At 42.6% G+C, this 142,468-nt stretch overlaps 2 protein-coding genes and 1 long non-coding RNA gene across 6 annotated transcripts; 1 reads left to right on the top strand and 2 right to left on the bottom strand.

The window, feature by feature from the left end:
- Positions 1-24,769: 24,769 nt before the first annotated feature.
- LOC120410166 lies at positions 24,770-109,545 on the bottom strand. Of its 2 annotated transcripts, none has more exons than XR_005602121.1 (3): positions 109,451-109,545; positions 101,044-101,191; positions 24,770-24,896 (listed from the first exon to the last, which is right to left on the bottom strand). It is a non-coding gene; the product is annotated as an uncharacterized LOC120410166 (long non-coding RNA). The 2 variants fall into 2 exon arrangements; XR_005602122.1 differs by lacking the exon at positions 24,770-24,896 and adding an exon at positions 70,357-70,755.
- Positions 109,546-109,967: 422 nt separating this feature from the next.
- On the top strand, positions 109,968-125,434 carry VASH1 (vasohibin 1). The gene is made up of 7 exons (XM_039553470.1): positions 109,968-110,549; positions 115,401-115,489; positions 116,598-116,654; positions 117,735-117,809; positions 118,816-119,197; positions 119,604-119,716; positions 120,325-125,434. The coding sequence occupies exons 1-7, from the start codon at positions 110,289-110,291 to the stop codon at positions 120,395-120,397; spliced, it is 1,050 nt and encodes a 349-aa protein (XP_039409404.1). The 5' UTR covers positions 109,968-110,288; the 3' UTR covers positions 120,398-125,434.
- Positions 125,435-125,973: 539 nt separating this feature from the next.
- ANGEL1 (angel homolog 1) lies at positions 125,974-141,527 on the bottom strand. 3 transcript variants are annotated; one of them, XM_039553469.1, is made up of 10 exons: positions 141,408-141,527; positions 138,973-139,572; positions 138,235-138,461; positions 137,592-137,661; positions 136,767-137,200; positions 135,949-136,075; positions 134,992-135,102; positions 133,755-133,824; positions 133,169-133,326; positions 125,974-132,313 (listed from the first exon to the last, which is right to left on the bottom strand). In XM_039553469.1, exons 2-10 carry the CDS (start codon positions 139,337-139,339, stop codon positions 132,144-132,146), a joined length of 1,734 nt encoding a protein of 577 aa, XP_039409403.1. In that variant the 5' UTR covers positions 139,340-139,572; positions 141,408-141,527; the 3' UTR covers positions 125,974-132,143. The 3 variants fall into 3 exon arrangements, with proteins under 3 accessions (XP_039409403.1, XP_039409401.1, XP_039409402.1); XM_039553467.1 differs by lacking the exon at positions 141,408-141,527 and adding an exon at positions 141,229-141,333; XM_039553468.1 differs by lacking the exons at positions 125,974-132,313; positions 133,755-133,824; positions 141,408-141,527 and adding an exon at positions 141,229-141,333 and having other exon boundaries at positions 133,205-133,326.
- Between the last annotated feature and the right edge of the window lie 941 nt (positions 141,528-142,468).

The following is a 142,468-nucleotide window of genomic DNA, read 5'->3' as shown; positions in this document are numbered from 1 at the left end:
GAGAAGGAGAAAGGCTGTTTCAAGACAGGGAAGGTATATCCTGTGCTGGTACTGGCAATCCCACAGAGTGACAGAGAGCAGTTCTACAGCAATTGCTTTATTTAAAATGCAAAATGTGGATGTGTTTAGAGGAGCTATCAGCATCAATCACTGTATGCAAATACTGCCTGTGGAGAAGAGCTTCCCCTGTAAGTCACTCCTCACTGCCCTAATCGAGTTAGCGCTAGTGACTGAGGGCATGTTGAACGCTGATGGGCCACTGATAGTGCTGTCCCAGGAGAAGATTAATAAAAGGCAGCAGGAGTATTTAGCCCCAGATGGGCACAAAGTCGGGGAGGGAGGTGAGGGGGGAGGACAAGGGTGTCTTTCAGTCTAGCAGCTGTTGCCCATTACCACAGACACAAAAAAGCAAAACTTGCAGTCTTCTCCCACAATCATTATCATACTTGTGGAGGAAGGTCAGTGCAGACCACATACGCTGACTTGAACAGATGACATTGCTGACTTGTGGTTTGTAGTCACAGGGGAACATGAATCCATAAAGGAGAGGTAAAAAAACCATGCAACTCCACTGCTGTTAAGCTTATATGTACCTAGAACAGGAGTGTGCATCCAGCCTAGGGACCCACAAGTTGACACTAAAAACTAGAGTTGCATAGAAACAATGAAGGATTTGTTCAGCATGTCATGAAGGAGGAGCGAAACACATTGCACACAGACCCCAACAGTCACCACGGAAAAAACACCACAACTCTCATTGTACCAACTACAAGTGAACTTCAGCCTTTGTCCCATTCTGGCAGATGAATTATAAGTACTGCTAACGATAGTCATTAACATCATTCCCTCTCTTTCTCAGCAGCCAGGGCAGTAGAAGGAGAGTGGGGAGGGTGCAGAAGTTCTCAATCTTCTCAGTGCTGAGAGCAGAAAAGAAATGGAGCACTGCTTGCTAGGTAGGTTTTAATCCATTCATCAATAGCAGTTTTACTGCCCACTAGTTCCCTCTTCTCTTACTAGTCAAGTCCTAAGACTTCTACCTTGCCACCTCCTCTGAGGTTCTCTCACCATAACCTTGGCCTCATCACCCACACCTGCTTCCTGCGCCAAATTATTGCCAGCATCTTTCCTCTTACAGCCTCCTGTTGCAGACTTCTGCTCTGAGCTCCTCTTGCACCATGTTGGCCCTCCTCAGAACTTGAGTTATTGTCCCATCTCTCCAATGTATATGAGATACTGTCAGCATCTTGAAGAGGGAGAATCTTCTCATGTATCTGTAAAATGCTCAGAACATTTATATTGCTCTATAAATAAGGATAGTAAGAGTCTAGTGCTGGCAACTCTGGCAGATGTATAGAAAAGGATGATGGCCTGCCCATGGAATGAGATCATTCTGCTTACAGGAAGATTTTATATCAAAGTGGCCTTCTGCATGAGGTCCAATACCTATCAAAATCCTTCTCAGTCTAGCAAGAACAGAGCTAGTGCTGTGTTAGGAAGCCAATTTGATGCAACAATTCTCACAAGTACATGTCTGGCTGGCAAGCAATACAGAATTACAGAGAGTTCACATAAGAAGTAATGTCCAGATATACCAGACAGTGAAGAGTAACTTCTGCTTTCCTAGAAAACATAGAAAGCATAGGGCTACCCTGGTCCACAAGGAACTTGACATCAGAGAAGGTGCCACCATCCCAGCTGCAGATTTGTGATGCATGCCCCTCTAAACCACTAGGAGGACACCAGACCCAGTCCTCCCACAAAAAGAGCTCACATCATTAAAAACCTCACAGAGCTGGTCCTTCTGCATGCAGTCTTACCATCGCAGCCTGGCTCTCCAAGGTGGGTGAGGAGTCCTGTACAGGGTGTACACAATATTTCTAGAAACACAGTACAATGTTTGTAGGCTTCTGGAGATGAGACTTAATCATTACTGCTGAATGAAGAGTGAGACAGGGAAGGGAGGAGAAACAAATCCTTCAGCACAGTCGATATTAACACCACAAACAGTAGCAGTGTGCTGCATACCTCTAGTTCCAGACTATATTTTTGTAGGCTTCAGGCTGTTGTATCTGAAAACATTGCCAGAGAGAAGGAAGGGGTGAATGGTAAGTCTCCTTCCTTCATCCTGTCATCTCCAAGTCCTATCAGATATTTCTGCTTCCCTCTGAATTGTTTCAGCTTGTCCACAGAAACTGATGTACCATTGATCTGCAGTTAGAGGGCTGCCTATGGATTATCTGGGGACATGGATACAAGACAGAAGATGGCAGGATGTTCTTTCAGGTATGTGCTGTCCCCACATATTCCACAGCTCTGACACATGCATGCTACAGCCCAAGCAGCATTGAGATATTTACTCAGCCGAAGGATAGGGATTTTTCACACTGCATCCCATTCACCATCTCTAGCATTTGAATGATTATGTCCTTCCACAGGCACCAGCTATATAACAGTGCCCTGGATTCAGGACCAACTACCATCTTTATGGGATAAAATAAGGTCACTATCAGCTCTCCACTCCATGATTGGAGCTGCTCCTCCAAAACCCAAAACCCAGTCAAACCATCACCATTGATCACAACGGTCATTTCAGGGAGCAAAAAGGATCCTGTGTCTTTTCTTCAGTGGACAGACAGTTTGTTTCTGGCATACCAGCAGTTTCCCTACCAGGACAGGAGTGGAGGGGAAGCAGAAAACCTACCATAGAGGGAGGATGGGTGAGCAGCGGGTTCTGGCTTTACAAGAGGATGATAAATGATAACAGCAATAGAACAAAACCAAACATCTTTCATGCTGTCAGAGCAATGAAACCAACAAACACCAAGACATGGGCACAGGGCAGTGTGGTCATTTTCCAGAGAAGCACACAACAATCAAGTTACTTCTGCTCTGAATTAACAGACCAATTCATCTTCCCTGGGTTGCTGCAGAAAAGGGCAGGGGAGAAAGAGGTAATAATTTCTCTTCAATTAGCTAAGAACTTCAGCTGCTCCACAGAGCATTGAATTCAATAGACAGGGTCAGGACAGCACTGGATGCCAGTGCAGAAGACCTGTAAGAGGATGTGGATCACAGAGCTCTAGATGATCGTGAACTTTCTCACACTGCCCTAGTAATTATCAAAGGGTACTATGGGACACTGCTGTTAAGACAGATTGGAAAAAGTAGTACACAGTGTCCAATACCATTCAGTGCTCCCCCAGATTCAGACTCCACACAAAGCTTTGCCTTCCTGAAGAGGAGCATAAAAATCCCTTCCTGGGGCTTACCTCATCTTCACAGGAGGAGGCCACCAGGGCAATGGCAGTAACTAGTGAAAGCAAGGCTTCCAAAGCAATCACCTCAGTCAGGCTTCCTGAGGAGCAGGTTTGATGAATTAGCGTTCTGCTCAGTGCAGCTGCCCTTGCTGTAGTCCAAGCCTTGGTAGTGAGGAAAAGGTTATTGGTCAGCATAGAATTAAGAATGGGATGGGGTATCATGCCCAGTTTTGCCTTTACCAGCTCCCTGTTGTCTCCTTCTATGGCCCAAGTTGGCCCTGTTCACACACTGAACCAAACAGAAAACATGACACCCAGTGAACCTGTGTGTGTGACCCAGGAAGGACTTTCAAGCACTGCTGTTCTGACAGATCATTCCTCTCAATATTAAGTGGCACTGGAAAGTCATTCCTGCTAAACTCCAGTGAAAGTAGATCCTGCTAAAGTCCCAGTTCTCTTTAAGAGAACAGGAACAATACTCTGCGATCCTTCTACTGGCAAGCACATCTCATTTTACTCCACTATTGGCAAGAGACACAGATAGCTGTTACTGTTCTTAGCTTGCATCTGGGGAAACAGACTCTGCAAGGGAAGGGAGCTTCCAAGGCCAAACAGAGCAAGGATTCGTATATAGGCTTTCTCAACTCCCTATTCTCCATACTGTTTGCAATCTCCTTCTTTAGCAAATGCTCTCTCTCAAGCTGATCTAAAGCTTTTAGCAACTGTCATGATTTAACCCCAGCCAGCAACCAAGCCCCAAGCAGCCACTTGTTCACTCCCCCAGTGTGATCACGGAGATCACCAGTGGGATCAGGGAGCAAATCAGAAGAGTAAAAGTGAAAAAACTCATGAGTTTGACAGGAGAAGCAAAAGCCACACACACAAGCAAAGCAAAACAAGAAATCAACTCACTGCTCCCCATGGGCAGGCAGGTGTTCAGCCATCTCCAGGAGAGCAGGGCCCCATCACACGTAATGGTGACTTGAGAAGACACCATCACTCTGAACATCCTCCCCCCCCTCCACGCCCCCTTCCTCTTTATTCCCCCCCTTTCAAATACTGAGCATGATGTCATGTGGTCTGGAACATCCCTTTGATCAGTTGGTGTCATCTGTCCTGGCTGAGTCTCCTCCCAACTTCCTCACCAGCTTAGCAGTATGAAGAGCAGAAAAGGCCTTGGCTCTGTGTAAGCTCTGCTCAGCAATAACAAAAACATCTCTCTGTTATCAACCTGTGTTCAGCACAAATCCAAAACACAGCCCCATGCCAGCCATTGTGAAGAAAATTAACTCTACTCCAGCCCAAACCAGCACAGCAACCCACATATTTAACTGTCCATGAACTAGGCAGGCACCCTCATCTCACTGCAGACAGCAACTCTGTAAGGCCCCCTCAAGCAGGAAGACTCTGCCACATCAGCTTGGACTTGTCTTCTTTAGGATCTGAGGACTGCTGGCTACTTCCCTTCCTTCACCCTGTGAAGAGTGACCATGGACACAGACACTTAAACAGAATGCATTGCTAAAGACACCCTATGATTAAGAGCACAAGCAAAATGGGGGAAGTGTGAGTATTCAGGGGAAAGGGCAAGTTCAGTCTAGAAGAAAGCAATAGAAAGAAACGTACAAATTCACACACCAGGTAGAACTCAACTGAGCATGTCTGGGGAATCCTAAAAGCACCTACTGAACCCATGACAAGTAGTTTTGTGAGCAGGGGGAGGAATGAATCCCAGCTTCCTAGAGATCTGTGTCTTGTGCTGAATTTATTATGCTGCATATAAAAACAGGTAAACTCCAATCAGAGTTTTCCCCACAACTAAGATGTTCATACATCCCCTTTTCAGGACTTTTTGTCTACCTAGCAAGTGGTGAGGTTAGGAATCTTTCACTCAGTTCTGATACTGAAAAATTGTCATCTCTGTCCAGGGAAATTGATGGGACCTAGCACATTTAAGATCCCTGCATCTCTTTCAGGTATATTTACTTATGGGTGAGAGGTTCAATACAAAACTTACTGTGAGGAATGTGTGAAATAGACAGAAAAAGACTCTCATGGACAAACAGTGTGATCAATTAAGCCTTGTTTCCTTTGGAAGTTGGGCTTTAAGGGAATTTAAATCTTCTCTGTAACCACTGGAGATAGAAAGATTACCAGAAAATTGGTGGTTCTTTAAATTATGAAATTTGCATTATAAGAGGGAGCTTAAGAAAGACAATCACACTGTAAGAAAACAGCACTATTTCTTTTGCAACAAATATTTTAAGAAGAGATTGAACTTGGAATTATTATTTTCAGATTATAATGATGAAGCTTGGAAACAGCAAGACTCACAGTAAGGAGAACTGGGGGAAAAAAAAATTCAAAAGCAACAATCCCACAGGGTTTTATGTCATTTGTTTGGGACCCCTGGTGAAACTGAAAAATAGAACAGCCTTGCTACTGAGACAAAACACGATATAGAAATAGAATTTGCTACTTTACAGAGTGAGTTCCAGCCACCTATCCAGCCTCTACGGCTCAGTTAAAAAAAAAAAAAAAAGAGCTGGAATTAGTGAGGACAAAACCAGGCTATCCCAAAGAGAGAAGAGCTTCCTTTGGAAGCCTAGCTAGCAATGTTCAGTATGCCTGTGCATTTTGAACTGTTGAACTCATGCTCATTTGTCTAACCACTACTGCTACTTCAAGTAAGAATAAAGAACAATAAAGATATCCCCTCTGTTGAACACCTGAAGCTTTGAATTGCTTTTTTCCAGCCAAGCTTGGCCCTCTTTTTCTCTCACACACCAGCTGTCTTTTCTGCATCCTGCGTGGCTTAGTCTAGCTCCTGTTTTGGGGCCGTGCTTTCTCCCCACATTGAAATGGATGATTCCAGCCCTGTGCCTGACATGAAAGCCATGTAAGTGTTACCGCACTAACACCAACATTAGTTTCCAGTAAGATCACACAGTGAAGAGCTTAGTAAGCTCCTGAACTGGAAAACAGGAAGAAAGAGAGGAACTGGAGAGTAAAGAATACTGACCCTGTGGGAGTATCAGGTGACCCACTGGCCCTCTTACTATGATAGTAAATAAAACAACATCTGTGATGGGAGTCAAAGTCTGGGGTGAAACAGTTTTTTGGGGAAGTAAGAAAAATCATCCATCTTGTCTGAACAAAATCTAGGATGCACAAAAGCTGAAACCATAAGCCAAAAGCCTATGCCACAAATAATGAAGACGTCCTATCTCTCAATAATGACCTGGTGAAAGCATCTTCTATCAAAGCACCAGTGCTTCTCCACAGGGAATGTAGTCCATCTTGGTCTACTGTCCACACTACTATTCCCATGTTATTGCAGCCTAGATGGCTGTGCAATGCCACACCGTCTCTATGGCCAAGCACTCAAATCCTCTAGTGCCTGCCTACCTCTCAGTCCAACTCTGGACATTTCTTACCACATAAAATGGATTTTTAAAATGCATCTTTACCTTAATGGAATTTATATGCCACTGAGGAGAAATTCACACCCTCCCCCGAAATGAAAGAAGGAAGAAATATAAAATTCTGTCCTTGACATAACCTTTTACATGCAGCATCTCATCAAGGATGGAATTCATTCAGCAATAGTTCATTGTAAGTTTATTTCTATATCACAAGTGACCAGTGCCTGATCCATGAGCCAATTATAGCCTCCAGAACTGTACAGCAGTATAGAATAGCTTGGTGGCTCTTCTGTCACTCATATAGTTTCCTATAGTTTCATATAGTTTCCTATTGCTTCTAAAGGTCCCAATGTACAACGTTCACCTCAGACCATTTGAGCTCTGTGGAGCACCACAAGGTTTGCTATGTAGTTTTTCTGGATTGTATCTCTTTGTCCTGACATGGGGCATCTCTAATTTGTTGCACTGGACCCTATCACCAATGTTTTCACAGAAAAGTAGTGGGTTACAGTTCCAGCTATCTGCAAGGTCCACACCTGCAAGGTCCACAACTGCAAGGTGTCCTTTAAGTGTTGTTCCCACAGGAGGTGCTGTGTACCCTATAGGAGCATACACAGGGTTAACATTCTTGAATTTCTTTCCAGAGACAAATGGTTTATGTTGAGGAACTGCTGCTGGGAAGGAAGAAAAAAAAAAAACCACCCTTTTTTATTATTCCAAGGTGCATTTTAATTTGCACAAGCGACATTGTGTCTGTGATGGATTACACGAAGGGAAACATTACAGCCCAGCAAGCTTGGCAAGGAAAAAAAATAGAGAGATACGGGGAGGATTAAAAACAACCTATTGCAGTGCAGAATTCTGATAAGGGATCCATGGTGCCTTCAGAGCAGGAGCAGGTGGAGCTCAGGGTACCAAGGAAGAGAAGTAGCACAGTACAGGGTGAGGAAAGGGGAGTAGAGTGGGAGTACAGATTGGAAGAGACTCCTTGGTCATGCAGTCTACTCTCTTCCATCACAGAAGACCTTTTATAAAAGATCAAGTTCCATCTTAAAATTTATTCTGCTTCTTTTCCCTTGGAAGTATATTATAGAATCTCACTTCTCTTTCTGATGGCTAGAAACCTTTGTTTACTTTCCAGTCTAATTTATTCTCAGCCAGTTTATACCTGTTTGTTCTTGTGCCAACATTTCCTTAAGCTTAAATAGCTGTTCTCTCTCTTGAGAGTTTTGCAGTTTGTTGTATTTATAGACAGAAATAATATCCCCTCTTTCCTAATTTTGCCTGGCTAAACTAGCAAATTTCTTATTATCCTGCAAAACACATTCCCCATGTCACTGGTCACCCTAGTACCTTTCTGTGCTCAGCTCCCTTTGTACCCATCCCTCTGGGATGGATGGTGGAATTGTATGTGCAGCTTCAGGAGTGGTCCTAACAGGCTTTTGGACTATTGCACAATAATTCCATTTCTGTACTGGAAGCATCTCTATGCTGAAAATGCCTCTCAGCTTTGGACCTTTCATCAGGACATGTCAATCATTTGGCCAAGGCCAATGATGAAGAGAAGATCAGTTCTGAGAAAAGCTTCCTTTCAGCATAATATTTCAACTTTCAGCAGCACCTGTTGCTGTCCCCCCACTCAGTCACCATTATGATTCCTCCACTAATCACCTTGTGACACCTTATCTAACAATTTTCTGAACTTGTGATAAACAAGCTCTAGCCAGTTATCTTATCAAAGCCAGCTATCTCTTTGCTTTTTATTCCACCACCTGTTTTGCTCTTGTGCAGGTCATTTTCCTTTAAGAGTACAAAACCACTGTATAAGCTAGAGAGAAATCCCTATTTCCAACTAATGGTATATGGTTTACAGCACAATATTAGGTAATTCTGTCCCCTTTTGGGGGTGAGCAATGGTGACGTGAAGTGGTCTCTTTACTATAATGTTATATTTTCTTACACACTCTTGGGGGCTCAGCTGCATAACCAGACTCTTCATACTTAGCCTTTTTTTTTATCTAGCCTCTTCTTGTTTTGAATTAATATGAAGAAGAATTTCTCCAGAGATATTAGTGTCTGGAATTAAAGGAGATCGATTTCTAGCACTTAGGGATGAAGGCATTTAATAACAATAAAAATGCAGCTTGGTAGGTGGCCCAAAAAATGCCCTCCCACAGCAGGAGAGACTTGAGAAAGCAAGCTGAATTAGGCAGGCACTTGGTTTACAAACCATCACATTTTTGTACTGTGAACCATGGGGAGTATTTGAAGCGACCACAAGAAACATTTATCTGTTAATTTACAGGACACGTCTTGTTATAAAAATGCAGGTATGTTCATAGAAAGGAATAAAAAATCTCCAGCCAGAACATCCTCATTAATATGCACATAAATAAAAAGAGCCAGGCTACCCCAAAATCTAGCTAAGCTCGAAATCAGAATAGTACTGAGCACCTGGAAACACCAGCTACTTCACTGAGAGTTGCACAAGCTCAAAATCTTTCCTAATCAGAAGTTAAAAGCCTATTGCAAAAACCCCTGGAGGCTCTTCCTCCAGAAGAAATAGATGAGCCCCCTAGAACCTCTAAGGTCATATAGCCATAGCTGTGCTCTGGTGCACCACATGAATGGTTTCTGTTGAAAACTTTTGGCCATAAGTGCATGCTGCAATGTATGCACATAGCTATTTCTCTCTCCTGTACTTCTGTAAATAAAATGGTGGTTAGACCCATATGGGAAAATGTGAATACTTGAAGCCTAATGACTTCAAAAATGATGTGCTTGTTTTCATAAAGCTGTCATTATTTGTCATGAGTAAACTCAAACAAGTCTCACAAAATCATGCTGTATTCTGATTCCTTGTGCTTTGTCAGTAAGAAATTGTCTACTGCATAAATGTGCCTGGCCCTGACTAAAGCTACAGGCACAATGCAACTGTTCCCCTGCCTCCTTCCACATCTCTTCTGGGAAGTCACAGATTCAGTTAGTAAGGGAGGAACAGAACCCTGCATCCTTTCCTCCTGACTGATTAAACTGCGATGAAAAATATCAGAAATGCTTCTTTTTGATCCCTAAGTCAGTAAGGTTAACTCTACATAACAGCTAACAAGAATGTAACATATTCAAAGACAGATTTCAGAAATGTATTTTCCATTTTCCCTGTTATCTGTGGCTGTGGGGTCCCACTACTCTCTGTTAATGAAGACTTGAGTGTTAACACTTTTCACAACAGAGTTAAACTCTGCTACTCTAAAACTGTAGAAAGGTCAATGTTGCACTTGCAGTTGTCATAAGAAATCCCAGAGTCAACTTCCAGAAAATGCTAAGTGAAAAATTTTCATGGTGTATTACTTCTGAAATCCACTTGTCTCACTGTACCTTGCTGTCCTTCTGGCTAAAGTTTTTGCAAGCAGGAATCTTGCTGTATGCTTGGAGAAACTGTTTTTCTCCTCATAGCACACATTAACTCAGCTTCTTCCTCTGGGGGAGTAAAACGGGCTTCTTTAATTAAATTCATTGCAGAAAATTAATAAGTATACAGTATTATTTGGAAAATTCAGTGTCAGATAATTAGAAAGTGTTGGTGTAGAAAGAGACTGAATGCATTAGATGAGTCACTCAAACTATGCTTTAGGCAGTTCAAGTGTTAAGTCCTGTCCCTTTACAGTGTTACTGTCACTGAAAACCAAAATAATTAAAAGGAGTACTTCTTCTAGGTAAGGATTCTGAAATAGAGCCATTTTCCTCTATCCCAGTGCATCCCTAATCCTGTCAGCTCTTTTCTTTCCTCAGTGATGGTTAGGCAAGCACGGAATAAAGCCTAATTGGTTTTTCTTTGTTGTGATGGACATATGAGGGGATTGGTTAAAGAGCTCCATGATAACCTTCCTCACTGAGATTTGTTTTCAAGACAAAATGGATGTGGCAGGTAGTATTAGCCTGAAGATCTCTCGATATGGGAAAGGCCCATTCTCACAGTGATGGTATCATAAACATTCAGTCACCTACGGAACAGATAGGAAGTTCTCAGCCTCCTTCCTGATTCACAAACATGCACCCAGCTGAGGTGGGAGGGACAAATCTTCTCTCCAGGATTCTGAGCAAAGTATTCTCACCGGAGGGTGACAGTACTGAGAACAGGAAGCTGGGAGAAGTGTAATGGCCATTGCTTCTGCCACAGTTGCTCTGCAGAGAAAGCCTCAGGCACATCTATGACCCCACATCAAATCAAGGTTTCAACAAAATCATTTCACCTCAAATTCAATGGTATTCTACCAGTGAAGCTCTCAGATTTGCTCTTGCTCCCAACCAGCTGAGTCAGTACATTTTAAAGTGGGGAATGGACAGCTGGTGTCACACAAAAGGAGGGTGGAGAGTTGATAAAGAGAATGCAGTGCCCTTGCTTCTTGTATGTGGGGGTCCTGGGGAAGCTCCCTATCAGATCCAAAGGAAGGTGAGATGGGGTGGGAGGCAGTCCAGGCAAGCCCATCTGTCTTGTATTGCAGTCTTAGGTAGCTCTACCAGGTTTCAGACTATGCAACACAACTGTCTGTCTCTGCTTGGACACAGAGCCTGAATGTTTACTGCCTTGATACCATGTCAATGTTGTCCCAAAAAAAACACAAGCTGCAGGGAGGAAACAGATTTCTAGCAGCCAAATCTTCGTAACAACAAAAAAAACCCTTTTGAAAGTTCTTTCTGTGGCAAATTTCATAAGGCCATAAGACAGTGTATCTGTCAGAGCATCTAATAAACATAAGTTTTAGACAGCTTGATTCAAGGCAAACTAAGGTCACTCTCTTTTTCTCTAGAATGAGACTGCTGTGAAATAGTAAGGATTTCTGGGGAAACTCTGAACATTAAATCACTCACACAGAGTTTTCAACAGTGAGCAGAGCAAGGTAGCGGATCTGTCACGTTGATGTTCAGTATATACCAGGTCCTTGGGAGGAGCCAGCTGGAAGATTAATCTGCTATCAAACTACCTTTTAAAAATTATGTTCAAAAAATAAAGGTAAAGCTTCAAGGATCTTTGTCTAAAAGAGACAGTCAGTGCCACGTGCTGGTGAGGGCCTGCTGGTGTGTCAGATATTAACCCAGTGCCCATATGTCTGGGGAGAGTGAATCTCGGTTGCTCTACAAGTCATGAAACAAGTTATGGGCTAATTCCACGTGTAATGAATGACTTTGTCAAGATTCGGTCAAATGTTTTACATTATTAAAAACAACAGTGTCAGGTTACAATTACTAAAGAAGTATCTAGTCATCAAGGCTTTAAATATTATATCCAAAACTTCTAAGTTTTCATGTCCATGGACTGTTGTCCTGAAAATATTAGTTCAAAGGACTATTGTGCTGAAATGACGAGTTCAAAGACCTGCTCTCATTAACTCTTTGAGGACTTCCAGCACCTCCCCAGCCTCCTAGAGAGCTGCATAAGCTCTACTTTTGCTGCACATTTCAGGAAACCTGACATGTTGGAAACACCTTGCACAAAGTGCCATTTGTGTATCTTCCACTTCTGATTCTTTGCTGACAACTTTCTGCCACAGGCGTATCAAAAGAGGATCGCCATTGTCATCTTCATGCTTACACAGCCCGTGTGCACTAGGATACTCTCAAGTCAGGAATAATACAATTTACTTTAGTGCAGTTTCCACTGGGATGCCAGCCTAGTACTGGACACCTGAAAATATACTGGGCTGCATTAGGAAGAGCATTGCCAGCATTTGAGGGAGGTGATCCTGCCCCTCTACTCAGCCCTGGTGAGGCCACAGCTGGAGTGCTGTGTCCAGTTCGGGGCTCCTCAGTACAAGCGAGACATGGGCCTCCTGGAACAGGTCCAATGTAGGGCAACAAAAATGATTAAGGGACTGGAGCATCTCTCTTACAAGAAAAGGCTGAGGTAGCTGGACCTGTTAAGGCTTCAAGAAGAAATTACTGAAAGGAGGTCTCATCAATGTCTGTAAGTATCTGAATGGAGGGTGCTAAGAGGATGGAGCCAGGGTCTTCCTGGTGGTGCCAAGGAACAGGACAAGAGGAAGGAGTCAGAAACTGATGCACAGGAAATTCCACCTAAAAACATGAAGAACTTCTCTAATGTGCCAGTAACTGAGCACTGGAACAGATTGCCCAGAGAGGTTGTGGAGTCTCCCTCACTGGAAATAATTAAGAACTGTCTGGATACAATCCTGTGCTATGTGCTCTAGGATGACCCTGCTTGAGCAGGGTGGTTGGACCAGATGACCGCCTGTGGTCCCTTCCAACTTTACCCAGTCTGTGATTCTGTGATTCTTCTCTCTTCAGCAAAGACAGCTTTTTAGATAACAATATCAAAAACCTCTTTCTCCATTATGCTTTTAATGATAATAAAGTATTGTTATTAAAGACAGGTAAACAGAACACTCTTCATCCTGACAAGTCTTGACCTTGAGCCAGCAACTTTCCCTACACATCAGAAGCATGGCGCTCTACTTTGGCTCTATTTTCATGTGCATAGTCAGTAGAAGAATTATGAATTACCTTGTATTGGTCTTAAAGGAAAAAGATTTCATATGTAAAGTGCATCTCAGCACGCTTTTTGGGTGCACTTAAAAGTACCCAACATAATATTGTCTTTTGGATCACAGGAAGATGCTGTAGGATGAAGCCAAATTTCCACCATGTCCAAGTAACTCTCTTTTATGCATGGATTTCCCAGCCCAAAGTATACTGAGCTCAGAGTATCACGGGTCTTTAGGGTGATGCGGAGCAGTATTATTGATTACTGAGTTACATAGTGAATGCCAGCAACCATTCTTTCCCTGACAGGACGGAGGGACTACATATGTATCATGTGGTATAGGAATGACTTGAGTCATGCTCAGTTAGCTCCTCTATTTCTTTATTGAAAGATTCCTGTGATACTCCTTGGTCAGAAAATAACACTCAGGGCTTTGAAAAATGTGAATAAAGACAAAATGAGAATAAAAGGAGGAAATGAGAACAGAGAGGATTTCCTCAACTCTTTCCCTAAAGAGAAAAAGATAAACTGTCTGATAAACGTGAACTGATGTGTTCCCTTTGCCATTCTTGTTTTGCTGTAAAAGCCTTATGTCAAGAAGCTGTGCTATAATTAACTCCTGTTTCGTCTTACTGTTTATTCATAAAGGCTGGGACTCTTTAGATGGAGATGGTAATACCCACTGCAGAGCATGCCAGCTATTTTCTTGCTCATGGGTTCTGGCACCAGCCAATTCCTTTGTGTGATTTATCACTTGGTAATCCATCTCCTCCATCCATTATCCCGCACAAAAATCAGCTCCGGACAGCTGCTTTCTCTGCAGCAGAGCAGGCAGAGCTGTCACTTTGCCTACCCTGTTCTCAGCAGGGCAAAGGAATTTTCTCTTTTCAGATTCAGTACGTCTCATGGCAACTTTGTGGAATGTCTTACAGGTGAAAATAACAGCTCTGTGCACATTAGGCCAGACTGATGACCTGCATAAACATTTCCCTTCAGTTGGGATGGCTCTTCCAACTTAGCAGTTGCCAGCATCTGTTAGATTCATGCAAGTTAGCCCTCCTGAACCAGTTTTTTACTTTCCAAAGGCTATTTAAGTCTCAATGAAGCATCCAGAAACTATTTTACTACAATCAAACAGAGCTGTTGAGTCTATGCTGAACTCATAAACATGACATACAGGGATTTCAAACTCTCCAACTGTAGCTTGGGCAAACATTCAGAAATAATTTATGTGTGAAAAGAAAATGTATAGAAGCAAAACAGTACATTATCGTATGCCAGTTCTTTGATGTTTGAAATCTCTTTCTAGAATTTTTATATATGCAATCCATGTGCATATGCATCCAGCATCTGAATAATGCACCAGACTTATGATACTTTAGATTACCATTCATAAGCAGCATCAAAGCTTTTTATATTAGAAAGGTGTAGCTATATAAAAAAATTCAACATATGCTCCCTGAGTAGATATTTGCTAATTAGTACAAGTTTGGTTTAAGTTGATTTCATGTATAGAGTCATCGAAGCCAACAAAAGTTTCTTGTGTGAGCCTTTTGTAAATCAGGGTTTTGGTACAGATAAGTCCTTTTGCATTTGTATGACAACTAGCTAGAAGTACTCCAGTGTAAATATTAGCAGTGGTGAAGCATACACAGAAAAATTGCACAATACAATATAAATTAAAATTCTTCTTCCTGCAGCTGTGCAGCTCACAAAATATCTCCATTCTGCAAAAAGTTCTGTGTACAATAAAGAAAAGGGAAATTTTGAAAAAACCCTATATTTTCCTTCAAAGACTCAACAAAAAGCAACACATCCTGTCAAGAACAAGACTTTCACCTTTGATACAGCTGTACTGGGTCTAGAATTCAACATGTGCTTAGGAAGAGGATTCACAAACCCAAAGAGAGTTCAGGTTTGGGAAAATAATTAATTTCTATTCCTCTCCTTCAGTTCAGTCAACCTCATGGGGGGAGGTTCCAGAAAACATTACTGCCCTCCCTTCCTTCAAATTAAAAAAAAAAAAAAGTAGACAAGAAGGGAAGGGGAAACAAAGATACAGAGAGAAACTGAGGAGGGGAGGAGTAGGGACAGGGAGCTGAGAAGCAAGAAGGAAAAGCATTTGTAAAATTAAAAGGCAGGGGCCCATCAGATTGTGTCGGGCAGGGGAAAGCGTGTCGTAGGCAGGAGTAATTGGTAATCGGAGCAGAAGTGAAGAAGGGGATGATTTATGGGAGCATGGAGACAGGGGTGGAATAATTTTTGGAGCAGAACGGGGAACTTACTGAACGCCTGAAACTCAGCTACTTATCCACTCGTTCTCGTGATAAATTAGCTCTTGTTTAAAGTAACCGGAGCTCCATTTTTCATTCTGATTACTACACTTGATATCTCTCTCTCTCCTTCTGTTTCTCTCTGACCACTGCCCCTTAGCAGGTTCTCTGAGCTGAGGCAATGGGTTTATGGAAACTCTTCACCCCTCCATTACACTCTTTCCCCCCTCTTTCTCCCAATTACTGTAGGGTTAACTCTTTAAGTTTCTGTGTGTTTCTCCAAGCTACTTAAACTATTTCTGAGGGTTGACCTGGGAGCATATGGAACATGATCCTCCATTTATGCTGTGGTGGGGAGAACGTGGGGGACATGGGGGTGCCCAGTGCTTGCAGGTGTACGGAATGAGCGTAGTGGTACTTCGTGTGTTTCACTGTGTGCTTGGCATGTTTGGAAGGCAGCACCATGTCTGGCCTAGAGCACATGATTAGTAGGAATGATTTATTTTATGGTACCACTCAAAGCCACCGCACCTCCCTCATGCACAAGGTCTCACTCTTCATTTTACTGCCTAAGTCTATGTGAAGACTGAGCTGAGGCACAACACACCAGACTGAAAGAAGTGGCAGAAAGAAGGTGACATACATACAGTGGCAGACTGGCCAGAAGAAAGAGTAGATGACTTTAGGGAAAATAATTTTAAAATATGCTTTTAATATAAAATTGTAAGACAAATAGATACTAATAAGTATCAAGTTTCTTGCTGACATCAGAACCAGTTGTTTTCCTAAAAGCATCAAAATACTGAAGTGGACCACAAGAAAAGATTTGAAGGATGAAGTGGTTTTGCCAGTTATTTCAGGGAACACAAAAGTATAACGGATACCACAGAAGACAGACCAGCTAGGGTTCTGCTATCTTCCCTTATGAGTAAGAGATACATGAAGAGCAAATTGCTGAAGATACTGAGAAATAAAGAACAGGGAAAGAAAAGCTAAGAGTTGGGTTGTTATTTCCATTAGTCTAGAACTAGAATATAAAAGGAAGAAGGGGTTATTCACCACAATGAAAAGATGACCAAGTAATATTTCCAAACACAAATAATTAGTGCAATCTTCACCTCAGTTGTTATTAATGCCAGGAGTTTGGCACAACTGAAAAACGTAAGGCAAGTCTAAGGATAGATCTAGACCTGAGTTGGCATGGAGATCAACAGTTGAGCCCCTGCACACAAAGCCAATTTCTACATATACAGTCTCAGTAGATGTGACTTTACAGTCCAGCTGTTCCTAAACTTTCCACCTGCCTGGAGTCCTTGCACCTTCTCAACTGTTTTTGTGTCAGTCACAACAAATGACAAGGAACCAGGTTAGCAAAGGATACCAGATTTGGCACACCACAGCAGCAGCACATGACCTCCCATCCACGGCAGCACAGCCATAAAGCCTTGTGGAACAAGTAGGGTGCCTGCCCAACACAGCTCACACTCAGGGAAAACTTTATCACATAAAACAGGACACAGCACTGATTAAACTCCACATTCAGTTCTAGCTCTTGTGAAGGAACCCTGTTCTGATGAGTCTCGGTCTGTCTGATTTGCTGCTTTGTCTGCCCTGTGACATTTCCCACACTGCCAGGCAGAACACATTCTCTCCTAGGTACAGATCAGCTAAATCACACTGAGTTACATTCAAAACTGAGCTAAGTCTAATAAATCTTGTATAAACTTAACTCAGATTTCTCTTATATTTCTAGAGTCAGCAGGTAATATAACCACACATCACCATCTTTTTGCCAAAAAATATTTATACTGTGGTTAGGTACTTTTGGACCTCAACCAAAATGTACTCATACTATTGTCTCTCAATACAAGGCTTCTTCTTATGGGCTTTCAATGCTTATTCTTTAAACACAATGATTTCCAACTTCAAACAGAGCAATCCCTTCTCCATTGCCTCCTTATTCATACCAATACAGAACTGTGTGTAAATGAACAATCTGGGAGTACTGAACTGTACCTGTGTTAGTGTGAGAGGCATTCTCTGCATAAGAAATTACAGCTTGAGTTATGAGATATCTAGGAGGAAAGTCTAGGTAAAGTAAAAAATTAGGAAAAAAGCTATAAGCCTTGTCATTACCATAACCAGCAGGAGGGCACGTTGCTTGGAAAGAGTGATGGAGCCTCTGCCTTGGAGAAGTTACAGACAGCATATGAGCCCAGACCCCCTGAACACATATTTACAAGTTCACAGCCTGATATGGTTCCCACAAAGCTCACCAGAAAGTTATATTTGGAAGATAAATGGGACCACCAGGTATTACACCATTAGTATTTTGCCAGTGATGTCAACACAGATACCTTGCATAGGCAGGGACTACAGACCAAGGCCCAGAGCAAAAAGCAGCTGCAAGAGAGGCAACGGACAAGGACAAGGTGTGCAATAAAAGGTGAAGATAATGAACGTGAATTTACTTTGAGGTGAGTATATCGCACATCCTCTAACCTTGGAGGATCCCAGGGGGTTTTGGAAGGGGGATGAGGGTGGTTCACAGTTGTTAATCCATTTTTATTATATATCTTATTATATTAAGTAGAGGGCAAACTGATCACTATGACCAGACAAGGACAGGGAGATTAGCCTTACTGCAGTGATGGGCAGTTTCTTACTCGGAAACCAGACTGCTAATCTACCCACCATGTTTCAGACAGCACTCACTTATCTGTACGTGGGAGCCCAATCCCATCTCTCTTTCTCATACCTATGATAGCAAGCAGCTAGATTTTCAGAGATTTCAAAAAGCCAAAGTATATGAAGAAAATGAAGGCTCTGAAAGTTATGCTTTTATACACAGCAATTTCAACACATGTGTATCTAGCATAGTCTTACAGAGGAAGAGTTACACCTGAGAATCCAAATCAATCTGCTTAAATGTACTTAAAATTTCCCATTTTCAGGCAAATAAGTAGAAATCCGTATTTTCAAAGAGAGTCCTCACAGCTATAGAATAGGAAATTTCGCTTATTTAAATAATTTAATTTTTTTAAAGGAACTTTCACGATTAGCCCAGAAACAAAACTTCAGATTTCATAGGAAAAGCCAAAAATCAGTAAAACAAAATGTTAGCTCCTGAAACTTCTGTATAAGGCACTAATCCAAGGGAACAGAACTGGTGGATTTCAAAGAATGGTACTGGCTTTCCCTTACCCTGATCAGTGCTGCTTCACAGGAGTATGTTTTACACCAAAAGAATAGAGACCACACAGCAGCTTTCACAAGTTTTGGGATAGTTCAAGTAGAACAGCAAGAAGAATGTACAATTTTACTCTGGGTAGACCAGGTTGTTGCAGACACAAAGGTAGTGATCTTGCATCCCTTACCACAGCTCATAAGAAGACAACTAGAAAAATAACCTTTTTCTTTTTTTCCAATGCAGAAGTAATAATCTTATGCTTTCTTTAAGGAAGGGAATTAGATGGGTCCTAAATAAGCTGTACGGTTCAAATCCAACCTGCGTGAAATTTGGTGCACCTGTAGTTTAAACTGACATCTAGAGCAGCTTGGGTTTTGAAAAACAAACAGACATTCATTTTTTCCTGAAGGACTCTTATGTGGTGAAAACTTACTTGTCAGGTCTTCCTAAGTGAGCATTTGGAGGGAATGATTCCTTGGATAGACTGTTTTATTTTGCCTTGCAATTATTTTCTAAATTACCACTGTTGTGGTGGTTGACATCCGTGGCTCCTTTTTCCTAGAACTACCTGAACAACATAATATATGGACAAACCAGAAGGAGCTGAGTATAAAATGGTGTACTAGTTACCTCTGGCACCCGACTGCCTTTTACTGCCTTGGCTCCAACCTAGTCAACAAACTTCAGGATCAGAACCATTTAACTGAGCAACTCTCCTTCATGTGCCGGCAAACTCATCCTGTTTAGCCTGGGAGCTCAGATGAGCACACAAGCAAGCATTGTCTTTGTGGCCATCACCTTCCTGCACAACCAGCCAGCCTTCAGGGGAATATCCAGCACTCAGTGGAAGGGAGTAGCTGAAATATTCAGATAGTGTCAAGACATCTCTTCCTTATAAGGAAAGAATGTATTCATTTATTGGACAGAATCAAAATTCTGTGCCTGTGCTTTCTGGCCCTCTCAAGAGTGAGAGAAATCACTGTTACTAGTGGACAACAAAAATTTCTCCCTAGTTATTTCCAGTGCCAAGTGAATGGATAAAAACTTTTGTGTAAACTTTTTCTGAGGAAAACTAAAGGTTCTTAGAGCTTCTTCCATTTTTGTTGGCCTTCTAGACCATACTGGTATTCATATAATGTATCTGATTCATTTGGGCGGCTGTAAAATACCACAGGTAGAAGGAAGAGGAAGGTGGAGAAAGGAATCCTAAGATACAATGGATATATTTATTTTTTTAAGAACTATTGTTGCTCTCTTCTGTGCCCCCTCCCCTGGCAAAGGTGAACTGCATATCTTTAGTTAATAATTAACTTGTCATGAGCTCCATCAATATCCCATCATCTAAGTGACAGAGGGAAGGGAGGCGATGGGGGAGGTGATCAGCACGACGTGCTAGCTCTGCCCGCAGCCTGCGATCTCGTCTCAGCCATAATAAATAGGATGAAATGCGCTCCTGATAAATGCCCATGTCATGGAGAGATTTTACCTTCACTCAGAAACAATGTAATATCTCAGCTATTACCCAAAATAATTTATCAATGTGTAATAGCTTTGTGCAGAGCTCAGATAGGAGGGGAGCAGCGCTGCCCGAGATGGATGGATCCTACCTTCTGCTTTTAATTTTTAATGCTCGTAGGCAGCTTCACATTAAAGGCCAGGTGTCATATATAGACTTAATGTAAGAATGGAGTTCATGAATTCTAATCAGGAGAGAATCTCCCTCTCTCTTCTCTTGCTTTAGTCACTTCTCTTTTTTTTTTTTTATTTATCAATTTTCCTCTCTTTCTGTACTCCCATCGTCTTTGCTTCTCCCTTTTAGTCCATTTCTTCCTCCCTATTCTTCAGACACATCTTACTCCCTGTCTCTGCAACATAACTATTTGGGTAGCTATTTGCTACTTCTAAAACTGTACCATCACTTAAGGATAAACTAGTTCTGGCTTGGTGTCATGTTTTTTTACATAGTAGAACAAACTCAACACAGGTACCAGGTCAGCATGTTAGAGTTTTATATCCAGGCAAAAAAACCCCAGGACAATAGTGATCAAGAGTGGAAAAATCACAACTGGATTCATTAAAATTCACTGTGGAATAACGTTACTGAAAAGATCCCGTCTTTAAAGGGCTAGTGAAGAAGTCACATCCCATATACCAGCAAAGTCACATAGCTTTGCAAAGAGACATGTTTCTTCAACTGGCAAGAATATAGTACTGGGATGTGTGGATCCAAAAAATACAATATCAGAAGGTCTCGTTTTCTCAGTATTTCTAGTTTCCTTATAGACATGCCAGCCACAAAAATGTTCTCTTCACATTCAACACTACCCACATAAACCCAGTTGAGACGCATCTCATCTGGTGGTCTGCATCAGAGGAACCTATTCAAGGACCTCTGTAGCAGTATGTACGGGCAATGGGACAGTGCCAAGAAGTGTCATTAACAACACACCATTAGGACTCCCATTAGAAATACCATTATTGTATCAATACACTACATCAAAGCATGACGTACCGTCTGGGCGAGACACACCTAAAAGCACCAGCAATGCATGACAGCACTCTCAGCTCTGCACAAAGGATGGAGCCACAGGAAGGAAGAGGGGAGCACCACTTACTGGCCAGAATGTGCAGCAAGGGACACGCTTCATACAAACAGCAGACACAAAGATCAAAGAAGTGCCACAGGCTGCAAAGAGGAAAAGATCGACTGTTTGGACTTTTGTTTGCACTCAAAATTAAGGAAAATAAAAGCACACCAATGCAATACTGCCCACAGGAGGAGCACTGCCAGAGCTGCAAACGTGTGAACAACCACTTTGATGACTTGCAAGTTACAAGGACACCAGTGCTGAGAGGCGCTTGGGCTTGATTTCCTGCCTTCTATTAACAAGGGTAATGTTAACTGCTCCATTTGTTGGTTCACAATGCAGGGATCACAGACTGAATGATTCTTGGGAATTCGGTCAAAACAAAAGATTCCTCTTGTGCCTAAAAACCAGAATGGCATAAAAAAAACTTGGCTGGTGCTGTTTCCATGTCCTTTTACAGATAAATGGAGGACAACCACCTTTAGGGTTGCATTGTCAGTTAACTACTTCTCTTTTCCTCCCCACTCAGAAATCTTTCTTTCCAGAACATGAAGAACTTAGCCTACCAGAGCAACACAGTCTCACAAGAAACTTTCTTTTAATGTTTCTTACCTTCCACAAGAACTGCTCTGTGGACATTCTTCTATTTTCACCTTATTCCTTCCCAGCACTGCATGTCACACAGTTCAGAGGGTCAGATCTGACTCAGCCGAAACAAGTATCACGTGCAAAACTGCACTGGCTTTGCATGGCTTTTCACTGGGGGGTTGATCAAGGGTAAAGAAGGGACGGTGTCCCACTGTGACAAATCCTTTCTGCACTCGAATAAGCCATCTCTATAAAATATGTCAAAACAAATTTTAAGAAAAAATGATTGCATAATTGATAAAAGCCAATACTTTTCTTTGTGAATGACAGAATAAGAGACTGCAAATCTTTGAACAGTGTGGTACCAGGGTACAGGGAACATGTGGCTGTTTGTGGGCAGAAGCTCTGGAAACTGTACACTGTCTATAAAGATTCCCAAGATTGCCTTACCAAGAGCGTTTTGCTCCTCTGTGTCTGTGTATAAATGTATCACTGCAAAGGCAAGACACCAGCATCCCCTGGTGCACCAGCCTTAGGACACCCTCTGTGATACACGGTTATCTGAACTAATAAGGAAGAGAGCTGTTGTTTGAAGAGGACAGAAAGATCGGGTTACCTCCCCTGAATACCACTCACTTAGCTGTGCCCTGGCTCCAGGCCAGGAGGAGAGCAGCATGCCCTTGTCTGTGTTGAATGAAAGCCCATTGCCGGCTGCCAAATAGCCTCAGGCAGACAGTGACTCCAAGAACCAAACAAGAGCTCTAAACTCATTCATTCACGGTCCGAGATCTTTTCTAACCCCAGGAGGAGTGATAGACAAAAAAAGAAAGGTAACAGGTAACAGTCCCCCAGGTAACAGTCCCTTGCACCATGCCGCCGAAGTCTAATCAGGGTCTTTTGCTGTCTTATTCCATTGCTAACACTGTGACTCTAACTGCCGTGTACTACAAATTAATTCATTCCTTCAGGCCTTGCCGTTCAGTAACTGGCTGTCACAGCAATCTCCCGAGGAGCTAATTGAGAGTTGTGATCCGTGCAGTATTTCCATTAGTGCTGTAATGACAGGCAGCCAGACACACACATGCATGCTCACACACAGAGCACAGGTTCCTCCGTACCCACAAAAAGGAGCAGATAACAAGCCATTGCCATCTCAAGTGTTCAGCAGCAGCTGGGAAAAAGGGAAAACAGGAGGAACAATATCCATGAGTCAGACTGAGGTCATGTAAACTTGGCCTGAATGAGAGCAACTTGCTCTCAATACAAGCTCCTAATTTACTGTAGGAGAGTAAAATCCTTCACACACTCTTCTGTCCAGTGGCACTGTTCCCAGAGACTACAAATCCCACCAATAAGTCACCTCGATTTGAGTGGCCCTCCCCATTGCATGGTGGGACCACGCAATGTAATCTCCTTAGAGATGCTTCTTGAGTAAGGGTGATTTCAGACATAGTTGTGTGTAGCACTATAGAAGATACTAATATTAGAGTCTTACAGGTTCTGCTTAACAAACTAGAGGAGATGTTAATTTGGGAAGAATGTATTTGATCGGTTTTCATGTGGCTCATTCAGGAACCTGGATGGCTCAGGCATGAAGTCTGTGAACTTAGCCTCTTTTTTATTTGTTTTTCCTTTCTTTTGTAGTTTCAAGCAGATCAGCGGGAAAACACTACACACAGCACCTCCTACAGTTGTGCCATATGCTAGTAAAGACTTAGCCATCATAAAGGACACTTTTTTAGGTCCCTTCTGGACTACAGCCTCATGGTTCTCACCTAGAAAGGACATGCAATTCGGTGCTGTCACCAATTATTATTTAACAGAGTCAGAAACTGAAAAACCTTTGTTTTCTTGGGGAGTTGTGCACTTTTTTGAAATAACTCAAGAATTAGCCCCAACGTATCTGAAGACTTGTCTACGTACAGGCAAATGTGTATCCATTTAACTTGTCTTAGAGGTTGGTCAGATAGCTGCAGACTAGTTCAGTAGGCACTTCTCACTGAGTGCTTTATTAATTCCAAAGCTGTGAGTGATTTCTTTATAAATGAAAGACGGTTTCAAAGTCCATTAACAATGGGAAGGAAAATCACAGCAATTATTTTGAATTATGTATTTGCCAATGAATTAATTCAAAGTGCTCTGTGTGGTTATTGTAGTAGCCAAACAGATTGAAGTCAACAACTTTAGTCACCCTTAAGCTGAGATTGTTGCAACGGTGGAAATAACTCAGCCATGGGTATGGAAGTAGTTCATGCTGGGGAACTATCAGTAGGTGAAGTTAACCTTGCCTGGGACAGGACTACTTACACAGTCCCAGATTTTCAAAACCAGCTTTTTGTAAGGAAATGAGCAGCAGATTCTTCAGATCATTCCAAAGAGCAGAATATGCTACTCTGACTGCCCGTGAGTCTGGCTTTATAAAAATAGGGAAGATACCCATTCAAGGTACACAAACATCCTTTAGGGCTCAAATAGAGGATTAAGTTACTGAGCCTTAAGAATTTGTGGCATATAATCCTAGCTTGATAATTGAGCATGTGCATGCTTCTGGCATGTGATAAATGCAAGGTCATTTGACTTAACCTAGGAGAAGACAGCGTTAAGTGGAATTACCCCATGTCTGCTGCAGGCTAGTTGTGCACACAGCTGCTACCACAGTTCAGCAGATACACAGCAATTTGTTCAGTTGTGCTAAATGTTGCTGCATGTACAAACCCCCATTCTGCCCTCTTGTGACAACATTACAGGAAAATTCAGTTATTTGAAAAGTCAGATGAATTTAATAAAGGAAACACAAATTTTAAAAAACTTCCATAACTGCAAAGGGCCCCTGGAAAGTGGGTTAATGTAGGATGTTCTGAGACGTCCATGTAGACCCATACTGCAGTAAGTTTGGCTCTCCTGTATATAACCATAATTACAATTTTCAATTGGACATACCTGCAATAGATATGATCGCACAAGGACAGAGCAGAATTCAATAGATCAGGTACATCTACCTCTTCTGCAGGCAATCAGGCTGAAAGCTCACATCACACCAAGAACAGACCTTACGATCACTCACGGTGAGCTTCTGAAAAAAGGCAAGAAGATACCAGTGAGGAAAGTTCCAAAAGCCCAGGGTCAGAGGAAGTCCTGGAACAGGCCGCACAGTCCATTAGGGTGTGGCATGTCCTGTGATTCCATTTTAAGGATCGATTAGGGCATGCCCAAGGAATACAAAGTGGGCATAAAACTTATCACTGTTTTCAGTGTTGAGAAAGCTGTGGTATAAATGGAAAAGGTCCTGAGTTCTGACCAATAATTTCACGTAACAACTTTACTATATGCCACAGAATAGCTCTGGCTTCTGTGCAGAGTGCTAAGTCATGCTTTTTCCCTTCAAATGTGATACAAGATGGTTTCCAGCTGAGGGGTGAGAGTGGAATGTGTACATACAAGGAGTGATTTATTCCAGACTATTTTGAACTGATTATTTGAAGCTGCAGTTACTGATTTAGTGACCATGTCATGTATTTCAGCACAAACTGATCTCTTCCATCAGTCTGCCATGCCAGCACACATACAGTTACATAGCACAACAGGATCACCCCAAACAACTTGAACCAAATCCTGTGGCCATATGTGAAACAAGCCCCTGTTCACGTCAGCATTTGACATCCCCATAGTCTCCATGCACAGCATTATTTCAAAGGCTGACTGTTTTGCCACCTCTAAGTCTCAATGTCCGTTTCCCGCAACGTAATCCTGTAAATATTTGCACAAGCTTGGGGGGTTTTTTTTGCTGTGGCTCACCAGTGCTTGTATTCATTTTTTTAAAAAGAGGAAGACCTCAAGCCTGACAAACTTTCAGTGCTCACCGCACTGTTCAGTTAAATCACTCAATCACACTTCTGTCGCCTTGCTTTGAATGATCTTGCAATTAGCAATCCAGTCACAAGCAGAACACCACTTGCACATGTGCTGTCCCACAGCTCAGTCATAGGCAGGCATGGGCTGATGGTGAAGCACACTTGGACTCACCCGGTACGTAGGCACACAGAGAGCACTTGTGCACACAGCCTCAGAAGATTCTGCGAAGTTCTTGCATGGTGCAGTGGAAACGAGTTTCTAAAAAGCTATTTTCAAGTTAGTGCAACATGGAGAATTCTGGGCTGTTTCTCCAGAGATCTTAGCATGAAACCTGGGTAAGTGCACAGTTACTGCATATGAGTGTGTGGCCCTGCAGAGCCATCATGCTTCCTCCTGGAAAGGGTTGGCATATCCTATCTGAGGGGCAGCTGTGTAATGTAACAACATGGAAATGTACAACAGCAAATCAATGGAATGGGTCTGTGGTATAGTAACTGGTGTCATAATTACTGTTGGGTCCAGCAACATGAGGTCAGCCAGTCTCCTTGGTTTTTGTCTATCAAAGCCAAGATGAGCAGGAGAACATGTCTATTTGCAGCCTTGGCAATACATGACTGCAGTGAAGCTCATCCTAACAATTAATTATTGATAATCCAGGCAGTGACTAGTGAAACTTTTTCATCCATATAAACCTAATGATGAAGTCTTGAAAATAATACATAAACACTTGTACACACGAAAAAGGTTTACCAGTTCAACCAAAATATCATTTTAAACCAGTTCTCTACCTGCACCAGCCAAAATGTAAGGAGCTGCTCTCACACTCAGACAAGGATGTTGTAGTGGAACCAACATTGATTTCACTAAGCCGACTTAAAGGTCATCTATCAGCTTAATTAGTTGTCTCCAACAGACAGGCCTTAGGAGTCTTCCCATTAGATATTATATCTTCAGTGCAGCAGGGCAGGACAGTGCTGCAAGTGTCATCAATTCTTTGTTAGGCTGGATGAACCATGGGTCCTTCATATTCTTCTTGCTCTCCAGGAGGGAATGGGTGATTGCTCCCTGCTACAGTTTGATCTTCACAGGGTGGTTCTAAGCTTGAGGCAAAAAACTCCAGCGTGAAGTGGAAGAAAGGGCTGAGCTGTGCAAGTTTATGATAAACTGATTTCTCTAGCAATTCCCAAGGCTGCTGCTGGCGCCATGCCTCTGACACACACAGTGAGAAAATGGAGGCAAACTGATGTGGAGATGCAGCAAGCCAGCAGTTCCCCAGAAGAAAACAGATATAGCACTTTAAGTGCCTTCACACCACACCTTCTCCAGCAAACCCAGGCCAGCCCCAAGGTGCAGCACAGGCCACCTGTCTCAGCTCAAGTGGTCCTTGTAGCATTGTTTGATATAAGACACCTGGCTACACTATGAACATATCTGCTCTTCCTGTGAGAACAGGGGTCTTGCGAGAGTCATGAAACGGGATGTCTACCATCACTAGAACTTGTCAGCTGTGCCTTTGTCTAGCTGAGTCTTGGAAATTTCCAATGATTGAACTTCCACCGTATCTATGGGTAACATTTTTCACTGCAGCACAGGCTCCCTAGGAAAGTTTTCCCTATGCCTGCTTCCAATATCCCAAGACACAGTACGTACTGCTGGCCATAGCTGGCAGAAGACCAAGTCCTACCTAGACTATTTTAAAAATGGTAAGCATAAAGTGAGTAAAAATAAGCAAACATTTGGAAACAGACTCACAAAGAGAGAGTACAAATGCATTTCTCATACTACCTGAAACTTAGCACTAACTACAGGAACTCCTTCAGGATTTCTGTTTTCAAAACCTCTCTCAGTCAGCAGAACTGAAGAGAGATTATGGTACTCTGATACTCCCTCTGACAGAATAAAGCAGAACAAAAACAATCAAGAAGACATTAAACAATGTCTGACTGCAAGCCTAGCTTCCATGGCATTATCTGTTCAGTAGGGCGTTTTACAAAGCAAGGACTTCAATCTCTGATTATGACCCCTCATTTTTCTACTCAGTTCTCTAAGGTAGTTATCAAGCACACATAAACTCACAGGGGCACACTTGTCCCCTTTAGTTCTAATTAATGCCACTGAAACTCATCATTATCTAGGTGTATGAGGGCAGCTCATACACATACAACCATCCATCAAGAAAAACCCATTGTATAATACCAAATAAAGCATGTGTTGACTTCAGGAAGCCTTTTCTTCAGGATATTCTTCTGATTCAGTTCAAGAGAAGGCTAAAGTACCAAAACTCATGTACGTCATTCAGCTCTTTGCCCATTTCTCTGGCTAAAGCAAAGAACTAGCTTTATTCCAAGTTAACTCACTGCATGATTTAGTGTAGTTGTCTTAAAAATCACACTTAGAATCTCAGAATTAGGATTGGAAAGGAACCCTAGAGGTTTTCTGATCCAAACTCCTGCTCAAAGCAGGCCCAGCTTCAAACTTAAATCAGGCAGCTCAGGGCAAATTGTGAATCCTCTTCTCTTCTGAAGACGACAGCCTCTCTGTAACCACTCCCATTATGAAGAACTTTTTCCTTAGAACAATCATAACTCCCCTGTTGCAGGTCATATTCACTGCCTCTCATTCTTTTGCTGGGACTCTCTCTGTCTTTTCTTTAACTATCCATTAAGCAGTTGAAGGCTCCAATTAGACCTCCTTTAGCTTTTTCTTCCCAGCTGAATAAACTCAGGTCTTCCAGTCTCTCATTTTATCTCATGTGCTCTAGTCCTCTAACCACCGTTTTCATTGTTGGCTAGACTTGCCCCGCTTTGTCAACATCTTACCTATACTAAGAACTCCAAAAGTGAAGACAGGACTACAGGGACAGTCCTGTGATTGCTAAATAGAGGGGAATAATCACTCCTTGACTTGCTGGATAAAATCCTATTAATGCAATCTAGTATGTGCTCAGCTTTCACTACCTCAAAGTCACACTGCTGATTGATGTTCAACTTGTGTACCTGAACCCCCAGGTCCTTTACTGCAGAACTGCTCTCTAACCACATGGATTCTAACCCACACTTCTTGCAAAAATTACATGCCCTTTTTGGCATGCCTTAGCAACACCACAAAATCAGCATGTGATTTGTAATTCAAGGACAGTAAATATACCTCATGCAGAACAGAAAATAGATGGGAGGGCAGCTGAATTTGTTTGCAACTGACCGTTTAGGGCATATTTAGGCATAATTTACAAATTGTATTCTCCCACCTCTTACTTTACTTTTTTCCTAATGCGGTATCTGCCCCTTAAATGATTGTGTCAGATGCCACAACTTTTGCCTTCTCCGAGGCCTCATGGACCAGACGTAGTAGGACAGCCTGATCATCTGTGCTCCACTGGGGACAGGAAACAAGAATGAAATATTTGCTAGCAGAGTCAAAGGAAGCAAAAGGGACACATCCTTGCCCCACAATCTCTAACCTGTGCGCAAAAGAAAGGTCTCTGGTTCACAGTATCTAGTTCAAAGCCAAGGCTGGGGAGTGAGGGGTGGAGGAAAGGTCAGGAGTTCAGCATTCCCCTCATCTTCTCACTCTGAATTTAAATGAACAGAGAGAGAAGGGAAAGAAAGAGGGCGTATCTTGTGAAGAAAGCAACAGAAAACAGTCTAGCTCTCCAGAGAGGAGACCACAATATGGAGCAGTGAGCACAAGCAGGCCTTTTTCGCCTTTCTTCCCCGTGATTTAAGTAAGATGTGATTTTGTGGTGAATACAGATACATTTACAGAACCTGCTAACACGAATTTAGTAATAACCTTGGAAGTGTGCTGAGTGGGAAAACACGAGGCTAGTACAAACTCTGTCATCAAAGCTCCACAGCTGCCACAAGATTATTTGTGCTCACACTGAGCACTGGCTGCAGTGTATATTAAAGCTTTCCAGTTATAGCCTTAACCAAAAAAAAAGACCACTGGCAAATACAGAAATTCACTTGGTGACTTACTTATTTAAATATATTGGTCTTATATACAAGAAACTACCTTGCAAAGGGACCAGCATTCTGTAAGGATATGTTCTTGCACATATGAATCTATGGTCTAAACAACAGATGCACACAAAAACTGTGGAAGCTTATGCTGCCAACTGGTGCCTGTGACATGGCAGAGTTTTAATGGAAAGTTGATAATTTTAATAGTGTCTCTTTTTTATGTTGCTCTGCCTTGTACAGATTATCTCTGTACACACAATAAAATTGATGGTATCTATTTTGTTTTTTCTGACCTTAAATGTAACTAGCATCCACTCACATGAAGTGAAAGAATTCCATGGCAAATTTAGTATTAAAGAATTGAATGTGAATAAACTACTTGGTAGAATTTGGCCAATTAGGACAGTGTTAAAACAAAATCAACAACTAATAGTTTAGTACTTATACCACGCATTACCTTTAGAAGTACTGCAAAAAATTACTTGATTAATCAATTAATCAAAAAACTATAAAATTAGCTACATTAACTAATTAAAAGCTTGACTGAAAAGATACTGATTGCTGCTAGAAATAACAATGCAATTGCAATGTTATGGTGCAAAGATAATTTCAGAGCTGTGAAATAACAGTTTGTGCATCTATGAGGATTCATGGGCATGTATTTGAGAGGCACTCTAAAGATGTCTGATGTGGGAAACCAAAAGAGAGCTAGAATATGCATTGTCAGACATAAGTGTAAAGGGTTGTTTGAAATGGTACTATTTTCAAACATACAAGAAAAAACTATGGCCAAGATCCTGCCTTGCAAGTAATTCCCATCCTGAAAAAAAGATAAGAAAAATTAAGATAAAACATGCTTCTACTTTATTTATCAGCCTTGGCATCAGCTGCTGCCTTTATTATGGGTTCTCAGAAACCTACTGAGATAAGACCTAAAATGGGTATTTACTAATTAATTAATCTCTGATGAGAAGATGCTAATGGTTTGCTCAATACATGCTCTTTACTCTGTGATCATGACTCAATTCAGTCTAAGAAGTCTTTGCAAGACCTCTGCTGTTAGCCTGTAACATAACCTGCAGAGGCAAGGGAGACCAAAAGCTGCACCCAAACATAGGAAAAATAGAAGCCCAGACACCCTTCCCATCTCCACTGAGGGACATCGTGCAGAATAAAATTTCCCCTCAGGGCAAGTGGGTTAGAGATACACTTAGTCTTTACCTCCTGCTTATAACCAGGCTGTCTGTTTTACAACATGAGCACCTTACCACGCTATATATCTTACAGAGCAGGGCTGCAGCTAATTTCAGTAACTTCTCTGATATGATCCTTCTAATGAATGACCTGGACAAGGGGATCGAGTGCACCTTCAGTCAGTTTGCAGACAACATTAAGATGGGCAGGAGGGTTGATCTGCCTGAGGACACAAAGGGTCTACAGTGGGATCTGGACTGGCTGGATCAATGGACCAAGGACAACAGTAAGAGTTTAAACAAGGCCAAGTGTCAGGTCATGCACTTGGGTCACTATAACCCCACACAGTGCTGCAGGCTGGGGGCAGTGACTGCAAAGCTGCCCATTGGAAAAGGACCTGGGGGTGATGGTCAATAGCAGCTGAACATGAGCCAGTGTGCGCCCAGATGGCCAGGATGGCAAATGGCATCCTGGCCTGTATCAGCAATATTGTGGCCCACAGGACCATGGCAGTGATTGTCCCCCTGTACTCAACACTGGTAAGGCCACACCCTGAGTCCTGTGTCCAGTTTTGGGCCCTTCACTACACGAAAGACACTGAGGTGCTGCAGTGTGTCCAGAGGAGGGCAACAAAGCTGCTGAAGGGTCTGGAGCAGCTGAGGGAGCCGGGTGTGTTTCACCTGGAGAAAAGGAGGCTCAAAGTAAAACTTATCTCTCTCTACACCTACCTGAACAGAGGCTGCAGCAAGGTGGGGATCGGCCTCTTCTCCCAGGCAACAGCTAACAGGACAAGAGGAAATGGCCTCAAGCTGTGCCAGGAGAGGTTCAGGTTGGACGTCAGGAAGAATTTTTTCACTGAAGGGATTGTTAAGCATTGGAATGACCTGCCCAGAGAAATGGTGGAATCACCATCTCTAAAAGTGTTCAAGAAAAAACTGCACTTAGTGCCATGGTTTAGTTGACATGGTAGTGTTTGGTCAAAGATTGGACTCAATCTTGGATGTCTTTTTGAACCTTAAAGATTCTAATTTCTGATTTTTTTGCTCCACTTTGACATGGCCAAGCAGTAACTGACTTTCATATGCCATTAGCACACACATGATTCTAAAGCTATAGAAAGTGTGGTTGAACACAGCTGCACTGATGGCTGCCAGAAAGTCTTGTGCACAAGGTTCATCAGGACTACAGGCTGACTCTCCAGGATCTTCCACCTCCCAATCCTACAGCCATACTTCTGATGGGGTACTGAATTGTGTTAGCAGCACCACTGGCACAGTAGGGTAGTCTCAGACGCTGTATCTGCCCCATCTAGTGATTTCAGAACATGTCAGGCTGCAAGTCTGTACTAGGGCATTATAAAGACTATATACAACCTGAGGCTACTGCTTGGTGGTCATGGTAGTAGAAGATGGGAATTTCCCATTCTTCCTAAGCTGATCTGTGGTAAGATGGATTTTATGAAATGGGATCCTTCATATTTCTTATTTCACTTTCTTATTTCAGTTTTCACCTCCTTCCCTTATATTTTATAAAAGCTCAATCTCTCTTATGTAACAAACAAACAAACAGAAAATGAGAGCATAATATTATATCCATGGCATCACTGCAGTCTGACAGACAGACATCACCACAACAGAAAGGAGGAGGAGGGGAAGTTCATACAAAGTACTGCCTTCCCTCAGAAGGCAAAATACAGACAGAAAGAACTCCAGCACAAGTGAAGAAAGCCCTCAGTTTGCTTGGCTTCTGAAGCAGAGGACTGGAGACCCTACATTTTGACTTAATTGTCACAAAACAAAGCACATCACAGCAGTCGGTATCTTCAAGGATAAGCAGCAGAAACAGATTATATACCCTGCCATGCATATGCATGTTGCATTGCAAGAGCCCCAGATGCTACATCTGATGACCAAGTTTAGCTGAAAACACTAGGTCCCTAGACAACAACTTGATGCAAAAAATTAACATCTCTGTGGTTCATTGTAGAACAAAAGCTAACACTTTCTTTACAAAACCATTTTCTGTTCCATTTCCCAAATGGAAAAAGAAAGCCAATTCTGAAAAGCCTAGATACAATATTTTCATATCTAGCTGTAGGTTTATATGGTATACTGCTGGCAAGGAATCCTTCCTTCCCCTGCTAGCACACTGGCATCAACTGTACTGCTCAGGAAAAGCCCACTCTTCCTGACTGAGATCACTATTTATACTGGATGCCCATTAATTGCATTGCTTGGAATGATTTGCTGTGGGTTTTCTTTTTTTATTCTATCTGCATTATGTCGTGATCTGATGACTGATTGGCTCCTGTGAGCAATCATGAGCCCAAGCCTATTGCTTCTAGCTTGATAGAGTGTATATCTCTATTTCATATTCAATAATGATGAATGGTCATGGCTTACATTTATATAGGGCCTTTCATCCAGAAAGATCCCAAAGCACTTTACAAATTGATTTACTGTGCAAACTATGGGGTTTATTCTCCGCTTCATAAGCTCGTATAAATCCCATTGAGTTACTTGCACTTCATCACAGTACTTGGTATTGCCCAAACAAAGCACGAGCAATACACCCAGCAGACAGTCATGGAACACTTTTAAAAATATGAAAGAGTTCAGAACTTCAGTTCTATGTCTTATCCAAAAGGCAGAATCTTTAGCAGGAGAGCACCCACCTAACCCTAGAAAAGTACTACTTTCTGCACTACTTCTAACAGGGCTTCTTGCAGTAAAGCATTCCTTGGAGAGGTCACAACCCAGAGCTGAGTCTGCCTGCTCACATGACTGCACCCTCAGGCAGAAGCTGCTAAAAACCACCAGTTCCTTCTGTTTTAAAAAAATACTATTGAACAGAAAATAGCAATGAAACATCAGTAGCCATCAATATAGGTTGCTTATGCCTCTTAAGGGTTGCAAAAAAATTAAACAGGAGGAATGCTCAGGCAAAATTCCTGGCAAGAATTTTGAGTGAATATTTAGTCAAAGCATGATGCTCTGCACTAATGTCTTGGAGCAAATCACCCAGTTTCCTTCTCCTCTGTTAAACCTGGAATGGGAAAGGAAATGCACCAAGTATGTGCCTGGGTTGATCAGCTGCTGTTGTTCTCCATCTTGATATCTAGCAAAAGGGAATCCCAAATCTGGAATCTAGCCTTTATATCTTCCAAGCCTAAGGGATACAGAGTGAAGCAGGGAACTCATGACTGAGATGATAGGTAATCAACTTCAATATTTTCTCCACTCAGTCTAAAAGCTTTAAAGGAGCAACACCATCTCTACCTCCATGACTTTGTCAGAGAATTAAGTGAGGTGCATTTAAAAAAAAAAATGCAGAGATTCTCTAATAAATATGGTGCCTTTGAAAGTGACATGCCAACAGTGGCTCTTACCAGGATGCCATGGTGTAAGCTGAGTACTTGTCTTTTTCTCCACCGTATCACTTCTGAAATGGCTGCAGTACAAATGCGGGTTCTAATCTGACCGAAAACGAAGTCATGACGAATTATCCAGTGTGGGTGAGAGACCCACCTCCTCAGGGATTTTAACCAAAATTTGTTCTTTTGGAATCCAAAAAGAAATAGCTCATAGACATTTGAATGTAAAAGGTAATAATCTAGTGCTAGAATTACATAAAACTTTCAGGTGTTGACCACTGTCTTTTCTTTCTTGGCCTATCAGAATTAGCATGCTGACATATTGCAGTAATAAGTATAGTCAAAAATAAAAAGAGAAAAAATATTTCCCTCCTTTATTACATTATGGACTACTTGCCATATTCTTTATTAATGCCAGAGCTAACAAGAAATATGGCATAGGTTAAGACTGGGCAAAAAATTCTTCTAGCAGGACTGACAGAATTAGCCTGAAAGGTCCCATGTAACATGCATTCCTGGGGCAGGTGGAAAACATGGGAGGATTTATTCAGCAGTTTCTTGATACGTTCAGGCCAATGCAGCTGCAGTCAGTTCCTGAGTAATGTGTGTTCCATCTCTGTTTTGGTCAACTCTAGCAGCTTGCCCAATACCTTACACAATACCAAAAGATGTAAAATCTCGTGGACATCAAATGAGGTTTTAAGGATGCTGTAGGTACAGAAGCCTTCCATCCTTAGAGGGTTTCATGGTCCAGTCTGATCTTTCCTACACACACTCCTGTGCCCATCCAGCACTTTTCCCAAGCTCCTCCCTCCTCATTTTACTTTCTCTGTATCTTATGTTCTGCATGACAGTGGCTTCTTTTTCTCCTTCTGGCTTTGATGCCAGTATGAGAGGAAAGAGTATAAGAGCAAGGCTTCCAGTTCCAGTCTGTAAGATGACAGTGGCCTTCCGATGTTCGGAGAAACAATGACATAGAAGGTCAGATCAAGGCCCACTGACCTAAGATAAAGCATATAACTGCATCAATAGAAGAGCACATGAGTAGTCCATAAAGAGGGCTGGTACTAGCTTGTTACAGACAGCACTATGAGAATTTAGCTGCCAAACACTAGCAAGCAACTATTGATCTCATATGAGCTACTGAAAAAAATCTCTACTTTTTATAATGCAGGGATACTGAAGAAAGTATAATAATGACCCTTTGCCTTATTGCAAATCAAAGAGTCATCGAATGGTTTGGATTGGAAGGGATATTAAAAATCATCTAGTTTCAACTCCCTGCCTTGGGCAGGGACATCTTCCACTAGACCAGGTTGCTTAGAGCCCCCTCCAACCTGGCCATGAACACTTCCAGGGATGGGGTATCCACAACTTCTCAGGACAACCTGTTTCAGTGCCTCACCACCCTCACAGCAGAGATTTTCTTTCTAATATCCAACCTAAACCTACCTTCTTTCACTTTAAAGCCCTTCTCCCTTGTCCTATTCAGTACATGCCCTTGTAAAAAGTCCCTCTTAAGCTTTCTTGTAGCCCCATTTAGGTACTGCAAGGCTGCTCTAAGGTGTCCCCAAAGCTTTCTCTTCTCCAGACTGAACAACCCCAACTGTCTCAGCCCATCTTCATAGGAGAGGTGCTCCATCCTTCTCATCCTCTTTGTGGCCCTCCTCTGGGCCCTCTCTAACTGGTTTGCATCGTTCTTGTGCTGAGGACCCCAGACCTGGATGCAGTACTCCCAGTGGGGTCCCCAGAGAGTAGAACAGCGGCCAGGCTGCCTTTGATGCAGCCCAGGATACATTTGGCTTTCTGGGCTGCAAGTGCACGTTGTCAGGTCACATCAAGCTTCTGAGCTTGACATCCTTACCTCATTCCCTTCATGTTACAGAGATATTAGGGTTCCTTAGCCAATAATGTAAGTGTGGACAAAATACATACTGCTGGCATATGTTCTACAACCTGGTCAAGTTTATCTAGCTGGATGGCCCCAGAATGATACTACCAGAGCAGGGCACCAAAAGGCAACATGAGGCCAAACCAGGTGGCTCCCCACCACAGCTGCACAGGAGGGTTTGGAAACTGAAGGCCACCACTAAAAAACACAAATAAACAAACTACAAAAGCTACAATAACTTACCTCAGAGCCAAGACTGTCTGTAGTTTTAGGAATCCTGAAAGATTACCAAGCACAGCAAAAGGACCTCCATGTTAGGACACACTGTTCAATCTAACTGTTCAGCAAGTAGCTGTAAAGGTTTCAGGATTTTTTTTATCCTTAGAAAACTTGTTAACAATGACAGAACTTCTCATCAACACTGAAGAGGAAGTGACATGAAAACGACAAAGTAACTGTATATTAAGGAAACCACATAAAATTAATTAAAGAAACAGGGATTTCCTGGAAAAATTGAAGAAAAAATGTCTTACAGGAAATGACAGCCAAAATGACATAGATTGGACTTTTATTGGCACTCAGCTATAAAGCCAAGGACCAAACAAATGCTGGAAACTGAGATTCTCCTGAAGTAGGAGGATCCTGACCCTCCATAGCAGGTGACACATTCACAGGGGCAGGGATGCCAGGAAAGCCTGCATCACTTTCCAAAGCTTTGTTTATCCTAGGGATAAGGAGAAGATTCTCACAGTCCTCCACATGCACCAGTCTATTCTTGTTCAACAGCACTGAGCTCACGTGATATCATCACAGCACAAAAGGAAGAAGTAGGCAACATTTTTGCAAAGGAAAACAAACACTTCTAAAACCTTTGCAAGAAGAGAATATGACTGGTAGTGCTCAACAACCTTAAGTTTTACATGCACAAATAAGAATAAAGCAATATGATACAAAGTTTTCAGTTTCTTGGCCTTTGCAGGCAGATCCATTTGGACAGAATATAACAGTGCCCAGCACAGTGCATACTAAATATCTCAGTGTCCAGTTTCATGAGCCTGAAACATTATTGTATCTGCCTGTAGTGTCTCCCATTTAGCCAACAACCTTTCCATCCTGCAGCTCCCCAGAGACAGCATGGCATCTGGATGCCCACACCAGCCAGAGATAGATGTCTGGTAAAGCCCTCTTAGCTGAACAGGACATGGTAGCACCCACATCATCACTAAAGCAGGAAGGGAGTTCAAAAATACATTAACTAAGGACTGAGAAAACAGTGTTTTACAGGAGCTTCTTGCAAAAGCAAGTGGAGAACTAGGGTTCCTGGGGCTTTTTCCTTCCCAAAGCAAGCAAGCGCCGGAAAGCACGAGTCCTGTTTGTACAGGATCCTCTTCAGACTCCCAGTGTGGAGAAGCATGTTGAACCACACCATCCCCCTGCAGTCCTCCCTCCCTCTCATCCACTGTAGATATACAAGGCTAAGTTGATGAGCTGTTCAGCTTAGTGTGAAATGTGTTACATTTTCCCCCCAGCTGCTTCCTGATTGCAGTATTTACTTTTAATCTCCTCTGCCTCAATGCCCGATAAAAACTTTGTCACATTAGATGGTGACAGATGGGAAAGAGAAGGGGGGGATCACTGCAAGGGAATGTCCTGGCTTCCCAATAATTTTTCACAACGCCAATTATGTCCTTCAGTGCTTCCTGGCATGTGCACCCATGTCAGCAGAGAAGGAAATAGAAAGGCATAAATAAAGACAAAACCAGGCACTGCGTGGCTTTAATCTGCAGAATAACATTTCTCATTTGGGTGAAATATTGTTGGATTCTCTCCTGTGCTGGAAATGGAGATACACACACAATATATACACAGAGACACAGATACGCAGAGTTCACAACTGCTTTCCTCATGCATGGGTACTGCCATCCTCACAAGCAGCTCTCAGCATTGTGATCAGGAAAGTGCAGATGTCCCCTGCTTTCTGAAAGGTATCCATGTCCAGCAAGCCAAATCTTACGCCCTCTAATCCAGCTACCATTGAGCAAGTAGGAGTAATGTGAAGATTCTCATCTTTAACGCTTCAAAACTGTTCTTGGAAAGTTTCAGATCATTTTATGTTGTACTTGAGGCTCCTTGCAAACATCAGTTTCCAAGCCTAATCCTGCATGCCACTACATTTGCCTTGCTTAGATGGTCCATCCAAGATGAGGGGGCTACAAAGGATAATCTTTTGACTCTGAGTTACTTCTTGCTTAGACTGCTGGGAGAAATGAAATGTAACAGCAACCACCTGTGTTGGTGGACATGTTTATAGTAGCAGATGAAGGTAGTCATGGAAGCAAAGGAGGAAGGTAAGAGACAACTTTGACCCAGGCTGGGATTTATCCAGTCATACCAGTACAAAAAAACCCCTTTTGTTTGCCCTTTATGTACCTCCTTTGTAAACATGAAAAAGCAAATCAAAATAAAGCATTTTCCTAGACATCTTTTCCTTTGAACTAAAAGAATCATGTGCTTTGGACCACAGCTACTACTCTCTTGACAATTCTAGTGCAGATCCATACAGGAACAAGAGCTTGGTGACTTCCATTACAAGCAGAATGGACAGGCAACGTCAGAGAGAAGTGCATAATGAAAGAAGCACAGCAATAGAGATGATGTAGGGAGGGAGCTTCAACTGGAACAGAAAGAATGGGTAACGGTCCTAAAAAGTGAAACCTATCCTGATGGTGTACATGAATATTCACAGTAGGGCACATTCATGCATCTTCCATCAGGCCAGAACTTGGCCTGCAGGACTGTTGGTAACAGCCAAGACAATGCCCTTGTCTTCATATGAATTAAGATATGTAAATATGTAAAAACAGCAAGTACTCCCAAACCAGGAGATTTCCAGGTAGCTACAAACTGGGCATCAGCCAAGGAGTTACTCATTCAGGCTCTAGGAAAAAAAAATGAATGAATGAGAAGTCTCTGGGCTCAGGCTAGAAGATTTAGTAGATATTAGACAAAGGACTGTGAGCCACAGAAATTATGAAGACGCCACTGATAAAATGAACTATGCTGTATAAGAATCCAGGAAACAAATAGCTGGAGCTGGAATAGAAAAGATAAGGTAAAGGACTGCCAGTAAGTTCTCCAACTGTGTTTTTTAACTGTAGATTTTCTCTACAGAAAGTAGCTAACTAGTAACAGAAACATTATGCTGTTAAGCAGACATCCTTATGGTTGTGCATTACCAGATTTTCGCAGTCATATCTGTATTTACATGCCTGTCACTTTGGACATATTATAGGCAGGTTTACAGAACTGGTTATGCCAATGAAACTCCTCCAGAAGCTCAACTACAGCAGGTTCAGCATATTATAGTGGCAGTGAAAAATGTCCTTTTCCTTATAGAGAGAACCAGTGAGGTCCCTGAAGAACTTGTTGAATGAGAAAGGCACAAATTAGCAGCCCCAGGCCAGGTAGACCTCAATGGATGTAGGAGCAAGAACAGCCATTTACAAGAGAAAATTAGTATGAAGCAAAAAGAGATGTCAAGGCAAATCTTCTTAAAGAGATTTAAGAAGGGTAAAACTCAGATATGAATAATTTTTAAAGCCCTGTTGCCTTTCCGAAGTGTGACAGCTGAAGGCTAAGAACTGTGCATGGGCCCTACAAAGATCCTCTGTGAGGTATCTGTAATAGAGCTGCTAAAAACATAGCATCATGTTTGTAAGCAGATAAAGCAGACAACTGCTTCGGTGGAACCATGTTCTAGGATGACCGTGCATTTTTATAAATATATTGGGTCCAATCACTTGTGGTTTCACTACCTGATAAAAAATCTAAAAAATAAAATGCAGGTACATCCGAGCTATTTGTTCTTATCTATCCTCCAAATTAGTTACTTAGCAAGTAATATTTTCAGTTCTTCATGGCAATATTTTTGGAAATCAAATTAAGCTGTTTCTACAAAGAAAGAAATAAAAAACCAGATAGCTACTGTTCTAATGTAATTTGATCTAGAAATGTCTTTTTCTCAAGCAGAAGAGCTGAATCACATTTTCTTTCTCTGATTCTTTTTAGAGATTGTCAATTAGTTTTACTTGAATTTGTTCTCATTTGCAAATTACGTTAAAGGAGTGGGACTGTCCTAGGAATCAAAGGCAGAAAGAACATGTTCCTATTTACATTTTGATTTCCTTTCAAGTGAGAAGGATAAGAAACCCATATGCAAAAGGCTCTTGTCATCCCAAGTTTATCAAGCAATACTCATCCCATGGTTTCTCCTCAGTGTAGCTGTGTTACCTTCCACACTCTTGTACATGAACAAAGAAATTTTTGCCCACCTATCTTAGAGCTTACACTTAGACTGAAACTAAAGCACGGTCGGCAAGACTTAGAAAATTGTTATGTTTTTCCTGTTATGAAGTATGTATGGACATTTATATGTCACTCCCCCCCCAAAAAAAAAAAAAATTTAGCCTTTCCTTCATTTAGGCACAATAAACTTCCTAATAAGGAGAGGAAAACAACTGGCAGATATTCAGTGACTGTCATTGTGCACCAAGGGGATTTCACATGCCACCCCATTAACTTCAGTCTCTAGAGGAAAGACAGGAACTCAGCTTCAATATGTGCTCAACTTTGCTTTGCCCCCACTTTTCTTAGTCAAGATCACCAGTTCCTCAGAGGAAAACTCCTGCCCTTGAAAATAACGGAAAATTCACTTGTTTTCCTCTAACCATACAGTCTAGCACAGTAATGGAAGGAAGAAAGGTGAGCTAACCCTCCAAGTCAAAGATCTGTCTCTCTGTTCAACACCAAGTATTGAAGACCGTACAACACAATATAAACATGTAGGAAGGTCTTGCTTTTTTTGACAGCAAACCATTCTTGAAAGAAAAGAATATAGAAGGGCAAACCTGTCAGCTAGCAACCAGCTCCAAGAAATATCTGTGTCACATTTAACAGTGTGCTGGTTTTGGCTGGGGCAAAGTTAATTTTCTTCACAGCAGGCAGTATGGGGCTATGATGTGGATTTGTGCTGGAAAGAGTGTTGATAATTTTTCCTGACTCCAACAATCTCAGAATCATGGGATGTTTACCATGGTCCTGTGGGAGGTTTCATGTGTTTCATCAGTTCCCCAGCCCCAAGGTGCTCACCGTGTTGCATTAATGCAGGCCGAGCCACAGCAGTGACTGCAGTGTAGGAGCCATCTGGGAAGAACAGGGGACAGCCCACTGGCTCCTGTTGAGTGAGACTCATTAAGACTGGCCAACCCCCAGTGAAAATTGAGTGGTAGTGGCTCAGAAAACACAAATATTCTTATCAGCACTTGCAGTCATTTTCATAGTCATCCCCACTTGATATCTGCCCTTCCAAAAGAAGCATATGCAGGTTAAAAGAATTTGTGATACTTTAGTCAGCTGGTACTTTTGAGGTATTTAATAAAGTAAATAGTAATTCCTGTCAAGGAACAAGAGGCAACATTCTCCCTGTCCTACACAGCACTGAAGTCAAATATTGGCATGCCTGCATGATCCACAATAAGTTCTCAGGCCATGCTGCAGAGCACCTGGATTCCTAAAAATATTCACAAAAGAATCACAAAAGACTTCTACAGGAAGCAAACCCATTGTCAGGAGGCTCAGTGTCAGTATAAAGGAGCTCATATATTAATGGAAAACTGTTTCAGAAGTTCAACAACTTGTAAATTTTATTGATTTAAGGGATAATAATAAATGTTTACAAAGCATCTGTATTATTTTGTTTCAAAGAGGGTTTTTAAATTTTCTTAAAAGATAACTTATTTAGAATGAAATCACCGTGATATTTCATATGTTTCTCATTCAAAGTCTTTCTAACAATAGCATATTTTCAAGATGAGCACATTTTCCCCTTCTGTTCTGCAGAAACTTAGGACAAATAGCAGTATCTTTTTCTTTAAGGGATAAAAATGCAATATGGCAACAGAAACCAAGAGATTTGTTTAGAGAGCAGTGATTCAGTGGAAAAGTCTTTGGCCAAAGCAGATACCAAATTGTTCAGCAGCAAGCAGGGTGATTTTATTACAAATTATGTTTTAATATTTATCTACAAACACAACTTTTGTGAGATGCATGGGTGACAATGGCTCCTCATTATTCCTCTTTAGTGAGAAGGTTTAGAGAAGTATTCAATATTGCCCCCTTGCATGTCACAAAATCACAGAATGTTAAGGGGTTTGAATGGACCCTAAAGATCATCTAGTCCCAACCACTCCCTGCCATGGGCAGGGACTTCACTAGACCAAGTTGCTCAAGGCCTTATCCAACCTGGCCTTGAACACTGCCATGATTGGGGCATCTACAACCTCCCAGGGCAACCTCTTCCAGTGTCTCACTGCCCTCACAGTAAAGAATTTCTTCCTAATACCTAACCTTCCCTCTTTCAATCTGTACCCATGGTCCTATAACTGCAGTTCCTGATGAAGAGTCCCTCTCTGGCTTCCCTGTAGGCCCCCTTCAGATACTGGAAGGTTGCTATGAGGTCTTCATATAACCTGCTCCTTTCCAGGCTGAACAGCCCCAAATTTCTCAGCCTGTCTTCATAGGCACCACTCCTTTTATCAACTTCATGGCCCTCCTCTGGACTTGCTCCAACAGGTCCACATCCTTCTTATGTCAGAACATAGGAAAATCAGAGACAGCCCAAGCGAGATCTCTGAATATGTTGAAAGGATTAGCTACCATACTCCAAGCCATTCAGCAAGAAGTAGAAGTATTATGTAGGACTTGGAAACATACCATAACTGTGACCAGGACAACAGAGGAAAAATGAAACAGGAAAAAAATACCCAACCAAACATAACAGACACACACTACAAAAATAAATTAATTTAAATATATATAATAATAATATTAATAATAGTATACCACAAACAATCAAAGGGGCTGTTGTTAATGATTCTGATGGAATGGCCCAAACAGGTTTGAAGCAACAACACCACCTGTAACCAGTGTTCCTCAGATGACATCAGCAGACAAAAGCATCAGGAGTGGACCTATGCACAACTCCTCACCTCATACTGAACAGGAGGAAACAGCACAGGTAACTGCTGGATATAGTCCGTGGATTTTAGGAAACCAGGGAACCACAGCTGAACAGGACAGGGCTTATCTTAAAGCCTGCACCCTCCTCCCACAGAACCAATAAGCAGCAACTCCACAGGCTTCAGCAGGATATAGCAGTGAGCTAACTCAGATGAGCAGGACCACAGCATTAACATTAGGACTTAGGACCTCCACCCCTTACCTTCAGGTGAGAAAAAAAATCCTCTCCTCTTTAAATAAGTTTCAAAAATAGGTTTTGACCACACATTTTTGTCCACAGCTAGTAAAGGTGTGATTTTGAGCCCTGTGTAAGCAGAGCAGGGACCCTATTTGCTTCTCAGGGTTTGTGAAGGCGAGGATAGTGGATTTCAGAAAGATTATCTCACAGTTCAAACTCATTAATGAAAGAAATAAATTAACCAAGCTCATTTTTCAGGGAATTCTTGTGTAAACTGGAAATTTTCCAGTCTGTGAGCCCCGCGCTGTGCTAACCCATAAATCACAGCAAGCAGGTTGTCTGTATAGTGAGAGCAGCACGTTTGGAGATGGAGGGGCGGGGGGCTGGGGGGAGAAACCAGCATATGTTCATGGAGAAAAAAACATAAAATCTAAACAGGAAAAAAATACCTCCCATACCCACCACTGGAACAAAATAAAAGGCTTGGCCTCAGGCACTGGAACATACGCTATCTGCAAAGAGCCCCCCAAACCAGGGGAAGGCACCTGAAACAGGTCAGCTTTTAATTGAATACAATATTAATTACTGCGTGCACCATTAACGGTTTGTGGGATTTGACTAATTAATGTAATAGTTTCTGAGTCACGCTCATTAAATATGAAAATTACGCTGGTGAAAGGTATCGGTTTCATTATCAATCTTGTATGGACAGGAGCGGGGGTGGGGAGAGGGTGCAATGGAAAGATTCCCACCCCGTGTTATTTGTTGTCAGCTCTCTTCTAATGGATTTTGTTCAGGTGGGCAGATGGAAGAGCCAAAGTGAAAAGGACAGAGACATGAAGAAGAGGAAGCATTGCCTAGCATCATGAGCTAGTGGCTGCAAGTCAGGACCCAAAAGCTATCCAGCTCAGAGTGAATGTACACTTTCATCTTGTGGAAAGAGCTGGGTGGTCTGCATGAGGCTACAAGTTGTTGTCAATTCCCATCATAATGCTTAGTTTCCTTCATTCCATGGAACAAACATAATGAGAGAGACTGATGTTGCATGGGGTACTTAATTCATTAACCCATGTAAAGCATGTGGAGGTGCCTTATTGGAAAACTACAGGGAAGGTAATTATCACTGTTAAAACTCAGCTCCAGAGCATAATTACGCACTAAGGATATGCTGAGATATACTGCCATGGGACACACCCTTCACACAGGGCAAAACTATTAAAAAAGGAGGATCAGACAAGTTATATCTCCTGTTCCTATCCAGCAGCCCAGCTAGGGGCAGCACTGATTTACTTGAAGTGTCATCAGTTCTGTATGGGAAGAATACTCATCTGCATGCAGGATGCCTGGGAAAAGAAAGGAAAGAGAACAGGGTCCCCTTGTGCCCCACCCACTGCAACAGAACAAAATGCAGAGGTCACCATCTAGATTGAAATTCGAGAATAAGTACACAGCTGAGACAGTGTCTGTGCATGGAGGAAACCCTCGAAAGTGAGATAAAAGCCTAATCCATTTAGGGTTTCCAAGCACCCCAAAGGGAGGCTGGATTACCATCCTGCTAACAATAATGCTTAAATACTGCACAAGGAGCCCTAGGGTGGTAGGAGGAGCAGAGATAAGTCAGTGCTATTTTTTTTTTTTTGTAGGAGTCCTCTTGACTGATTCTTAAAGCATTTGGCACATGTGTATGGGGGTAAAGAAGGGAAAGGGGATGGCCTTGTACCAGAGCTCCATAACTTCACATTCATGCTGCAGATATATGTCAGCCTCGAAAGCCCAGATACAGAGAAGAAAAACCAGCAGGTGGGGAAAAAGTAAGAAGACAATAACACACATGAAAAACCCAACAAATTACTCAAATCCCTGATTCTCCTTAAAAAGTGGGTGTGGAGGGCTGTAAGTCCTTGGCACAGGAACCCTCTGCACTCCCTTGGAGGAGAGGCCTAAGGCCAAAAAAACTCTCCCCAGACATGTGCAACCTTCCTCGGGTCATAGTGACAAAGTGAACCATCCCCACCATGCCTTGATTCTATGTGGTAATAACCTGTACCCAGTTGGCTAACTGGTTTCTACCCCACCCCCTGCCTTTCCCATAAAAAGCCCCTGTTTCTGCCCCTGATCAGGGAGCTTTTGTCCCTGGCCTTCCCATCACAGGGGCTGCTGGACAATAAAAGCTACCTTTGTGGAATAACCAAACGAGGCTCCTGTCTCTCTGTCCCCAAGTTTTCCTTGGGTGATTTCACAAAGGGCTGAATCACAAGAGCTGGAATCACTTGTAGCTGAGAAATTGCTACACTTGCTGAAATCACCAGCTGCCCGGGGAGGCCTGCCATCATCCCTAGAAGAGTTGTTCCTTGCAGGATGCTCTCTCTAGGAAGGTTGTGGCACACCGGTGCTGACCAGCATCAGACCCCCTGCAATAGGTGGGGAGAAAGAACAAGCACTAAACATGTAAGAAAGAGGAAATCCCATGCACTATGTTTTAATTGCTTTGTCTCACAAGTAATAGCTTTCTGATTTATGTTTCTTTAAAATAGATGCCAGTCCTAAATAGCATCTGCTTGCCAGGAATCTGTGACTGAGACTGAGTTGGTTGGATTGTGCACAGCCTGTTCCTTTTTGGGCTAATAACATGCACAACCAAGAACAGTGCAGGCTCCTGTACTGCATCATTGTCCCTTCTGCAGTGTACATCTTCATCCCAGTCACTCACATCACATTTACACTCACATGTAAATGTCTTCATACTCCAAGCCTTATGGCCCAGTTCCAAGCAAGGAAGTGTTATGCCCTTATCTGCTCAGTGGGTTTAGGAGAAAGTTGTTTGATTTACTCTGGGCAGTGTACGAAGAAACAACAAACTTCTCAGGAGGTTCAATGACAAACTTTTACTTGCAAACTTTAGAACATTAAGGTAGAACAAGGTACTTGTAGCCATTTTGGTTAGAAAAGCAACAACATAAAAGCATAAAAATAACACCAAAGAAAATGTATAAGGGAAAGGAGAGAAAGAAAGGATAAGAGTGGAAAGTTATATAGTCACCAGCCTTGCATTCTGTGATGAGACTTGATTGTTGCAATTGCAACATCCATTGGTCGAAGTGATGGGTCACAGACTTAATCCAGGGGTAGGGAAGCTCACAAAACACAAAGTTCAATGGGTTAATATATGCTCAGGTTCCAGGTGGGAATGTCCAGGTACCTCCCTTGGGGCAGGGAGTTTTACACTGTCTGATGTAACACCAAAAGCAGAGTTAAGACACTCTTCTCTAGGAAGCACACTGAGCAGCCATGCTCAGCCCATTGCTTCTCATTAGCACTACAGCAGCTTTATCAGCTCATATTCACTTTTACCTCCATTGACAGTATCCTCTACAGACTAATTTGATCCTTTTCAGCTCCTCTCATTCTCCCGCTGGTTTTTTTCCATACATCTGTGCTGATGAAACAGAGAGGACTTTCCAGACTGGAGTAAAGGCCATTATTCTATGTACAAAAGTCCTGTTTGGAAAAAGAAAACCCACACCCAACCCAGAGTAGTTTGTGTTAGGGTGAAAGCCTTTGCAGCGATGTAATCCATATATATTATAGCCTCCTGTATCTTCCATAACTTTACTAATGAGTTCACAGTGTTTAATTAATTTAGCACTACACTGGTGAGATATTCTGTCACTGCCTGCCTGTTATCTCTTTCTATTTAATTTTAAACGTTTCCATAGCTCAAATGTATCTCTGAATGAAAGTCAATGTTCCCAAAAGAATATGGCAGTAGACACTTCAGCTACAAGAAGATCACACAGTAAGAACATGAAAGATAATACTCAGTTAAACTCTAAAATGGGTAAGCACAGCTATACTGAAGCTGCAGCAAATTAAGTTATTACTAAAGTGCCAGTCAGATGAATGCAATAGGACTGCCCTTCAGATCTATAATGTTCCATCAGACATCAGAAAGTGAACCACCAAAGGTGAGGAGTTGGTTGTTTTGTTACATGATTGTGGTTTTCAATGTTTTGGGATTTTTTAAAGACATATCTTTCACCCTATCACACATCACAATTCTAGGTATGTGTCCACACTTGCCAACAAATATATTTAGGAGACAACACCTCATTGCCACCAGTAGCTAATTTAATTGTTAAACTGCACAGACCTTATTTATGATACCACACCAAAGTGGCACTTATCTAAGCAAAGTTATAAGTACTTTACTATCCCCTCTTCTTCTCAGTAACAGGTCTGCGTGGATGAATTCAGACTGCCTTAGATTCACCCTTAAAATACCACTTTGTGCTTTTCTGGGTTAAAAGACAACAAGAATTTGTCAATGTAATACACAAAGAAAAGTATAATAAAGCTAAGGCAATAAACAGGTTTTTTCCTATTGTAAGGATTTTCAGGTTTAAAACAATTGTCAAAATTATTCTGTGGAAAGCTCTAGAAGAAGGATAGTTGATTTTTTTTTTTTTTCCAAACAATAAGATATCAAGAAATCAGCAAAGGAATTTTTGAGTTTCTCCTTTACCTTTCAACCAGGCAGCTCATTCACAAAGCATTCCTTGGGTGCTTCACCTTGCCTAAAAACTTTGGAGTGGTTTCAGAAGTATTGCTGTCCAATCAAAAGTACAGGACAGAGACCAATAGTGAATTCTCCAGGGCACAGGAGTTGGTGGCAGAACTAAGAATACAAGCCCATAGCTGTAACATTAAAGCTAAAATAAACACATAATTCTAAACATGGGGATAAAAATAATGTCCTACTGTTGAACAGTGGTTCATAAGCAGAAACACATCATAATTACTGCTTTACAGACTTTACAGTGCCAGCATCTGTGACAAAATCCCCTGACACAACATGTTGATAGACATAACAGGATTTGAAGTGTGCATGTACCAAGTTTGGCCTCCTACTTTCTTGGAGAAGCTGATTAGCGAAATTTCAATATGGAAAGGATGTATTGATCACATCACACATTATGTGATTTATTAACTTATGCAAGGAACATTCTGTGCTAGCAAGACCAGACAGCAGTGTGTAGACCAGTGAACTCCATCTAAGCCAGGTCTCTGGAAAGGAGCCTTCTCACTGCACAAACAAGTGTGAAAAGAAATTTAAGACAGGAAAGCAAGCCAAAGCCAGTGGGTCTGCAGTCAGAACAGTCTGCTGTTCCATTTAAAGCCAAATAACCATTCATCTTCTAACAGTAAGCAGCATAAAAAAGAAAGGAGAATTTATTTGTATCCAATAGCTTCCTGTGTTGTTGGGGAAACCTAAAGTAGCAGCCATCAGCAGAACTAATGCATGAGGAAGAAACTGGTGTTTCTTTCAAATGTTTCACTTTTCTGTAATGTTGTTTTCAATCACCCAACTCATGTATAACCCTTTCCCTTGTAGTATTCAGGATTTGGACAGAAAGTTAAGAGAGAGAATATTCCTTTCTAAGTTGAAAGTCCTTGCACAGGGTTGACTGGCAGCACTCCCTGAACTTACTGTCCAGCAGGAGTAATGAGTTCTCAGAGATTTGGGACATACATTTTCTACCAAACTGAAAAGACAGCTTTAGGGCAAGACTCCAAAAATTAGGGGGTAGACTCCCTTACCAGCCACAAGGCAGTACTTCAGTAAACAGAAAGAAGAGCACAAGGCACCTTATAACCCAGTCTATTCCCACTCCTGACAGTAGGTATGTGATGAGCCTCTCTCTTGAGGAGCTTTCAGTCAAGTCAGCTCTGTATCCCACAGACTCACAAATAGACTAGGCCCATATGGAACATTTTCAGAGGCAAACAGAAGGGTGAGAGGACATTAAGTTCTTCTAGATCTTGCATGTTTCATAGGGTTTCTCTCTACACAGCATAATAGCAATGGTGATGTTATCACTATTCCTTCATACAAAAATGGGAGAAAAGCACAAAGAATGGAACTGACCTGTACTGCAGCACTCTCACCTGCACTTTGCTTCCGCAGCCACTCCTACTTCATCTCTTTCAACAACCCCACCTCCAAATAACTTCATACAGGAAATAAGAATATGGCACATCACTACAGGTATCTGCAGGAATAGATCTTCCCATGTAGAATGCAAAAAGCTCTCATGCAGATCATAGAGGGCACATAGTTCACTGCTTCTACCAGCTACGTATTTTCTAGAGATTTGTCCACTCTAGTTTTGTATTCATGTCAAGCTCCACGGATGGTGTTACTTGTCTTGAGAAATTGTTTCTTATGCTGGTTTTGGTTCAGACAGTTTCTGCTCACACCACCTCAACAGCAAGGAGTCTGGGCGTGCACAAAGAATTGGGAGTACACACAGCCAGGACAGCTGACCTCAGCTGATCAAAGGGATATCTGTCCTGGGTTGCAGTGTATTCTATCACCATCCTCATGAGCTGTTGCAATCAGGTGGGGCGGTGTTTCCTTGCCTCCACCCCCCAGACTATCTTTCGTTAATTGCCCATCATTGTCCTGCCGAATGACTCAGAGATAACTCCCTTGGGACTATCTTCTCTTAATAAGCCTAATCAACACTTGGCCTCATGACTCATTATCCCATTGTTAGATGCTCCACCCAGAGGGAGGAACCAAGCATTCCATCCTGGATATAATCTGAGACTGAATACCAGAGACAACCTTTCTACTGGATTTCTAGAGGACAGGAGCTACATAGCCACCACTGGACACTCTGGTGAAGAGCAGACCCTTTTCTACAGGAGGACTGCAGCCACCATTCTACCAGACTGCTACCACCACCCTGACTAACAGGGAGTCAGGTTGTATCCTGACTCTGTCAATTTAACTCAGTGTTATCCACCTTTATTTTTTTCCCCCCTCCTTTTATTTCCCTATTGTTATTCTAATTTGGTGTCTCCCACTAGTTTGTTTTCAAACTAGTACAATATCACATATCATATGGCATCATGCTCAGCATATAAGAGGGGGAGGGAGAAGAAGGAAGGAGGGATGTTAAGAGTTATGGTATTTGTCTTCCCAAGTAATCATCATACATAATGGAGATCTACTCTCCTGGAGATGGCTGAACACCTGCCTGACCATGGGAAGTGGTGAATGAATTCTTTGTTTTGCTCTCCTTGTGTGTACGGCTTTTCCTTTACCTATTAAACTGTCTTTATTGAAACCCATGAGTTTTCTCACTTTTACTCTTCTGATTCTTATCTCTTCTCCCCTCATCCTATTGTGGGGAATGAGGGAGCAGTTGGATGGTGCTTCATTGCCAGCTGGGGTTAAGCCATGACATTTTTCTATCTCTGGCCCAAGATTTTTCTTTAATTCCAGTATCCCTCCCAAGACTTGACAAAAAAGATCAGATGCTAGTGGGAGCTTAAAATATTCAGCCTGTTTGCAGATTGAATGCACTTTTCTCTCTCTCTCCAGCCCACTGGTCAGTTCTTAGACTTCTCACTTGGACATACTCAGTTTCTTGATCTGGAGAAGGAAGTGTTACATCTACACAGAGAAAAGAGGGAGAAACAGTAGCAGCCATTCAGGAAAGCAGTCATGCGAGGCAATTTATTGTTCTGAAAATGTTCCAAGGAATATCTCTTTCTCCTGTTCACACAACAGTAGTATTATTATAGTAATATATAATAGCATTTCTGCATTCTGTATCAGAGGTGTGCTCTGCTTGGGTTCAGCCATCTGGTCTTGCCAACACTTAAAACTATGAGGGGAAACACTACATGTCAGTACTATTCTTCTGGAGAAATACTCAAGGATACTCCTCTGCTTTGCCCCCCATTTACTTAATTACAGACTCCACCCCCAAAATTACAGCCTTTACCCATCAGGAGCCTGAGTAGCATCAAAAGGCTTTCCTGACTGTGAGCTGCTATACAAAGATACGTGGATCATTAACACAAGCAAGCCTCCAGCTTCACTATTCATCACTGGCTGGCTCAAAACCTGCTTTCTGGTGACAGCCTTCACTGGAGAAAGTTTGCTCTGGCCCAGCTCTTACTGAGCTTCTTCATACCCACCAACTATCTCCACTCTCCATTTGTCAATTGTAAGTGATAATTTCTATTCAATCTGATACATATTATAAGAATATAAACAAATGCCTCTGGCTGTATCATGGCTGCAATCACTTCCCTTTATAGCCATCATTTATTACAGGCGGACAGGTGGCCGTCCGGTGGAATGCCAAAGAAGCTATCTTCTGGACAATCATGAGGAAACACAACCACACTTACATTCTTCCCAAGCAGACACAGAGGTGTGTGATTTCTGAAAAAAACTTCACTATGCTCCAAAATTTCTTCCTTTCCCAGCCACGTAAGTCACAGAAACAAATCTGAATATTACAAGCCTAGCCCATGAATGAACACCAGATTTCAAATTTAAACTTATTTAAGATTTTTGAAAATAAGGAAGGGGCCTAGGGACGCTTTGTCCCCAGTTGCTGTATTTATTTTTTGCACTTTTGATACAGGATACATGCTTTTTCTTAATACTGACCCTTCGACTTCACGAAAGTATACAAATACTGAGATGGCAGCAGCTTTGTTGCTCAATTGGCATTTGAAAGAAGGCTTATTATGTACTACTCCTAGGCACATGTAGTGGTTCATTTCAAAAATAGCTTGGAATTCATATATTGGAATCACTTCACCTTGCTTGAAAACACTGGCACCTGTAAACCAGATGTATGTCAGGCTACTTCATAACTCAGGCTGCAAAAGTCAGGACAGAAAGTGAACAGTATTGCAGTAACAGCACTTAGAGAACACAGAATATAATTAACATATTTGTCAAAGTCTAGAACAACGACGTTTAACATCAGCTCATGTATCAACACAAAAAGACCTCAGACTTAAACTGCTTCTGAAACACCGCAATTTCACAAGCACAGCATAGCAGGTGATCAGTACGACTTACATAATCACAGGTTGTGTAAGTCCCTACCACCAGCTGTGATAGCAGGACCTGTGCTACCTGATAATTGTAACTTCTTAGAGTGTAGAAAACTGGGCTTTTGCACAGAGTGCTGCAAGGACAGAGCAAGGAATACTGAAGCAGAAGAGTTGATGCAGGACCTTGTCATAGCTTTTAACATTACTGACTATCCATCATTCTCAAGACTACAACTTACTTTGATTGTCATAGCAAAATGTGCATTATGAAGTTCACAAGAACAGACAGACTAAAGGTCCATCATACCAAATATCCTGTCTCACCAACAGCTGGTGCCAGCTGCTTGGGAAAGTGTCCACCTACTCTTCTAGTACCCAGTCCTTTAGGGAGTTAATAAGGCCAAAGACTATATTAAAACCATTCCATTTCTTACCCATCAATGGACTTGAATACCTAGTATCATTTATAATTGTGGTTACCCACAACATCCAGTGAGAATAAATTCTACTCCTAAATTCAACTTGATGCTTCAGAGTGCTTCCTTGTCCTCATCTTCACATACCCAGCACTCAGTGAAACCTAGAGACTTATTTGCTAGTTTGTACAACTTTCCCATCATGCACACTCCAGTGCCATACTCCCAATAAGTACAGATGAGAGTACCTTTATTACTACCAAGCATAGAAAAGTTATTATTCAGTGATTCCAAATTTTCAGTGTAGCCAAATTTTCAGGCACATAGACAAGCATCAGACTTCATATGTCAATGCCTAGTGACTCTATCTGCCCACCTGAGCAAAAGCCTTTGCCTTCTTTTACCTTTACTTTCCTTCCTTCAGGTTAGACATAACGCTTCCTTATTTTAGGAACAGGATCTGAAAATGCACTGTAAATGCCTGCAAAGCATTTTATGAATATGAATAAAGGTAACCATAAATATATTAAACGTAACTCCCAAATGTCCACATTGTGTCCTACAAAAGGTTATTCTGGTAAGAGCTGTGAACAGCTGTAAGACATTCCCCTGGAAAGAGAGAATAAATACAGCAAACACCTTTACTACTTCAGCATATAACCTGGAAATGAAATCAAGAGTTCTTAGGGTTGTCTTAGAACAGAGCTTCACACAAGCAGATGGTATGTGACTTTCAGCATCACAGACACCTTTGAAGGCACTGTAATAATATTCCTGCATTAACAACATAGTTGTTCTCAACATTTTGGGATGATCCTGTGAAACAAGCTTCTAGGATAAGCATGAAGCATGAACAGGTACCATCTGTGATCATGTCACTCAGTTGAGAATCACTGCTGCCAACATGCTCAGTGGAGCCTACTGCACATCAATGCTCATTGCTAAAGTGACTTTTTAAGAAGCAGGAGAGGCAGAAAGCACACAGTCTGTCCCCAACATCCCAAGCCACAGAACAAACTCCAGCCTTGGTGCACACATAGCACTGCTGAAGATATTTTTTCATGGGCTTATGCTATTGGTGTCTGTCTAGCTTCATCCACCAGCCAACCTGGGATATGTTTAGGAGAATTTCAGCACATAAATACTAATGTCAGTCAATATCACCCTGAGGAAACTGACAGAGTGCTACACCCACCTGAGAGCCAGTAGAGGTACTCGCTTTCATGTAAAACCTGTGTAGGCCACTGGGATCACAGTCTCTTCTGGTAATTCTGTCTGCAGGCCACCCACGTTTAGTCCTGCCACACCAGTTTTCTGTCACATACAACACTATAAAACAAAGCAAGCTAAGCAGAGCCATGTACTAGCTCTTCGGAATCCACCTTTGGCAGCTGCTTTCTTCCTTCAGAGCTGTAACATTCAGCAGTAGTTCCTCAAGTTCTCTTTGGCACCCATTTAATGAGTCTGTTATCCACAAATTTGCTTAGTCCCTCCTTGAACATCCTAGTGCTCTCAGGTGCCACAGCCCCCAGCAGCCAGGCACAGAAGTTTATCTGCTTTAAACCAACCTTCTATCAGCATTGTGGAGCACTGCCCTGTTCTAGTACAGCAGAATTCAGCGCATAACTGTTCTCCATTTTCCCTATGTATTATCTTCTTCCATAAAAGCAGCTTTTGAAAGCACTTCAGCAGAGCTTTTTCCAAAGGCTACCAAAAATTTGCCACCTTTGCTGTGAGCGGTGTCTGCCCCTGGATTGTTCTTTTTACCACAGGGGCCTTTAGAACAGAATCAGGTACAGCCAAGAGGAAGAAATGAGCCTACTCCATTCCCACTCGTCAATCTGTCAGCTGCATTCCTCAGCCCTTGCTTTGCAAGAAGGAGCTGAATCCTTTCCCCCAAAGGAAAAAAGCTGGGACAGTGAAGTCAAGTGACTTGACTGCACTGAAGAGGGACTTGTGTTTTTAAACAGGGGCTTTCAGTTTAATGGTTAGACTAACAGATGAGACTGTCTCCTGCACAGAGGGCTGTGTTCCTGACCAAAGAACACTCATTTCTTACCAGAAGAATCAGGTTAGAAAGATTCAGTGGTTGGGACTGAAGATGTAGACATTTCCATGCCAGAGATAAATGCACTGCTGATGCTGCCTTTATAGTGGTAGATTGCTGAGGCCATCTCGCTACAAAGAACTGGAATCCAAAGGCCAGTTTGTGGCAAACTGGGGGGAAATTACAGCAGGTTTGGCCCTGGCAGCCAGTTAATAGATGTTTCGATACCAGACCAACAGTTTCACTATTAAACTAAAGGGTAGGACTCTTCCTGCAGAGACCTTCCAAATAAGGAGACTTTGGCTCTCAAGGTAGTCAGGCACCAGTGGCACTGTAGAGAGAGATCTTGCACTTGGATCCCAGGGGTAAGTGAATAGCTAAGCCTGTATTGCCTGTTGTGTACAGTGCATGGAAGGATCTCTGAACAGAGACACACTAAATCTGGATTGATTTAAAAGTGCTGGGGAAGCCTTTGGTAAAGACACCTGCAACACGGTTGATGCTCCACTGGCTTTTTAGCAAAGCACTGGCCCAGACCACCTTAGTCCCAGTTTGAATTTGGACTTTGCAGGCAGGAAACAGAGCCAGGATCAGACCCTCTTTTAGGGGCAGTGACAACAGGGAATACACAACTGTAATTAACCTAACTACTGAAAGGAACCTAACTGTAATTAACCCAAACATAACACTGAACAGAAATTAATGCTGGCAGTTGATAAACAGTGAGTGGAGTTAATGGGCAGTGATGTGTAGACTCCACCGATGTCTCTGTGTCTCTCTGGGATCCCTGTCACAAGCAGCAGTGAAGCATTTTCTCACCTCCCCCCTTTTTCCCACAAGACAGTTTCCAAAGCAGCTGAACTGTGTGCATGACTCTACACTGTCTGCCTCCATGGCTCTCCCCAGCTCACAGAACGGGAAAGAGAGGGATCCAGGAAAGGCAGGACCGCACACCAGAAAAGGAAGTCCCTACCAAAACAATCCAGCCCAAATGCTCATAGATCAGGCAGGCTCAGAAGAGAATCTCGGAGAGGTCACTGTTTTGGCTGACTGGTTCATTGTGAAATTCCCTCATTATCCATCCAAGCTGTCTTTCCCACGTACTGCCTGTGATACATCTATTTCTACCACAGTATTTTCAGTGCAGGACAAAGCAGTCTAACTCTGTCTGAGAACTGCTTTGCCAAAAGACAGCAAATGGTAGAAGCCATCCATTACCCCATTTTGTACAACTGTTTGATTTCCCCCACAAAGGTTTTGTATCTGCCCCTTTCCAAATTTATTTTTTCCCCACTGATAAAACATAGTAAGAATTTGTGTACTATGTACTATGACAATTATTATTTTATACACTGACAAATGAAAATTCTTGCAAGCTTTCCTCCAAATTAATTATCTTTGACATAATTACAATTTTGGGGAAAGTTTCTGCTTCCTGTAGAAACTTCATCTATTTTATTTGAAAAAAAGACCTGCCACAGTGCTCTGTAGTGGTGGTCTAAGTCCTCACGAAAGCTTCTTAGTGGAGCAGTCAAGGTGCATCAAAGGAGACACAGTCCACCAAAAAAGCCCAGCCTAATTAGAAGACAGAAAGAGAAGCATATGAGCTGTAACTCCCAGGAAGGAGGATTTAGCAGTTCAAATCTATATAACTAGTTAAAATGGATTTCATTTTGTGTGAAAAATTAAACTTTCCCCTCACACCACCACTACAGATAAACAGCCTGTTTTTCCAAACAACTCAGCCTGCCACCTAGCTCTGAAATTCTTCTGTTTCTGCAGTAGTCTCTGACAGAGGTGACCAGAGTGGAACACAATACTCTTAGGCTACCATACTACCATTTTTGTGCTACCTGTAGTCTACAAATTTTTGATTCTGTTCTTAAACATTGTTTCATTGAAAATTAGGCTCTCTGAATTTCTAGTTGAAAAACTCATACTTAAATACTTTAAAATATAAACAGAAATACAAACAGAATTCCAAGATTATTTGTTGGTTTGGGGGCGCTTTTTTTTTCCTGAGGTAAGGTTTTCTGCAGAGCAGAAAATTTGGACGTGCAATGCCCAGGTTCATAAAACTGCAGAGGAAAATTGGGAAAAGGTTTAGGTCTCCCCATAAAGAAATAAGCCTCGCTTGCGATAGTCCAAGAACTGAAGGTCAAAAAAGACAAGCTCTGACAGTAATTTGGTACACAGTTTGACACCACATTGCAGATTCATCCACAAGTCCACAAACTTTCTCTTATTTGCAGGCATTTTCCCCAGTAGGGAAAAGATACTGGATGAGAATATACATATACACCTATTTTTCATATATTTAAATGCATTGTGTTTCACTTTGAACAGGCCACCTGGATTAAATAGAAGTTAATTAAAACAATCCCTCATTTTTTTGTGTTTTAAACTGAAGACTGGGTAAAGCAGGGGTAAAACAGGACTTTTTATTACTCTTAGATGGTGCTAAGAGGACCCACAAATACATCTCTTCTTCCTGTGATCCCATTCATCTTGCTGCCTTTCCTACTCCTCTTTGCCAACTATCAGATCCCAGTAAACAACCTCAAGTGAAATTTGCAACTGTCAGATAAACATTAAAAATGCTTCTCTTGTCCTTTCCCATTGATAGTCCCATTAATATTGTAATAGAACAAAAAGTTATGAAAATGAACGCATGCTGGGTTTGGAAGTGAATTATGCAGACAGCAGCTTTGAAATATATACACTTGAATATGCATAGACAAAGAGATACAGTGCACCCACAAAGAAGCATGTATAAACTTACACGTAATATTTTATGATACAGCACTTGGTGCTAACCTTGTGCTACTGTACACTGTGCAGCAACTCCACTGACTTTCATCTGGTATAAATTCAACACAAGAAAATCAGGATTAGTGTAAATTCAACGTAAGAAAAATCAGTATTAAACTACCATGGGGTTTTATTTAGGTGAAAAATATTCTATTTACACAATTTTTCTGTGCTCTTATTTTTTTCCAATCTTTATTTGTAGTCAGAGTCCAGTACTACAATCTGCTTTTGCCTATTTAATACTTTTCCTCAGTATGCAAATCTCCGGTTGTATGTCTACCAATAATTAAAAAAAATCTCTACCTCAAACTATAATGATGGAGTGTGAAAAAAAGCCCTAACCATTAAAGTCAAGCTTTTTTTTAAACTTGCCCTTTAGACACTTATTAATTCAAATAGTATCCATTAGGAGTCTCAAAAAAGGAGTATTTCAGTCCTCCCAATACCACAATGAAAATGTTGTACCTGATGTCCTCTGTCCATCTGAACCTTCACTGAGATCATTGACTGTTTTGCCAAATAAAAGACTTCAGGTGTGAGCTGGGTTCCAAAATAATCCTCTAAATGTCTTAAAACATTACAAGGTACTATTGAATGTGTTCTATCTATCTATCTATCTATACATGCATATACATGTATTGGATTTTTCTGCCAGGCTTTTACATTTTCTGAGCCATTAATATTCTACTGTTTCAAGCTTTTCTGAAGAGATAAAAGCTTTGTATGCTTTAATAAAATAAGAATTCTTCAAGGGAAAGCAGAGTTTCAGAGACTGGAGTTTTAGAAATACTCCCAGGTAGAGAGGCATCTGTGATGGGTCAGCAACCATGAAGGAAAATTCCGCAGAGACAAAGTCTGCCTGAAAGGCTTTCCCTGCTTGAACAAGACCTTAGCTCTCTGAACAAAAACATGCTGCCAGTTATATTGTTCTAATTCCCAATTTAGAGAAATTTTGCTGGGTCATTTCGTAATGTCAGGCTGCATTCAGATGCTTCCAGTCATCTATTTCTGAAGTCCCTTAATGTTACATACCCAGAATTCTCTCTCTTCTGAAGCTCGTGCTTTTCAAATACAAGTCCTACAGGCTTATATTTCTATATGCAAGACAAAAGATAATAAACTGGGAATACCAACTGTATCTGTCAAATTTGCGGTTCTCCACTTTTCAGGACACCTGCCATTTTGCACAGAAACCATTCCTTAGTTGACTTATACTAGGCAAAGATTAAACAAAATAACAACAAAAAGAACGTTAATTTTATAGTGTTTTCTAACTTCATAGAAACAGACTGACAACATTCCTGAGTTGGCAACAATCTTGAAATGTGGTATATTTTTACCTTTTGGAACATCATACATAAAGCAAAATTGATTTTTGATTGTTCTCATCAAAGTCACAAAAAAGGTCAGTAAGTCTCTAGTCTATCAGATTTCAACTTCTCTAGTCCCTTTTGAACAGAAATGTGTTTCATTCATCCGCTCTGAAATACTGATTATGGAAAAATTTCACTTTAGACTTCTGCAATTTTACTGAGAGATCACCAGAAAATAACCAACTTCTGGAATACATATTAATTTTTTTCTGAGTAGCAGTCAGGTTAGGTATTAGCATTTCAGCTGGATGAAATTAAAAACTCACATGAGACTGTCTATGTTGGAAACTTTAGTTTAAAGTAGCTGAGATCAAGGGACTGTCCCACAGATGCACAATCTGGATACTCAAGAGGTACTGTGCATCCTTCCACAGACAATATATTCTACCAATTTAGCACAAATAAAATTACTACAATTGGCCTCACTTAAAGGGTATTTCCCCGAGCACTGTACAGGAAATGGCCACCATGTTCCTGGTGTTTTGCTTTGTAATTTATTGCCATATAATCTTTGGGTTGATCATGCACTACACTTCAAATTAGAACATGGTCTTACAAACTTTACTGGCTGCCTTTCACAAGTCACCTGTGGGTACTGCATTTCAACAGCAATATTTGCTGGAAGAGTGTATACAAAGATGTCAACTTTGTTAAAATATTTCTGGTAACAGTTTGTTCACAAAACAACTCCTTTCTTCTAATTGTTTTTGAGTCAGATTTGTGACAATTTGTACAAAGTGTTTACTTGTGTTTGTTAATTTAGGGTTTACATAACAGATTTTCTTCCTGTATGGTTACCTCTCTAAATTTTGTATACCATTACCATTGTAATATTACCAAAAATATTACTATTGGAATGTTACTATAGTCATGGAAATGTCTTTTCCGGTAAGGAAAAAGGCTAACTGCCTGCTCTGGGGTCTTGCACAGCTACCCCACACTTCACTACCAACTGACTTCAGCTCCAAAATTACTTTCTGTTCAAACATTCATTGAAGCAGCTCAGTTGAAGTGTCATGGAGCACAGGATGGAAGACCTGCCCTCATGCACTGACTTGCCCTCATGCTGTCTTTTGCACAACAGCAGTAGGGCTATAGAGTTCCCCTCCTGAAATGGGATTCTGTGCCTATATAGCATTGGTACAAATAGGAAAGAGACAAATTAGGAGCAGTCTGGGCAGGCCCGGGAGTAATAACCATGAGACCCTGCCACGAAGGTCTTGGATAAGCAAAGGATTCCCCATGCCTTTGTGGAGATGGAAATGTAGCCCACAGCACTGACACAAAGTTCAGTCTGGATCTGACACTCTGCTTGTGGTTTGTGTTTTCTAGAGCCTCAGGGAAACAAGCATGACAGAGTAGAGACAGAGTATAGGGCAGAGCTGGAAACCTTCTTCCACTTACCCAAGCCTCATCAGAGAGAAAGCACCAAGGAAAATAAGCACTCAGGTGATCCATGTATTAACTTTCTGCCCTCCAGGGTCAGCATTTCTTAAATCATACAGGACATTACATTCTCTGTGCAGTCTCCAGACATTTAGCAATGGATGCCAAAGGAAGCTAAAGCTCTAATGGGATGAAGTGTCAAAGAGAGCTTTTTATTTAAAGAACTAGAGAAAAGAAAAGAAAATGGATATTTTAACTTTTATCTTGGAGTTAGTTAATATTCACACTTAACTGCTGAACTGGCTAAATTCTTTTCTTTTCTTAAGGACCTTTATAAATTTCATCATTAATAAAATCAGACATTCAATTAGCAGGGAATTTCTGATTGCTAACTGAGATTTCCCCCCCAACAGTTTCTCTTTTTCACTCTTTCTAGTCTCTCCTTCTATTTTCCCCTCCTACCCAAGTCCCCCCTTCCCTGAAAACCCAGGGAAAAGTGAAAACTGACTCCATTAACCTCTGTCATTACCTAAATCCATCTCTTAATTAATATGAGTTAATATGATTAATCAAAATAATGAGACAAACCTATTAAATTAGGGTGTTTAAATTACAAATGGAAGTGGTAAAGGCAAAGGGGCTGATAACGAATAGCTGCAGTCAGAGATGGAGCTAGCTCTTGAAATGATATGTGACAAACAGAAGAGAGAATCAAGAATGAGGGGAAATCAGCAAGATTCATGAGAAAAATATTCTACGTACAGAAAGAATGATGTTCAAATGCCTGGTAGTATTTCAGGGGATCAGGTGTATTAAAGTAATATTTTAATCCCTTTTATAGTGGAATAGAATATAGGTAACAATGCAATCATAGAATCTTTCAGCTTGCAGTTAGCTTCCATAGGGTTGGATGGCACAGATTTTGCCTGGTTGGAGGATCGCCCTAACAGTCTGCTGGCAACTCTGAAGCATTTACTAGTCAGTGTCCCAGGGAGACAAGATTATACAGTTCTATACGGGAGACACACAGCCTAAGCAAAGGCCTGCAGTCACAATACTCCACCTCCAATATTGACTTTCTTTGTGATCCCAGGCAAGCACCATGAATTCCTCTGTCTTGCTTGGCAGACTTAGAAACACCATTCCTAAATTTAGTATTGTATTTTCCCTAAACTAGAATCTTGAAATCTGGCAAGGGCTTGTCACTGCAGTCCTCTGAGTGCTGAATGGAAGTCATGCCAGAAGTAACCTTTCCCCAAGGATTCACCAACAGTTGGAATTCCTCACTGGACTTCCATCACTCAGGTACCTGTTTGAACTACAGTCCTGAAATCTGTTTAACTCCCTTGTTATAGGCCCCAAATTAAAGTAAAAATAATGTCTCTGTCATAGGTCACTGTAAAAACAAAAGTGATTAATTCATTTTGGGAGGTCATTATATCTGGAGTGTGAAGTCTTCCTTGCAGAAATCCATTAGCAGTTTCTGTACCAGTCAAAACCATCAGTAAAGGAAATAAATATACCACAGGACTGATGCAGAGAGAAAAGTGCACTATAAACTACTGCCTAAACTGTTAGACATCATAATTAACACAAGTGTCCTGACGTTTGAGTCCAAATAAATTTTGGGCCTCTTAGTCAGGTCTCCCTCTGGATTAGGGTTTCTACATGTTACCAGGCAGTAATAAGGTGCTTAGTTTCTTCACACAGATTCTGGCCTGTGAAATGGTGCTAACACAGCACAGGCAAAGCCTCTGATTATGAAGACAAAGGCTTAAAACACTCCACACCAAAGCCTCATTAAAGGCCATTCAGACAGGCTGTTGCTGACTAGGGACTATATTTCATCACAGTTTATCAGAGGAGCTGCAAACAATAAACACAAACACCTCTGATTTAGGAGTGTCTTTGCTAAAAGGAAATATTTAAAGAAAATCCAGCTTCACTTTACAGTGTTAAGTTTCAAACTTCTCTAAGTGTGTAGGGTCAGCTATAAGTCTGGTTCACTTTCACAGGAGAGCAAGAGAGCAGAGGGGAAATGGAAAAGGTTGCGATTTCTCACTAAAAGTACTGGCAAAATTAAAAGGGTTGAATATAGATGCTATGATCAATTCCCATCCCCTTTGTTTCCTTAGAATAACAACAACTTCAATGTCAGATTTTCAGACTTACAAGACCCTCCACTCTTTTGTGCTCAACCTGGAGAACAGAGAAAAGAGATCTTAAAGTTCAGCTTAAACTTTAGAACTATACTCTCTCTGATTCCTCAACTAGCAATAGAAAACTCTGCAATTGAAACATTTAACTCTTATATGGATGGTGAACAAGCCACAGAAAGATCCAGGCCTGTCTCCTATAAACCCTCTGCTTTGCAAGTCCCACCAGAAGTAGATAGTTGGTCAGGAAACTCAGCAAAAGCTTGCAATACACATGGAGGGCTGTGTCAGAGAAAACAACATTTTCAGAGCTAGTTTTACTCCTTTGGACTTATTACTTCTATGAGTGCAAGAGGACCCTCTGCATCCATTTCTTTAGGCTCCTTGATTGCAATTCACTGCAGTAGATTCTAATTATCTAATGGTCTGTTCAACTCCTGGCTTCTTTGCCAAGACTACTGTCAAGGGGGCTGGTCAATGCCAGCCATGACTGATCCAGATGTCCACTGGCAATAGACTGGGACTATCTCACTCCAAAGGCCAAGCAGTTATTACAGAATGCTCTACAAAACAGTAGTGGAGCTGGATGAAAACCAGTGCTGTAGAAGTGACCTTGCACTTACATGATGCAGTACCTAGGGTCTGGAGAGAACACATCCTTCCAGTTACAAGCAAGCACAACAATAATTCTAGGAAGAGTAAGGTGAAGAATTAAAGATCTACTCAGATGTCTTTTGATAGCACTGATTGGCAGCCCTGGTCCAAGTGGGCAGAAAGGAGAAGCAGCCATGAATCTGAAACAAACAGCCATAGCAACAGCTCCAAAACAACAGCATTGAAAACACGAAAAGTAGAGCAAATTTAATGGCAGGATTTGTTTGCATGCAGGCTAAAATCCCAAAGTTCATGTCTGCACATAAAAACACCACACACCAAAACACAGCTCCATTCCTCCTGTACAGAGAAAGCAAAGAGGCAAAGGGAGTGTGGAATTTTGCAGGCATACACTGCATTCAATAGAGAATGATTTAAACCTCCCAATCTTCCCTATGATTCCAAACAAAATTTGTTCATTTGCCACATGCTGCAGCCCAAACACAAAAGACAGTTGCAGGAACTCAAAAGAGAGACATGGGTTAAGCAGTTGCCACAAGTCTGCCCATGCTTGGGCAACTAATTACCTCCCTAACATCTCCCTCTCTACCTACTTATCAGCATCTCATCCACAGAACTGCTTATGGGCTGTGGGGTTCTTTTCCTTGTGTCTTTGGCATAACCAGCTTTGTTGGGAAATATTCAGCTTGTTGAATCTACATGTTTTGCAGGAATTCACTGTCTTGAGGAAACATTTGCTAAAGAAGGCTCCCTAAATTTGCTTTGGGCAGCACAGAAGCCTGCATGTAGAAGGCAACCTACATGGGATATAAAGCATTTGGGCTTGAGTTCCTGGTCTACTTTTCTGGACCTGAAACTTGACTTTGGCTCTTCCCCAGCATAGCTAAATACCTTGAATGGTGTAATTTCTTCTTCTTCTTCTGGGAACAGTCTCTCCTGTTGGAACTTTTTTATTCTGTGTGAATTAGTAAGTGCTTCTTTGGCAAGGGCTCAGTCCTACAGCTGCTACAGTCCTACAGCTGCACGAGCCTGTGGAAGAGTCCAGGTCAAGATTTTCTGCAGTAAATATTTGCAGTATCCCACATAAGAATCCTGACCAGCTCGATAGTGTCTATCCTACAAGCCAGACATTTTTCTTTTCCTCTGACAAAGCTTTACAGAGTGCTGATTTAATCACATGTGGAACAGAAAAAAATATGACTCACAAAATAAGTCATGGGATTTGAGAATACGAAACCTATCTGAGAAAAAGTCTTGGTCTGCAGAGACACTGGCAGGCTTTGCTCTGTGCCACGGACACATCGTTTTCCTTGTCAACTGCAAAGTTGCTCTAGGCAGGTTCGTTAGCAAACAGCAAGAAAAGCTGCCATTTCTTCCAGCCAAATTAAGATAAAAGAAGAGGGCCCATGGAAGTAGAATGATCTGAGAAAGGCTTAAACATTAATGCTATTAAATCAGTGGTAGTGCCATTACAGAGAATGAAGGCAAGGATAAAGGGCACACAGCTGTTGCAAGGGTCACTGACCCTGGCCACAACCACTGTGGGAATGCAGGGTTACTGTCAGGGATGCAGCATGAGTATTTACAATAGCATCGGCTGTTGCCTCAGCTCAGTGAACCCAACTCCACTGGAAGCACAAAACAGGAGGAGAGGACATAATGAAATGTCCATTATGAAAAAGAAACAGGATGGTATTGCAGTTCTTTCATGAGATACCTAAGCCTCTGGGTTTTCAAAACTGCAGCTTTGGCTGCAAACAATTTTTCTTATTCTCCTGAAATCTTCTAATAAAAAAAAAATATTAGAAAGACCTCCTATCAGCCTCCTCATACTGTTCTTTCTGCCCCCTCTATATCATATCTTCCTGTGCCTGTTCCCATCTTTGCCTATTAATTTTTGTCCAGGGCCTCTGAGTATTTCCAATATTGCCCCTGCCCTGGATCGGCAGACTCATAGGTGCAAAGAAAGGGGACACAGCAGAGCATTTTCTTACTTGGACCTACTGAGACTTCCTTAGCACCCTTTTCATTTTTCACAGCTCCCCACATTGACTTCTACCAGTAGATAAGGCCAGAAATAATCTACCTAAATTCTATATTGAAGAAGAGAGAAATAGAGCAGTACGGACCAAAGTCTCCAGAACAGTCAGGAGCTCTAGGTGTAGGTGGAGGGGCCAGAAAACAAGATTGGAATACAGCAGGCTGCCTGACTTAGCAAGCTGACTGAAGGCAGCAGGTTGGAAATGCAGACTAAGCTGTTAACAGAAGGCTTTTTCTCATGGCTAGAAACACACTCATGGCTTGGGAGCACAAGATGGAAGAATGATGGGGTTTTGCAAGTTATATACATATACAGAGTGTGTGTATAACTATACACAATATATCACCTGGTCATGCAGTTTGTTCTTTTTGAATATTGGCACAGTGAAACACAGCAAGGTGCCTATAACCTCATACGATGCAAGGACAAAGAGGATGCTTAGCCAACAGGAAACTTCAGCACCATGTTCACAGAATCATACTTAAGAGAGTAAAGACCATGTGGATGCCCTCCTTTATGTTTCGGACCACAAAATTACACTTTGAACCCAATGACAATGAGTTAAAATGACTCTTTTGTTAAGGCACTGGAGAGATCCTGAAGATACGCAAAACAAAAAGCATCCTTTTAAGTATTTCCAATATTTGTTCATTCTTCTATTGAAAGAAATGTACCTTATTTTAATATAAATTTCTCTAGCAGTTTTAATAGAAACTGTTCTAGGTTCCAGATGTTGGTTCCTGTTGTTCTGAAATGGTCCTCTGATCATGGGGGGGGGGGGGGAGGGGGGCAATGTTAAAAGTGCACCTGGCATTTTTTTCTCCATTAAGGTATTTCTGCACAACAATTCTCAATGTTTTTGAAACTAACTGAGCTCTATTTTCTCATTCCAAGTCATCTTGGTTCCTCTGCTTTGCTCTCTTCAGTTTTTCTACATTCCTTCAAAAACTATATACCAGAGCTATATGTGACATTCTGCTAGCAGTCTGTCAGTGCCATATATGTAGGTTACAGATCGCTCCCACTTCCTGCTCCTGTGGTCAACTCTAAGGAATGCAATTGCTTTTTTTTTAAATAGAAAGCTACAAAATGGAGGACTGAAAGATACAGTACTTGCTCCCAAGTGTATTACTTTGAATATGACTTCTAATACACATTTTGTTAGAATTAACTTTCCCTGTGATGGTAATCACTTTGTATTATAGTTTTTCTCATTATTTATTACTCTATCTTATGACATTGCAAAACTTAACACTCAGCTATGGTTTATAGTTACTTCCAAATCATGGACAAACCTGTTGAATAGCACTGAAGTTGATATCAGTTCTTGCCAAATCCCCTGGACACTTTCTCATTCAGTGATACTTCCCACAAATGATGTCTTTGAGCTCTCTTCACTAACCAGTTCCTAATCCATTTAACAGGCACTTTACTGATACGGCGTAATAGTAAAATTTTAGCCAGACTATCATGCAGAACTAAGTCAAATGCTTTATGAAAGTCTAAGTACCTCACATCTATACAATTGCCTTTAACAATCCATTCTTTGAGATTACATTCTTGAGATCAAGTTTGTTTGACAAGACCTAGTTTCCATAAAACTATGTCGACTGGCATTAATTATATCCCTATTCTTTAGCAACTGACTTCCATATCAGATTTTCCATTACTGCCTTGTTCTTTTTTGACTTCTGGCATACAAAGACAGGGCAGGATGCAGTCACAGCATGGTTTGGAATAGGAGAAGTGCAAGAGAAGAGATATGTGGTGATACTGTCTTTCCCAAAGGCACCACCAAACAGTATTAATAGGAAATTGCAGCCTTCCTAGCAGTCTTCTGTTGCATATAGGTAAAACCTTATAAAATGAAGGCTTTGTTGCCTTTGTAAAATCATGCCTCAGGCCTGTTATTTCAGCTAAGTAGAAAAGGACTATGAGAAAGAGACACAGCTGAATTAGGGGTAGAAAAACATGAGAAAAACATGCTGCATGACAGCAGCATGTGACATGCTCACATCGTGGTATGTGGTGGTTGGTTGAATTATGTTTGTTATGCCTTAAATCTATGTCAACTGATAACCGGCTAACTGCTTAAAAAGGCCGGGTTCCTGCAATAAAGCGGCTCTCCCTTCACCTGCCTGGGGAATCTGGGTCGCTTCTTATCACAACAGCCTTCCATCCCATATCCAGGGTGAATATTCTCCAGGTGATCTCACGGTCCTTGAAACAGCAAAGAAATGCCCAAATGGAACACAAGCTAGTATCAGTAATTCAGAGATTTTCTAAGACCCATGACTTGCTTATTTAAAAGGATTTTCTCATTTTGAATGTTGTTTAACACTAACTTGTGGTAACTAATGGACCAGAAGGGCCAATGGATCCTCATGTGGTTCACAAGCACATCGTTGTTTTCAGACATAGGACAAAAGTACTTTCTGCATGTGTTAGGTTCTGCAGAGGTTAAATAAATACACAAAACTCAGCAGGATTTTTGTCTAGCATGTACAGCTTTGGAAGTCTCCTCCCACCATGAGTTAGATTATGTGATCTTTTACAAACAGAAAAGGCTGCCCACAGGAGATTTAAAAGGTTTACATTAAAAAAAATAAAGGCGAAAATCACAGAGCCAGAGAATTGAAAAGGGATTTAAGCTCTGAAGCTTTGTAAAACCTTCAAAGTTTTAAGCCAGCAAATGGGAGCTGATAAACTAGTATGACCTTGCAACAATCATGTAACCTAGTTCTATGCCTTGGGGCTCCCATCAGTCAGTCAGGACTTTAAACTCTGAACCAACTTGTAGGAGAGAGGGACGTTTAAAAACATAGCTAAGTACTTTGGGGTGCTCTGAGAAAGATACTACAGGATTGCAGGATATCAGGGTTCATGCACCAGACAGCAAAAGAGTTTCCTGTGAGATTTATCCCCTGAATAGAAATCTGTACTCTGGACTTCAATCTCTCAGCATCTTTCTCAATTTCCTGGGGGGCCTCAAAACTATATAGACTGGTGTCATCAGGTAGGAATGTAGGAAGCTTGAAGCCACAAACTGCCCTTCCCACTCCTCACTGCTGTAGTCTCTGCAGCTTTTGGCATTTCCATCAAGAGATGAAGGATTCTGCTACTCTGCTGCAGCTGAATACTCAGCATTTCCATGACCATGTGTTACTACATGGCTATACAGCAAGGGTTTGGGAACAAAACCTTCCATTGAGGCAGAAAGCAAGACAGGTAGAGGGCAGTGCTGTTTGGACAGGTTACAGGAAGCCACTCACAACCTTGCTTGAGCTATCAACCTCTATGCAAGCAACTACGAGTACATGCTCTTCAATAACACAACTGCTAAGCTGCTTTCTTGCTAACATGCCATCTATTTTTTATACTCTCCACTAGTGTCCAGGGATGTGTTTGTTCCCAGGTGCTTCCACACTCCCTCATGATCCACAGAGCAACTCAGGTCTGAGAAGCCAAAGAGTACACTGGGCTAAAGCCAGCTCTGAGCTCAGCCCTTTTGCCAGCACCAGGCAGGAACTCTTCTGAGCTGCACCATCTGGGCAATGTCACTGGAGACAGAGTTTGTGGGCTTGTGACTTGTGAAGCCTGAGCACCAACATTTTTTTGTGCAATAGAAAGACCTTTTATCAATGCATTTTATGTTAGCTTGTCTTCTACTCAACTTCCTTTAGCTGCAAAGGCCTGATCAGTTCCCTACCTCAGTTACAAAAAGGACCAAACTGTAATCAAGGATTCCCTCGCCACGTTGCCTAACATGACCATTGACCAGCAACTCCTCCTGCCTTGCCACCAAGCTAGCTGCTGTACGCTAAGCTGATGCCAGCAGGCAGATTAGAGCTTCCCTACATCTCTGTTTAGCAAAATGGTGGCCTTTAATGGAGTGAAACCATAAGACAATGATTTTCAAAGGTGTCCACTGTACCTTTCAGTGCGCACTGGTCCCCAGAGTAGCCAACATTCATATGCTCTACTGCATTCATAGTGCAGAATCAGGCTCTCCCAGCTGTCTTCCCGTAGAGCTACAGGAACAGATTCGTATCACATGTATTTCTATGAGTCTGTACCAAGATCAGCGTGAAACAGCTGCACAGTTGTTTCACCCCCTTGGGATCCTGGACTGATCTTCACTAAGTGTCTGCCAATCTCAGATGAAAAGGAAGATTGTTTAAAGACATTACTTTGAAAAGCTTTTCCAGATTTCTGAATGTGGCATCAAAACACGATGCAGAATTGATTGGCAGGAGGTGGTTGGTACCCTGAGAGATGGTGGTGGCTGAAGGCAGCGCCCAAGTGCTGTGTGGGGAGACGTGACAAGCTTCCCAGAGAAGACACGCTATCCTATTCGGCTTCTCTCCGCCCAGCCGCCGGGTAAGTAACCCAGTACAAATGCAGGGCTGCAACCGGAGCTCGCAGCATTCCCTTACCGCGGGCTCGACGGCTGCGACGCCGCAGGGAGCAGAGCAGGGCACCGCGAGCAGCCGCGGAACCGCCGCGCCAGGAAGCGGCAAAGGCCCAACGGCGCGGCCATCAGCGGCTCCCGGTGTCCCCTCCGCCAGCGCTGCCCCCAGGCCGCCCCTCGGCACAGAGAGCGGGGCCCCAGCCGAGGAGGGCACAGGGAACCCCCGGCCCTGCCCCCAGGCCGCCCCTCGGCACGGAGAGCGGAGCCCCAGCCGAGGAGGGCACAGGGAACCCCCGGCCCTGCCCCCAGGCCGCCCCTCGGCACGGAGAGCGGAGCCCCAGCCGAGGAGGGCACAGGGAACCCCCGGCCCTGCCCCCAGGCCGCCCCTCGGCACGGAGAGCGGAGCCCCAGCCGAGGAGGGCACAGGGAACCCCCGGCGAGCCAAGCGCGGTGCTGTGGCGCCGCCCCGTGGCCAGAGGCCGAACGGCAGGAGCAGCCCCGGGAGCGGCCGGCGGGAGCACCGCGCACCCTGTCCGGGGAGGCTGGGAGCGGGGCAGAGCTGCCCCCGCTTCTCCTCAGCAGCGGAAGCACAGAGCTCTAACTCTGCCCTCCTTCTACGCGCAGGCAAGAGCGAAAAAGGCAGTAAAGAGGTTTTGTTGTTTAGGATAAAAAGGCTTCAGCAGCTCTGTTATGAAGGATGGTGAATCTCCCTGTGTTTTTTCGACCTCTCCAAAGAGCCCTCCCATAGGAAACACAGCAAAGGATGCAGGCTTTTCCCCTGGGAATAGGGAGAGAGGGAAGAACATTTTTTTCCTTTTTTCTTTTTCTTTTTTCTTTTTTTTTTTTTTTTTTTTTTTTTTTTTGTGAATGGGAGGCATTTATTCCTCATAAAAAGAGCAAGAATCACTAACCCGACTTCCTTCAAACCACTCTTTAAACACACCTACAGGAAAAACTTAAGGGAAAGCAGTATGTAGTCATAAATTCTGCTGACTGAATAGGTGACTGAAAAGAGCTCCAGGCATTAAATGAGAGAATTCAAAGGGAGCTGTGGGAAAAAAAAGAAACCAATGTTACATACTTACCGGGTGTACTCAGACTGAAAGCAGGAAGGCTCCCTGGACAGAAGTGGAACACAGAAGGAAGGAAGAGGGGGTTCACAGTACAATGCAGGTACCCCATGTACAGGAGTACAGACATTTCATTGTGAAACAGAGGGACAGCCATTCATCTCCTGGGGTTACTCCACACATATTCAGGGCTGGGTCCTGCTGTAAACTGTTTGGCAGTAGAGATTTACAAAGAGAAATAAAATAAAACTTTATTCAGCTAGTAGTATTATGAGAATGCAAGAGGATGACCTGACAGGGGGCAAAAAGCAAAGCCTAATGCAGGCTGCATTTTAAGAAAACCTGAACAGGGCATCTCCCTTGAAATGAGTAAGTTTAATCTTCTTTATGAATAGCTGAAGAGACACTGGAGTGGTCAGTCTAGGGCTGGTTTTACAAATCAGGATTTGTACCATTTAGTACCTGAATACCTTCACCCTAATTCTAATCTAAATTTTGACCAAACCAAGACTTTCAGTGTGTAATGGGCTTCCTAAATCTATTCTCATGGTCTACAATGAAGAGAAAAAAACCCAAACCCTAGACTTAGCTTAGAAGAAAGCACACTCACCTCTAGGCAGAAAGAATATAATGAAATTATGGACACCTACCTTCCAGGAGCAGTGTGAGGGAGATTACATTTTTACTGTTTTCAGTGTAATATGTATACATGTAACCTACTCAGTACCTGCTCCTTTCATCAGCCACTGCTGCTGTCACGGGACATGTAGGAAAAGTTACAAATATCGGTAATTTAAACTTCTGTTGGACTGTAAACCAGAGCAGCTGAAGTGCAGAAGCATATTCCCTTTGGGGTTTTTTAAATAACTTGTTTAAAAATCAGCTTGAAAAGAGCAAGTAGTACAGGTTCTCAGTTGGCACTTTAAAGCAAACCACTAAGTCCACATAACCCAATATCCAAACTTCTAGATTCGTGGCTTGTTAAAACAGGAATCATATTTTGACAACAGGAGCCTTTTTTCTTAATACAGGAAAATGTTTTGGTTTCTTCAACTAGTTCAGTTCAAAGACTTGTTCACTGAAAGCTGAGAAATCAACTGGGGGCTGAAAAGCCAGGAAAGTTCATTTTTCTTTTACAAAACGTTAAGAAAAATAACAAGTGAGAGTGTAAATTAAGCTAGTTTAAAATACCAAAAGACATGAACAAACAGAAACAATCTGTTCAATTCCCTAAGTATAGGTGGATTTTTAATACTCAGTTTTCAGTAAAAAATATTTTCTTAAGCTTTAAGTAAAGCTACCAGCAACAGTCTGGATAGGTAACAAATAAAAACATTTAAAGTTATTTGTGCATTGTAACTGAATTCCAATTTCAATCCAATTAGATCTTGACACAAATTAATCTTCTGATAAAAATGAACCCATGATTTTTTTAGTATAATGAAATGCAAAAATTAGGATCCTAAATGGGTGTACATTAAATTACACCATCGCTTGACTCAAACTGGTACAGTATAGTCTATCCTCTTGGTCCTAGTATATCAGGATGAATGTATTTGCCAAAAAAAAAAAAAAAGAGGCAGCAATGGTGAACACCAAAATAAAATTAGTATTTCCACAGAAATTTAAAAATGTAAAGTTGCACGACAAGATTAAAATAGATTTAAGAGCATATTTCCTGTTCCTCAGTTTAAGTCTTCAATCTGAATCCGTATAACCTTGAAAACTCCTGGAGTGGAAATAAAATTGGACTAAGAAATTAGATTTTAGCTAAATTTGTTAATCCAAAGAACAAGATAATGAATCTGATGGATTACATTAATCTTCCTGGAATTACATGTTGCTCAACAGTGAGAAAATTCTTGATTTGCAATGGATTTTTAAACTTCTACTCAGGAAAACAGAAGTTTATTAAGAAGAACAAATACAGAGACCACTTCCTTTCTTTACTCCAGACAACTGAGAAATCTTACTAAGTACAAATATTCTTCCTGATCCCTGGCACACAGGAAAGACAAGAAAAAAGGGTTTTGCCTTTGCTCTATGCATGTAAACACACTGGAAATTGAACTTTTGCTATGTGACAGGCTGATGTCTCCCAGATTGCTACAGCTAAAAAAGTTTCCTTGAAATCACTTAGATGCGCCTTTCAGATAGATGGCAGTTAAAATGAAAACACATTATTGCTAAACATTAAATATACCATTACATAACTCAAAACCACATGACTTATTAAACAGGGGGAAAAAAACATGAAGTACTACATTTTTCAAATCATACTGAAAAATTACAAATTATACACTTCTAAGACTAGAACAGGCTGTAGAGAAGAAATTCCAGCTTCCAAAAATGTCTTGATTCTGTATCCTAAACTGTCAAACCTTTCACAGTCAAAAGGTGGAATGATGCTGTTTTTGCTCAGTTCATGATTTAGTATTTTAAATCAAAAATAAGTGTTCTAATGAAAGGTTTGGTACCTCATTTACAACCAGATGCAAATGGTTATTTTTGTGTCTAAACTGTTGTCTGTTAGAATAAATAATTTTCAATCCTCCATAGTCTCCAAGAACAGTGAAAACGCTTCCTAGCAAACATCCACCCGAACAGTGGCAGGGGACTTTGAGAATCAACTCAAGCAGTGGGTATCTAAGCACTGAAAGTGGAGTTTTCTCTGGAGACATCAATCTTACTAGGTCACTTTTCTTCCCTAGTGTCTCCCTTGGCCTTACACTGTCTCCAGCAGAGAGTAACCCACCCTGGGTTTTATCCCAGCTGAAGCAAGGGGTGTGCATCAGCTCAGAAAATCAGGCAACCCCTTCAGAGCTTAGCAGATTCAGGAACTAACTCCAAGGGCCCAGGCTTTGTGGACCATGTTCAAAAAAATTTTTATTGATAGGTATAGTGGATCAAAACAGTTTGAAGATGAGTGCTCTGTAAAAAGAGACACTCAGAATCTCTCATTGGAACCATACACTTTTACTGCAGACCCCAGATTCTTCACCCAGGGATCCCTTTGTCCATATTATCTATGTGCAAGCACTAGCTGATGCTTAAATAAAGCCTAAATACATTTGTTTGTGCTACTTTATTAGCAGTTACATTGACTTTTCGGAACTCTTCCCTGTCTTTTGTGTAGACTGATCTCACATTGTTAGTCTTTAAGAAGTCATTCTGTCTTTGATGCTTTGTCCATGTGACTTGAAAAAGATGTAGTGATATCCTCAGCTAATACCATCCTTCTAATCAACTGAAGAATCTACTGTTCCTTTCCCTTATAACTTTCTTGTAGTATAAGTAGGTATATTTTCCTCCCACTATTTACCTCAATTCTATTTGTTTACAAGGCTCATCTTTTCACTACATATTTCAGGATCTCTTTCTTTATTTTTGGCTTAAAGTGTGTATGAGCAAATTTCTGTTGGAAATATTATGTTCCTTTGTACTTTCTTCTCTTGGAGTGACTGACCATCCAGTCTTAATTTTGAGGTCTGTAGGATTCTGTTGACTCATTCACAGATAACTTACTACTTCTTCCCATTGTGTCAGCACTAAACTTTGTTTCAGTCCACGTATTTTTATTTCTGTAAACTTGTTCCAATGAACTGATGACAGGAACAGGAAATGAGCCATAGACAGTTTAAGAACAGTGGGGTTTATGCTGTTGCACAAGCTGGAAGAGGTGCATCTACCCAAGAAAATTTTGTTGGTTATGATGAGTTGGAAGCTCAAGAATTGATTTGGCATGGCACAGTTAAATTTGTATCAAGGACCAAAAGCTTCATCTGTGGTCAGGTCTGCTAACATTTTATGGCCTGCCTTTTGTGTGTGCTTTTCTGATTGATGTGCATTTGATGTTTCCCGGAAAGAACAGATACTCTCTTGGGGTAGTGGTTCTGGTTATAATCCATTTTGGACACCTGCCAGCTGCTGTAATAGAGGAATTTTCTTTCTGAGGGTTCAAGCAAGTGAACACAACATGTGTGAGAACAAGAAATCTTTTTTTTGTTCCTTATTACAATGCAGGAATCATTGAAGACAGGGCAGTCATTGCAAAGAGCCTTCTTCAGACAGATTCTGGCAATCTTGGGCTGTAATGATCTTTCTGGGAGGAGACTAGAAAGTATAGCCAGTCTGTCATTCCCCTTTGAAACCAGATCAATACTTACAGATTAATTAAATGAACTTGCACACTCCCTATTTCAGAATTCAGCGTGGGACATGGCAGTATTCTCAGATGGCAACATCCCATGGAGAAAAATAAAGATCAATGGATATGACCTTTCTGGCATCAATGAATATGACCTTTCTGGCCTCTATTAAGGATACTGCCTCATTGCATTCTGCATTTTAAATTTCATTTTGCAACAAAGTTAATTTTTTAATGGCATTCCTTCTGAAACTATGGGGAATTATGAAACTGCTTTCATAATGCTTATGCTTATGCTCTCTTACAAATTTCAGACTGAGCTACCATGGTCTAAATAATTTCTCACAGTCAGGCCCTAGTAATCACCCAGGGTTTTGCACAACTGGGCATTATATTCTCCATTGATAAGTCCATGTAGCTTTACAGACCTGGAAGAATCTTCAAGTGTTTCAAATACTGTGTGATAAATCCTTTTCTCATAAAAATCAGCTCAGTTACATATACACGGTAACATCTTTAGGGTAAGGGTCAATCTGTTTTGTGGTTCTGTAGTGACTGGACCCATGTGGTCATATCTCATCCCTACCTCCTCTGCATGAGTAAGTAAATCAAAAGAATAACTAACACACACATTTCCACCTCACTGGATGTGTACAACCCAGCTAGCTTCCCCTTCGAAAAATAAGCAGGAAGCACAGCTTTAAAAATTGTTTCAAACACGGGTTGATAGCAATGTCAGCAAAACAAAAGCTCCATAGATACATTTCAAAACTCCAAGATAACCTGGTATCCTCCACATCCTGCCATGAAAGACTCGCCACTGAGCTCCCTGTCTGCCTCCTGCCTGCTCGACACCAACTCTCCTTGGAAGGCAAAGTACTATAACATAAAGGAGCTTTCCATACATCCTGCAGTTCTGGCCTTATAAGGCACAGATACTACTGAGCCCTGGGAATGGCCTCACCCCGTGGCAGCAGCTTGTGAGATGTGGTACATCACAGCTGTACAACAGTCATATATAGCCATATTTAGCAAAGCCATAGCTGTAGCAGCACTGCTAGAGAAGTAAAATGACTTCACATGACCCCATATCTGCCCTTAGGTCTCTCCTCAGTGAGGAGAAAACTGCCTGAAACACCCATCACATACTTTAAAGGTAGAAACATACCATGATGATAATTTCTAATGTGGAAATAGAAAAGCATGAAAAATACATCCCTTTCTGTTATGTTCTCTTACATATCGATAGGTACATGACAGTGTATTCCCCACTGGTTAGAAGGCAATAGGCTACCTTCCTTACTGAGAGAATATTAGCTGGTTCCTGCTTTACAAGGTTGCTAGTTTACAAAGATCCACAAGAATGCAACCTGCACATCGGAGAGCAGGTACCAATTTCTCTGGCTTCTTTGACTTGGGAAGGAGGATGTCCAGCAGCTCACTTCCTGTGGAAGCTGGCTTGGAAGATGAAATAGTTCAGAGCATTATGGGAGAGACAGATTCTTTTTTTAGGTAATCAGCATCAACTTCATCAAAAGCATATACTTAGATGCCAGTGACTCCTCAATGAACACTGGGAGTCACCTCTATGTGAAGTGAATAGGCAAATTTTAGCACAGAAGCAGGAAGGAAGGCAGGCAGAGGAAGTCCAAACATCCAATGCAGTTAGAAGATTTTGTCAAAAACCTGATGGATCACACCAACTCCATCTCTCCATTGCTACAGGTGGTATTTCTCCTACTCAGGGCACAAATAAAATGTCTGTGTAATGTGGGTATGCATGGATGTAGGTACAAAAATGCTGTTAGTGAGGATCTTCTTGTTATTTTTCTAAGTCCGTGAGAGACTTTTCTCTCTCACAGAAGAGGTAGCAGGGAATGTAAACAACTAAGCCACCTGCAACCTTGGAAAGTCTTGTTTATGGTATAGTAGAAAATATTTTGATAATGGATGTTTTAGGATTTTGGCCAATCACCCCCAAGGGGTGGCTGGTCCTTTGTCCAATTAGACTATGAAGAAAAAAGTCTATAAAAGAGTTTGTAAAATAATTAAATAAATCAATCTTGCTGCACAATTCCTGCCTGCTGGATCTTCTCCTCCTCCTCCTCCCTATAGCTGCGGGACACGGTGATATACCGTAGGAACCAGGCCTGCGGTAATACATGGGGTTATCATTATCTGTTCCTGTAGCAAGCACATGAATAATACATTACGTGTCTTTCAAAGCTGCATGCTTGTGTCCTCCCCCTGTGTTTAATTTAAGAGGGGAAATGCCACATTCTGAACAATGAACAATACCTTAAATACCTTCAACTCTAAAATAGTGTAAGTCTCCCCTCTGTTTGGGATTCAGTAAAATTTCTATTGCCCTGTGTATAGAGGTCACCTCCTTGTTATCAGTTCCAGCTAATTAAAAGATTAGGAGATCAGGAAAGTCACCCTGAAGAATCAGTTATTACTAGAACTAACAACAGCTGGCAAAGTAGTAGAGACATGTGACTAAATGTCCTAACCCCCTTCCCTTTACACAGCTTTCAAGTTTATCAGAAACTGCAAGGGACTGGGACTGATACTTGGCGTGATTGGTTTTAGTTCTATGGCCTATGGAATTCATTTCCACTCTCCTGGTGAATTTGCTGTTAATGATGTTTCATCAAGAACCACTTTACAGGTGACTGGTGCATGCAAGACCATGTTCCCAGTAGCAACCTGTGTTGCAAGCTCAGGTTTCAGTGGCCCACTCAAAACTTTATAATCTCAGTTCAATCTTCAGATGCACACACATGCACAATGAAGGCCACCTCTGGCTAAGTGCTAGGTCACTGTAGCACATTTTCTTCTTTGTTATTTCAGGGCAACACTAGCTACTTTACCTTTAGGCTTCATGGCTTCAGTGTCATGATGGCAATGCTGTCTGTTGTTCCTAGTGCCATAAGAGTCTTCACAGGCCTCTGACTGTTTCATCCCATAGGTTGAAGAGGTCCTGGTGTGCTGATGCTATTGTTCCCAGCTATTGAACTGTGTCTCCCCTATCTAGCCTTGCAATTATTTCATTGATGGTTCACATTAGGGAGCAATAAGCAGAGTTTAGACATAAACTAAGAACTTCTGGGGAAAATTCAGTTCATTTGGAACAAATGAGTACCACATGCATTGCAGCTTGTTTAATCATCTGAGGAGCTGAGCCTCATCTTTTTCCTAACCAACTTTCCTCTCAGGATTTCTCAACCAGCTTCCCCTTTTCAACATTTTGTGCTTTTGTGAGTTTATTCCATGCAAAACAACAGCCCCTGTGTAAAAAACTTCTCACAGCATTAACCTTTCTTGAGAGAGCCATGGATAATAAGTACTATGAATTGCAAAATACATTAAGTGTCTTGGAATCATTTCCACATGACTTAGTTCATAGTAGGCCTTCTCTCAGACACCTACTGTAAAACACTCTTAGTCACAGCCTATCTCAAACTCATTTCTAACATGAAATGTCCTGTAATGTTTCATGTTTCCACCACTCTCACTCACAATTAGAGAAACATTCTAGCACTGATATATATGGCAAAGTAAAGCAGTTTTCCCAGCTAGATCATGAGTGGTAAATTCTAAAGTTCTCAGTAGCTATGAAGAGATTTCTGAAAACCATTTTTCACGTTCCAGACAATAACTATTTTATACCAAGAAACCTGCTTGAGGCTGAAGTTTGTCAACCTGACATGGGAGAAGTTCCAAGTGCTCCAAATGGAACCATTTATAACACAGAAGAGCTGAGCCTGTCCAGTCATCTTCTGAGAGACCTGAAACAGGGCAGCATCTTAAAACCTCCTGGAACTTCTTGAAATCAGCATCCTCCTGGGAGACATGAAATACAATTTGAAGACCTACGCAAAGCAGTTTTGACAGTTTACCTACAAGATGCACTCTGAACACAAAATTATGTTTTTCTTAAAGAAGATTAAGGAAGTGCCTAAAGAGTCCTAGCTCATAATCCAGCAATATCCAAGATCAGATATGACATTGCATGGTTATTTGAAGTATGGACATTATAGGAGGTGGAATTTTACTGCTCAGCCAAGAAGATCTTCTGTAGGCTAAGCTCACAGCAATGGGGAAAAGATTAAAAAGGATACAAAAAGTAAGGCAGGCACAAAAGAAATTCCTGGTGATATAACAAAGGGAGCCTACCTTGAAACAATAGCAATAACAATAGAGCAACAAAACTGTGAGAGGCCCCAAAATGTTTCCTTCTGAGGAGTTTATCAAAAAGAGAATGTTTTCTTAGCAGTAGAAAAATAATGAACAGTCTAGAGCAGGTAAGTGTGCTCTATACTCTCATAAAGTGACAGATAGGCTTCCACAGGAATTTAAAAAATAATAATAATTAGAGTTCATAAATCCAAAGATAACTAAGTCCTCTCCCTCCATTTTGCTACAAACAATCAGAAACATAAACAGTTTAGCACAATTATTTCTGTCACTATCCATGGTTGATTTTATTGTGCTCAATTTAAAGGTCACTGAAACATCCAGATCTAAAGATGGCCAGATTGTTCATCTTCCCCAAACTAAGAGAACTGGCTGGCAGGTTTCTTGGTAAAAAGACTGGCAGTCTTCTGTAAAAAAGACTTTATGTCTGGATCCCTAAATTAATAGCTGCAGCCACTGGATCAAAAGAATTTTGTTCTAGTAAAACTGTCAAGCTGATAACCTGGAGACTGAGGTGTCTCATTTATTCACAGAGCAATTAAATTATAGAAGGCACTGGGCAGATTCCTCACAACTATGCCTTTCAGTTGTTACTCCAATAAAATCTCTGTCCTGAGGCATCTCTGCTGTGGTGAGGATGGCAGTTAGCACAAATCCTGGACTGCAGATGTGCAGTGGGAAACATCTGTCTCAGCAGGAAACATCCAGACACTTTGCAAAAGCCAAAGAACAGGCAACAGATGGCAGCAATTTTCATTCACCATTGACTGGCTTGGACTCCTTTCTGGCTAACAAGTGTGAATGGCTTAATTATCTGTCCAGTTCTCTCAGACTTCTGTGTCTATGTAAAGATGAGAAAACTGCACACTTGGTGACAGTTGTTTTTTAAATTACCTAATAAAAACAAAGCTAGTAACAACACTCAATTCCCAGATGCTTCGCTGCTCACACGCTCTGACTCTGCCTCTTGTCCAGTGGCCAGAATGGTGAAATACATGCTCAGTTAGAAGGCCCAGGTTTTTCAGTGGGGTTCTGACTTCCTGCCATGAGTCTGACAGAGGTACAAAGATGATTCAGCCCCTACCAAAAATGCAGAAAATTCTTTATTCCTCGTTTTGTGCACCTATAATTAGCACATCCTATGACTGGAAAAATGGGAAAAAGCACATAAGCATATGAGGACTCTCTCTATGAGCTACTAAAACCATCCTGCTGCTTGAAGACCTCCCTGTTCTCAAATCCACAGAGTAAGACAAAGAAACGTTTAGGATTCCTGGCAACTACTCCTCTCCCAGCACATGCTAAACAAAACCCTGATATCTAACAGGGGAGAGGATGAATTAACATAACCACCTCTCCATACAGCAATTAGCAAATGAAATCAAAACAAAGGAAATGTCCTCCATTAATCTTTCCCTGCCAAAGAGCAACTGACTGCCATATAATCCACAGCAATTAGCCCAATAATGGGAGCGCAAGAGATTTATCTTGAAGCAGGAATTAGGGAGGGCACGATTAATGTACTGTACATCAAGAGTGCAGGCAAAAGCTGGTGATCCCTTAGTGCAGGGTTGTTTGAGGAAACTGCAAAGCTTAGTAGCCTGGAACCAGGTTGCAGCACATATACCCCAATACTCCCCTTTAACATATCCTGAAAAAGTCTGTTTGGCAGTCACTGCATATGGGAGGATGACAGCTCATACCCAAACGTACACAAGCAAACTTTCAAGCCAGAGAAGACTGAAGCTTATGTATGGCTGTTCCTGAATAGCAGGGGGTTTTGTATGCTCATTGCATGAGAAGATTCTAGGATGCCAAGGAGTTTAGGTGATATGGCCCATCAGGATGCAAAGATCCAAAGGAGTATTGAGAGAACTGCCACTGTTAATCACTATGTCTCCTCAGCTCTACACACTGCAGGAAATGAAGCCAAGAAGGCTCCAGAATAGCCACTGTCTGTAGGAACAAAACTTGGTAACAAAGTGAAATCTCTCACATTCTGTTTTCTTTCCCACTATTTAGACTTTTTGAAATCACAGTGTTCTGCTGCTTTTCACTGTTAGTTCTCACCTGTTGTTTTTTCTGCCCATTTAACTTGTTTTAGTGGGGATTTAGCTCAAGAAAATCTGCAAAGCAACTGGAAATTGAAGACTGAGTAGTACAAAGCTAGGAAAAAATGCAGCATCCAGGTAGGTGGATCCTCCACTACAGGACAGGTAGGGGATCAGGTAAGAGAAATCTTAATACCTTTCTTGCCATTAGCTGAATATTTCTTAAATAGAAGATGCATTTTCTTTCTTCATTTTCCTTACTCCAGAATCACATGAAAACTGAATACTAAACATGGAACAGCTTACAGAGACACTACAAAGCTCTTGCTTACATGTGCATCAGAAATGAAGGAAAGAAAATGAAGAGGAAAAATTAACTTCTGAAGATAATCTTTGTTCTAAGCATCATTATTAGGCATCACAAGCTTAAAGGACTGTCCTTATTTTAATGTACCACAGAAAAAGACATTTAAGGAGATTTACAAAGATTAAGACCTCTGCCATAAATAACTGTGCCAAAATTTTACTATGAGACAGTAAACAATTTATAGTCCTGTGACATTAGGTGTAATAGGACACAAGGTAGTAACTGGATTCAACTAAATACTTGTTTCAAGGATATTTGCAACACAACAGAAAAGGAGATTTTAAACAAGTGGAATAGGAAGAGTACAGACTTTGCATACTACTGAAATCAATGCTGAAGTGGTATGCAAATACCTTCTTGTCATCAACTTAAATACAGACTCACTAGACAAACCGACAGAGAATCTGCATTGGGCAACTGGTCCCATAGGTGTTGCTGCTACTGGGGCTTTTAGTATTCAGTCAACTCAAGAAGAATTCCAAGAGCTCTGTAATGAGATGTATTTTGAAATCATCAGATTTAGCCATAGATGAGAGCTTCACTCTACAGGAAGCCTGGTAACAGATTTAGCCCTTTTCCACTTAGAATAAATGGCTTTAGAGTTTCCATCAACTGCTGCACCGCTGTACCTTGTCTGCCCTCCAGAACTATGTCTGATGTCTTTTCACACAGCAAATATAAGAGAAGTAAATACAGAAATTGAGACAGGTGGAACCCACAAGTCATTCCTGAAAAACCTTGGATGGACTCACATTTCTAACCCTATAATTTTGCAGTTGATTTGTTTCAATAGAGCAGAGAATTTGCTTCCAAAAGCCAAAGTTTGACCCTTAGTCCCCATGTGTCATAATCCTAACTCGAAAAAATCATGTACCTTTCTGCCAAAGAAAACTGCTTGTAAGTGAGAAAAGGATTTATCAGTGTTCATCTAGAGGAGTTACTAAAATCAGTTACTAAAATCAGACAAGGGTTAAGAGCAATTTGAAAGACTACTCAGTAACAATTATTCAGTTTAACTTTCTCTACAATTCCTCTTTAGATTTTACTTCTTCTCTTTCTCCTTCCTCTCCCCTCCCTCTCTTCCTGCTCAGAAAATCTGAAAATCTTTTCTCTGTTATCATGTCCTTTAAGCTTTACAAGGAGGACATGTTCACTCCTGGAATATAATGTATAGATTTCCTGTATGCGCTTAGCATACTCAAAATGGGGGTATGAGGTGGCAAAAGTAAAAAAAGTAAGGAACCAGCTCCAGTGAGATAGTTACAATTATACACCAACGTGAGGTTTCAGGTCTCTTGAAGCTGTCAGAGATTTAATCCTTCTCATTTCCCTTCTCATTTCACTGAACTTTCATCACCTTACCCAGCAGGGTCACTTTGCCCTGGTTGTGGCAATCTGAGGTGGTCTCCCACAAAATAAGTTGAGCTGTTTCTTGTAACTCATGTAACACTACATTTACCACTGCTCCCATGGGTCTCTTTCCTTTTTCTTGCACTGTTAATTTACTGCGCTTCATAAGTGTTTTTACAAAGAACAAAACAAAGGGCACAATTTCTGGATTCCTCTTTCCAGCATACAGCAGTTGCTTACCAGGCACTGAAGAGTAATGAATCTGGAGCTGTTTGCTACTCTCCAAAAGCATTAGCATGTCTTGCCATCTCACACTGGCAATCTAGTTCTAAATATGCATGAGAAGACAACAGCAGCTGCCCCTAAGTGCTGCCTTCTGCGGAATCCTTAATAGCAGCAACACAAAAAGGTTGTGCCAGAGAATTCATTTCTTAAGCAGACAATTCCACGTTCTCCCACGGTCTGCCTCCTGCCCATTACAGCCGGTACATTCCCATGACACAGAGATCAGCACAGACCTGCCAACACAGTCCAGCACAAGCTACAGCTGCACCTCCATCTATCCACTTACAGCAGCCTTTCTGACAGCATTTCTATCAAGGAAACCATGGGTAAAAAAAGAATGGCATTCAGCTGGTTTGCCTGCCCCACTGCCTTACAAAATGGAAATGGAGGACAGAACCTCAGAGACGAGTTTGTGGGTGCATGGCTAGGTCTCCTAGCTGTTTTCCTGTTGGTGGACAGATTGCAAAGAAATTATTTTTTGTCACCAATTTTTAGGCACTGGGGTACTAGCAGACTTCTCTCTTGATGCATTTATAATTCATATTTTTAATATCTAATCACCTAAACATGGAGGAATGCTGGAAGCTGTAAGAGCATGACCTGGCAGAATTGAATCTGATCTAGACTGAACGAAGCTATAAGCCACACAGGGCATTCTTGATCATCCATACTCTGCCCCTAAGCAAGGACACTGTTGTACCTTAATTTGACAGCAAGAAAATAAAGAGTGGTTTAAAATGAAAGCTGTTAGTCAAGGATTTCTTCATAACAGACAGATTTGGAAAGAACAAAGTTCTCATTATACTGCCTGTTGAGATTCTCCTTTATGAAACTGTGACAAATCTAATAGTGCATGGGGGGATATTTTTTAATAGAGTCAACAGGCAGATGGATGAGATTTTAGAGAGACAGAGACAGAAGTGTATAAACTTCAGCCAAACACAAAGAAAGAGAAACTGCCTGGGAAAATGTAACTGAAAGTAACTCAGCATGGCTTGGTATTGGGAGCTGAACTTGCAGCTTTGACAAGGCTGACTTTAAGGCGACCTTCAGTGAAGCTCTTTAACAGTGTATGCTGGGCAATCGCTGGTAAATCTTTATTAATTTTAATTGGCGGCACCCATTTATAAGAACCATTAAAAAGGATAAATTGAGCCCATCCGGCGTAATGTCTTTTGTTAATTAGTTTGTCAGCACTGTTTTAATATCCCCTAATGACTTCATATTTCAGGCCTGACATTAAAGGAGACGCTGTGAGAAAGGAAATGGTCTTATCACCGTGTACCTTTTTTACTTTTTTTGAACAAAAAGTGTCCTTCCAGGCCTGACCAAGGTTAGGTGTCATTTAAGTCAGATAGACAGGTACCACAGCTTGGAAGGGCCCTATCACCCTATCCAAACCTCACCTTGCTACTGAACAACATGCTCTGCTAAGATTTTCTCTTTTTACAGACCCACACAACAGCAGAAGAAATTAAAAGTCATTAGTCACCAAATTCCCATCCTCCATAGCTCATCATAGACTTGTCTGTAGTCTCAAAACGTAGTAATGTGGGGAAAATTATAGGAGAAACCTGGTACACAATTGCAGCCATGCCTCCCTTAAGTAAAACAGGTTAAACCCCATAGAGCTGAAGGTCTTTTGATTCACAAGGACATGTACAACACTGATATTCTGATCTGTTTTGGGGACCACAAACTTACAAATGAAAAGTTGATAGAGTAAGAGCATCAGCAAAGAATTCTTTGTGTATGGATTTAACTTGTAAAAGAATAAGGAAGAGAAATTACTCCTCCAGGGATGGTGCTTGGTCCGGAACAAAGGTGAGTGAGCAAATCTATGATTTTGGTGTCAACAATTCTCTTCTCCTTGTGCTCATCCTGTATTTCTTATAATAGCACACTCAAACTTTCATCCTGGAAGATGAAGAACTTGAATTCAGTTACAAATGTTGGAAAAGCCCTTCTAATGAGTACAATATTTTAGGCCTTTACATCTCAAATAGGTTATGAAGATTTTAAATTAGCTAATAAAAGCAATTTAGAATATTTTACCCTTTCTCTTTAATATGTATGCACTTGATAATTTTTATTCAAGGAGGAAGTATATAAGGTGAGCGCCAGGAGAAGGATCAGCTGTAGCCATCACAGAAGATAACACAACCCATCATTGTATGAGATCTCCCTTTATGGGATGAACCTCGTGTACTTAGACACCTTGTTTCTCTCCTCACACATCTTCATCATCATTTGAGCTGATGAACACTGGAATTATTCATATGGGGAAGCATTTCCCCACTTTGAGGTCTGCAGCAAATTTTGTTCCTAGTCAGTACCCTGCAGTGACTGGTTCAATCGAAGGAAGATCTTGAATTAACATTGACTTTTTGTCAGTGAAGGGTTGTCTCGTGAGCTGGATTCTATTAGGTTTTTTTTATTTAAGATTACAATAGGTGAGCAATATGAGGAAAATAACATCCCCCAGTAGTTAATATTACATTTGATGCTTTGGTGTCTAGTACTGGATTAATTCACAGGAGGGTGAAGTGAGTAAGTGAGACACAGCTAATAGAAAAATTGGCTTTTCCTCTCTCTTACACAGCTTTGCAAATCATGAATATTTTCATTAATTGTAACATGCTTACATTTATGCTGTAATAGCAAAAGGAAAATTAAATCTATATCTAATAAAATAGCGGGGTTTTTTCCCTGAAATTTTGAGATTACCCATAGATGGCTCTTTATAAGCTTCATACTGAGAATTGTAGAGAGACATGTTCCACTTTGCTAGATCACCATTCAGCAAAACACAAACAAGTAATTACTGTAGCAACTGAATCAGTTAACAGTTTTATAACTGAGCAAAATCCTTGCCTCAAAGTCAACTGAAATCTCACTGTAAGGGCTGGAGAACTAACAGGTTTTGCTTTTTCCATCAAAATTTAGGGTTAATGATTTTACCAGATTTTTTTATTTTTATGGATACACAGTCACAGCATTTGAATATTAAAAGCTGCTCTTTGATCTCCTGAAAGCCATCCTACCATCATCGCAAGCTTGTGCCATGTTTCATGCAGATTTAAAATTTTCAGGGGACTGCTAAAACTTTGTGAAGCACGCAGTAAAAGCATGCCTAGGGTGAAATAGATATTCCCAGCAGTCTGAACACCTCTTTGAATGAACTGCCTTTGCAGGGAATAAAAGTCTTGAGTATTTTTCTCCAACCAGCCTGTCTCTTGTGCACTGGCGTGCTCCACAGAACTCAGCCTTTCATAATCAAAGGTCTGCATAACACTGGCAGCATAGCTGGTACTTAGTCTCCATTTTGCATCTCTGACAAATACAAATTTACATAATAGTCTTTCATTTCTACAAAACATTGTTATTCATGACAATTCCAGTCTTCACCACAGAACAAAACCTTGTATTTTCATTGTTCCAGTACTTTCAGCTCTCGTTGTACAAAAAATTATGCCTTAATTAGTTTTGCTATTGCTAGCCAGAAAGTGAAAAGAGACAATTTTCTTCAGATGCATTAACTCAATGACAGTTGAAATTCACCTGGGAATTGAGAAAGAAGGAAACTAATATTCCTGTTTCCAGTCACATCTAAGAGCCAGAGAAAAGAGAGTGGCATCTACCACTTCCAAAATATGGCAAACTAAGGCCTAGGCCATCCAGTCTATTCCCCTACATAGTCCAACACTATTTTCATCTGTTGTTGTTCTTCCTTCTTTCATATAACAATTTCTGTCCTCCAGCATGCCACTCTTGCTTCTGGTCTTCAGGATTTAGATATCTAATAATGAAATGTCCAAATACTAATAAAATGCCTATATTTTAGTAAAATTTTTTAAGTTAATGAATATGCCTAACATATGTCAGACACTGTAATAAAATTTTAATGCTTTATTGCCAACTTTTAATAAATTATAATTTTTATCCAAAATCCATCTTGCCAAATTAAAAAAACAAACAAACAACAACAACAAACACCACATCTTAGTACCTAAGAAATGTGGCACCCAGAAAAATTACCTGCCCAGTCTAGATAAGTCTGTATAATTAATTTTACAAATGAATATGAACAGAATTACAGGAAGGACCCATCCATGACATACAGACCCTGTATGTGTCAGCTGAAGTACCCTGACTGGTCCTCCAGGCTTGTTCTGGTCCCACTACCTGCCAAGAATCATTGAGAAACTTTGATTTATCTGTGTGCCTGGATTACTCTGTGTGTATGTTGAAAATAGCAAGTTGGAGCAAGACAGAGATAACAACCCATATTTACAAGGACACTTTTTTTTAATAAAGCTGTTGTTAATAATAAAATCAAGCTGTTAATTTCAATAGCAAATAACTACACACAATACATCCCCTTTACAAAGCTCACAACAACACAGTAACTTGTAGTTCCCAGACTGGAGCAACAGCTGGGAGGCCAACACCAGCCATTCCATCAGAAGCAGAAAACAATACTAATACAAAAAAGGCTTCTAGAGGGGCTCAGAAAGTGTTTCAAGTGGTCCCTTGTCTCATCTAGTATTGAACCTGTAGTTTCTCTCTGCAGAGAGCTGCCACCACTGCCTCAGGTGCCATGTGAGTTGGGCATCTGTCTTGGTTTGAAAGACAGGTGTCTGCTAAGGAAGGCAGAAGCCTCCCTTGGAATGGCAGAGGCAACCCCCTTCCCTCCGAGTTATAATTTTGAAATCAAGGGGCTTTTAGGCAAAGATGTGGAAAATAGGACTAACAGTTCTTTACTATTATATATCTATATGTGTATAACAAGCCAAACAAACAACAACAACTATGGCAGTAACAGCAAACACAAACCCAGTCCCAGCCTTCTCGGCTGTCGGGCCCTTTCCCCTCGGGTGCAGTTCCGCTCGCAGCCGGCAGGGGCGCTGGCGGCTCCCGGTGAGCAGGGCAGGTGCGATGGTTCCCCCGCGGCTGCAGGGGGCGCTCCGGAGCGAGCTCGGGAAGCACGCGGCCCTGGCAGTGTCTTGGGGTGACTTTATGATGTGTATCCCATATCGCTGCCTATGCCCAGAAATTAATTTTTGTGCCTTTCTATGCCTCCAAACTGAGCCTGAGAGGGGGAAGAGGAAAAAACTGAGCAAAACTTTCTCAAAGCAGTTTGCAGCTCATTCAAGGTCATATAAAGATAGCAGGTTTTTTTCCCCCCAGCTGCGGCAGGGGAGCGAGGAAGCACCCGGCTTGCTGTTTTCCAGTCACCTTTTGGCCAGTGGTTTTCAGTTTCTCGTTCTCCGGAGAGAGACTGAGAGTTGGACTTTGCTTTTTCCTTCTCTGGAATTCCAGATTTTCTCCCTTTCCTACTGGACTGCTTTCAACCTCAGAGCACATCGGGAGGACTTTCCACCAGGCACAGAGGGCCTGGCCCTGGGCCAAGCCCCAGCTCCGAGGAGACCAAAGGGAGGACTCTAACGCTTTCCCAGATTTTTCCTCCACAGTGAAAGATTTTACCATTTAACCTTATTTTCCTTTCCCGGGTGTTTGTTAAATAAATAGTTTTATCTTCTTCACTTTCCTTCGAGGAAAATTTTTTTTTCCCGAACCTGGTGGGGGAGGGGTGGTTGTGCCTTCTCTCAGAGGATATATTTCTAAATTTGGCCAAACCGGTACAGGCAGCCTGGGATCCCGGGAAGGGATGGAACAAAGGCTTCACAAGCCCCTGGGCAGCCAATCCCGGTGTCCAGCCGGACCCTCGGGAACAGCAGGCTGGAACAGCACGCTGGAAACGGCAGGAACGAGCACAAATCCCAGCTGGCAGAAGAGGTGTATCCAAATGGGGAACCCCCCGGAGGTCTGGGCAGGAAGGTCGAGCAGAGCTACAACGAAGCAGGGCTACAACGTAGCGAAGGCTCAGAGCCATGGCAGGGCAGGGCGGCCACAGCCCAGCTCCCAGCAGGGTGGGGAAGGTGGGCTTTGGGAACCCGGGGCTTCTCCAGCAGAAGGAAAAGCAGCCAAAGAAAGCAGCCTCCCTCTCTGTCCAAATGCTGGAGAGCGACTGCCCACACACCCAGGTGAAACAAAAGAGTAGCCAGCTCTTTTGTTTTTCTTAAATACCCAGCCATTTGTCCCCCTAGCAACATGTATGGGGGAAAATTCCTTTAACAGAAAAAAAAAACCAAACCAGGCGAGCTCCTAAAACCCCAACAGCATCCCACTGTTGATCTTGATGGTTGCTGGAGGCCTGGTGGCCTTAACAGATTTGGCTCTCTCACATGCTAATATATCCATGCTTGTGGATTCAACAGCATTACTGACTCTGGAGCTAATCAGGTTCTGAGAGACTTTCAGACACGACCTCTTAGCACACTCTTTTATTCTCTTTGACTCACTCTCTTCTGGTGTCCATTTCTACCCCCCATCCATAAATACCTATGGAATCCATTCACACCCACACAGAAGAGGCCTTTACAACATACACAAGGAGATCTGACACTTCTGGGAAAAAGCAGAGCTGTTAGATGGTACCATGTGAACTGTACTCCTATGTGCAGTGGCTCAAGGAGGGAACTGATGTCAACAGGCCTGGGAAAACCAGAGCAAAACCTACAAATTTACTTGTTTTAATTAAAAAAAAAAAAAAAAAGCTAAGAACTATAAAGGTAAAACAAATGTGAAGTTATTCAAGTGCTTTTTTATTTAGCATATTGTTTAAATAATATATTAAAACCAAGTCCAAAATCACCTGCTTTGATCAATCATCAAGAGATCATAGGCTATTTTTTCATCAGAATCAGCTTTGTAGCTTATCCTCAGCACTGGAAAAAGCAATTGCCTGATTTTCTCCCATGGGAAAAAAATACAAAAGGAAACAGAATAAATCACATGAATTTATGCAAAATCAGAAATGTCACTGTTTGTGTCATATGCTCCTATGTCCTACAATCATTTAACCAGCAACTTGTTAGTCCTGCATCATGGTGAGCATCCAGCATCAAAGGAGAGTAGTGCTGTGTTAGCCTGCACTTACTGTTACAGATCTCAAAGCACCTTACAAAAACTGCCCAATACCCTTATCCTCATTTTGCAAAGAAGACACTGATACACATAGAAAAGTTATTTGATCTTGATGGCAGAATCAGGATACATCTGCTAATTTTTTCTCTGGAAAAATACTAATTTTTTTTTTTTTTTAGTATGGAGGACTAGAAAGTTGAGGCTGCGTATTTCTCAGCTCTTCTTTGATATGAAAAGTGTTAATCTTCCCTAATTCCCTCATTTTCTTCAGTATCACACTCTCTGTAACTTCTCTCAAACCAATTCCTGCTCACAAGTGGTCAGAAGTGATAGAAACCTTCAGTACTAATAGTTTCAATTAACAATTCCCTCTTTGGCTTCAGACCTGTCACTTACAGTCTCACCATTTTATTTTAGTCCGCTGCTTCCGATAATGAAAATAGTCACAACTATAACGAAAATAGTTTTGAAAGTGGGTTTATAATGCAGTTCATAAAGGAATAAAAACCTGCAGAAGTCAAGTAATAGGAGTCCCATGGCCCCTATTCACAGGACTACACTAAATTTTCTCATAGAAGAGAAACTAAGCAAAGTCAAGCAAACATGAAGAGAGTTCACTAAGATGGAATTTGTCTCCAAACATTTGGTAGCTCACCCCTGTCCTTTGTTACCCACTTTTGTTCAAGTAAAATAATCCACTGAATAATTCATGTGAATAATCTTGATCTGGAGCCTATGTACAATGAATTCCTTATATGTGTTTTGTAACACATATAATCTTGCTTCCATTCTCCAGCAAAATATAATGCAGTTTTGGAATAAATTTCTTGCCAAGAAGCTCCACTTTCTCTTTGTGGGACCATTCCACATTAAACTCACTATTTCCAATGAGATCTTTCAATCAACCTGTTCACAACAACATAGTTTCATGGAATAACAGAATGGTTTGGGTTAGAAGGGACCTTAAAATCATCTAGTCCAACCTGCCTGCCATGGGCAGGGAATCTTCCACTAGAAAGTGGTTTCAAACCAACAAAAGTACACTGAAATGGCAAGTGCATTTCAGGTTTTATATTAGTAATCCAGAGCTACTCTCAGTATTTGCCTGCCTTTATGGAGGGGTGAGGCAATCACAAGAACAGACCAGCATCCATTCAAGCACTTCCAAAAACTTTTTCATTCTCTTCTCCATCAGTACCAAGCATTGTATATATAGGCAGGCCCTGCATATCTATAGAGAAAGCTGAGGCATGTAGCAGAAGGAAAGCTGATTAGAGGTGCTTAAACTAGTGGGTTCTAGAGGTGCTCAGGTCAGTGCTTACTGAAGAGTTACCAAGCTATCTGAGTTCTGCTTGGTGGGAAACATGGGACCATCCCTGAGAACAATTGTACTGACTCACAAGATATGTGGAGCCTGGTCTAAGCCCAAGCCTAGCCTTGAGTACTGCAAGCACTAGTCACTAATTGCTGACTCCTCTTCCCAGCCTGGAGACAAGAAGGGGGCAAGAAAGCCTGCCTGCGGAGCAGCACCTGGTGGCAGCTGGAACAGCAGCGCTGCTTCTGGATTCCTCCTGCTTGAGCACCTTAGCCTGTTGGCAGAGCTCACAATACAGCTGCTCACTGCAGGCTTTCACAGATCAGGTCCATTATGTTCTCTCAGTGTATCTGACAGGGACTAATGCCTGAAATCACACTGGTCTTAAAAACAGAGACTGTCCAGAGCTGCAATATTCAAACACACTCCTTTTCCAAAACCAGAATCTCTTAGCATGGGGCTTGTTTCAGAGCCAACTGCATTGCATCAGCCTCCTGGAAGAAGTACTTTGGAAGGTTTTTGACCTTTCTTTTCCAACCAGGGACAAAAGTGTTTCAATCATATCATCCAACACCTTAACAGGAACATATTCTCACTCCCAAGTTTGAGAACCAGAAGTATCATTTTAAAATAGCAAGCAGCAATCTTTGTGACAGTGAAAAATTCACTTGGAAAGCATCAAAGTGTGTGGAGACCTCGCATGGAGTTTGGAGGAGCTGGTTCTTTGAGATCTAGCTGTGGCTCAGTTAGATGGGTCCTAGAAACAGCTCTTGATTCCCCCTACACAAGAGATTAGGATATCAAGCAAGTGCTCTCAGAAAGAGCAATAATTCAGTTTCTGCTGTTATTCTGCACAGAGATCTCATGCAAAACTCTCTGCCCTCCAGGTGATACAGTAATATGAGTTCACTCACACGAGCTCACTCATGATCTGACCTGGCAAAAAGGACAATTAAGTTTTTGAAATGAAACTATTTTAAAAGTTGGGGAAAATCCTCACACAATTTAATATTGTTTACACAGCTTTCTAGAGATGGCCTAGCTACATGCAATACATAAAATTAAATAATTTATATAACTGAATTCATACTTTCACTGAATCAGCTATGCAGTGAATAGTGATCAATTCACTCTTTATAACAAAATTAACCTGACACTGCTCTCAGCCATGCAGAAATAACAAAGCAGGAGTTGTGAATTTCTCTGTTAACTGAAAATCAAACAAATTCAGCAGAAACACTTTGCTACTGTCTATCCAATAAATATGTTATATATCGTACAAGAGCAAGGATTCACTTTCCTATTCATACTTGGCATTTGTTAACTAACTCTGTGCAATTCCTCAGAAGGTGATGAAGCATGGGCTGGATAAATGGGTTATAAGGTGGAGTGAAAACCTGCTGAACCATCAAAGGGTTCAAAGGGTTGTGATCAATGGCCCAAAGCCCAGCTGGAGGCCTGTTACTAATAGTGTATGTCGGGGGTTGATGCAGTATTTTACATGTTCATTAATGGTCTGGACAATGGGACAGAGTACACCCTCTGCAATCTTGCAGATGGTACAAACTTGGGAGGAGTGGTTGACACACCAGAGGTTTGTGCTCCCATCAGAAGGACCCTGGTCAATAGGTCATGAAAATTATCAGTGTGAAATGCTAAATCCTGCATCAAGGGTGAAATAACCACACGCACCAGCGCAAGCTGGGGCTGACTAGCTGGAAAGACACTCTAAAGAAAGGGATCTAGGGATACTGGCTGAACATGAGCCAGCCATGTGCCCTTGTGGCAAAGAAGGCAAATAGTCTCCAGGACTGGATGAGGGAGAGCATTTCCAGCAGGTTGAAGAAGGTGTTCCTTCCATTCTGCTTAGCACTGGCGAGATTCTGCCTGGAGTGCTGTGTCCAGAACTGAGCTTCCCAGAACAAGAGACTTGAACATAGTGTAGCAAGCCCAGCACAAGAGCCACAAAGATGTTTTAGAGTCTGAAGCACCTATCATAAGAGGAGAAGTTGAGAGAGGTAAAATTGTTTAACCTGAGGAAAAGAAGGTGTGAGGAGGATCTTACAAATGTGCAAAAATACCTATTCAGAAAGAGGAAAGAAGACAGAACCAGATTCTTCTCAGTGGTATCCAGTGACAGGACAGGAGACAATGAGCACACAGTGAAACACAGGAAGCTCCATTTAAACATAAGAAAAGTTTACTGTGTTGGTGGGCAAACACTGGAACACACTATTTCAACATACATTTAATCAATGGCTATGGATTATTGTGTACTCTGGCTGACACCTCCCTATATATTTTTACATGCACATAAGCATTCAGCAGTGTTCCAGATTCAACTTTTTAAGCCATCACAACCTTGTACTCCCAGAGTGTCAGAATATGAAATATCCATATAACATTGACATCTAGCTAAGTTTATGTCAGTTCTGAACTCACTGCACACTTGAAGGTTACTCAGAAACAGAAAGAAGCAGATAAAGGAGTTTTTATATCAGATTTTATTTTGTAAATTGGGCAGAAATAGCCCTTCAACTACTTTGGCACATAATTTTACCACTCTAAATCTAAAAGAAAACAACATGGGTTAGTGTTTTCACTAACTGATCTTTACATTTTTCTTTATCTGCACTTTCCACATTTCCAGCAAACACAGCATGATACCAAGCAAAAATGCAGAAAACTCAAACCACATACAAGCTCAGTGTCTCCTTGGGCTGATATCACAGATCTGTTTGCTAATCACATATTCAAGTACACATATCCTCAGTGCCTGTCTTTTCTTATCAGTGGACTCAGTTCAGTATTTGTTTAATTTTCAGTCCATAGAATGTAAAAACTCCAGCAATACAATGGGGGAGGTGAATAGAAACAGACAGCACATCTTTACTTGTTGTCACGGATACAATCCACCCTCTGGGTAAACCTTTCATGCCTGGAAAAGCCAGATGGAAAGACTACAGCCATGTTAATGGAAATAAGAAAGCCAAATGTCTGGCGACTACAAATAAAAGGTTCATTGAGATGGGTCTTGAAACATTTCTCTTCTTTGGCTACACCTTTGGCTGACCTACAAGGTATTCTGCAAAGTTCACCCAGCAAAGAGAACAGAGATGGAAGATACAAGAACTGTTCTGGGTCAGACCAAAGGCCAGTCTAGCCTGATAACTTGTCTCCTACACTACCTCATAGTCGCTGAATGTGCAATCCCAGAGCAGACTCAACTCCGAAACAGTCAGCCTGAACAGAGGCATGTAAGGAACTCATCTTGCTGTCCATGCTGCTGTGAACAGAGACCAAAGATGGATGCCTAGGGAAAGGCATAAGAATAAGGTAGTCCTACATCCTGTGCATGTGAGAGGAGCCTGCTCTTAAACTTTCAAAGTAACCAGCTGTGGCTTGTGGAAGAAGATATTCCAGTGAAGCTGTATTACACTATGATTTTAAAGGCATTAACTTCAAAGACAGGCATTGATGTATTTAAAACAGATCAAAAACCAGCAGCAATACTGTCTCCCATTCCAGATCCCATTATGATTATAAGCCGACTAGAACATCATGATAAATATGCTGTGCTCATACACCTGTGAGGAGTTCCCAGCCTGCAGTGGAAACTGGAAATCTGTCAACAAGAAGACAAGTGAGCCAGTGGCCTTCTGTGATGAAGGAGCTACATCAGTGGACAAGGGAAGAGCTATGGATGTTATTTGGACATCTGTAAGGCCTTTGACACAGTTCCTCACAACACCCTTCTCTCTAAAATGGAGAGATATGGATTTGATGGATGGACTGTTTGTCAGATGAGGAATTGGCTGAAGTGGACAATGACTCAATGTCCAGATGGAGATCAGTGACAAGTGGTGTCCCTCAGACTGGGATGAGCACTGTTTTATATCTTCATCAATGATATAGACAGTGGCATTGAGTGCACCTTCAGCAAGTTTGCAGATCACACCAAGCTGAGTGGTGTGGGTGACATGCCTGATGGACAGGATGCCATCTAGAGGGACCTGGACAAAATCAAGAAGTAGGTCCACAGGAATCTCATGAAACCAAGTGCAAGGTGCTACACCTGAGTTGAGGCAACCCCCGGTATCAATACAGACTGGGGAATGAAGGAATTGAGAGTAGCTGAAAAGGAAAAGGAATTGAGGGTGCTGGTGGATGAGAGGCTGCACATGAACTGACAACATTCACCCGCAGTCCAGAAAGCCAAACACATCCCAGGCTGCGTCAAAGGCAGCATAACCAGCAGGCTGGGGGTGATTTTGCCCCTCTGCCCTGCTCTAATGAGACCCCAACTGGAACACTGAATCCACTCTGGGGTCCACAGCACAGGAAGGACAGTGACCTGTTGGAGTGGGTCCAGAAAAGGGGCACAAAAATGATTGGAAGGATGAAATATCTCTCCTATGAGGAAAGGCTGAGAGTTGGGGTTGTTCAGTCTGGAGAAGAGAAAGCTCTGGGAAGACCTTATTGTGGCCTTCCAGTGGTTAAAGGGGGCTTATGAGAAAGATGGGAACAGACTTTTTAGTAAGTCCTGTCGTAGGACAAGAGATAATGTTTTTAAATTAAAAGAGGGTAGATTTAGAATAGATATAAGGAAGAATTTTTTTTTATGAAGAAGGTGGTGAAACACAGGCACCGGTTACCCACAGAAATGCCCCATTCCTGGAAACATACAAGGTCAGGTTGGACACAGCTCTGAGCAACCTCTTCTAGTTGATGTCCCTGCTCAGTGAAAGGGTGTTGACAATATGATCTTTTAAGGACCATTCCAACCCAAAATATTCTATGACTCAATGTTGCAAGTGTTCTCTATAGTTTGAGAGCCATCTAATGGTACATGATTGCTCAGGACACACTGGTGGGCTTTGCAGTAGTGAGAACAAGTCTCTGCTTCAGACTTTTGTGGCTCTTTGTATGTTGGATGCATCTGAAGCACACCTGGAACCCCAGCATTCTGAAGCTGCACTCCCCTGTGACAATGCAGTTCACAAGTACCAGGGCAAGGAAGTTGCAAGAGTTGAGAGTGTTCTTCCTTGGGCATCTGCCTGGAAAACAGTCTTCAAGAGATCAGGTGTTTGCTGCATGACTTTCCAGATGTTGTTTCCCTTTTGAAACATCTTGTCTACCACAGGAATAACATTAACAATATTGAGATCCTTGTCTGTTCCTTAAAAACCAAATTTTCCCAGAAGAAGGATAACAAAATAAAAACACTAAAAGCTAAAAATACCCAAACCCAAAACCCACCACCACTAAGGAATGATTAGCCTATTAGCTCTGTCTATGCTACATAAATACAAATGAGGGATTTTATTAACACTATCTGTGCTATATGGAAGGTTCTCAAGAAGCAGTGTATTTTCTGTACATGAAAATCTGAAAGTACTGAAAATACTGGATTTTCCCATTTTCCTGTAAATCAAAAATTTCTTTGTGTAGTGTTGCTTCATAAAACCAAAATCCTAGAAATACTGTATTTAAAAGATTCATAAATGAATCTTTGAATGAATCTTGCAGATTTCAAAATATTTTACAGTTATTTTGTTGTTAAAAATTTTTATTGTTATGATAATATTTATAAATATTAAAATGTGATTTTTTTCTTTAACTGTTGGGACTAAAAAAATTAGTGTTCTAGTATTGAAAGTCCAGGGATTGAGGGTTTCTCAAAATTTCTACTATGCACAAGGCACCAACACCCAGCAACATAACTGTGTCACATGAAAAGCAAAGTTGAACAACCACTGGGCAGAACTTCTGGCAGGAGGATTACACAGCAGAGGGAGCAATTGCCCTGAGTCACTTTTATTCCTTACAGCATTAGCATCACTGTAGCTGCAAACTATTCTAAGATGAGTTTGTACACCAGCGTAGTAGTTTTTATTAGATGAAACATAGAATTGAAAAAAAGATAAAGCCTGCAAGATCAAAACTCCTCTTTGAATACAGCTTTGACTGCATTGACTTCGATAAGCATTGGTAAAGCTTCCAAGAGAAAAAGCAGCTGGTCTCCTTCTGTTCAGGAAAAGATAGATAATTGCTAGTGTGAAATAGTGAGAATTTGTGAGAAGGGAAATTATCATTCATTATAATAACTATGCTGAGTCTACAGTTTATAGTGACAGTTTTATATCCTAAGATATAGAAGGTGTTTTGAGAACAAAAGATGTGAGATCGGGGTAAACCAACTGTGTATGTGTTTATTCTTCACTAGTTTTCTGTGAGAGTTTATTCTGGTGTGTAGTCACGTCTTAGTTTGACCTACAAAGCTTCCAGGACACTATTTGGTGCAAAGGCTGAACAAGGTTACATTCTTGGCAGGGAGAATGTCGCAGCTAGAGACATAGGAGATTGACTCTGGGGAGTATTATTCTTATTAAGAGACAGGAAGACACTCCAATTCAGAGTGCATCTAGAAAAGGTGCTGCAGGTTTCATAGCACTGTGTTTATAGAACCTCATAGAGAAGATGTGCCCTGTGCCTTACACAATTTGGGTCACTGCAATGCAAAACATTGTAGCTCACACTGATCGCATGTGAATATGGCAAAATCAGCAATAAGGTGAGAGCAGAAGGACACAATCAGTGATTTGTATTAATATCTAAAAGCAATACTTGCTCTCATTCTATTCTTTAAATCTTTGCTTTTCTAAAAGAGAAAAAATACAGCAAATTTCCATTTGCAGTCTTCTGCTTACCAGACTAGTCATACATGTTTAGTTAGACCAAGTGTTAGTCTTAGCTATCTTTTCTTTTATACCCTTTGATTCCTACTAATATAATGAGATTTAACATTTTAGCCTTTCTTTTGTTATTCTGTCAAATCAGTTACAGGATCTAAAACTGAGAAAAGGACCTTTTTTCAACATGGGTTCCCAAGAAGAGCAACTCAGTTATCCATGAAAGAAATAACTCATCAATTTATTAAAATTGATTGATTAAAAAAAATACTTCCGTTATTTTCAATGAACCAAGACATCTTAATATACAATAAGCTGCCAGAAGTCAAGAATGATAACATATAAGAACCAGTTTTATCATAACCACACCACTGGAAGCTAACTTCCACCCATTCCAGGGACTAGTGAACTGATAGATGCTGCCTGCAGCATCAACTTCCTCTAAAGATCCACTTCTCAATCTAGAGGGCATCAGTGTCCTGGACAAAATCAGTGCAAGTGCCTCCAAGTTTGACTGCTACATGTATCTGCCCTGCAGCTGACCACATTCTCACTGTGGCTATCCCGTCACATACAGCAAGGGTACTAACTACCGAGAAGTAGAAGTTACTTTACCTGGTGTTCTGGTTTGGCCAAACTTAGAAATATATCCTCTGAGAGAAGGCAGGTCACCACCATCCCTACCATCCCTCCCCCACCAGGTTTGGGAAAAAGTAAATTTTCCTCGAAGGAAAGTGAAAGAGATAAAAACTATTTATTTAACAAACACACGGGAAAAGGAAAATAATGATAAATAATAAAATCTTTTGCTGTGGAGAAAAAACCTGGGAAAGTGTTGGAGTCTTCCCTTTGGTCTCCTCGGAGCTGGGGCTTGGCCCAGGGCCAGGCCCTCTGTGCTCAGTGGAAAGTCCTCCTGATGCGTTCTGAGGTTGAAGCAGTCCAGTAGAAAAGGGAGAAAATCCGAAATTCCAGGAAAGGAAAAAAAAGTTCAACTCTCAGTCTCTCTCTGGAGAAAAAGAAACTGAAACTGGCCAAAAGCGGACTGGAAAAAACCACAAGCCAGGTGCTTCCTCGCTCCCCTGCCGCAGCTGGAAAAAAAAAGTCACTATCTCTGTGTGACCTTGGACAAGCTGCAAACTGCTTTGAAAAAGTTTTGCTCAGTTTTTCCTTCCCCCTCTCAGGCTCAGTTTAAAGGCATAGAAAGGCACAAAAAATTAATTTCTGGGCATAGGGCAGCGATATGGGATACACATCATAAAGTCACCCCAAGACACCTGGTCAGCACTGAGACCAGCAGGAATCACCACAAAAAGTACAAATGGGTGTCTGGCCAGCACTGTAACCCAAGTGACCAGAAACTCCACAAGCAACAAGTGAGGAGCTGGCCTTTTGTAACAGTTGGTTTCAGGCCAAGAAAAAGCAGAACATCTGTAGGGATGGCTGTGAATTGGCCAGTCTCCACCCACAGAGAAAGCTGCTGCCATTCATCCCACAAGTGTTCTTGGAATTTGCTTGCTACAGCTTTAAAAACGGTCAGATAGAAGGTGCTCAAAAAAGAGTTATGCTATGATCACTCTGGCTGTTTTAACTGGGCAGCCAACTCTGCCTTGTGACAGACAGCTGGGATATGTAGCTACTGAGCGACTGAATTGTGTCCGCATTTAAGCACTCGTGTTTCATGCGAGCACATAAATTGTACAACAGGAATTTAGGGGATGGAGCAGCTGCATTATGAGGAGAGATTTCTCTCCTTAATTTGAAGACATGCAGGCTGAGGGGGATACAACTGACAACTGCAAGATCATGAAGGTAGTCGAGAAAATGAGAGCAGATTGTTACTCACCAAACCTTGCAATACTACAAGTATGGACACTCACTCAAACTACATGCAAGATAGGTTTCAAACAAACAAAAGAAATAATTTTATTTTGCAAACACAGCTATAGTGAAATTTTGGTGATGTGAGACTAGGAGACCAATAATATCAGCAGGCTAGACAAAAAAAGCAGGCTATAAAAAAAGAATTTATTTATGGACAGCCATTTCAAAATGGGTAAGGGAATGGCCACAGGTATACTTTCCAGAGATTTTAATTCAGTGACTGTGGATGCTGAGAAAGAATGATGGGAATGAACAAATGAATGGCCAGGATCATGTCCTAGCTCCATGTAGTATTGCCTGCTGCTACTGTCCAAGGCAAAGATACCAGTCTAGGTGGGCCATAGGTTTGACACAATAAGGTATTTCTTACACTTTTATGCATGAAGCCATGACTGGAGAAAGTCATGGGCACTGGAGGCCTGAGTCTGGATTCACTGCAGGAAAGGCAGCTGGCATGGCTTCCCCTGTAATCGCTGTCAGACCACATGTACTTTAAAAACCTGTGCAGAAGTATTAATGCAGTAGGCCTACACATTGAAGAACTGCTTCTGCCATGCAGAGCGTTGAAGCTAAATTCAGAATTGTTTCTGTTATATCCCAGTAGCTATAACTACTGAACTTTTGCAAAAAATTTCCTTGCTTTTTTTCCCTACATGCAGCTCCTGTCCATAATACTCCCCACTCCAGAGGAACTCAATGATGGCACCAGGTTTTGTCCCTGCTATGGTATGAATTTCTCCCCCAAACTTGCAACCAAACACGTTAGCTCAATTTACAGCTTCATAAAGGAGGTATCTAACAATGGCATGCCTGTCCCACTCTCACAATATGAGAGCCCAGATTTTTAAAGAAAAAATCTGTCATTTGCTAGCACTCCATTTGCTGGCTTCCTCTGAGCACAACAGATTTCACCTGCTTCCTTCCTTTTCCTTTCAGATCCCACAGCTGTGACGGATATGTTACTAACACACACAGCATGTGCGCCACATACTCCTTTATTTATCTTCCTCTCTCCATTTCTGCACCCCTGAAGAACTGAGAGGAAACAGAGCCGGCCAGAGTTATCTGGATGTATGCAAGGCCCGATCAGACTCATGAGACCAGACAGATTGATATCGCTACTGCTCCTCCTACGTATTAAATGCCACCTCTTTTCCCAGAATTTTCCATAACTACATATGCAGTGGTCACTAGTCCAAACTTGACCAAACAACTTACCCAGCTTCATACTGTAATGGACGGGTGGGCGGATTTCTGAATATGCTTGTGACTTCCCAGGAAGCCATAAGAAAGATGAATCTAATTTCAGTGGAGCCCACTCCTTTCTCAAGTCTGAGGAAACATCTGTTTCCATTTTCTCTGAAGCCTGCAAGGCAAGTAGAAAGGCACAACATTTTCATCACAGAAATCTAAAAAAATATGACCATACACTAGCTCATTTCTCAGCATTCCAAATTTAACCGGAAAGCTTAGTGTTGTATAACACAGGGAGCCAAGCACTGCCCTAGAGTGACAGAGATTTTATCTAGCTCCCTTTTCAATGGCAACTGGCCAGCTGGAATTTGTCCGTAAGTATTTATTTGATAGCAAGATGAATTACACTGGTCCAGTTGCCTAGGAAAGAAATCACTGGAAATTACAAGAGGAAAGAAGCTATTAAAGCCATCCATTTCCTCTACCAGGCATCATACAGGTATATTCCACTCTGTACCGTTGGACAGAATCGATTCAATCAGGTTGTCTGAGATAGCAAAGACCTGGACTAGCATCCTTCCCAGTGGAAGTGAACAGTGAACAGTGTCAACTCTTCCAACACTGGGAATAACAAATAAGACAGTTGAGTTCTCAGCAGTACAAAACTCTTGATCTTTACCAAGATCAGTTTCTCACAACTGAGCTATTCATGAGATCACATCTCTCCAATGGCCTAAAAAAAATTTAATCATCAGGAAACAGTATGAAAGTTTCATACAGTTGTGGCAAAGGGAGAGCCATGTAAAAATATTCCTAAAACCAAGCAAGCAATGAAATGAGAAAGAGACACAAGAAGACACTAGAATGTGTTGAGAGTAACCGGCCTTGGCACCAGACATCAAATTCACTCCTTGGCATCAGACATCATTCAGGAAAGTTACTGCTTACAGAGGCTGACTGAAGAAGTTTCTCTTATTGGAAATGTTCTCTAAATTTCAAGTTTTCTAAATTCTAAGTTAATCCCAGTCCATTTTTAGGAATTGCTTTACTTTTTCATTGTCCTGCGGGAAAAACACTTGATCCTATACATTTTCATTCCTAACCACTAGATGTCACTCAACCCATTTCGGTCTCATGCCCACCGCCACGGTAATTTACTCCCGAGGGAAAAAACAAACAAACAAACAAACAAACAAAAAGCTAAATGATCGCTACGGAGAAATAGAGAACATGTCAAATAGGGCACAAAGTTTTCCCAAACACAACCTCTTTGTAAATACACATAGGTCAAGATGTTTTGGAGCTGAGACTCAGATTCAGCACCACTTTCAGCTGGAGAGGGTAAAAAGATCAACTCCATAGTTACAGGCACAGACATTAACTGTTCACTTAATTTCCAATTCAAACAGCAACAAAGTGAACATCTTGGGTGGAAAGCAACACCTCTTAAGCCTCTGCAAAGTCCACTATACACCCAAAGTGTGAGCCTTGATCCCTGCAGTATATTCCTTATCATAGAATCTTAGAATGTTTTAAGCTGGAAGGGACCTTAGTGACCATCCAGTTCCAACCTCCAGCCATGGCAGGGGGCACCTTGAACTAGAACAGGCTGCTCAGAGCTCCTTCCAACCTGGCCTTCCTTGAACATTTCTGTGGATGGGGCAGCCACAACTTCTCTGCTCCAGTGCCTCACCACTCTCATAGTAAAGAATTTCTTCCTAGTATCTAAACCTACCTTCTTTCAGTTTGAAGCCATTCCACCATAGTCCTGTAACTACATGCCCATGTCAAAAGTCCCTCTTCCAGCTCTCTTACAGTCTTCCTTTAGGTACCAGAAGGCTGCTAGGAGTTCTCCCAGAACCTTCCCTTTCCCAGGCTGAACAGCCCCAGCTCTCTCAGCCCTGCTTTCACAGGAGACGTGTTACAGCCCTCTGACCATCTTCATGACCCTTCTTATGCAGCACTCCAGGGGGGTCTCACCATCTCACCAGAGCAGAGGGATAAAGTCACTATATATAGGTATATACCACATCTCTGTGATGCCAGTAAGATCATAGCCCTGCAGGCACACACACATCTCTAGTTCCTCTCGTTTGTTCCCCACACTACATGCAATTTCATACCTGCATTTCAGTTGGGCACCCCACCCCTATCCCAATGAAGCTGACTACCTGCCATCTCTCTCCATATATCTTACAAGGTATTCCCTTGGAAAATGTACCTTTTTAGTTTACAGCCAGTTTGAAAAATGAAATCAGCTTTTTGTACTACACCTTCATTTTCATGAAACCCCAACCTCATCTGCAAAACCTGCAATGATAAATTCTCTCCCCTGTCTGAACAGACGTCACTGTGTGCATCAAGCACATTTCATATGATGCCTTAAAAAAATGTAATGCAAAACTGAATGTGAGTGTATAATTACTAAATTAGCAGGTTTCAGCAAACCAGGGAACATATGATAAGACTGTGAGATAGTAACAGGGAAAGGGAATCAAGAACAAGGAGATTAACCCTTACAAAAAGAATGCACCATTTGTTTATAGTCATAGACCATTGTTTTTGGTGAAACCTTTTATAAATATTCTTCTAATACATTTCTCAGTGTATTAGAATATTAACAAATTCCTATATTCTTTTCAATCGATGACATAACAGAGCAGATCAATATAGTCCTACTGATCTATGCATTTCTACTCTAACTTCAGTAAAGCATTTCCAACAGTGAAAAGAAACTACTTCTTTAGCACAGCTAATCCTTTTCCAGTCAGTCCTCTCCAGTCCCCCAAACATACCTTGCTATAGGAATTAACCTACTTTCAAAAAAATATTGAAGTCTTTCCACGTGCACAGAATTTTTATTCTCTTACAATTTATGTGGCCTAGAAACCAAAATAAAGAAGGTTGGCTTGCTGCTTAGGAGAAAACTCACATTATATCCCTCCTCTGCCACTGGCTTCCTGTGGGATCTTGGAGAAGTCATTCAGGACATGTTTACAGTTCACAGCAGAGAACAATGCAGAGTGCTCTGAGCTGCAGATTCCGAAGCCACAAAACACACATGGCACAGCACCGCTGAACCTGTATGCACCAGTCCATACTGGTCCATTAAGGTATTATTGCATGGAGGTGGTTGCCTGGCTCATGAGGTCAGTGATCACACAGCCTGCTCAGGTGTCTTTTCACCAACAGTAAAAGCACTTGCTGGTTCTTTATCTCTTTTCTCCATTCGAAGAATAGCCCTTCCATGTTTTGCAAAGATGCTGTAGGCATACAAGCAAGAAAACTGGGGAAGTACAGACAGAACTGAGTACAAAAGAGGAGGGAATGCATGCAGAACTCTAAAACACATGCAGCACTTGAAAGTTGCTTTCCTGCAATAATTTTATCTTAGGCATCAGGAAAAAAAATTAAAAAAAAAAATCTATTACTACTAAATGACAAAGTTAGAACTGGGGACACTAAGGACCAAGCTGTGAAGAGAAAACTTCTCAGGATAATAGAATTTGGAAAATGATAAAAAAATGTCTTAAGAAAATACCTTTGCTCTTGGAAAGTGCCACTTTATTGACATTTCTTGAAGAAAAATAAATTTCTGCTGAGAAAGGTTACTCAGCCTCAAGGAAGATTTTCTGAGAAAAGGGAGAGGCACCAATTCCAGAATGTACTTACAATCTGCAGTGTCAATGGTAAGACAGACAGAAGTTCAAACTGCATGCACAAGACTTGGCACCAGGAATTAAAACTAAGACTCTACATAAGTTCCTGACCTGGCTAGTACAGGAGTAGTGTCTTTTGTATGTACAACTGAATGCTCACCGTAACCCCTATAAGAAAGACTCACATGCTAGACCAAGCTCAGCACACTTGTTTGGATGTGAGGAATGTTACATTTAAATTTTTATTTCACACAAAGCATTGTTGGGATTTGAAAGCAGTTCTTTCAAAAACAAAAAATAAATACCCTGTCTGTTGGTGTATTCATTATTCTGTTTCCAGTTGAATCTTTCAGAAGTGTCTGTTCTGTACCAGTGTAGAAAGGAAAAAGGTTTTATGGGATAGGAGCCTGTTTGCTCTCCATCTCTAGAAAAAAAATATCAGCTAGACAGAAAGGAAATGAAGAATTTTATAATAAAATTTTACCTTTATCCAAAAGCTCACTGGAGAAATTAATGAACTTTAAAACAGGTACAATTTTTTGAAATTTGTGTTCCACACTCTTCAGAGAAAAAGGCTTTTTCTTCCCAGCTAAGTACAGTGCTTTATACCTGTTATATTTACAGCCATATTCCTTTGATTGACGTTTGATGCGAAATCACATCAGTCTGTGGTCTTTCCTGTAGGCCCACTTTCCGTACCCAAAGCTGGGGTGGCTACAAGAGAGTTGGAGAGGACTTTTTACAAGTGCATGTAGTGACAGGATAAGGGGAATGGTTTCACACTGAGTAGGTTTAGATCGGATATTAGGAAAAAATTCTTTGCTGTCAGAGTGGTGAGGCACTGAAACAGGTTGCCCAGAAAAGTCGTGGATTCTTCATCCCTGGAAGTGTTCAAGACCAGGCTGGATGGGTCTCTGAGCAACCTGGTTTAGTGGAATGTGTCCCCGTCCATGCCAGGGGAATTGGAATGGGATGGTCTTTAAGGTCCCTTCCAACCCAAACCATTTTATGGTTCTATGATAAATACAGAAGTCTCATAAATATTTGCTGACATTTGAAAGCTTGATTGGATCTAAGTCTCCTCTCTCTTAGATGTGACCTACACATGAAAAGAAATCAGAATTACTGCACCTGAAGAGAAAAATGTATGGATTATATCAGTCATTATATCAGTCTCTGTTGAAGCCATTCTTAGCTGCCCACAAAATAGGGCTATTCTGGCACTGCTATGCCAATTGATCTCCCAGACAGACTAAACATTACATGTGCTGTAATCAAGTAACAAAAGCTTTGCTGTTATCTGCAGAGGTAGTCCTGATTAGAGCCAAGGCAAGAGCAAATTTAGGGGCAAAGGTAGAATTCCTGCTTGGGGCAAAGATCTACTGCAGCATATGCATACAGCCCAGCAGCACAGTGATCTCAGCAGGGCCTTCTGCACAGCAGGGAATTTCACTGCAAGTGGAGACATTTGTATGAATTGGCTAAAGGCAGTACTGTGAGCTGGAGAAAACTAAACACAGACAGAGGAAAAACACACAAATAAACACCATTTAGACAATGAGTTTCAACTCTCTATCTTTAATGGGATGGGACAGGACAGGAAAGAAAAAAATAAAACACTTTAAAAAGGTAGTTCACCTAATTTGAGTCATTCAGTGCCTCTGTATCACACTGGTTAGCCTGCAACAAAGGCGAAGTTCTGAAAAATCAAATTAGAAAAACTACAGGTGCCTTTGAAAGAAGCATTCCGAATGCACAGAGAGGTAAATAGAATTGATGTTAAAAACACTGAAAGAAATCCAACAGGTTTAGATAATAGCCTCAAAGCTAAGTGTTCTGGGAAATAAATTCAGAAATATGCTGATTTGTCACAAGGCTTTTCACAGAGTTATTTCAGGAATACAAAAAAGGGAACCCAGTCCAAAACAGTTACAAAAACAGAAATTAGTGGCACAGAGAACCTTAGATCTCAAAAAGTTAGGCCAAGTTGGATAAAGACAGCACAGCTCCTACTCATGCTCTAAGCAACATTCAGTGTTACATAGAATCATGTAGTTTGGAAAAAACTCCTAAGGTGATTGAGATGTTCCAGTTCACTCTAAGAAAATGTAACTGAACAGTGGCCTAAACTTGCCATCAAGAAAAAGAAATCTCTGCTAAGTGTTTTAATTGCTCTTATGCAAGATCACAAAGACACTGTATTTGAATATTAAAAAAAAAAAACACAAACAAAAAAAAACCCCACAAAATGACAGTATAAGAATAAATGATTGTCAGGAGTAAAAAGAATTAAATATTAACAAAAATCTAGAAAACATTAGAAAACAAAGTCAACACTATCACTCACTATCCATGTTCACAGAAACTAATTTTGGATCCTCTCTTATAGAGACAAAACTCCCACTTCACACAGAAGAACAGAGGAAAGAATTTATTTCTCAAGTGGTATCTATACCACTTACATACTGTTATCAAATATTTTATATCTTTAAAAATAACATTTATTCAAATACGTTCTGCCTTGATTTCAATCCTTTATCGATGTTATTTATTTTTTCACTAACAGCAAAACTTAACTCTGTCTTCACAAAGTTTCACCCATTTAAGCCATTCTCAGGTGTGACACACACAGAGCATTTGCCCAGTCTTCCTCTACAGAGCACAGGTAAATGAAAGATTTATGTTGTTAATAAACAGAAATTGCGTGGCACTCTGGTCCCTCATCATCCTAGCCACAACAGTGTGCTGCCAGAAGTGAAAGGCAGTGTTTAATGCCCATTACACAGCCTGCACTGGGGGCAACAGTGTCCACAGCAAGGAAGCACAAGCTGTGCAGAAGGGGAAGTGAAGTCTCTGTCCTCTGCTGTCACCTCAGTTGTGTCCACTTCCCACTGCAGGGACTGGCTCACTTGGCATGGCTCTGCTCCATCCTTTTTCAGCTACGCAAAGCTTAGTGCCATGGCACTACCTTAAAATACAGATCCCCTGCAAGGGACCAATGATTTGAGTGATGGTCAGAAGGGAGGGATGCTGCCTAATAATTATCCAATACAAACTGAAACAAAAACCCCTTGAAAAGCTTATTTTGAGGCCTGCTGTTACTTATCAGCTACATTTCCTCCAATTGAGATTTGAGAATATATTTTAAGACATAAAACATACAAGAATTGTATTTCACTTCTACTATGACACACTATTTTTTTTTTAAGAAAGAGTAGTTGTTAATGTGTCAAAATTGCCAACTAATCTTTACAGAATCTCTGGCTGCCAGTCAGGGTTATTAGCATTTCCCTCTAACAGGTAGAAAAGCTGAAGTACAGAAGGCAATATGAACTACCAGCCCTGAATTAGTGCTGGAGCTCAGAATCAAAACAAGCATCCTTGCCTCTATGAACAGCTGTGCCTAGTTTCAGCCAGAGGCAATACAGCTCTAAATAGAGTTTAACGTTTTTGCACCCTGTCCTTTCCACAGTGCTGTTACTAGAAATATACTTGCCCCTCAACCGAAGTTCAGATGACATCCCCCAGTATGCCTGTGCCATAGTATGACTGACACACTCCCAGTCCCATGACTCTAGAGGGGTTGAGGACCACTGAGGTAGAAGGGACTGAGGACATGGGAGGTTATGAACTGTTTTTGCAAAATGTGTCCATTCAGGGGCTGTGAAGTAATTCCTGTCACAGGCTTTGCTGCCTCTTTAGGTATAAGGAGTCAATTTCTACCAACCATCAACTGCTCATAAGTAAAAGGCAAAGGCAATAGAAACAATAAAAGCCTTACTGAGGTGATAAATCTGCAGTGCTTAACCCATTAAGGACCCATTCAGTGAGAAACCCTTATTCAGTGACTTACATGTTTTTAAGTCTTACAGAAGTCAGTGTAGGCTATATGAAGTAACGCTGGTGATTTGTTTGGAAAGCAGAAGGACGGATAGACATTTAGCTTAATTTTCCTTTTAAAAAATCAACTTTGCAGCATTTTGGGCAATGTTGAGTTCAACAGAAAACTGTGTTCAAGTATTTTGCCTTCAGAAATGATTTCATGTGAGCAACAGCCTACAGAGCACTACAGAAGAAGTGGCATTTCTCTCTGAAATCCTCTACCCAGCTCTGGAAATGTTAAACCCAGTTCTCAGGGCACATCAAATTCCATGGCAACCGGGATGTTTTTCCCCTCATTTCCCCACACTGATGCTGAACCGCAGCCTTTTGTTTAGAGCGCTAAGTGCAAGTAATTTGAGATGCCTTTCAGAGGGTTCCTCAGCAGCTGACCCAGTAATTTGTACACATTTCTTGTACTTGGTGCTTTTATGCTAGAGCTTTCAAAATAGATTAATACTACAGGGTGGTGAGAAAACACAGCCAGTAGTCCTGTCTACGGTGAGACACAGCCTGGCTCTTACAGATGAGGACACAACCATTGAAGCAGATACATACTGGAGAACTGGCTTACAAATCTCCTGCAGCATGTGGACAACCTCCCATGAGAGCTCACCCTTCTCAGCACTACAAGAGGTCTGAAACAAAACCAGACGATGAAGCCTAGCAAAACACTCGGTCTTTCACTTATGGTGCATCTCCAGACCTCAGGTATGGTGTACTTTGCCTCCTCCTAGGCAGGGGAGCCTTTCTGGGCCCGTCCCTTGAGAGGGACAAGCTATGTGTAGCACACCCACAGATCAGCGGCGCAGTTCCACAAGAGTCCATCCTTCACCATTGCTTTGTGCTGCAGGAGCATCCCAATAAGCTCTCCACCCCCCACTGCTTCCTACCTGGAAAGCTCATCCCAGCTCTTCCGTTCCTCAAAGCTATGTCAACACGGACACCTGCCCCTGCCTCCCAGCGGTGCTTTATCGCCCGCGGGGCCGCCCACCCGGCCCCGCCCGTCCCTCACGCCCCCGCAGGGCGAGCGCAGACGCCCGGCGGGCGGCGCTCAGCCGCCCCCGCCCCTCACGGCGACCCTTCAGCGGTCGCTTCGTGGCCCCGCCCCAACGCCCCCCAGGGCCCGCTCTCGCCCCGCCCTCTTATCGCCCGGCCGCAGCCGCCTCCCTTATCGCCCTTCTCTGCCTTATCGCCCGCGGGCAGCGACACTGCCGCTCGCCCGCCCGCGCCCCGCCAGCGGCAGCCCGGCTCCGCTACGGCGGTGGGCGCACGCTGAGACCCGGCCCGGGGCGGAGCAGGGCGGAGGGGAGCGGCGCCCGGCCCCGCCCGGCCCGTCCCAGCCCCGCCCCTCCCCGCCCCGCGCGGGGCTTTGTTCCCCCGCATGCAGCCCCCGCCCGGGAGGTGGTTGTGCCCGCCCGGCCCGCGGAGCGCCCGGGAGGCGGCGCGGCGGGGGGCGCCCCGGCGGCAGGCCCGCCCCGCGCGGTGCCCGCCGTCACTGCCGCGGGCGCTCGGGCCGCCGGCGCCTCCCCCGCCGCGGCGACGGCCTGATGCGGCACCCGGCACCGCCCCGCCCGGCTTTTGCTCCCCTTCTCGCCGCGAACCCTCTGCTCTGATATCTCCGGGGGCGAGGCGGGGGCGGTGACGCCCCGTGCCCGGAGCGCCGGCCATGCGGGGCGCGGCCCCCGGCGGCCCGGCGGCGGGCGGCGGGCGCTGAGTGCGGGCGCGGCGATGCCGATGCCGGGGGGCGACGGGGCCGCGGCGGCCAGGCAGCCCCCGTCCGGCGAGGCGGCGGCACCGCGGGACGAGGAGCAGCAGGAGGAGGAGGGCGAGGAGGATCTTCGCGACGGCGGCGTCCCCTTCTTCGTCAACCGCGGCGGGCTGCCCGTGGACGAGCCCACCTGGGAGCGGATGTGGCGGCATGTGGGCAGGATCCACCCCGAGGGGGACCGGGTGGCGCAGAGGATCCGGGGCGCCGCCGACCTGCCCAAGGTGAGACCCCCCTGCACCCCGGGGCTGGTGCGGCGCGGGGTCCCGGCGGGAGCGCCCGGGGCGGACCGCTCCCACAGGGCGGACGAAGGGAATGGGGAAAAGGCGGCATCCCGCTGGGAGGAGGCGCCCGCATGTCCCCTTAGGAGGCTGGTCTCCCTGGCTCGGGAGCGATCCCTCGGAAAAACGGGCCCCGGGAGTGCTCTTGCGGGAAGCAAAGCCGCGCTCTAACTCGGAGTGCGAGAGGGTGCCTGCGGGGCTCTGCCCTGTCTGGTGCGCCAGCAGCACCCTCTTTTTCTGCGGCCTTGCTGGAAAACGGACTTCAGGTAGCTAATGTATGAGCAGCCTGGAGGGGGGATGGGGGGAAATGGGCAATGCCTAAAGAGAAAGACTGAATGAATGATGAAAAGATGAGGAGAGTTAAATTTAGAAGAGTCCAAATACTTGAGGTGGGGGGTTGAGACAGGCGGAGGTGAGCCTTTGAACCTGAAGAAATTCGATTTGGGTACAGTCTCTCACACCAAAAGGCATTCTGGAATAGAACTGTGTCAGTCAAAAAAGATTTTTGATGCCAAGCGTTTTAAGAGGACTTAGCAAGCGCTTGCAGATCTTATTGCTGGTGTATGGTCAGATGTGATTTCGAAGCATGTTCCTGGCCTTGCTGCAGAGAACTCTACAAAAGAGGAACCACCGACTTTTTCACTGAGCCTTGTACCATACTGAAACCTTCGAATGTGAATTCTTGTGATTGTTGTTAGCTGTGTTGCACCTCAGCTGGAGAAAAATCTCTCCCTTTCATTGGCATACTGTGAACAAAAGACACTGCAAACATTTGGTGTGTCACTACACTGGCGGGTAATAAGAGCATTCCCATTACTCTAATAGGGGAAACTCAGATACAAAAAGATGAAGCTTTTTCATCTCAGGCTTTTTTAGCAAGGACTTACCTCCTTGGGAAAGTAATTTGAAGTATGGAAGAACATGCTATTACATAGTGCACAGATGATCTATACTGCTTTCCATGAGGAATTCTGGAGACGCATGTGAAGCAACATCCTTTGTGCAGTAAAGTTATAGGTATCTGTGGCAGCAACTGGAACAAATCCTGAGTCCTGATTACAGTCCCTATTCTAACTCCACTAGACTTTTCCTTTTCAGATTTCCTTCCTTTCCTCTGACTTTGTCCTGAGCCTAGGTGAAGGCTGGAAACATGTTTCAGATCAGTCAGAACACACACTATTTAATTTCCTAACCATAAGGACTGATTTGGCCAAAAAAGGTGAGGGAAATGGAAGAAAGAAGCTGTCAAACAAGACTCCAGTGAATGACAGGGGGGAAATACAGTGTTCAGTCCCTTGTTTTGGTCTTACGTGAAGAACTTCCACTGTTCTCACTTTATAGTCCTGATCCAAGAGGGTTACAGTTAGGGGACACAAGTGGTCTGAGCTCTTGCAACAAGAGGTGAAACTGAGCTGTTTTCTTTTGGGGGTTGTTGAGTTTTGGGTTGTTGGGGGTTTTTTTTTGCATCTGCTAGCACGCCTGGGAAATAGACCTATAAACTGTATTCAGCACTCCACCATCTGAGATCCCAAGCTCACTGGGCATATAGCTGGGATGATACTGGAATTCTGGAAACCACAAGGATGGATGAGCTCTGATTCCTTAGCTCCTTCTCCCCTGTAGGGATGTATTTTTATCTTTGAGGGCTGCTTATTGCCATTTGTCTCCATGCCATCAAGTTTCTTTGAAAGGCTGGTGCAACAGATGAGAATCAGGGTAGTAAGTGTACTCTGCAAGGCTAGCTCCTTTGAAAAGCCAGGTTCTCTCCATGTGCTGGAGGGTGAATAGTCCTTTTTAGGTGTTGGGAATGGGACAGTGACTTGCCTACTCCAAAATTTTGGCCATGGATCATAGCCAGCATTGGGTTTTGGGGGAAATAACTCTCAAAAAAGCTGTCAATAAACTAAAATACCATAAAATGATGACTGCAGGAGGCTGTGATTAGGCACATGTTTACTTCAGGGGCTGTGTCTCTCACTGGCGTCTGAGAGCTCAGAGATCTCCTCTAATCTCCATTTCCTTCCAGTAGATTTGGGGTGAGTGGGCATCAATTGAGCAGGCTTGAGAGTGCCACTCTCCTGTAGGTTGTGTTCTTTCCAGCAACAGGGTGGGGTATTGCTTTGCTTCAAGCTGCTGGAACCATCAAATGGGTCCATGCTGGAAGTACAAAGTGATGTGTGCTTGGCTCACTAAGAAATTATGGATTTTAAATGAGATGGTTATGAGGGCAAAGACAGGAAGAGTTGCATCTAATGGAATCAGACCGAGAGAGCCGGAAAAAATAATCTGTTTTTTTCAGTCAGGCTCTCAACCGAGACTGATACTGCTCCTGTGTTATTTGCAGAAGGAAGAATAGGGAGGTGCTTGGATACACATAAATACCATAAAAGAAACTGTTGCTAAACTAGGCTGGCCAGAAGAGCACCTCTGTGATAAGGGTGGAGCTTTGCCTGTGCCTCGTTCCCATCTGCCTTTCCTCACATACAGCGTGGCCCACTTAGTATATGAAAATCTCGGTTGTTCTCAGCATCCCCTTTCTAGAAGCAGAGTACCAATCCCATGCATATAGACAGCCTGCCAGGGTGTGTGAATCTAGGAGTGGGGTGATGCAACTACTCCACACAAGTGATGAAGGACCAAGGATGTGTTCATTTGGTCTGCTAGGCCTGGCAGAGGTTACATACTTTGAGAATTCTGGGCTCTCTTCCTTGATCTCTCTCCAGCTTTCAGAATAACTAGAGGGAAGTCAAAATAGATCTGATTTCCTATCTTTTCTGTTATAAATACATTCGCCTCTGCTTTCTGAAGGACTGTGAAAACTACCTAATATTTATAGCTCTTTTGAGATGTGCAGTGGATGATGCTGGGTAAGAAAAAAGTGTAAGGGTCTCTCATCATGTCAGTGTGGGATTGAGGGATGGAGACCCTCTCCTCCTGCTTCTCTCACCCTATTAAAATGCTATAGACCTGATGCAAAAGAAACTGTAGTCCAGTCTGGGCTGCAGGCCCAGATCTGAGAGAGCACAGTGTACTTTCATCAGTTTAATTACTTGAGGTGCAAGAGGCTCTTCCGCATTAACTAGTCCCCTGCTGAACTGATTGCCATTATGCTGTCTCAGTGTTGCACAGTCCTCTGAGGAAAAGGGGATTTGGGGGTCTGTACTAGTAAAGGGAGGAGGAACTACCCAGAATCATTAGTCTGTGCTGTCAATATGCACTTAATCTGTCTGTCTCCACTCAAAAGCATGAAAGTCTCCATGCTGAAGAAATGAAACAAAGTTAAATAGTCAGCCTGCCCTGATTGTTACCTCTTTCGTTGTTTCTGCCGGGAAATTATTTCCTATGACTCAGTGTGTCAGCTCACAGCATCCAAACTGACTCAGCTTGTGCGCTTCCAGAGATAGCTCCATTCCTGTGCCACTCTCTGGAGCCTTCCCTGCTCCTGCTGCAGCTGAACAAACCCAGTTTCACATCTGCTCCCACCGTGGCTGCGTTGCCCCCTGTGAGTGAGGCAGCCGGTGCCTCTGCTTGATGCAAGAGGCAGCACCAGCCCATCTCAAGGTGAAGTGGTCTCTGGTCCTTGCACCGTGGGGGAGCACAAGCAGAGTGCAACCGTGTGGCAAGCCAGGATAGAGAACTGATCTGGCTGAAAACTACCCATGCTTGCTGGCTCAGCTTTCAGCTGCTTCAGGTGCCTGACCTGGTTCACCAGTCAGTTGTACCAATACAGGGCAGAAGAATGAGGTATATGGAAATGAGTGGCCAGAGAAATACATGTGAAGGGCGCACTAAGCAGCGCCAGGCTACAAAACCCTGTCCAGCAGAGGCAGTTGCACACAGCAGAGTGGAAGGCTCAAAGGAAGAACTGGCTCTGACTCACTCTTTCATAGCTGTGGATAGGCCAGCTCTGGGGGAAGTCTGAGGGGGAACTGATGTTAAAAACCAAACTGCTGAGAAAAGATGCGGTCTGATATGAGCAAGGTGCATGCAAGGCACGAGCTATCCTTTAGAGAGAAAATACTGGGCTGTTTCTCCAAGTCTGTCAGTCATCCCAAATTTGTCTTCTTTTTATTTGTCCTGTGGACAGGTCCCTTCTCTTTCCCTAGACACATTTTCTCAGCTGCTGACAAGACTGCAGTTATCCCTGTGGAGCAAATGGTGAGGAAAATCTGACTGGACCCATAAGGCTGAGGCCTCAGTGGGACAGCAGTCTGAAAAGTGAACATCTAGAAGTCATTCTTGCACCATGTAATTCAAAACACCAGACACTGCAGGGCAGGGAGTCATGCTGTCAAGCCTGTGGCCTAGCCAGTGCCAACTCACCTGAAATGCCAGGAAGCAGCAGAGGACCTTTCTACCCTTGCTTGCAGGACTGTTCCACCCTCTGGTGATATTGGAAAACTCATTCTCCGTTTTTGCCTTTCTCTTTCTTTTATTTTTATTTTGTGCATTTCAGTTTCAATACTCAAATGAGGCCAAGCTCCCTCAGGTGATAGCTCTCCTGTCTTGTATCTTGCCTTGTCAGTAATTCTATCTATTTTTTTCAGTGTAACATTGCATAAATGCAGGACCTTTTCACATAGTTTCTCTTGCAGCTCTGTGGTGATGCTTCATTCTGAATCCCTTCCCAATTTCCATTGTGAAAACAGAGGAATGTTTCTGGTGTGGTCACTTTGGGCAGCAAAAAAAGTCTGGTTTCAGAGGAACATGTTCCTTATAGCTGTGTGCCACTGATTTCAGCAAGAAGCTGGAGAAGTTTGGAAGCAGTGGTTTATGTTCTGCTCCTCATTTCAGATTCCCATACCAAGTGTGCCTGTGTTCCAGCCATCCACCCCCATCCCTGAGCGCCTGGAAGCTGTACAGCGCTACATCAGGGAACTTCAGTATCCTTTGCTGTTACCTTACTCACTGGTGTGGTAACTCAGGAAGAGAGATCAAGGGGACTTTCTTTCCCGGTGACAAACAGAAAGGCTCCTTCTGTTGTAGCTGGAGGAAAACTGAAACTTGTTCCCTGAAAACAGGAAGCTGGACTGGGGATAATGTTTTGTTTTGGTGCTTTGTTTCTTTTTTTTTTTTTCCCCCAAGTTACCTTCTGGTTCTGTTCACTCCATGTAACAAATGGGCATGTTGTCAAGGGCCTTTCCCCACTACCCACTCTTACAGGTCAGTGGCTTTACAGTGGTATTTCGTTAAAAATACATATCTGAGATCCTGACAGCCAGGTGTCAGATGTACCACAAACTGCATCACCTCACTGTTAAGATGTGGATGAGTCGTGGTGATGGGAAAACCTTCTCAGGTCATCCCACTCAATCAGTGTTCTCTGTACCTGTCTAAATGACCCTCGGCCACTTTGCTTTTGCTCATCTGTGGTATCCTACCCATTTATTTTCAGAGCTGCCTGTGTGACTGTGTTCTGGGAATGAGATTTCTCCCTTCCTGTTGTGCTGGAAAGCAGGTATATGACATGCAAACACAGTCTAATCTCATTGATGAGATACAGATCTAGCTCTGGCTTCAGCCCTAATTCAAGATCAGAAAGCTCACCTTTTGGCACCTCTCACCCATCCAGGGTGGTTGTGCTCTGGATTGGATCCCAGTCAGTCTTAGAATAAGGTACCATGAATGTTTCATTGCTGCATGTATTATGTGCAGATAGGAGCAGGAAGAGATTTATCAAACTGTTCTGCCCTGGTAACCAGAAAGCTGGGCAGAGCATGTGCTCTCAGCATGAACCTTTGGGAATTGGAGTGGAAACCCGTGTGTGCGTATGAGGAAGAGAAGAATTGACAAGGAAATACAGTGACAGTACGGAGGGAATATAAATGGGAGAAATACAGGAAAGGGAGGTAGGGATTTTCTTGTGTTGCTGCTATATTTGTGGGATCATGACTTTGCTGTGAGAATAGTAAATAACATGGAAGTCCTTCAGACAAGTTTTCTTCAAACTCTACTTTCCAAGCTGCCAAGCCCTTAACTTCTCGCTTCCAGGTACAATCACACTGGGACACAATTCTTTGAGATTAAGAAGAGCAGACCTCTGACTGGGTAAGTGCTGGCAGCCTCTACAGCATTTAATCCTTTCTTTGTTGTTGGAGCCCTGCTATTCACACTGCTTTTTCTCCATCCCCTGCCCAAGGTCTAGTGGCACTCAGGGCTTTCAGTACTGCAGCTCCATCCTGCTTTAGGTAACTTTACTGTTTATTGCCTGGCGCATAGCTGGGCAGAGCTGTGTCTGGTCTTTCTCAAGAATAAGAGTAGGGGTTTTTTTGTCATGAATCAGTAAATCCAGTAAACCAACGATAATGTATTGCAAAAATGTGCATATTCTGCCTGCTTCTAACTGGAATGTAACTATATGAACTTCTGAGGGATTCTGAAATTAGGTCCTGCTCTAAGAATGCTCTGTGGAAGCCAAGTATCTTTACAGGTCTGATTTCATAGCTCCTGTAAGTGCCTCTGCAGAATCTAGGCTCACTAAGCTTTTGGTGACTCATACTTTGAACAAGAAAGGCTATTCTCCTCATTGCAGATTTTGGGAACTGCTGTGCCCCAGAAGTTCCTGGCAATAAGCACCTGATGTTCATTGACTCTCTTGAAGAGCATACGGAGAATCTCCCAAGACTGGCTTCTCACTATTCTAGTCCATAGATTTATGTGACTCTAAATGCCTTGTTTTATAATCAGTCCAATGTCTCCTCCATGGTACTCATTGAACAGAGACTAGGGTTAATGCCAGAGAAGGCTTTATTGTCCTTGAGCCTTGTAAGGCAAACACTGCTGACTCTCGGTCCTTCTAGGGTTTTACTTGTGGATGCATTGGTGTCCATCCAGAACTTGCAGAGCCAGTGCTGTGGTCTCCCTGAGAACCCAGGTTGGCCTAGGAAGCAATTTTGCTGCAACCCACTGAAGATAATTCCTTGGAAGCAACAACAGTGTGTGGCAGAGACCTGGTTTGGATTTAATATCTTCTTAAAGAAGATACTTTGTTCTGTTCCCTATCCTCTGTGGGCCACCCTCTATCCTGGAAACCTACCTTACATCTATAGTGCTAAAGGGCTGAACTGTCCACATTGCATAGCATAAGCCCTCTAACTGTCCTCATCTTTCCTTTGTCCCACTCTGCAGGCTGATGGACCTGGCCAAAGAAATGACCAAAGAGGCCCTGCCAATAAAATGCCTGGAAGCTGTGATCCTGGGAATGTATCCTTTCCTCTTGGAGTTGTACATGTCTGCCCATCCTTGTGTTTTTGCCTCTGCTCTCTTGCTTGTGATGCTCTGAGGGTGATGATAACATTGTCACCAAGCCCCACGTTCCTCCTTTTTCCTCCCCAGTTCTCCCATAAAACCTCACCACTGAAATCCAAATCCAAGCAATTCTATAAAGTATCAGAACTAGTTCTTTGGAATTGCTCCTCCTTCACCAAGAAGGGTAGTGCTGCTCTGGTCAGCTATACAATATCGTAAAAGATAAGAGAACATCTAAAGAAAGGCAAAAACACTACCTAGAATTAGGTCAGGAAATCCTTTGTGGATAGCATTGTTCCCTTACAGCCTGCATGTGTTTTGCATTAAAATAAGTTATGGATCCTCCCCAACTTCTAATTATGGTGTATGTCACTTACTAGCTTAGGCAATACCTTTATTAGTTCTAGATATGTGTTGTCTTTAAGTAGACATCTTTCCTAGCTATCTTCCAGGTTTAGTTTGTGATACTTGGGCTATAGGTTCTTCATGTACCTGGAGGGGCAGAGATGGTGAGGGAATGGTTCAAAAGTGGAGGTTAGTGACTTTTTATCCTGAAGGTGTGTGAAACAGTAGCTAGTGACACAGGTGTGTGAAACAGTAGCTAGTGACACAGATTAAAACAAACTGAGGAATAATGCTGCAGTGTTAACAGTTTGGGAGCTATGGAATACAGTACACTTAAGGTGCTAGCATTGCAACTTTTGCATCACAAAACTGCATCAAAATTAACTTTGTTGACTGTTACCTTGAAGAGGCCAAATCTGTTTTCCCCATAACCCAGATGAAAGTAGGGCAGCTTGCAATGAGCTGGACTCTTGACCTGGAGAACAAATCCTGTCTGTGTGATGCCCAAATCAATGGGGAGTCTACAAAGCAGGCTGGGAGGGTCTGGAGCAGGTAGGAAGTGTCTTGTCAGAAAACTGTTGTCACCAGTTGTTTCCTGAATAGTGGCTGCTGTCAGTTACCTCACCAACAACATGACCACACTGGACCGTTTCCCCATCAGCTTCAAAACCCACTTCTCAGGGAACTACTTCCGACACATCGTGCTGGGGGTGAACTTTGGAGGCCGCTATGGGGCACTGGGCATCAGCCGACGTGAGGAACTTATGTACAAAGCACCTGTCTTCCGCACACTGAGTGAACTCATCTTTGACTTCGAGGAGGCGTATCGCCGCTGCTGGCACACTCTGAAAAAGGTGAAGCTGGGCCACTGTGTGTCCCATGACCCACACAGTGTGGAGCAGATTGAGTGGAAGCACTCCATCCTGGATCTAGACAAGCTAACCCGGGAGGACTTTCGCAAAGAGCTTGAGAGACATGCCCGTGATATGAGGCTGAAGGTAAGCAGCAAGGATGGAGTAACTCAATGCTGCATCCACTGTCTGGCCTGGCTGCTGGTGTACTAGGGGAGTGAAGTGACAGGAGACTCTTCTAGATGCACAGAGTAGAAAGCAAATTGGAGGCTGGGGCCTCTTTCTCACTGTATACCACCCACTGTATACAGGCTGGTTCTCTAATGGATGCTTGTGCAGTGCTGCAGTTGTCATTAGCTTGGACTGTATACAGTCCTTGGAGCCATAGCTGTCACTGTAACCTGTTTTTTCTGGCTTTTGCATTTTTGATGCACTTGCTTTGCCTTTTTGTCTTTTTTTCCCATATAATAAATCATTGTTAGTTTTTTTTGGTTTTGTTATTACTCATACTGGTTTTCTGCTCATGTAGCTGTTAATTTTATTTTTCTGACAGATTGGGAAAGGAACTGGACCACCATCTCCCACCAAGGACAGAAAGAAAGATGTCTCCTCCCCACAAAGAGGTCAGGCCAGCCCCCATCGGCGAAACAGCCGTGGGGACCGACGGTGAGTGGGGCTGCTGGGCAGGAGACCTATCTAGAACATCTGTTTTACTCAGACTCCACCTTGCTGTCTGGTTTTGGATCATTCTGATGTCCTACTGGGTTTCTTCAGAACAGTGGATATTTCTCTGACCTGCAGTAGCATTCTTCCCTAGTCAGTACCACTGTGAGTTTATCATTGCTTAGGGAGTTGAGGGAACAGCTGGGTTTTTTTGCTTGCTTGTTTTGGCAGGGAGGAGGAAAGCAGCTCAAACAGACAGTGATGTTGGTAGCTGACTTTTAACCTTATGCATGGGTCTCAGCTCTGGTGTTTCACAGACCTGTGCCTCAAAGAGATTCCAAAAATTATTTTGCTGTCAGCAAGGTTGTTTTCCTGATAATAACCTGGGGTTCCAGAGTGGACTTCCTACTTCCTAACTTGCATTCTGTTCTGTTGCGATCATTAAGAGAATTACTGCAGGCTGCAGAATAGTCCTGTCCTCAGTAGTGCAGGATCAGTCTCTCTTCTCTCTCTCAACTCTCCTGTACCTTTTCCTGTGCTGCTATCTCTTATGTGCAGCATCTCCTGATTGAAAACAGTTTCTGAAGAGTTATTACCCTCTTTGCTCACAGGCCATCTGGTGAGAAGAAGCCTGCCGATTCCAAAGCCATGCCAGACCTCAATGGGTACCAGATCCGGGTGTGAAGAGAGCTGTGCCTTGTGTGCCTGGCTCCATGGACTTCTTGCTGGCCACAGTTGGGACCTGGATCTACCTGCAGTGATTCTGACAAAGGGGACAGGGGAGTGGGAGCAAAAGAGAGTGCTGATTTTCCCAGGTACTTACTAGTGGGCCAGTCCCAGAGCTGGATCCCATGGGTCCCAGAGGATTCGCCTGCCTGATTCTGGGAGAGGTGGCCATCTTAATTCACTTGAGTATTTTTTAAAAAAAAAAAAGAAAAGAAAAAAAATCTCTACATTAGTGGGAGTTTGCTTCAGAAAGAATATGAAGTGAGTGGGGTCAGTGGACTTGCTATCTTTACCCTCACAGCAAGCAGATGAAGCATCTTGTCAACAGTACTTCTTCCCTGTCTGCACAGAAGTCTTCAACCGCTGCAAGGCCTGCAGGGCTGAGGGAGAAGTGATGCTGGAATGGTATGGCCCCTGAATCTTGTACAAAAACTCCTGGGTTTGTCATTATGAACACTTTGTTTATCATTGCTCTTGTGAGAGATAGGTCTGAATTTGCTCAGCCTGATTTATTGACCATACAAAGTCTTCTAATCCAGAAAAAACACATCTTGTATGTTTAGTCCCGCCTATTTCAAAGCATTTCATTGTCTCTGAGGGAGTAGACAGTGGGATCATTGCCCACGGCAATGGTGGTGAACTCTTGCTGTAGGTCCTTTTGTCGTTGAGTGGATCAGGATATGCCTATAACACTGCTATATGAAAACAGGCACAGAGACCTCAACTGTTCCAGAAATGGAGATGGGGCAGGTGGGGGCTAGTGTAAAACCTGAACTTTGCATCTTCTCTTCATCAGACTTCTCTCTGTTAACTTCTAGTGACTGCTACTCAGAAAGCTTGTGGCAGGCACTTCAGTCACTGAGGTACGAGTTTTATGAGTAAATAGTTAAAGAAGGATGTAACAATGTGAACAGGTTTTACAAGCAATTTTTCCTTTCCACAAGGGTCTTGCTCCTTCCCCCCTATAGTGTTAGTGCTAGAGTTATATACACCTGTTTGTGAGAAGCCCTGCTTGAGGAAATTGCAGCTGCTTTCCTGACAGCTCAGCCTGGAGCCTCCTGAAAGCAATTCTCTACCCCAGTGCCAGAGCTGTGCTTGTGTCCTGGCTCTTGGGGTAGCTGCAGTATGTAACAGCGCCACTTACATTGACCTTCCCCAGAGGGCTGGGCTGGGCCTTTCTGCCACTTATGGCCTTGACTCTTCCTATGCTTCTTTTGGGGGAGCGTTGTACTACCGATTAAGCAGTGTAATGCTTGTCAGAAATCTGGAGTGTTGTCAGACCTCTGTTTGAGGCCTAGGGCATGGGAACAGTGGGATTTCCAGAAGTCAGAACAGCATGGTCTTGAAGTGATTTGGATGCATGGATCTAGGGGATGCAAAAACTGAGCTTGGGAGTGGGAGTATCCTTGAGAGAAACAGTCTTGTTTTATCAAGCACTGACAAGGAGCTAAACTTTCTGAAATACCACCTATTTAATTTTGTTAGAACCGGGCTTATTCTTTCCTTTCTTTCTTTGTTAGAAACATGATGGAGCTTAGCTCTACTACTTTTTTTGTTGCAGTATTCCTGTGCCACATCTTCATAATAAGCAGAGCTATTTTGGTGGCAGAGAATGGGTTCTTAACCCCAAACAAATCAGGTCTTCTGTCTAGTAAAGCAGTTAATCCTTGAAGCACCACCCACAAGCGATTTAGCTCAGGCCTTACAGGTTCCTAACTGTACATCCTTAACTGTGATATAACTTGCAAGGCGTATCCATGCCATTGCAGTCTGTCCTTCCAATCTCCCTTTGTAGTCTGTACTTTCCTGCTGTGCTGTACAACCAGAAGGAAAATCTGTAAGAAGGTGGCAGAACTTGCTGCTGAGCCAAGAGAAGGTTAATCCAGAAGAGGATGCCAGTTTCCACAGTGCAGTGCAACACCTGTCCACTCCCTTATATTCCAGCTATATGCAACAATTAAAATTAACAGCAGTAGTGAGCCAAGCACCCATTTGAATGTGTCCTCTGCTAATTTTTGTGTGGCTGTAAATTAACATATTTAGTGTCTGGATTCTAACAATGATGTTAGCTGTAAAGGTACCACAGTTACCTGTAAATAACATGGGCCACTTGGAAGCCACAAACTGCCTTTGCATAATGTTTGCTATGCAGCGGACTGAAAGTTCAGATGCCACTGTGAATCACATGATAAATACAAGCAGCAGTCAGCAAGGGGAAACTGCATGTCAGGTTTTATTACAGTGGATGAAGTCCATAATTTAAAAAAAAAAATTGTAAAAGGTGACTAGAATGCATCCTTGCCATGACTTTGTTTAGTCAATTGGTTAGTTAATTCAGAGTAACTGGAGAGCTCTTGAGAGTAATTAGTAGCTTAATACAGAGAACATTCAGTAACTGGACAGACTTGAGCTTTTTTAGATGGAAAGGGGAAATGTGGGGGTGGGAGGAAGATTTTTAAACAGATGGGACAAGTGAGGGGTCAGCTGCAAGTTAATGATGCTTCCTTGAGAGCAGGGCAACAGGGGTGTTCAGCAGTGTTAGATCACCAGGGCAGAATGGCTTAAAACAAAATGCTTTGTTTTACTTTGTAATTAAGTGCTTTCCTGCAGGATGTAACTGAGGCCAATAGCTTAGGAGACCAAAGGAAATGGACGTTTAAGATATGAATGACAGGTAGAGTTCAAGGTCTCTTAACTAGACAAGAACATCCTCTCTCAAGATTTAATTGCACAATTATATATGTTAGGAGGTATTTAATTCTTTGCATGTACCTAATGTTGATAAACTTCTCAAGATGGACACAGGAGCAGACAAGTACCCTCTGCTAGGGTTACTATTTCAAGCTTTCTACTGTATTTCTCTGTGTCATAGAATTCCTGCTCCTTACTGTTTCTGTATCTCCAGTTTAGCAGATAGCGCAAGAAACTGGAAAAAGACCATAGAGTTCTCCCCTTCTTGCTCTTGCTCCCCCCATCTTTGTAACAGGATGAATCACTTCAATACAAAGCTTTGCTTCCTTCCTAACGAACAAGACCACATCCTTCCATGACAGAGAGGATTAATGCAATCTAGCTTTATGCAGCAAGAAACCTGAGGGTACAGTGCAGGACAAACTTTAGCACTTCTACTTCTTTCCTCCCCCATCTATTTGCTCTGGTTTCTGATCTGTCTGCCTTTAACTAAGAGGAAAAAAGGCTGGTGATGAGAGTCTTTTTCACTTCTGCAGGCTTTAGAGCTACAAAGAAGGGATGACAATGTAACTCATACTCTTTAGTGCCTGCAGAATAACAAAGATGGATCTCAAGGAGGCCTATTAATTTTTTAATGTTAAATATTAATAGGGTCACTCATGTAGCTCTGTGATGTAAATTTCACTGCTCAGTAGGTCTCACCTATTATCTGTTCTACAGTACAAGTCCTGTGAACTCTATGGAAGGGAGCCGTGTTTGTACACTAGGAATGGATAGACACTGTCTGCATTGTATGTAAAGCTGAGTTGAGTTTTGAAAGACTTCAACAAATGCTGACCTATTACTGGTGAAACTATTTTAAATGTAGTGTAAGCCTTGAAATAAGAGTCCCTCTTTATACTTTTATGTAGACAAGTCCCTTGATACCTGGCCAACTGCAATTTTTTTAATGGGCATATTCATTAGTGAGCAAAACTTTCTGCTACAGTATCACTCTGATACAAACTTTGTATTTTAAAGAGCAGGGTTGGGTGTTCATCAGTTTGTGACATACTAGCCTTTTTTTTTTTAACTGGTAGAAGCTAAAGGAGTCTTCAGGAACTTAAGGTATGTTAGCAAGTGTTTTAGGTGGGAGTGCTTTTTTTTCAGTTACTATTTTACATGTGTGCCAGGTTATGGGTCAGTACATGGTATCCTTGGATCTATCGGAGTAAGTGATTATAGAACTGTAGTTGAAACATAGTTTCTGTTCACATAGTAGCTGTATTGCTGTTATCAAATCTGCTTAACTCGATGAATTTTCTTCTGAGTATTTCAGGTGAAAGCCTTAATCAGGTGCCTGCCCCCTAAGGTAGGCTCATGTGTGGTGTTGTATAGACTGGAACATGACTGTCCTTAAAATTTCAGAGTTTAAGAAACCATAAAGAACAGAAGAAAGCTCCTGTCTGCCAAAGGGCAAGAGTCTGGATTAGATTGGCTTGACCTTGCTCCAGTGGCTCTGGCTAATCACTTCGGGTGGTTGCTTTAGCCACCTGCTTCTTCTGAGTGAAGCATTTCAAGTGTCCTGATGACAGTAGATACAGGCACGGGGTGTCCCAGGTGTACTGTGCGTGCAAGTCTGGCTGAAATAACACCACACATTCCAGTGGCCTTGCACTGTTGTCCTGACAACATTTAGACCTGCATTATGGATTTACAATTTTCCTTAAAAAGCAAGTGCTATTCTGGCTTGATGTCTGCTCTCCTAGAGCAAGGTGGAGATAGCCCCTCTACAGCCAAGCTGAACTCCTTAGGGAATTTAATATTTTTGTCTGTCTTCTGAGCAGGTGTTTACTTGTATCACAACCATTCTCCTTCAGTGGTGCCCTGGCCCTTTCTGCTCAAGAGCAACTCAGTTTAGGCCCAGAAGGCTACTGAATCCCCCATAATCTCTGCAGAGCAGAGCTTCCCTCCAGGTCAGGGTTGAGATGGTGCTAGCGGGACCAGAGCGGTCCCCTTCCATGCACATCAGTATTCTACTCCAGCACTGATACGGTGCTCCAAAACCATTTACATCTTTATCACTGGTACAGCTCAGAACTAAGAAATGGAAAGTTTCTTTCTTTAAAAACAGTATCATGTGTGTCTTTTTGTAATTAATCAGTGTGGTTCTGTGTTCTTATGTAGCCAACACAAGTTTTATTTAGATTTAGTTCTTACTGCATTTCCCATGGCCCTCATGTGTTGATACTTCTTCCTGCTTCCCTTGACACTTAGACAATAAAATTCCCTCTGTACTGCTCTCAGCTTGTGCAGAGAAAACAAGTTGTCTGTACTGTCCTTCTTTCTGCTTCCCATTCCATGGCAGCTGAGAAGTCAAAGGGACAGCCTTGAGTGATGGTATCAGGCAGATTATGTAAAGATGTCCTGTACTTGCTAGACTAAAGAGGACATGGAAGAACCCTCATATTCCTTTAATCATCTGAACAGGTGAGTATGTCTGTGCACACAGAGGCAGCTGCCAGAGAGTAAGTATGTATGTATGTATGTATGTATGTATGTATGTGGCTGTTTAGCAAAGGCCAGAACTCACATTTTCCTCTTGAACTGCCATCAGTCAGGCTGGATGGGAAAAAAAAAAATCAGTGCAGGCAGCATCAAAAATTTCAGTCTTACAATACTGTAAGGGTTAATACAAACCTCTGCTTGCACTGCTCAACTCTTCAATGTACAATTCAGTCTCCCTTCCTGGCCTGAAAAGCAATTCTGCTCCAAGTCTGTGTTTAGTGACCTTCCAAACTAATGACTTCACCAGGACTTCTCAAGACAAATACTGGGTTAATAAAGGACAGTCAGCTGCAAGATCCAGTGCAAGGATCCCCAGCAAGGGGATCCAACTTTATTCAGGCTATCATCTTTCAGGCATAACATACCCCTTCTCTCTAGGGAAATGAGTAATAACTGGGACCAGGGCCAGGATGTAGGCAAGCCTACAGTGTGTATAAGAAAGGAATAAACATTCTCTGACCTGTTACTCCAAAGAGAAAGGCACATGCAATAGTCCCTCTTAGCCAAGTTAATTATATGAACAGCTTCTGCCCTGCGGGAAAGTAATTGTACAGTATTAAACATCTATTTCAGATGCTTGCTTGAAAACATCCTCTGCCCCATGTCTTACAGATTTTGCTTTAAATCAGGTAACTCCTATATCCCCTATGGATGTATAGATCAGGGTGACTGCTAGACAGTGGAATGGGAACAGCAAAACAGTGATGTGGCCACAGATTTCCTGCTCCCTTTTACATCGGGTTTTTCCCCTGCTACTGGTTGTTCCTGCAGTTTTAGGTTTTCAAGTCAGTTAGAGATTATGCTGCTTCAACCTTAAGTGGGAAATCTTTATTTCAACATAAACAATATGTTGAAGCAGAAAATTTAAAAAAAAAACAACAAAACCAAAGCACACCCTGTCAGTTTTTACACTGAGAGGCCCAAGACTTAAGGCTCTCACATGTCTAAAAGCACACAGAAATTCATTCATGAAAGAGAGACTGAGTCTTAAGAGCACCATTCATGCAGAGACTGCAGGATTATGGTAGGCAAAGGCATGTGACATGCTGTGGACAGCAGGCCATCACAGAATTAAGTTAACTCAGCAAAGTTGGCTTTACTGGATTATATTTTTATTTTGGCAAAGAGTGAGTGCCATCCTATTTCTACTCTCATTTTAAGGGAGGAAGGAATAACTATAGAATAACTACTGCAATCGTCTACTCCCAGTTCAAGAGCAGCTTGCCAACTGGCCAATAACTGACTATATAGAAACACAGAAGTAGAAGGCTTTGCATCCAGAAAGAAAAGAAGTAAAAAACTGAATAAAATGGCTAAGGCTTGAAGACAGGTTTTTTTTGTTTGGTGGTTTGGGGTTTTTTTGTGTATAAATGAAAGATTGGATGAACAAATACATCTTTTGTTGTAGCACAAGCCAGGGTCTAGCCTAGCCCTCCTCCTATTTGCCAAACCCAGACCTTGAACGCTGCTGTGTTTGTCATGTCAAAATTACGAATAATTTTCCAGCTATTATACAAGAGCACAGGAATGTACAGTCTAAATCTGAAAGAAAATAAATAAATTTTAAAATAAATAAAAAGAAAAATAGCTTCAAGACTAGAATGACATTTTCAGTGGAAGCTGGAGGACAACTTGCCTTGACCGGAGAAGCCAAATGTGTACAGCTGACAAAAGGAAGGAGTTTGAGGCAGGCCAGCTGTTAAATCTGTCATCTTGGTTATCATTTTAACAGGTGAGTTCTCTACAGAAACTCAGTATCATAATTTGAAACACAATGCATTACATTCAATTCGGCTTGTGCACTTCAGCATGACAGTGCTATGGGAAGCACTACGGGCCAGGCAGCTACAGTCTGGTAAGATCTGTAGGTGCCAGCCAGCAATTCAATTAGTCTGCACAACAGGAAGCCTGAAAAGAGATGGTATCCCCCTAACGCTTGTGTGCTCCCCCTTTAGGTAAGCAACAAAAGAGTTCATCTGCATTTGGATAACCCATGGATATGTCTGCAAATTTCTAAACAGTACATCCAATAAATGTTCAGTATACTGAGATGGTGGCAATGGGAACAGATACTGGACTGTAGCAACACCCTGCTATGCAGACTATTTGCCAACACCATCATCAACACATCGTTAAGAGCAAGACTCATACCTTGATCCATTCTTAAAAGAGATTCTGAGATGCTGAACTTCTTACGACCTCTTAGAGACTCCTCAGGGAAGAGACACTAAGGTCAAGTATATTTCAGAGTTCTGCCTTCAGAAAGCAGGTGGCATACAGAGCACTAACAATAAATCTGAAACTCGGGGTTTTTGTTTTATATAACAAGTGTTACTCCCATCTAAGTGTTCGTTTCAGAGCTCCCACTCCTCCCACTTAATTCTTCAGGGGTGAGGAAACCCACTATCTTACATCTTGACACCATTTAAATGTTGCATTTACAATAAAACTTAGACCTAGAGAACTGAACCTATAACTTTTAAATGAAGAAATACAGCTGCAGAAAAAATAAACATTGGTAACTCAGAAAGATAACTGGATCGAGCAGTCATGGGAAAACAGCTGCTGGAGAGATAGCTCATAAGAAAAAGGCATGGAGAAAGAAGATCTCAAACAGCAGCCAAGTTTCATTTATTAAGAACAGGAAAGAAGCTAGAGCAACTATATTGTGTACCACTCCTCCCATCCCATGTAATTGGGAAAACTGATTATGAAGGGCAACCTCCTGAAGCAATGAACTTAAAACTGAGAAAATGAAGGAAGTCCAACTTCTATCTAAATAGCATAACTAAATACAGCCAAGCAGCTGTGGTGCAAACTAAGCTGGTTTTTGGCAAAGATACTTTGTCAAATACGTGTTGGCCTCTACAGCTGCATACTCCTGCAGTTTAGGAGGCTGCCAATAGGGAATACACACACACTGCCAGTGGTCTCTGGCATCAGTTCACCTAAGCACCAGTGTCCCTGAACTCTACATCACTACTAAGGTGATGTAGTTGGTAATTACCTCTGTGACTCCTTCCCCTTCTGAGCATTGCAGATACTGCTGTTCTACTTTCATAACCATTTACAGACCCCTCCGTAATTCATCAGAAAGCCGTGTTAATGACAACTCATCATGCATTTAGGTCCAGAAACAATGCTAAGAGCTACATCTGGAATCTCAGTTCTGCATCCCATTACGATGCTCATTACCACAGGCTCTGATTGTATCTCTGGGTGCTACTCTTAAAGCATCACAAAACACATTATCTTCTCCCAAAAACTATATGCTAGTTGCTATTTTACAGTTGGGAACTTTCTACCCACCCCACCTCCAAACTTCTCCTATAATCCCACACAGTCAGAGGCATTCACAGGCCTCCAGATCCATTTGATATTAACCCCAAATTGCTCTAGAACACAGGAATTTTTATTTTTCTGAAACAGACAACCTCCATAAGAATCTATACTAGAGCTTCTGGGACAGTGGTCAAAATAAACACAGAGATCAAGTCTTCAACTCTGCCTTTGTGTCTATGCAGTCACTAGCAATGGTCCTGCATTTCTGCCATAGTTTTACCTATGAGTGCCCAACAAAGCAGGTCTTTGGGAGCTACAAGTCACCCTGGGAGCACTATAACCTCCAGAAGAATAAGGGGACTTGTAGTCATACTCCTGGGGTTTCTCAGCACGACTCCATATCTAGTGTTCAAAAACGTAACCATTCCAAGTGCATACCACATTACTTCATGCATGGAAAGGGAAAGCATTAGTTTGACCCGTGCAACATTAGATTTTCCAGCAAAGTATAGCCGGAACCTAAAAACCTCCCTGAGATGCTTCCATGCAATTTGCCCACAAGTCAAGGCTTTGGTTTCCATAAAATGGAAAAAGCATTTGTGAAATTGGAACACGGGTCCTCCACCTGAGTTACATCACAGGACTGCAGGGTGCTTCAGGCAGTGCAGGGGCAACCAGTTCATTTGCTGGTGTCCAGTGCACACCTTAGGGGTCTCAACAGGGGGGCGAGCAGCTTTCATACATACACACCCCCCCACACACCCCCCCGCCTCATAAACTGACCGTCAGGCCCAGCCAGCAATTACAATGGAAGCAGATAGTTAAAAGTTCCAAGTGCCAACACCATGTGTCACAGAATTTTTTGTTGTGCTTTTGGTTGGTTGTTGTTAAACCTTTAGCATCTTCTAAGCTTCCTATTACAATGTTAACAGCAGGAGGGAGTCATCTGCAACCAGGCTGCCTTCTGGTAAGCTCTTTTTGAGCCAGATAGAAAGTAAAGCTCCCAGTTCACCCTTTCCTTCTCTCCCTTTTTCTAAATACGACTGCTTGCAAAATAAGAGTACTTGCAGAAATCAGTCAAACTGTGACATAAACATAGTCATACAAATGCACACCTCTGCATCCCTCCCCATGTACCAGTGACATGCCAGAACTATTACCTAAGGGCAAAATTATTCACATGCCCCCAAGATTGCTGTTCACTTACAGAAACTCTCAAGAGGTTGCAAAAGCTATCCACACATCACCAGACAAATACCACACCATCTGGCAGGGCAAGAAGGGAATATGGAGTCCTTACACACTCATAAGGGCACAGAACACAACCCCCCCCCACACACCTTGTTTTGTAGTTTACAGAAGTAGGCTGTAAAAGATCAGCAGTATTGCTTTCTTTGGGAGGAAGGCAAGGGTTCCCGAATGGAAATCTTTCTTTGTGGGGGGGAGGGGGCAAGACAAGCCCAAGGCCAGAGAAGCCACCTCTGGGATTTAGGCATGTGCTGGGAGGTAACAGTTAGGCTCACTTCTTCCCTCTCTTCAACCCTCACTACTTCCTTGTGTAGTCAATTTGCCCTTTTCGACCTCCCAGCCAGCAAAACTTTGTTGAGCAAGTCCTCAGAGGTTCAGCTGCCAGAAATACAAGGTGCTGCAGTTACTTTGTGGTATTTTCTTAGATTAGCAGTATTTTATTTTTCAATAAAGAAAGTAACATTTAAAATATCAAAGTCCCTCAATATAGACCATGAAGAACAAAAAGTGTTTCAAGTCTTCTGTGCCTTCCCACAAAAACCTGAGGTTCCTGCCTCCTTTGTGAACAGAAGATTGATAATATTTCTGCCAATACTGGTCTCATCTCTTAGGGAAAAACTGAGCACCAAATGTCAGGCTGAACTGGGGAATTTACTCCAGGAACAGGTACAGCTCAACTGCTTTTGTACTGGCCAAGCCACTGCTGACAAAACCACACCAATAGGATAACAAAGGTACACTGGGATCCAAGTGACTGCAGTCTGGCTCCAAGTTACACAGCCTTCCCCCTCCTCCCAGTGCCTCCCAGTGCATGTCAAGAGACAGGAGTTGATCCTAAGTGTTCTATCTACCTAAACATGGCTGAGTCCAGAAGAAGGACACAGCATGGACTTCAGTCTGGTGCAGGAGATGGATGCTACAGGTTGGCTATTGACCCCTGGCAGGCTGAATGCAATAGGGAGTGAATAGAGAAAAGAACAGGGCAAGTGACAAGATCAGCTCTTCCATCTGATGGCTCTGCTGACTCTCACATGCCTTCCATTTTCATCTCTTTTGGGACAACCAGAGTTATAGCCTTCTGGGGTTGTCATGCCTTACAGGGTACTTTTTTCCACAGGATATCCACTGGGAGGATCCTAAATATTTTTCCTAAAAAAGACAAATTAGGTACCATTCTGAGACTGCTGGAAAGGAAGGAAGGCTTCCCCAAGGCCTCTAGGCTTTTGCTGCAGTTCTAGAGCTACTGTTGGTGGCTCACTAGAACCCCTGGCTCCATTCCTGGCAATCCCATTCCCTGGTCCATTAGTCACAGCAAGCAGTTTCTTGTAGAAACTGTTACACCACACAAACCCTTCTGTTAGCAAGTCACCCCTTACAGATTATTAAGTAAAACACATTTCTAAGCAGCTAGCAGATCCAATCTAAAAGGCAACAAAACAACTAGCCCTGAAAGGACTAAACTGTTACTGAGAAATTTAAAAAAACTATTGTTTTGGTGTGAAGAGTATTGGCGTATACATCCCATGCTCCTTGGTAGCACTTAAACTAACCAAAAGCAGATAGCATTGCCCCTCTTTTCCAGCTCCTTGAAAATCTCACACAGGGACAAATAAACATGGGAGTTACTTTGGTTCCTGTAGCACAAAATCACCTCTGCTAAACAAGGCAGTGGAACGAGGCTCCCTTTAAGAGTTGCTAATGCCTGAATACACCTGGCAGCCCACCGGGAACACAGCTCAGGTTTGCAGAGACCCAGAAAATACCAACGCAAAAAACGCTCTGACTCTCTCATCCCTGCTTTTAGTAAGGGTCTGAGGGGAGAAAAGGACTTTTAGGGCATGACAAGGAAAAGGGTTTTCTTGCAAGCAGGTTGTGCAATCCAGAGCGTCAACTGCCATATTCAGAACAGCTTTTCTTTAGGGAAAGGGTACCAACACTAACTCTCTCTGAGGCTGGAGATCTCCAAGCCAAAGCTAGCCAGCAGGCAGAGATGGTCAGATGAACAAAAATGATTTGGTAAGCCATTTGCCATCAAGAGGACATCTTCAGAGAGAAGAGAAAGACGGCCAAGCAGCTTCAGGGCTCCATCCTTGTACAGCCTGCGACCTGACACAGAAAATGGAAAGAAACATCAATCAGAGATTGGCACTGTGGATTAACTCTATACACTCACAGAGGGATGCTTGTCAATACTTTCCTGTTCTTTCCCTGATAAATGAAGACAGCCTGCACAAACACTACATGCACCTTTGAGCCTAGATGTGAAAGCAGTGAGCATCCTACAATACTGCTGTTCATGGTTTCATATACCTGCAGGCATAGGAAGCAAGAACATGAAATTCGCCAGGTAGTTGCTTACATGAGAAGTTCCTTTCATGCTACTGTGCCCTAGCAATAGCTTCAGTTTTTCCCCTGAGGAGGAATTAATCTCTTCATTCATAACCAGTTCCCCGAATTTGATTCTGACATGACCCAAATCAGCTGCAAGAGAGTTCCTGGATACATTTACATGCAATCTTTCATCAAGACAATTCCTGTTTCAGGTAGCAGAGAGAAAGTGCCATTGTAAGGGAACCAGAGTCACCTCCTTCCAAGAACACCATATGGTCTCAGACAGACCAGAAGTCTTCCAGTCCAGTTCAAGTCCAAGCCTTGAACTCAGGATGCAGCACTGCCTGTTACCAGGAGCACAAGTAAGATATTTATACAGAAAAAAAAGAATCCATTCTGTTCTAGCTTCCTCAAAAGTCTACATGAACCTAAGCAGCCTCATTTTTTACACAGCAAAGATAAGCAGGGTCTTTGCATGGTACATGAGCAAATGTTACTTCCACCTTGTGTATTATTTCAAAGACACATCCTGTAGATCCACTCCAGCTTAATGAAATGCACTGCCCATCTGGCCTGTCTCACAGTCCTCTTCCAATGTCACAGGGATAAGCCCTGCGCTGCCACACTCACCCGCCTTGTTCTCCACAGGCTCTGCTGAGTAGAAAATGTAATCAACAGTGGCTCCAAGCCCCATGGGCATCGTTGTGACCTCTGGGCGTCCCCTCTGTGGCAGGAAGTGGCTGTAGACAGAGGTCAGGTTGAGGCCATGCTGGATAACACCTGAACACCTGCACATAAACAGTTACTGTTTACCAAGCAAGGAAAGAGAATTATGCCTTTTCAATACTGCACTCACAGCTGAATAGTCCCTTGCTGATGCAATTGTCTAAACTATTCCTACTTTGTGAGCACATAAAATCTTTCAGAACTATTCACTCCACTTACACCAAAGCAAGACAGACTGTGACCTTCCTTTGTCTTCAATACCCAGTCCTGTATATGTCTATGCCCTTCATTCTCTATCTCACCAACACAATGCTGACATAGCAGCACCCAGTTGCTGGGACAGTCCTGGGTGGATCTAGCTCTTCCAGATAGCCCTCCTTCCTCTCTTTCACTCACATTTATTTCAATCTTTACTTCAGCCAGATTTTCAGTGTTGAGGAAAACAAGGCTGAGTTTGAAGACTGGGGCCATTGAAGGTGCACCAAGTTACCTTGGGATGAATGGCTGGGGATCAGGGTCTTTCACCATGGCAGCAGGCTTGGGCCAGTGTGCAGGGCGGTCTGCAAAGGAGCAAAGAGATTCCAACCAGACCTACACAGATCCCAGAACACGCTGCTCATCCCAAGTCTGAGAAGCTTCTCCTGAAAACAAATTAATCTTTTTGCCCAAGAAGAGCAGATAGCTTCCAGTCACAAGCGTCTTAAAGGAAAATACCCAAAGGAAACACCAGCTGTAAGACTAACAGGAACATCCTTAGAGCAGATTAGTGCAAAAAACTGAGAAGTCATATTCTGTCCTGCTGAGGACACGTCCTTAAAGCATTTAATATTATCAAAGTTCAGGGTATTTCAATCTTTGCTCTCAAAGAAAGCTTGCTTGTCTTAGCCTACAGCCTACTCAAAGGGTGTCTAGAAAGGCAGAACAGAAATGGAGAAAGCAGAACCAGCCACGCCACAAGGCCCAGAGGTGCAGCAATGTCTACTGGGTACCAGCTTCCAGAGACATCTATATTGTGGCCATTGTGTATCATTACAGTCTTCACGTTGTTCTCCACCACCAAAATCTTGAAGCAGAAAAAAGAAATATATGTATGTGCTTCAGCTTAAAAGAATTTTATAAGAAACAGCCTCAAAAAGAAGCTGAATCTCAGTGTGTATGAGGGAGGTAAGAGTGTACTTCTCTGAGCTCTCATAGAACCTAATCACAGTCACAGAAGGCACCTTCTGCCTTTCCTTTTCCTTACCAGGCATTACCTCTACCTCATGTTTTCTTTGAAATCATAGAATAGTACAACTATAGAATGGCCTGGGTTGGAAGGGACCTTAAAGATCATCTAGTTTCATCCCCCCATCCCACAGGCAAGGATGTCACCCACTACATCAGGCTGCCCAGGGCCCCATCCAACCTGGCCTTGAACATTTTCCAGGGATGTGGTATCCACAACTTCTCTGGGCAACCTGGCCCAGTGCCTTACCAACTTCTATGTAAATAAGGTAGTAAGGCATTTAGGAAGTTTAAAACCATTTCCCCTTGTCCCATCACTATATGCCTGTGTAAAGAGTCACCATCCCTCTTTTTTTATAAGCCCCCTTTAAGTACTGGAAGGCCACGATGAGGCCTCAGTGGGGCCTTCTCTTCTCCAGTCGCAACCCTCTCAGTCTGTCCTCAGAGGAGAGGTGCTCCATTGAGATAGGGGCGTTACAAGCTGAAAAGTCTCCTGTTAATACCTGGTTTAGCATCTGTCACACCTTCCAAGAGGACCAGCTGTGGTGGTCGCTCACAGGCAACATCGCAAAAGCGGAACTGGAGCAGGAAGTCACGGCTGTATTCACGTCTCCCTGCAGAGAAAAGTACAGGTTAAAAGAAGAAAGTAATTGCAGCAAAGTCACATCCCTAGGGAACATCTACATGTATTTTAGACCTTTGGGCCTCTTAGACCTCTTTGGTTTTAGAGTGGCTTTTGTGCCCAAGCACCCTGATACCATGAGAACAGAAATCACCTAATAACCTACATAGAACAGAAGAGATGTGTAAAAGTAGAAGCACTGAGCACAGCTACTGCTATCCCTTTACGAATGCAACAGTTATGGTCAGTACCAATTATAAATGTCCTCTCTGAGACACCACAAGTTCAAGGGACTTTCAAGCAGATCAGTTAGTGTGTAACTCAAGGAAATGTCTGCTGAAAAAGAAAACATTTCTGGAGATCAGGCTGAATACAAGTTCTACATTCAAGATTTTAAAAAAAGCTGTTTTGTGTGGGCTCCATTTTTTTAATCCTCTCTATGGATGCAGAGAACAGACATGAGTGTAACTGGGTCTTAGGAATGATTTCTTAACAGTGGTTTGCAAATACGATCCAAAACCATACCCCCAAACACCTGCAGATGAAAGCTGTGCCTGCTGAACATAGTTTACAACTGCACAAAAGCCTAAGTCTGGGAATATGAGAGAGACACATAGAGCAATTGTTACTGGTAGAGGAACATTCAGCTCCTGACTAGAGAAAGAAAACAGTAGAAATGAGGCTACAGCAATAGATTCTGAAAAAATTGTATTTAATTCATATACCAAGTAGAAGGGGAGAATCTTTGTTGAGTGCCTCATGCACTCAGAGAGACAGCAAGACCCACAAACTGCCCATCCTCAGCAAACTCATGTTGTCAGTGCATACTGGAGCTCACCAAGTTTCTTTGGCTGGCACAGGGTAACATACTGGCACTTGTCTGTTACACCCAGTGACCTTGGCCACAGTGGGGCCAGCAGTTTCCGTGAATACAATTGTTGGGAAAAGTCTTCCTGACCAGACACCTGCAAGAAGGCCAGAAAAGGAGTGCAACCATCAGTGACACAAAGCAGAACTTCTGCAAGATGTAGAAAATGTACACATACACACTTGTCAAGAGCAAGACAGGAGAATGCCCTCATAGAAAGGCACGAACTAAGCCATTCAGAGTATGGTGCAGGCATAATAAACCTTCAGCTGCAGGGGACAGATACAATTAGATAAAAGTCACCTGACGAGATACTTTACAGGCATCTTACTGGAGTGATGATTTAGCTTGAAAGCCAACCATGTATTTGATCACAGACACACAGTAAGACATAACCACAGGAGACTCTAGCATAGGTACCCACTTCAAACTTTTTTCAGAACAAACATCCATGTAAAATTTCAGTAAGTCTTGGTGGAGTTGCACTTCCCTACACTTCCAGTCACCCAGGCATAACAACTCCATAGGAAAGGGAAAAAAAGACTTGAAATTAAGTGGTCTATTATCACAAGCCTGCCTCAAGAGAAACCAAAAGAGCAGTGGTGGAAACAAAAGGCACACACTTGTCTGCTTCTTTCCCCTGCAGTGCTGGAGACATTGGGGAAGATTGCTGAAGAACTTTATTCAGTATTAAGACTATTTCCTCACAAGAGAAAGAATGCAGCCATGCATTTCTCTAGCAGCATGCAATAAAAAGCTATCCAATCCCAGTTCTGGCTGGCAACTACCTTCCAGGCTGGCATCCCATGGTAGGAAAGTTCACCATTTCGGATGAATTTGTAGAGTGGAGAATCAGGTACAGAGTTCAGGTCTCCACACAAGATGACAGGATAGTAGCTGCCTTCAGTAGTTCTTGCAATTTTGTCAATCTCTGCTAGCAGCAAGGCCACCTGAGCCAGTTTGATATCTCCTCGACGGGGATTGAACAACACATGAGTGTTGGCCACACACAAAGGACTGACTGCCTTCAGACCTAGGCCCTCTGGGAGCACAGGCTGTAGCAGCAGCACCAAGCCCACATTATCCCGGTTGAGGACGTCCAGACCAGGCCGGAAGTATTCTATGGGGCTGAGGCTGATCAGCTGGAACCTGCTGTGCTTATAGCACACCGCACATCCATCTGTCTTCGTCCCGGTTCTGCGCTTATAGAAGCATGCAAAGCCTGAAAAGAAACCGTCACCTATTAAAAGGCTTATCCAGTCACTACCTCAGACTCAGCAAGTCTGCATAGAAAAGGTTCTTACTACATTTGGGTACAGCAATATACCCAATTCTGTTCCAATAATCATCCTTTATTATTAATCATTGAGGGTATTTTCTCTCTCCGTGTCCTCCTAGGGCCTCTGTTTTGTTACTCTGATCATTCAACTCAGAAACATCAATTGCAAAAGAAAGGATAAAGGTCTAGGAAGCTAGTTCAGAAGCAGGGCCAGCAGCCACCTGGCACACAGGAATAGGTCTCTTGAAACTGAGTGCTTTGAAGACGTTAAGCAGAAAGCACTGCTTGGCCAGTCCCATGAGCTGATGTACAGACCCACAAAAGCAGGACATACCCATCTCCTTGAATGTTGGTTCCAGTTGCTCCCAGTAATGGTTCTCTTGTACCTCTTGGAGACACAGAACCTGGAAGGAAGGCAGAGACCTCACTCACTCCGCAAGTATTTTACTAGTTACCTTTTCTGGGGGAAGGAAGAAAGTGGAAAAGTACACTCACATACCAACCCTCCAACCAGAAATGTCATCACTGCAACTCTGTCCTGTACTTTCTAGATGAAGAGCAATGACTTTCTGGGTCACATTAGCTTATCATTCAGTTTTCCAGTGATGAGGCAAAAGATCCTTCATCCCACAAAGAGGACTCAAAGAATAGAGAAATTCATGGAGTCCTCTTCTATGCAGGCTTCCCCTCCTGTGCTGCCTTAGAAAACTGGTCCTTCTTCCTCTACTTCTGCTGTTTATAGAAGTTAAGCCCTGCTATCAAAGTATGACTAGTTTCTACAATCAAAGCAAGACAGACACCAAAAAAAGGGTCTGTGAAAGTCCTCAAACACTCTCAGAGCAATCAGTGCTCAGTTACCAAGCAGGTAGCATCTTCCTAGGACTTGCCCCCATCTTTTTCTTTTCTTAATACTGTTAGATCAAACAAGGAATTCACATTCTGGTGACACTGAGTAGGGAGGGCTCAGTCACACTTACGTCAGGATCCCAGTGCTGGATCTCCTGCAAAAGGTTTGGAAGGCGGTAGTTCCAGTTCAGGATGTCCGGATGACAGTGTACATAGAGATCAAGGCCCTGCTCAACCAGGTCCTGGGCAAGGATGTTGTAAGACATGACTCGAAATTCAAATAGAGGAGTGGTTTTTGAGACCTGCTCTAAGACACAGGGCTGGACAGAAAGATCCTCCCAGTCTCTCCATAAGATCTCTATATACAAGAGACAAAAAACAAAGTTACAGGCACACTGGGTACCTTGCTGATATTTTGGTTCCCCTGGGACCCAGAAAATAGCCATTCTCAGTCCCTAAGCTAAGGGCACTCTAGCTTCTCAGCAAACCCTCACCCACTCTGGTTTTCAGATGCTCTCTCTGGATACCTTTGGATAGTTGTCTGCAGGGACAGCATAACAAATGACCAGAGTCAAGCATCCTGGAACACCAGACACACTTTTTTGGCGTTTTTTAGAGTATAAACCCAGCACTTGGCTAAGGAACATATACTGATATTCAGACCAGACAGTCTAACAGCACAGAAACCACTAGCTGTGACCAGCCCCTCCTCAGCAAAAACTCACTTTACAGTTTTCACTAGCAGATCCTGTCAATTCTGCAGGGACAATCAATGTCTTAGTGACAGCAAGCCCAAACACAGTAACCTGACCACATTCACTACAAATGCCAATCCCAAGCTAAATATCAGATTCAGAGCCATTACTGACCATGGTAGGGCACCTCTGTTGGGACAGGATAAAATGGCACCGCATCCTGAATGGGCCGGGCTGGGAGCACTGGTGGCACTGTCTCTGCATCACACGCTAAACTCCAGGCCAGCACAGCTGGGTCATCATTCAGCACTTCCACGTTGATACCAGCACAGCCAGCTGTCTGGTGATCTGTCTGTGGCACCACAGCTGCCCAAGGGGCACTGCCTCCTACAGTCACTGTTTCCTCTGCTGGTAATCTTGCCAGTTCAGCCACTGCATGATCTTGCAGTTCTGAAGAAGCCAAAGCATTTAGCTCTGAGAGCTGCTGATCAGCACACCGGGTGACTTCTGGAGATGTATTCAGGTCACTGAGGCTAGTCATCAATAGCTCTGAACCTTCAAACCAGTCACTAGTGAGTGTAACTGACACTTTCCTCACTGCTGGAACACTCTCACTGGCTGGCAAATTCTCTACTCCTTCCTCCAGCCACTGCTGGAGAAGGGCTTCTTGCTCTTCTGGGACTGATGTTCCTCTGGTGGCAGCAAAGACACCTTCTATCTGGGTGGACGGGCTCTTCGCCAGAAGCACATTCTTTCGACAGGTAAAGAAAGCATCTGTCATTTAAAAACAAAATCAAAATAAGACAGCCAGAAATGCTTACTCGCTCATTCTTGTCTGATTCCAATTGCTATAACTCTGTGCAATACAACCATTCACTATAGCAATCCAAACAAATTACTTCTCTGAGGAAAAACAGTTACAGTCTAAGTAACTTCCCCTGCCTCCTCCAGGATGCTAAGCCACAGTCCACGTCCAGTTAAATTAGTCCAAGTCACTGAAACTGCACACAACAGCAATGGCTTTATCAAATCCAGGGAATGCAATTCTAACTCATGCAGCACCACAGACGGCCAAGCTGAAAGGCTTTGTGGAAACTATCAGCTCTCAGCAATATATGTAAAGGCACAGTCTGTAAAAGTTAGCTGATCAGGTGCATGGGCTAAGAAACCAAGGTCTTGTAGATCACCACTTGGAGCAAGCTTCTTTCCAGGGACTGAGTAAGAAATAGCAGTCAGCTAAGAGAATAAAATATATCACAAGAATATGTTGTAGAAGAAAAACCATTCTGTTACTAAGAGATGAAAAATGAAGACACAGAGGAACCAACAAATGCCTGATTAGAGAGAGTATATGCACAGAAGTAGTCCTGGTGAGAATTACAGATCACTTGATGACTAATGTGGCAAAAAAATAAAACCACTTTAAACTGCTTTTAATGTAACACTTGAATATACCAATATTTGTGCAGTAAAGTAGAAAAAGACAGAGACTCCTTTCACTTGCATCTATACAAGAGATGGCATTTGCATTTTGCTATGAATTCTGCACAGACACTCGTCCCTACTGTTAACTAGTAATTTCTGCTGATTACATATCACTTTTTTTCTCTGCATCCCTGTCAGTCAGCCATAGCAGTAACATACTATGTCAGCAACATCCATGTATAGTTTTACTATATATTTTGTGTCAAAGTTTTCTGTATGTGCCAGGAACACAGCTTTAATAACCATACTTCTCTCTGTCGGTTTGTAATTAAGTTCATGAATGTCAGAAACACCAATGCACCAAGGTAATGCTGCCACACACCACTGGCATGAAGAGTGCTTACAAGAGCCTGTTAATACACAATAGCAGCTAAATTTGAGATGAGTCAGCTCGCTGCTTGCTATGAAAAAACACAGCATGCCAGTCCAGTAGTTGCTACAGGGCCGGGGACAGATTCAGGCTGGAGGGTGGCTTTACATCAGCTCAGTAACCAGAAACTGTGAAGCAGCAGCAGGATCTAGGAAACTAAGTGAAATAGCGATGCACACAAAACAGAAGTCCATCCATGAAATCACCCGCAGGTCCTTGGAGGATCACAGATCTCTGAGCAGCCCATCTCCAAGGGTGTCCCCAAGCCTGGAGAGCAGGTTCGGGGCAGCAGGTAGAGCCCCTACGCAAAGCGCAGTCTGCCTCTGCAGCACAACAGCCGGCAGCTGTTCCCTCCAAACACGCAGTTCCCCGCGCTGCCCGTGGCCAGCAGCCCAGGCCCCACCTGCCCAGGGCCAGAGCCTCGGGGAGTTCCGGGGCAGCCGGGCCGACCCTGGCCGCCGGGCCGCACCCCTACCTCCCGGCCGGGGCGGGGGACGGCGAGGGACATCCCCGCCCCTCCGGGCCACCCCGCCAGCTCCCCTGCCCCCGCCGCCGCCCGCCCGGGGCCGGGTTACCTCGGAGGGCCTGGAGGAGCCGCGCCGCCGGCAGCAGCACATAGCAGAGCACGGTGCCGATCATGCCGCCCGGCCCGGCCTCCACCGCCCCCGGCCCGGCCCCGCCGCCGCGCCGGCCCCGCCTCAGCTACGGCCTCACGGCGCGGGCTCGGCGGAGCCCGGCGTGCCCAGGCACTCACCGCGTCGGGACCCCGGGGCTGGCAGCCGGCTCGGGCCTGGCGCTCCCCGAGCGCCGCTCCAGGACCGCCTGCTCCCGGGAGGCCGCAGTCCGTGGAGGGACGGCCCCGGCCGGGGTGGGGCCCTGCCTGCCTGCCTGCCTGCCTCGCTGTAGGGCAGGAGCGCGGCCCGGGCCCGAGGCCTGCTTAAGGGCCCGGCAGCTGTGCTGTGCCCGAGGGTGTCAGAAGCTGTGACCCAGGGCTGAGTGACGGTTGCTTTATGGCCCCACCACCCTGCAATTTGTGGTTTCCGACAAAAATGTTCACCCCCTGTTCTCCAGAAATCCAAACAGGATTATTTTCCGTTTTTTTTTTTTTTTTTTTTTTTTTTTTTTTTTTTTTGTCTCCTGGAAAGCCAGCATTTGCTCCAGATGTTACGCAGGCTTTTCGAACACCACTGATGATAGCCACGGTTTTCCAAAGCACAACTTCTATGCGGCAGTGCTGATGGGATGGGGGAGACAGCAGAGCAGGAGTGTTCCCTCACCCGGTGCTGCTGAGAGGTCATCAGAGGTCTGCAAAATCAGTCATCACCTGGCTGTGAGTACTCTGGCATCTGCAAGTGGAGACCCATCACATGTCGAAAACAGTTGCATATGAAAAGCAAAGTCCTGGTTGAAGTCCAGAATGTCAATGTTTACTTCACAATCAAATGTTTTCAACATCTAAAGGCAAACAGATTGAGCTGAGCACGCTACAGCTTTTTACACCAAATACACATTTCTAACGTGTAATCTCAGTAGCCTTCTTCCAAACTCTAAAATGGGTACCTGCACTGAAGTCAAGATTCGTGTTATCCCTGCCTTTTGCACTGATGAGTGCTGCCAAGCAGTCCTCTTGATGGTCACCAGCTGCTGTCTTATGGGTTATAATTAAATGAAACACTTGGTGTGTGCAGAAAATCATGCTGTGTCCACAAGAGCCAGAGAAGCCAGTGTCCACAAGAGACAGAGAAGCCTGCAACTTTATTCAAGTAAAGGGAGAGTCCACTATACCATACCCCCATAGGCTCTCTCTCAAGTTTT

The sequence above is a fragment of the Corvus cornix genome, chromosome 5, assembly GCF_000738735.6.
Source record: "Corvus cornix cornix isolate S_Up_H32 chromosome 5, ASM73873v5, whole genome shotgun sequence".
In the NCBI taxonomy this organism is placed as follows: domain Eukaryota; kingdom Metazoa; phylum Chordata; class Aves; order Passeriformes; family Corvidae; genus Corvus; species Corvus cornix.
The sequence above is the reverse complement of the archived record's forward strand: the minus strand, read 5'-3'. Positions and strand labels throughout refer to the sequence as shown.

Bases quoted from the DNA above. Each gene is read 5' to 3' on its own strand.
- VASH1 (XM_039553470.1), top strand. From the start codon at position 110,289: ATGCCGATGCCGGGGGGCGACGGGGCCGCGGCGGCCAGGCAGCCCCCG. The intron at 110,550-115,400 runs GTGAGACCCCCC...TCCTCATTTCAG, and splicing joins GCGCCGCCGACCTGCCCAAG to ATTCCCATACCAAGTGTGCC. The intron at 116,655-117,734 runs GTAAGTGCTGGC...CCCACTCTGCAG, and splicing joins AAGAGCAGACCTCTGACTGG to GCTGATGGACCTGGCCAAAG.
- ANGEL1 (XM_039553467.1), bottom strand. From the start codon at position 141,292: ATGATCGGCACCGTGCTCTGCTATGTGCTGCTGCCGGCGGCGCGGCTC. The intron at 138,462-138,972 runs GTCAGTAATGGC...TCTTGTATATAG, and splicing joins AACAGAGGTGCCCTACCATG to AGATCTTATGGAGAGACTGG. The intron at 132,314-133,168 runs GTGAGTGTGGCA...TTTCTGTGTCAG, and splicing joins GCCTGTGGAGAACAAGGCGG to GTCGCAGGCTGTACAAGGAT.